General features: G+C 53.6%; 2 protein-coding genes across 5 annotated transcripts; one reads left to right on the plus strand and one right to left on the minus strand.

Moving 5' to 3' along the window:
* Positions 1-8,426: 8,426 nt before the first annotated feature.
* On the minus strand, positions 8,427-48,340 carry LOC311510502 (gametocyte-specific factor 1-like). Of its 4 annotated transcripts, XM_084610197.1 has the most exons (9): positions 48,112-48,340; positions 32,845-32,977; positions 30,439-30,511; positions 22,536-22,633; positions 20,289-20,412; positions 18,565-18,654; positions 13,040-13,115; positions 9,140-9,231; positions 8,427-8,537 (listed from the first exon to the last, which is right to left on the minus strand). In XM_084610197.1, exons 4-9 carry the CDS (start codon positions 22,626-22,628, stop codon positions 8,527-8,529), a joined length of 486 nt encoding a protein of 161 aa, XP_084466323.1. In that variant the 5' UTR covers positions 22,629-22,633; positions 30,439-30,511; positions 32,845-32,977; positions 48,112-48,340; the 3' UTR covers positions 8,427-8,526. The 4 variants fall into 4 exon arrangements, with proteins under 4 accessions (XP_084466323.1, XP_084466322.1, XP_084466324.1 ...); XM_084610196.1 differs by lacking the exons at positions 30,439-30,511; positions 32,845-32,977; positions 48,112-48,340 and adding an exon at positions 30,264-30,357; XM_084610198.1 differs by lacking the exons at positions 30,439-30,511; positions 32,845-32,977; positions 48,112-48,340 and adding an exon at positions 27,007-27,099.
* On the plus strand, positions 30,272-100,662 carry NCKAP1L (NCK associated protein 1 like; the record flags this gene model as incomplete). The annotated part of the gene is made up of 31 exons (XM_084610195.1): positions 30,272-30,373; positions 39,878-39,988; positions 40,788-40,880; positions 41,720-41,776; positions 42,734-42,876; positions 43,255-43,345; positions 49,263-49,400; positions 49,929-49,977; positions 51,992-52,148; positions 53,276-53,332; positions 53,998-54,094; positions 54,981-55,090; positions 56,679-56,811; positions 57,988-58,069; positions 60,026-60,084; positions 61,385-61,530; positions 62,551-62,683; positions 63,014-63,133; positions 64,025-64,164; positions 64,786-64,917; positions 65,349-65,567; positions 66,546-66,676; positions 67,511-67,608; positions 68,323-68,416; positions 68,827-68,909; positions 70,471-70,551; positions 85,048-85,141; positions 86,287-86,403; positions 87,664-87,773; positions 96,765-96,854; positions 99,742-100,662. The coding sequence occupies 31 exons, from the start codon at positions 30,272-30,274 to the stop codon at positions 99,865-99,867; spliced, it is 3,393 nt and encodes a 1,130-aa protein (XP_084466321.1). The 3' UTR covers positions 99,868-100,662.
* Between the last annotated feature and the right edge of the window lie 21,234 nt (positions 100,663-121,896).

The following is a 121,896-nucleotide window of genomic DNA, read 5'->3' on the forward strand; positions in this document are numbered from 1 at the left end:
GTTTTCTGGAAGATCACCAATGCATTGTAGTTTTCTCAGGAAATCAGTGATGTCACGGAGATAGCTGGGAGTGCTGGTGGCATAGGGTCTGAGGAGAGAGTCCACATATCCAGACAATGCTTCAGTGAGAATGCCAATGCCTGAGATGATGGAGCATCCAGGATTTCCGGGTTTGTGGATCTTGAGTAGTAGAAACCCTTAGAGCCCCGACCGGGGTTATTCTATGTTGATTTGTTCCTGTGTTAGTGTAGGGAGTGTCCTGAGTATATGGTGCAGTTTCTTAGTGTATTCCTCAGTGGGATTGTAGGAAAGTGGCCTGTAGAATTTGGTATTGGAGAGTTGTCTGGCAGCCTCCTTTTGGTAGTCAGACCTGTTCATCGGATGCATGCAGTGGAAGATACAGTGGGGAGATTTTATATACACAGAGAACATAAAACAATGGGTGTTACCATACACACTGTAATAAGAGTGATCAGGTAAGGTGAGCTATTACCAGCAGGGATGGGCGGGGGAGGGGGGACCCTTTTGTAGTGATAATCAAGGTGGGCCATTTCCAGCAGTTGACAAGAACGTGTGAGGAACAGTAGGGGGGAAAATAAACATGGGGAAATAGCTTTACTTTGTGTAATGACCCATCCACTCCCAGTCTTTATTCAGGCCTAATTTAATTGTGTCCAGTTTGCAAATTAATTCCAATTCAGCAGTCTCTCGTTCGAGCCTGTTTGAAGCTTTTTTTGTTGTAATGTTGCGACGTTTAGGTCTATAATTGAGTGACCAGAGAGATTGAACTGTTCTGACTGGTTTTTGAATGTTATATTTCTTGATGTCTGATCTGTCCCCATTTATTCTTTTGCGTAGAGGCTGTCCGGTTTGGCCAATGTACATGGCTGGGGGGCATTGCTGGCACATAATGGCATATATCACAGTAGTAGATGTGCAGGTGAACGAGCCTCTGATAGTGTGGCTGATGTGATTAGGCCTATGATGGTGTCCCCTGAATAGATATGTGGACACGGTTGGCAACAGGCTTTGTTGCAAGGATAGGTTCCTGGGTAAGTGGTTTTGTCGTGTGGTTGCTGGTGAGTATTTGCTTCAGGTTGGGGGGCTGTCTGTAAGCAAGGACTAGCCTGTCTCCCAAGATCTGTGAGAGTGATGGGCCTTCAGGATAGGTTGTAGATCCTTGATGAAGCGTTGGAGAGGTTTTAGTTGGGGGCTGAAGGTGATGGCTAGTGGCGTTCTGTTATTTTCTTTGTTGGGACCGTCCTGTAGTAGGTAACTTCTGGGTACTCTTCTGGCTCTGTCAGTCTGTTTCTTCACTTCAGCAGGTGCGTATTGTAGTAGTAAGAACGCTTGATAGAGATCTTGTAGGTGTTTGTCTCTGTCTGAGGGGTTGGAGCAGCCACCGGGTTTGCCGTGACTTTATTGGGGATACTGTTCCTGATGGCTTGTAGTCCATCTTTGTGTGGAATGTTGGTGTAGAGGGCTTCTACATTCATAGTGGCTAGGATGGTGTTTTCAGGAAGATCGCCGATGATTGTAGTTTCTTCAGGAAGTCGTGGTGTCTCGAAGATAGGAGTGCTGGTAGTATAGGGCCTGATGAGGAAGGCTACATAGCCAGACAATCCTGCTGTCAGGGTGCCAAAGCTTGAGATGATGGGGTGTCCAGATTTCCAGGTTTATGGATCTTGGGAACAGATAGAATACTCCTGGTCAGGGTTCTAGTGGTGTATCTGTGCGGATTTACTCTTGTGCTTTTTCAGGGAGTTTCTTGAGCAGATGGTGCAGTTTCTTTTGGTAACCCTCAGTGGGATCAGAGGGTAATGGCTTGTAGAAAGTGGTGTTGGAGAGCTGCCGAGCAGCCTCTTGTTCATATTCTGACCTATTCATGATGATGACAGCACCTCCTTTGTCAGCCTTTTTGATTATGATGTCAGAGTTGTTCCTGAGGCTGTGGATGGCATTGTGTTCTGCACGGCTGAGGTTATGGGGCAAGTGATTCTTCTGTTCCACAATTTCAGCCCATGCACATCGGCAGAAGCACTCTATGTAGAAGTCCAATCTGTTGTTTCGACCTTCAGGAGGAATCCACCCAGAATCCTTCTTTTAGTAGTCTTGGTAGGAAGGATTCTGTGGGTTAGTATGTTATTCAGAGGTGTGTTGGAAACATTCCTTGAGTCGTGTAGCCAGACAGCCAGCCCCCCCCTCCCCCCCCGCCCTCAGACCAGCATTGCTGGAAACACAGGAGGAAGCCGGAACAGGGCACTTAACATATATTCCAGCACAGCCTTTGAAGCTGTGAAAGCACAGGTGTGCTGCTACAATGTGCCTCTGGGAGCAGATACAAGGATTAAGCTCACAGCAGGCAGAGGCCCTGTGACAGACATGGCTCTTAGCCCCTACTAAATAGCGTGATGCACACACATCAACATCCTAGGTGGGAAAATATTTACCCTGATAAAAGAAATGTCCAGTAGTCGACACTTATTGTTTCTCTCCCTTGCAAGTGTAAACTACTCTTGCGAAAGCTGGCGTCACCCAGACAGACCAGCCTCAATTTGGCATAAGAAAGGAGAAAGAGAATAAAGGAGTACAGAGGTATAAGCAGGGGACCTACAGCACCATGATTTTTGAGTGCTTTTCACTATCTATCTGCTGGTCAGATAAGTGACAGCCTCCCAAGGCTTCTGCAGCTAAGAGGGTCCCTAAGCCTTGTCCCTTATTCGTCTTTCCGCGGAATTGAGTGACCGATCCTGGCTTGGCACCGCTGGAATCAAGAGATGCAAGGAGGGCAAGAAGCACCCACACCTGATCTCCTATCTTTAGTGTACACATATTTTGAAATAGAGCTCTATACTTTGTTTTCTTTCTTGGGATTGTGGCTTCAGTTTTGTAACTTGTTTGTGTGTGTGTAACATCTCTACATTTAAATAAGTAGGCACTAGCAATTTTGTAACCACATGATTAGAATCTAGCTTAATAAATTTTGGTAACCATTTATGCATAAGCCTGACTTGTTTTCTCTGGTTTACTGTAAAGCAGCCAACACAATTAAAGAACCTCAGCCGTTTTGGCTCTAAAGCCTGGCCATTAGGTGAGAGTACTAAGAGCCTAGCGTTGAGTTGTGCCGCCTCCACGGGGCAAACTCTTGGGGCACCTGTCAGTCAATCCTGGCTGCCCGCTGCAAAGGAGCTCTGAGCTCTAGCAGTTAAAGTCACGGGTGGTTAGGACCTTGGGGCATCCGTCAGCCTAGCCCGGGCTGCCTGCCGCGAAGGGACAGTGCATCCTAACGGTTAAAGTCACGGATGGTATAAACGGGCATAGCTGGCACCTCACCAAACATCCTTGGCCGTCGGCTAACAGTCGGAGATGTTGAAAATAGGATTCTCGGTCACCACAGAACCATATCATGTTCGTGAGGGTGGAGGGGCAGAAGGAGAGGCCCTGAGATAGGACAGATTCTTCTGCTGGGCTAAGAGTATAGCTGGATAGATTAACAGTGTTGCTGGGTGGGTTAAGGGAACCACTGTTGTAGCATGTAGTAGTTTAGATAGTTTAGTGTCCTTTTTTGTTTGTAGAGAAGCAAAGTGTGTGTTGTAAATGGCGTGTCTAGTTTTTGTAAAGTCCAGCCATGAGAAAGTTTGTGTGGAAGGTTTTTTTTTGTTTGTTTGTTTGTTTTTTTAATGAGAGTATCCAGTTTTGGGAGCTCATTCTTAATCTTTCCCTGTTTTGCTGTATAGCATGTTGATCAGGTATTTCCACAGTTTCTTTGAGAGCGTGTTGCACAATCTGACAGCATAGTCTGTATGGTATGTAGATTATAGTGGATTTTTTACCTTCAGTCCTTTTGGTACGATGTCCATCTGTTTGCATTTGGAAAGGAAGATGTCTGTCTGTATCTGTACAAGTTTTTTCATGAGGTTGATGGATTTCCACTCCATACGGCTAAATTCAGGGTCTTGCATAATGACAGGTTTCAGAGTAGCAGCTGTGTTAGCCTGTATCCGCAAAAAGAAAAGGAGGACTTGTGGCACTTTAGACTAACACATTTATTTGAACATAAGCTTTCATGAGCTCACTTCATTGGTTGCATGCAGTGGAAAATACAGTAGGGAGATTTTTATATACACAGAGAACATGAAACAATGAGTGTTCCCATACACACTGTAACGAGAGTGATCAGGTAAGGTGAGCTATTACCAGTAGGAGAGAAAAAAAAAACCAACCTTTTGTAGTGATAATCAAGGTGGGCCATTTCCAGAAGTTGACAAGAGCATCTGAGAAGCAGTAGTGGGTGAAAGCTTTATACAGGGTAAAATGGATTTATTTGGGGTTTGGACCTCATTGGGAGTTGGGCATCTAAGTTTTAAAGATAGGAACACTTCTGTAAGCTGCTTTCAATTGAGACTATAGCTGTTAGCGGACGTGATTCAGACCTGGGTCTTGGTTTGGAGCACGCTAGTGGGTCTGGCTCAAAGCAGGCAGGGCAGCAAAGTCCTAAGCTGCCAGGGAAGGAAAGCAGGGGGAAGTAGTAGTCTTGGCACATCAGTTGGCAAGCCCAAGGGGGTTTCTGTGATCCAAGCCGTCACAGGGCCCTCTCGCTCTCACCAGTCTCAGCTATTGTTAGCCTTGGCAAGACGGGCTTGGGGGTAAAATAGTCCCTCGTGGCTGCACAGGGGCAGTCCGCTCCTTCTCTCAGCCAATCTTTTAGGCTTGTTTTTCTCTCCTAGGGGAGGGAATGCAGTCTCCCCTCCTGGAGAGGCCAGCTGTGTTGCTGTTCCTCGCCTACTAGCAGCTTGACTTCCCCACTCCCTCTCTCCCCAACAGTGGAGGGTTTAAAAAGGTCTCATGCAGCCCTTAGTTGGAATCAGCTGATCCTAATTGCCCTCAGGTAACTCCCTCTCATCTGATCCTAATTGATCTCTGGTAACCCCATCTCAGCTGAACCTGATGGACCTGTAGTCACCCCTCCTCAGTTGCTAGGGAGGAGGGCCTTTTACCCTTCTGGGACTGTTTTCTACCCTGCCCTTAGTTTATCACAAAGTAGTCCTAGCAGTATATACGTTTGTCAATTTAACAAAGAAATTGATATGTACCAGGCTTGTTCCCCCAAGGGGAGTTCCTGACACACTGCAAACCAAATACCCTGCTTCAGGTAGAACAAAACAAAACAGATTTATTAACTCTAAAGCTAGATTTAAGTGATTATAAGTCAAAGCATAACAAGTCAGATTTGATCAAATGAAATAAAAGTAAAACATTCTAAGCTGATCTTAACACTTTCAATGTCATTACAAACTTAGACGCTTCTCACCACAGGCTGGCTGGTTACTTTTCAGCTCTACAGTCGCTTGGTGGTGGTGGGGTCTGTAGATGTGGATGGAAGAGAGAAAGAGCATGGCAAAATGTCTCTCCCTTTTATTAGGTCCTTTCTTTCCTCTCGGCTTTGCCCCCCCCTCCCCCTTCAGAGTCAGGGGAGCATTATCTCATCGCAGTCCTAAAGGAAGGGGGTGTAAGGATGCTGGTTTTGGCAGGACCCAACTGAGAGTGCCAATTCAGGACAAGTTGCTTCAAGCAGGGCAGTTACAGCCCAAGGCTGGGGTTTCTATGCACACCAAGGCAAACCAAACCAGCCAAACAGAGTAGACTTTGGTCTCACCCCACTGGCTAACCACAAGTCACACAAGCAATTCCCTTAGACACTCGTTTCCCAATATCACCACCAGTGTCACTCGTTATGGGGACAAATGGTTATGAAAACCAATACCCCAGTAAAAGAAAAAAGGTTCTCTCGATCCCAAAGGACCAAGCCCCAGACCCAGGTCAATATACAAATCCGATCTTACCCACAAATCACGCTTGTTGCCAATCCTTTCAAATCAAAAATCTAAAGGTTTATTCATAAAAGGAAAAAGATATAGATGAGAGCAAGAGTTGGTTAAATGGAATCCATTACATCCAGTCATGGCAAAGTTCTTGGTTCAGGCTTGTAGCAGTGATGGAATAAACTGCAGGTTCAAATCAAGTCTCTGGAGAGCATCCACAGCTGGGATGGGTCATCAGTCCTTTGTTCAAAGCTTCCATGTAGCAAAGTTCCTCTAAGGTATGAAGCAGGATTGAAGACAAGATAGAGGCATTAGCCTTTGAGAGTCTTTTCCACATGTAAGAACACCGCTTTGTTCTTACTATGGAAAAACTACAGCAAAATGGAGTTTGGAGTCACATGGGCAAGTCCCTGCATACTTTGCTGAGTCACTAGGCATATCTGCCTTCTCTCAATTGGTCAATTGTATAGCTGATGGTCCTTAATGGGCCATCAAGCAGCTAGGCAGAGCAGGCACCAACTTGTTGGGGTGTCACCCAGAAGCGTAGCACAAGTTTGAAAGAGACAGTATAGAGCCAACATTCATAACTTTAACTACAAAAAGGACACCCACATATAAACAACACAATCATAACCAGCAAATCCTAACCTTGTCTTAGACACCTTATTTGACCCCCTTTATACAAGATTTGGTGCCACTACAGGGCCTTGGTTTCAACAATGATCTGTATGCTCCCAGATTATGTCAATAATGTCACAAGGGGTGACTCCCTCCAGGGAGTAACAGATTCTTTTGTTGCTGCTTGAGCCAGTGTCCACTGTTCCGGTGAGGCTGAGCACAGCTGGGCTTGTCCCATCCCTGTCCTGACAAGGTGTGAACTGCCTCTCTGTTCATGTTTTTACATGGGCTTGCTGAACAAGAAGTAGGACTGAGCGGACTTGTAGGGTCTAAAATTTTTCCATTGTTTTGTTTCTGAGTGCAGTTATGCAACAAAAAAAACACACTTCATTTGTGAGTTGCACTTTCATGATAAAGAGATTGCAGTACAGTACCTGTATGAGGTGAATTGAAAAAAAATATTTTTCCATCATTTTTACAGTGCAAATATTTGTAATAAAAACATTGAGGGCTGTATACTTTGTAGCGTGTTGTAACTGAAATTGATATATTTGAAAGTGTAGAAAAACATCCAAAATATTTAACAAGTTTCAGGGGGGTAGCCTATTGTTTAATAGTGCAATTATGACTAATTTTTTTGAGTTAATTATGAGAGTTCACTACAATTAATTGAGTGCCCTAATTTAAACAAGTGTTGAAAAACTAAGGAGGGTGCAGGAAAGAGCTACAGAAATGGTTCAAGGACTGGAGAAGATGCCTTGCAGTGAACCCAGGAAGCTCAGGCTGTTCATCGTATCAACGCAATTGAGAGGTATCGGAGTTACTCTCCCTCTTGTGAGCCAGGTCTTCAAATTCAGGCTGGAGGCCATTTGGAAGATGCTTTAGGCAAACAGTTAGTAGGTTTGATATGGGAGGTAAAACAGAGAAGTTCCTGCCCTGTGATAACTAGATCAGGCTATAACGGGCCACTAGATCTTAAGAGGCATAAGAAGGGCCAGACTGGGTCAGACCAAGGGTCCATCTAGCCCAGTATCCTGTCTTCTGACTGGCCAATGCCAGGTGCCCCAGAGGGAATGAACAGAACCAGCAATCATCAAGTGATCTATCCCCTGTTGCTCATTCCCAGCTTTTGGCAAAGAAAGGCTAGGGATGCCATCCCTGACCATCCTGGCTAATAGTTGTTGGAACTATTTTCCATGAACTTATCTAGTTCTTTTGAACCCCGTTATAGTCTTGGCCTTCACAACATTCTCTGGCAAGGAGTTCTACAGGTTGACTGTGCGTTGTGTGAAGAAATACTTCCTTTTATTTGTTTTAAACCTGCTGCCGCCTAGTAATTTCACTTGGTGACCCTTAGTGTTCTTGTGTCATGAGGAGTAAATAACAGTTCCTTATTCACAAAAAGGAGGACTTGTGGCACCTTAGAGGCTAACCAATTTATTTGAGCATAAGCTTTCGAGAGCTACAGTTCACTTCATCGGATGCATAAAGTACAGTGAGGAGATTTTATACATAAAATGTATATTTTTTTCCATGGTCTGTGTGTATGTATAAAGTCTCCTCACTGTACTTTCCACTTTATGCATCCGATGAAGTGAGCTGTAGCTCCTAAAAGCTTATGCTCAAATAAATTGGTTAGTCTCTAAGGTGCCACAAGTCCTCCTTTTCTTTTTGTGAATACAGACTAACACCGCTGCTACTCTGAAACAGTTCCTTATTCACTCTCTCCTCACCAATCATGATTTTATAGACCTCTATCGTATCCACCCTTCGTTGTCTTTTTTCCAAGCTGAAAAGTCCTAGACTTATTAATTGCTCCTCATAGGCGATGAAGGGTTCATGCCATCCAAACCACCTCTGTTGGGAAGGAAGAGTAGATGGGAAATCCACTTTCCAGAAGGGTTAATGTGGCACTTGTCAGACCATCAATATGGTCTCTTCTCAGAGTGCAGAACACAACACCACACTGTTTATACAAAGGGAAGTTTTATTTTTCAGTCTGGACACTAAGAACAAGTTTAAAAATATTTAAGTTTAAAAGCTTCTTCAACTCCTCTCCAGGCTGCACCTTCCCATAGCAAGAGCCTCACAGAGAGCCTGCAGAGAAAGAGCCAGGAATTGAGACAAAATACAGGTGGGGGAAAGGTACTATGTTTATAAGCAGGCCTTAGGGTCAAATGTTACTTATACAAGGAAGCACTTTTTAGCCCCCCCCAAAGAGCTTCTGACTCAAAAACATCAGCCCATTTCTAGCAGTGGAGGAAAGTCCTCTAGGACACCAAGCTTTCAGGAAGTGACACTGGTTCAGTAATATTCACTTTGGGCAGGAAGCAGCTTTGCTAGCCTCTACCCTCATTTGGTATCTTTGTTTCACTTCTCCCTCTTTCCATGGGATTGTTGGCTCCCAGCTACAGGACACGTTCTGCTCATGAAAGCATGTGCCTTGAGCAAGTACCTTAGTAACTAGTGGAAGTAGAAATAAAGAGGTTTCTTCCCTTCAGAGATCGGTCAGCAAATGTCCTAGATGAGTACAAGACATGCCCAAGACATAAGTACAGTAAGACCCAGGGCTGACCCAGTGCAGCTGGGACATGCAGGGTCTTATGACCAGCTTCTGAAACATCAAGTTATGACCCTTCCCCACCTCCCAGACAGTTAGAATAGTTTAGTCCCACTCCCATGGTGCCCCTGCCTTGTACCTTTTCTCCAGGAGTGACCTTTTGGAGTCCATGCTGCTGAGGTGCTCCCGGCCTGCATCTGCTGGTTTCCATCCCAGCCTGTCTCACCAAGACTGGACAATGAGATGGAAACGGAGAGGAGTTAGTATATACACCAGGATGAGGAGTTAGCATGGCCCATCTCAGACTGCCAGATAGTCCACAGGACATGCCTGCATCATGGGACTGCCTCCATAAGCCCCACTCCCAGTGCCACATGCAGCTAGCTGAAGAGACTTGTCAGCATGTCCCCACTTTAGTCCTGGTTACCCAGCTCTGAAGGCCAGTTCTAAATAGAACCCCATAGCATTCCCTGGGATCTGCTACCTGTGTGTGCTTGAGGGTCCCCCTTCTGCCAGCTGGGCTTTCCCGGTAGTGTGTGTCTATGACATTCCATGCCAGCGTGCACTGGATTGTTTCCCCATAATACCCCTGGTAACAGGCAAGTCTCGTCCCCAGGGCAGGGGCAATGCATTGGTTGTAAGCTGCCATGTGCCTTCCCAGTGCAGCCCACATGAAGGATGGCTCCCTCCCACCTTGGCAAACAGCAGCTGTTGAGGCACCTGCCTGGATTTTACTCCAGGCCAGAAGGGTTTGTGGAGAACGTGCCCATAGTGTCTGGATCATGAGATCTCTGGGGCATAAACAGTCTTGGCTTGTTTGCCTGGCACAGCGGGGTCCTGCTCCCCATCTGACGTCCCCAGGTGCTACCACCACTCTGATCCCGCTTAGAAAATGCATTTACATTAGCTGGCATAAGTCAGCATTTCCTGCTGCCATGGGGTACCAGCCATGTGTTAAACGGGAGAAGGAGCAGGACAGGTTCCACTCACAAAGCAAGGATTTCAGGGTGAAGTAGCCAACAGCTGACTGCTCCTGCATATCCAGTCTTGCCTTGGAACTCAACCTGCCTTCCCTTAGGTAACATTTCACTTACAGCAAGATCCCCCCACATCTCTGGTGTTCAGTCATTTGTCCCCCAAAGCTACAGCGTGGCTTCCATTCCACTGAACTCTGGATCCCCTGCCCCTCGTGCCCCTGTAACTGCCAGGGTTCAAGAGCTTGGTAACTCGCCACACTGCATTGTCCAAGGCCAGGTGTACGCCCCTCCCCCTGAGCCATGTAGCTATACCGCCCTAGCCCCTCAGGTAGGCCATGCTGGGTTGACAAGAGGGCTCCTCCCATCGACATAGCAACTGCCTCCTGGGGAGGTGGATTAGCTACGCCCTCCCATTGGCACAGGAGTGTCTTCACTAAAGCGCTACAGCTGTAGTGCTGTACATGAAGACAAGCCCTGAGCCACGAGAAGGGTTAAGGACCAAGGAGCCCCGGTGCTCTCAGTTACATGGGCACAAGCTAGGAGATGCTCCAGGATGTCTGTGAAATTGCTAATGGAATTTTACAGACTCTGGCCCAGACAGATCCAAAGGAACAGAAACTGGGCTGGGCTTCCCCTCTCGTGCACATGTAGCGAAGGGAACACAGCAGGTATTTCTAATAGGGTTGCTGCCTCCGGCATGGCCACCTTCAGTGTCCCTTTCCTCAGGGCTCCTCAGTGGTTTCACAGAGGCTCTCCTAGCCGGTTACGCCCTTACTGAGGCTGACTTAGCACAAACAGCTCCAAAAACAGAGTCCTCCAAGCCCCAGGCAAGAGTGCATATATTTTAAAGGTTTGGATCACACCACTCACAGGCCTTTCTGGCCTTGGCAGGCCGCTCCCAGTCCTACCCAGCTGGAGCCATCTTCTTCTCTGCAGCTTCCCCAGAACTTTTCCTTACCTATCACAGAGACTGCACTGGTGGGTCACATGACCCAGTCACATGACCTCCATTTTCCCACTTGGGGAAAAAATGTCACAGATGGGGCCAAGACTTATGGGGCTAGTGGCTCTCTGACTCAGGCAGGAGTCTCCAAGCAGTTCTCTTGGTGGCTCCATTTATGCTCAGCAGAGCCATGTAATGGGCCAGTCAGAGGTGAAAGTAAGCCGGTACGCCCTGGTACAGTGCACCGCCAAGAGCCGGTGGGCTGTACCAGGGTGGATCAGCTTCCCCAGGCTGGATTTAAAGGGCTTGCGGCTCCCAGCAGTGGGTGGAGCCCCCGGTCCTTTAAATTTCTGCCAGAGCTCTGCTGCCGGAGCCCTGGGGTAGTGGCAGTGGGGCTGGGGCAGCGATTTAAAGGGCCCGGGGTGGTAGCGGCAGCTGGAGCGCTGTCCCTGGAGACCTGGCGGCAGGGCTCTGGGGACAATTTAAAGGGCCCAGGCTGCCGCTACCGCCCCGGGCCCTTTAAACAGCTGCCAGAGGCCCCGGCTGCTGCTGTTACCCTGGGGAGGGGGAAGAAGGCACTTGCCGGTACAGGGTGGGCTGGCTGTGGCTCTGACCTCCCGCAGCCCCACCCCTTCCACCTGAGGCCCCACCCCTTCCGGGGGCCAGAGCCAGCCCCAGCCCAGCCCTGTACTGGTAAGTCCCTAGACTTGCTTTCACCCCTGGGCCCAGTTCTGACCTCAGTTACACTCCTGCAATCTACAGCCGTTAGTCACGCTGTTCAGGTGTAACATGAGCAGAAGCAGGCCAATTACAGCTGCCATAACCATACAGCTAAGGGTAGCCTAGAATTCCTCCTTACCTGTAAGGGGTTAAGAAGCTCAAATAACCTGGTTGGCACCTGACCAAAAGGACCAATCTGGGGAGGGGGAGGATTTGTTGGGTGTTCTGTCTCTCCTGGTACTGAGAGGGCCAGGCCAAAAAAAAAAAAAAAAAAAAAAAAAAAAAATCTATTTTCTCCAACCAATCCTGAACCAGTCTAATATTATAAAAATAGTAAGTAAACCCAGGCAAGGAATGTTAGATTATCTTTTGTTTTAGCTTGTGAATTTTCCCTTTGCTAGAGGGAGGTTTATTTCTGTTTTTTGTAACTTTGAACTAAGCCTAGACGGAGTTCCTCTGTGTTTGTGAATCTTTTGTTACCCTGTAAAGTTCTTCCATCCTGATTTTACAGAGGTGATTCTTTTACCTTTTCTCTAAATAAAGTTCTTCTTTTAAGAACCTGATTTATTTTCAGTGTCCTAAGACCTGGGGGGAGGGGTGGTTGATCTGTGCTCACTTTGTAACCAATTGGTTAGGATATTATTCTCAAACCTCCCCAGGAAAGGGGGTGTAAGGGCTCCAAGTGGCCCTCCCTGAATGTTTGCTTAAATCACTTGGTGGTGGCAGCATACTGTCCAAGGACGAAAGAGGTTAAAAATTCCTCAAGGCACAAATCCAAGCTCGTAGAAATAAGCTTGGGGGTCATTCACGCGGGTCCCTGCAACTGTACCCCAGAGTTCAGAGTGGGAAGGGAACCCTGACAACAGCCTTGGGTATTGCAGGGGTATTTCTAGTGAAGTTCTGTTAGATTTCTGGTCACCCAACTAGAACGGCAGAATCCAAGAGTGACTATTGCAGGAGTGCACGGAGTTATTAGAAGGGCAAGAACCCAGTTGGCCAGACAGTGTGGCCAGCCACAAGTGTTAAAACACAAACCAACCTAAAAGTCAGGCCCCAAAACCCCATGAAATCTTGGGAGTTGGTTTCTTTGTCTGCTGGTTATGTAGCATTTAGGCTTACACAGACTTTTTCAACCTTTTCTCTCAACCAGGAGGGCTAGACACCTGTTTGAAATCATTCTCGGCTTCCCAGCTGTGGGGCTTTACAAAAAAAGCCACCAAGGTTCATGAGCCTTCAATATAGTTACCCAAGTTAGCAGCACCGCCAGTGCCATAGCTGTTGATGCCAGTAGAGCTGGGACAGTCACGCCAGTGGGGGACCCGGCATGATCGGTGACCCTCTTTTCCCAAAGGGGTGCAAAGTGGCTGCTAGAACACATGAAAGGAGAGTTAGCTCTTACCTTTGACTTGCGCTTAAGGTGCAGTTTGCCTTGAAGCCAATAACAAAAGGAGAAGTGGCAGCAGACTCATCTGCCTCTGAGGAGGAAAAGCTTAGTGTGAGTGCACAATGAAAGGCTACTGGATAGGTTTAAACACACCAAGACTCTACACCCACAGATCACATGAACAGGAGGCCATTGGCCCTGCTCTCTCCCCAGCCCACTTACTTGGAACAGATCCTGTTCCAGAGTTCTCCTTAGTTGTGCTTCAGAAGGAAAATGTAACTCCATGCTCTGGGTGTCCTAAGCCTCTAACTGCTGGAAGTGGCCCACTTGGAAGTTGACCTGTTCTGTTCACCACCTCTGAAGCAGCTGGTGCTGGCCACTGTCAGAAGACCAGATACTGGGCTAGATGGAACATTGGTTTGACCCAGTATGGCCGTTATTATGAATGCCCACTGTGCTAGCCCTGATCCTGCTGCCCTCCTGAGTTATAAGGGGCTTGGACAAGCAGAGGAACCACAATGCCAAGGTGCTAGCCGGTCTGGTGAAAGGGGTTCTCTTGGGATTTGGGAGCATTGCCAACACCCTGAAGGGTTAACATGCTCAGGCCCTCAGTAACAGCCCAGAGAGGTTTTATACCTGCACAACAGTTAAGTTTGCAGTTGATAGGGCTGGGGCCTGCCAGAGGGTTGGAGCAGGATATAGGCTTGTTTGCAAGAGACTTTTCCTGACCACAAGGCTGACAACTCCAGAGATGTTTGCAGTGTTGGTGTAGCAGTGTCTGTCCCAGGATGAGAGAGATGGGGTAGGGGAGGCGATCTCTTATTGGATCAATATCAGTTGGTGAGAGAAACTTTGGAACCACAAAGAGCTCATCTTCAGGGCTGGGAACGGTACTCAGAACATCACAGCTAAACACAAATGGAACAGATGGCATATTCTAAACAAAGGGACCATTCAATGTGAAGTGAATTGTTAAAACCCCTCCAATCATTGGGGCGGGCGGGATTGTTAGTTGGTTACAGATTGTTGTAATAAGCCATAAATCGAGTGAGGAGTCTAGGGGCATCTTAAAGACCAAGCTTTCATGGGTTAAAAAACCAAAACAGTCCTATTTCAGATGCATGGAGTGAAAATTACAGATGCAGGCATAGATATACTGAGATATGAAGAGGAGGGAGTTGGTTCTCCACTTGTAAAATAACTCCCTTCTCCTCATATCTCAGTACATTTATGCCTGTCTCTAATTTTTACCTCCATGCATCCGAAGTGGGATTTTTTTTTTAATTATTAAAACCCATGAAAGCTTATGCCCAAATAAATCTGTTAGTCCTTAGGGTGCCACCAGACTCATTGTTTTTGTGGATACAGACTAACATGGCTACCCCTCTGATACATAAATCCAGTCTCTCTTCAGTTCATGATTTTTAATGTCTAGCAAAGTTAGGAATTTAAGCTCTCCAGCCTGTCTTTTGAAGGGTGTGTGCAGGTTTCCTTTGAGGATAAGGACTGAGAGGTCAGATAGAGTGAGTACTTAGAAAAATGTTAAGACAAAAACATCCTCTCACCTGTAGGTGAACAATTTTCAGAGAGAGTTCATTTGAGAGCACAGTGATGGTCTGACCAGTTTCACCCCCATAGTTATTGGGGCATTTAGTACACCGCATTATCTGACAGGCATGTGAAGGCCCACCCTGGATTTTGAAAGAGGTGTTGGGGGGGAGGGGGTTTGATTACTGTAGCAGTGGAAATGTATCTACAAGTTTTGCATCTGTTGTTCTAGATGGGACTGGTGCTGCTTTGGGTTGGTGTGTTCTGTCTGTGGGGACCTTGCTTCAGATTAGCTTGGAGCTGCAGAAGAAGGGGTTCAGGAGAGATCTTTCAGGAGGGGTCCCTACCTGGTAGGTGTTGTACTGGTTTGGATTGCAGTATGGGGTGGCAGGTGACAACTAGGGGTGTATGGTCAGACGGGGTGTTTTATTTCCCTATTGAAGCAGGTTCTCAGGCTATTTGGGTGCCAAAAAAACCAAAAACAAAAACCATTATCTACGGGTAGATGTTAAGATACCACAGAATATGTTCCAAGGAGCAAGTCCTGGATATATACACCTTAACATACTGAAAACTGCCTTTACCAAAGAAGGACACTCTAGAGAAGTAGCTCCCCCATCATGGAATGGGACACCCAAATACTCCAAGAGAACCTGCTTCAATACAGAAATATCCCCTCCCCCCAGCTCAACTGCACACCCCTGCTGCCTCACACTGGAATCCATATTGGGTATCAAACTGGCACACAGAGCACATGTATAAAGTTTGCTGATGATACCAAGCTAGGAGGGGTTGCAAGTGCTTTGGAGGATATGATTAAAATTCAAAATGATCTGGACAAACTGGAGAAATGGTTTGAAGTAAATGGTAGTTTGAGTAGCGAGTTCTAAAATGCTTAACCTGTCCTTGCTGGAGTAATTACCCCTATGGCAAATTATATTAAAAAAGAACAAACTAGGTTTGTTTCTACTGGTGGCGCACATCCACACATACCTCGGTGCATATAACAAAAATGTATTCTACACATGGATGGAAAAAAAATAAATAACCCTGCCTATGAGTAAAGCTGTGAGTTTGTCAGAGTCATGGATTCCATGACCTCCGTGACTTCTGCAGCAGCCAGTGTGTCTGGCTCTGGGGCTGACTGAGCAACTCAGTCCGGGACAGTTGCACTAGTTGCTGCTGGGTCAGTCTTGGGCCACACCCCACCCAACAGCAGGAGGAGCCATTTGGGTGAGAGGAGGTGAGGGCTCTGGGTGATGCTTACCTGTGGGGAGGGGGGCTCCCTGGAAGCAGCAACATGTCCCTCAGCTTCTACCTCTGTGCACTGCCTCCACCTGCAGGCACTGCCCTTGCAGCTCCCATTGGCCATGGTTCCCTGCCCCAGCACCCCTGGCACTCCCAAGATTTAGTCAGGGGTACAGGACAAGTCATGGACAGGTCAAGGGATGTGACTTTGTTCATGGCCCATGACCTGTCAATGACTTACTAAAAAATACCAGTGACTAAACCATAGCCTTACCTATAAGGGAAGATTGAAAAAGAAAAATTGGGTTTGTTTAGTCCAGAGAGAAAAGACTGAGGCGGGACATAAGTTTTCAAGTACATAAAAGGTTGTTACAAGGAAGGGAAAAAAGTTGTCCTCTAACTTCTGAAGATAGGCCAAGAAGCAATGGGCTTAAATAGCAGTAAGAGAGATTTAGGTTAGCCATAGGGGAAAAGACTGCCCTGACAGGAAGTTAAGCACTGGAATAGATTGTCTAGGGAGGTTGTGGAATCCCGGTCATTGTCTAACCTGCTCTTAAAGATGTCAAAACACCTGTCAGGGATGGTCTAGGTAATACTTAGTCTTGCCTTGAGTGCAGGGGACTGCACTCAAAGACCTCTTGAGGTCTCTTCCAGTCCTAAAATTCTAACTATAACCCATACTCAGTGGGGACCTCTCTGAAATAAATCTTTCCTGAACCCCATTTTCTGGTCTTCAGACAACTCCCCAGCCTCTCCAAGATCATCAGAAGCAAGCTCCCCACAGACCAGGACACCAACTCAGAGCAGGGTCTGCTGCTGCTTTAACAGTTGCAAAACCAACATACATGGCTCCACTTTCAAGATCCATGGTTGTATACATACCTATCAACGTGTGGTGTACCTCATCCAGGGCACTAAATGCCAACAACAACGTGGGTGAAGCCAGCCAGCCAATTGCTACGCTATCGAATGACCTCTGACAGGAAAATAAGACAAGAACACCCTTTTACCTGCGGGCAAACACTTTTCACAAAACAATCACTCTGGGCTGGTCTACACTGGCATTTTACAGCCCTGCCACGGTCTCACTCAGGGGTGAGAAAAAACACCCCCCCCTACAGCGCTGCAAGTGTCAGCACTGTAATGTGTCAGTACGGACAGCGCACCCGTGCCTGGAGCCGTGCCCCTTGTGGAGGTGGTTTAGAGCCCGGGGAGAGTGCTCCCTGAGTGCTGTGCTGAGCTGAGCTGCGACTACACAAGCCATGTTAGAGAACTGCTGCAGCACTGTAACGTTGCCAGTGTAGGCAAGCCCTCTATAGCTGGCCTCTCCGTCCCTGTCCTCAGGTGAAGCCTGCACAACCCCTGGAAAAGACAAGCCTGAAAGCTGAAATTCCTAACTTTGCTAGACATTCTTCAATCCATGATTTTTAGACACTGGATTTATGGTTTTGTACAGTAATCTATAATCCGCTCACAACTCTCCCCACCTCCCATGACTGGAGAGGTGTTAACAGGCCACTTCACCATGAATGGTCCCTTGAAATGGGTTAACTACTTATGCAAGAGCCAGCAGGAGGGCTCAGTCCTGCCCCGGAGGAGCCAATGGTTGCTCTCACTGATTTTAGCAGCAGGGATCTGGCCTTGTCCATGCTATGGGAATCTCCTCCCTGCAACTCCACTGCTTTGGATAAAACAGCAGGACCTGGGCACAGGAGAAACCTCAGCAGCTGGAAACAAAGTACCACCATATTAAACCTGCAGCCCCAGAGCCTTGATGCAAATTCCAACAATACTGAAGCTGTGGGAGCTCAGCAGGGGCAAGGCGGGGGGCCCTGCCAGTGCCCCCCAAATTCCCCAAGTGGAGACAGACACAGCCTTGTCAGCTACAGCATGCTTTGGCCATAGTAGGATTTTGACATGTTAACCACACACACCCTCACACCCCTGCCCATTGTACACCTTGTTTAGCATTTAAATGTGGTAAGTATTGCATTATACAGCTTAGTTTAACTAGTCAAGACAAAGCAGTTGTACTTTAGCATGTGTTAAACTGGTTGAGTGAAACACTATCTACCACAAGCACCAAACCTTTAATCCTATTTAAAGGAAGAGCCTACAGCGGTCTAAACTGGGTTATTTAGAGGGGAGTTGACCAGAGTAGCTATTCTGGGATAGTGCCCAAATGAGATGGGGGCTTAACAAGCATGATTTTAACAAGCAAGTTTCTTAACAAGCATGATTTTATTCCAGGATTACTTTGCTTATCAAGTACACTAATTATTCTGGAATTGAAGTCACTGATTCTTAAATACTCAGGGAAGTATCACTGATTCATTGCATCACACAATAGCTATGCCAGTCAGCTTCCATGTGTAGACAAGGTATAGTAGTGACTGGTAAAGCTAAAGGCAGCATGGTGTGTGGTTTCATGCTCTAAGGCCTGGTCTACACCTAAAACATACACCAACCTCGCTACGTCCCTTCGGAGTGTGAAACGTTCATCCCTCAAGAGATGTAGTTAAGCCAACCTAAGCCCTGGTATAGACACTGGTAGGTCAATGGAAGAACCTAGCCGCCTCCTTGAGGGGGTTGATTAGTTACAGTGACTGAAAAACCCCTTCCACTATTGCAGTAAGTACCTACACTATACCACTTGCAGTGTAATCATAGCCTCAGTCAAGTCCTGTAAGGCATAGGTACCGCATGTCTCCGATATCATTGGCAGCTTCTTCACTGACACTCACCTGCCTCCCAGTCCTCTAGGCAGGGGGGACACTGCCAGGATCTTGGCACCTCTTTCTGTTCCTTCTTGGGACAGAAATTCGTTGAGGTCTCTGCAAGCAGAGGAGACATGTTACAGGACTTGGAAGGAAGAGAAGAAGCCGGGTAGCTGATCTAAGAGTGAAACATGGTTGTCTACGTGGATCAGGGCTCAGTTCTGTTAGCCAGAGGCCCAGCATTACAAGGGGTCAGAGGCCATGTTTAACTGGAGATGCTCCTTAGTGAGGGAGATTTTCTGAACTCTCCTCAGAGCCAGGCTCAGGTCAGACTGAAGTGCGTCCAGGGTCTCTGCTCTCCTGTGGTGGCCCCAGCTCACTCCAGCCAGCTGGACAGCCTTTGTTCCCCAGGGCACAAGTTCATCCACCCCCAGGTTCCTGCCACACACAGAATGGGGAAGCCTTTAAAAGCCAAACAGCTTGACAAGCTGAGAAGTGTTGGCTCCAACAAGCCTAGCTGGAAAGGCCAGAGAACTCCCCACAAGCACCCTGACATTACACAATGGGGCCAATATGGTTCCACTGCAATAAACAGGGCTCACGCAGAGCTGATACCATTGACCCTATGGGGCTCAGTACATGCACTGATCTCCAGAGTTCTCATTATAGCTGTGGGGCCAGGTTCTCATCACAGCTGGGACAGGAAAGCCAATTCCTGCCCAAGGAAATGTGAGTTTCCTGTCCCAAAGCAGGACAAAAAGTAAAAACAACAACAAAAAATCCAACCCTCCCCCCCCAAAAGCTAGCCCCCCTCCCCCAATTGGGTTCAAGTGAAAATGTTTTGGTCTTGGACTATGTTAACTACAATTAGTTTCAAACTGTTATTTTGAACCGGAAACTGGATTTTCTTGTTTCAAGAGCCAACAGACTCAGATTTTCCAAGTTGCCGTGTCAAAGCCCAAAAAACCCTTTCCCACGAGGCGTTCATGGAGATCAGGGTTTTCTGACAAAAATGCTTCCTTGACATTCCCCACTGGCTCTCCTAAGCACCTAGTTAGCCATTCAGTAGGGCCCCCAACACCCTGAGCCTGGCATTGGGCACTTCAGAAATGCTGGCTCCTAGTGCTCTGCTCTCTGGATGCAGGTTTGCAGGCTATCCCCCACTCCCCGTGGTCAGCAGCTCCCACCCCAGTGAGCAGACGGTAGACACCACAACTCTTCAGTGATGCCAGGTGACCTGCCCCTGCTGTGCCAGGCAGTGAGCACTTCCCCCAGCTAGTCAGGAGGATACTTCCTTAGCCTGCTATGAACAGCTGGCTATGGGCATTGGGGAGGGGAAGGGATTTCTAGCCAACTCCTGTAGAATCTGCTAATGAAGACAGGCTGGGCTTGTGCTACTCTACACTGGGACTTCAGCCACTAGAGCAAACCCTGCATGTTCACAATTTATACCAGTGCAGCTAAGCCAGCACCTGCAGCCAATACCCAGCCCTGCGATGGTACAGAGGGATGTGCTGGGTAACAGCGCTCAGCCTTGCTCAGAGCAAGTGCACCTACAGTAGTTGTGAGCATACTCTGCACTCATCACATGAGCTACAGATTGCTCAGGGCTTGCGTTGGTGTCCAGAGCAAGACGCCCTTGTCCAGACTCCCTTGCAGTCTCCCTAGGCTGGGGCAGGTCACGTCGGTAGCACACCTGCTTTAATACATGTATGCTCCTGCTGACTACTGGCTCCCTCCCCCAAGCTTACCACTGAACAGCTCTGGCGCCCTGTCCGTGCAGGTGGAGATGTGTAGCTGGAGCTCTTGCTTTGGGACTCTGTGGCGAGCATTGTAGGGGCACGTGGCCAGCTCTTTGGCTCTTTTCTTGTTATTCTGGAAGAGAAGCCACAAGATGCCACTATGCAGAGACAGCAGGGAGGTACTGCCGTGGCCTCTGCTCAGTGCTTATAAGGGGAGGCAGCTGACAGTATCTCTAGGGATGCATCAGAGCCAGAAGACTGGCGAGCTGGAAACAAAGCGTTGACTTGCCGAGTGCTTAGTGAGAGAGCACCACTCAGTATGTCTACACACTGCAGCTGGGAGCAAGCCTCCCGCCTGGACAGATGGGCTTGAGCTAGCGGTGCTCAAAGTAGTGTGCTAAAAATAGCAGTGTGGATGCTATAGTGGGGACTGGAGCTTGGACTCAAACCTACAGAGAGAAGTGGGCTTAAGAGCCCAAGCCACAACATCCACATTGCTATTTTTAGCCACACTAGCTCAAGCCCCACTACTCTAAGCTCATCTACCTGGGCCAGGAGACTCTCCCCTAGCTGCTGCATAGACATACCTGTACATGCAGGGAATCTGGGGCATCTGCAGCAGTGCTGAATTTCTTGGACTTGATTCTTGGTTGCTCCAGCCCTGTCCAGGAAGAGGTGGGGAGTGGTGGGGAATGGTCTTCAGGCTACCTTAGCTCTCCCTAGACTTGGACTGAGCAGCTCCTGCCCTTGCTGCTGCAAATTAGAGCAACCTTTGGGCTGCTCTACTTCTCATGGCCCTGGGCAGCAGAGCCTAGCTATAGCACAGCTACTCTAGCTACACCCAATGCAGCCACAACCTGTCCCCTATGTCGGGCATGGAGCAGGGCTAGCTTGGAGCCAGCACCCAACCCAGGGAGGCCCCTTTACAGGACGTTTTCCCAGGAGACCATTTCCACATACTTCAGGCCCCTTTGTGCAGCCAGAGTAACCTAAAGGGACATTAGTGTAACCTCACTAAGGCACTGGAGCCCCTTAGTGACACAGGGCAGGCCTGGATCTAAGTTGCCTTGAAGTTCAGGAGCTTTTGGAGCCTGGGTGTCTCCAAGGGTTAACTCTGCAGTGAAGACATAACTCAAGTGATCAGCAGTTGAGCTGGCCTAGCCCAGGTAAACAGCCAGACCATAGAGCCCTGCCCAAGCTGCTGGGGCCACACTCACTCATGCAAGGCTCAGACTTTCGGGGGTGGGGGCAGCCCACAGAGGAGGGAGAGGAGGTGTAGCTGCAGGCTCTCAGCTGAGCTGCTCTGATGTTTTCCCCCAGTGAATTGTAGGAAGGCATGAAAGGACTATCAGGTTCAGTCTGGGTCTTCAGTGCAGAGTGGGCAGATTACCAAGAGAGGCAATCAGACTCCCTCCTACTCCAGCAGGGGTCAGCTAACCCAGGTGTGAAGCACCTCCACACATGGGCCAGAGGGTTTGTGGGGATGGACAGAAGCCAGGGTAGGGGCAATACCTGAGTTAACCGGGCAGTTAAGAGAAGCCCCAAATGCGAGTTTCACATAAACGTAGGTCTGGAAGGGACCTAGGTAGGTCATCTAGTCTGTCCCCTGCATTGAGTCAGGGCCAACTATTATCTAGCCCATCCCAGGTGTTTATCTAACCTGTTCTTAAAAGTCTCCCTAGATGATCCCTAAATCTCCCTTGCTGCAATATAAGCCCATTATTTCTTGTTCAGTCCTCAGTGGATAAGGAGAGTAGATCACTCTGCTCTTTATAACAAATTTTACCTACTTCAAGACCTATTAGCCACCCCGACTAAACAAACTCAATTTTTTCAATTGTTCCTTATAGGTCATGTTTAGACCTTTAGTCACTTTTGTTGTTCTCCTCTGGACTGTCTCCAATTTGTCTACATCTCCCTGGAGTGAGAGGCCTAGAACGGGACACAATACTCCAGCTCAGGCATTATTAATGTTGAATACAGGTGAAGAATTACTTCTTTTGTCTTACAACACTCCTGCCATTACATCCCAGAATAATGTTTGCTTTTTTGCAATAGTAGTACATTGTGACTCATTTAGTCTGTGATCCACTATAAACCCCAGATCCTTTTCTGCAGTGCTCCTTCCTAGGCAGTCATTTCCCATTTTGAGTTTGCACTGGAGGCAGAGGAAAATAGTTTGCAGGGAACAGAGACAGGTGGCCATCTCCCCTCTGGGCACCTCAGACTCTGTCCCACTGGGTAGCTTGCTCTTACCTCTTTACATTTGACCAAGTGGTAGGGGAACCTGGAGGCTCGGATCTGGTGGTTTTTGTCATAGGGGCATGGGATGAGCCGCTCAGGATCCATCACACCTGCATAACAGAAGACACAATACACAGTGAGGCTAGAAAGAGGGGTAGGCTGCCTGGGGTGATACCTTCATTGGCCTTGGGGAAGGGCCAGTGAGAAATCAAGATCCTGAGACTCACTGTCCCCTTTCCTTTGGGCACTGGGAGAGGGTCAACCCAGGAACCCCAGTGAGGAGCCAGCCACCCCCTTACATTGAGGCTAGACCTTAGGTAACTGAAGGCCAGCAGCATCCTCCTAGCGTCACATTTGCAGGAGCTGGGGTGTTAGACACCAGGCTCCATAGATTCAAGGCAAGGGCCACAAGCCTTGGTAGTATTGCCCACCTGCCATGGGGATGGCACAGGAGCTGGCAAAGTGATCCCAGACACGCTGGCAGGCAGGCAAGGTTGGGAGAATGATTTTCACCAAGAGATATTGACACTTCAGCTGGCACCCAGCTGGGGATGCAGACAGCTGTTGAAGCGCAAGGGCTTGTCTACACTACAGGGTCTATAGCAGTGGCTTTGAACCTGCAGGGCCCAATAAGCCCAGAGCTGCAGCCTATATGACATCCTCAGGGCCATACAGGTAGTACTGGATGCGGCCCACATAAACACATTGTGAGCCACACATGTGGCCCATGATGGTAAATAGGTTGAGAACCACTGGTCTACAGCAGTGTAGCCACAATGCTGTAATTATGCTGGCATAACGTCATAGCTCAGACACAGCCTACACTGAGAGATGGGCTCCTCCTGTCACTGCAGGAAAGCCACCTCCTCCAGCACCTTAGCTGCAGCCACCTCAGTTAAGTGTAGGCCAGACCTCAGTCTTCAGTGTGTCGCCAAGTGACGAATGTTTACAGAGCGTTAAGTGCTGCTTTCTTCATGGGAAGGATGCCCGAGTGTTCTTCAGAGACACCCGGTGGGGCTCAGCCCTAATGTGTGTGCAAAGCATCAAGAGAATTCTGCTCCATTTGAGCAATGTTGCTTGGCTACACTGGGAAGCTGACTGGCAGGACTAGTCTAATGGTATACCATTATAGCTATGCCAGTCAATGACCCTCTCTCCCCAACATAATAAATACCTCATTCTTTCAGAGTGCTCTGCAGCATTTTACAGATAGGGAATGGAGGCACACAAAAGGGAAGTGACTTGCTCAAGGTCACCCAACAGGCCAGTGACAGAACTGGGAAAGGAGTCCAGGTCTGTGGAGTCCCAGTTCAGTGCTCTATCCCCCCCTCCCACAATTATCTCTGAGGATAAAGCAAAGGCTCTGGCAAAAACTTAGTTTTTTTTTTTCGGGGGGGGGGGGATTTCCTTCCACAGACAAGCTCGAGCAGTAGATTTGCCTCTGGACACAGCCATGAAAGTAGCACCAACAAGACCCATGCTGCTTACAGAGGGCCAGACCTGTCTTGTGAATCATGCTGTCATCTCATAGCAGTGTAAAGCCAGCACACATTGCCATCCTGGGCTAGTCACATCAATGCCTGGGGCCAGGCAAGGCAGATCAGGTCCCCAGTGCCTTACAGCAGTGGTTCTCAACCAGGGGTCTGGGGCCCCCTGGGGGGAGGGGGGGGCGACAAGCAGGGCTGGTATTAGACTTGCTGGCACTCAGAAAGCCAAAGCTCCTCTGCAGGGGGATGAAGTCAGGGGCTCCAAGCCCTGCCAACTAGGGCTAAAGCTGAAGCCTGAGCAACTTGGCTTCACAGGACACCGGGCCCTGGGCAGCTGCCCTGCTCGCTACCCCCTAATGCTGGTCTTGGCTTTTATATGCTGAAAAACAGTTGTGGTACAAGAGGGCTGTGGAGTTTAATAGGATGTTGTCAGGGCCTCGGAAAGAAAACATTCAGAACTGGTGAGGTCACAGCTGGAGTACTGCATCCAGTTTTGGGCCCCCCCACGGCAGAAGGGATATGGACAAATTGGTGAGAGTCCAGCGGAGGGCAACGAAAATTATTAGAGGGCTGGGGCACATGACTTATGAGGAGATGCTGAGGGAACTGGGCTTATTTAGTCTGAAGAGAAGAGTGAGGGGGAATTTGATAGGAGCCTTCAACTACCTGAAGTGGGGTTCCAAAGAGGCTGGAGCTAGGCCAGGGGTGGACAAACTTTCTGGCCTCAGGGCCAGATCGGGGAAGAGAAGTTGTATGGTGTGCCATGAATGTTCACAAAATTGGGGGTGCAGGAGGGGGTGAGGGCTCTGGTTGAGGTGCAGGTTCTGGGGTGGGATCGAAGGGTTTGGAGAGCAGGAGGAGGATCAGGGCTGGGGCATGGGGAGAGGCTCAGGGGTACAGGCTCCAGGCAGCATTTACCTCAAGCAGCTCCCAGAAGCAGTAGCATGTCCCCTCTCCAGCTCCTACAGAGAGGTGCGGCCGGGCAGCTCTGCTGCCCAGAGGGCCAGCTCTAGGCACCAGCCTAGCAAGCAGGTGCCTGGGTGGCAAACAGGAAAGGGCGGCACTGCAGCAGCTTTCGGAGGCACGCCAGCGACAGCTCCTCCGCTTCCCTCTTCGGCGGCATTTTCCTTTGCTGCTTGAGGCGGCAAAAAATGTACAGCCGGCCCTGGCTGCACGCTGCCCCATTGGCAGGCACTGCCCCTGCAGCTCACATTGGAGTGCTGGAGGGGGCCACAGGAATGTGTAGGAGCTGGAGCGGGGTCATGCCATGGCTTCCAGGAGCCCCGTGGCACAGCCCTTGGTCTAGCACCCTAGCCGGAGCAGGGCAAGCCCCAGACCCCGCTCCCCAGCAGGAGCTCGCGCGCCCGCTTAAAACAGATCATGGGCCAGCCTGTGGGCCATAGTTTGCCCACCCCTGAGCTAGGCTGTTCAGTGGTGGCAGATGACAGAACAAGAAGCAATGGTCTCAAGTTGCAGTGGGGGAGGTCTCGGTTGGATATTAGGAAAAACTATTTCACTAGGAAGGTGGAGAAGCACTGGAATGGGTTACTTAGGGAGGTGGTAAAAAGAAAAGAGACTAACCAATTTATTTGAGCATGAGCTTTCCTGAGCTACAGCTCAATTCATCGGAAAATACAGTGAGGCGATTTATATACACAGAGAACATGAAACAATGTGTGTTTATCATGCACACTATAAGGAGAACTTGTGGCACCTTAGAGACTAACCAATTTATTTGAGCATGAGCTTTCGTGAGCTACAGCACGGTATGCATCCGATGAAGTGAGCTGTAGCTCACGAAAGCTTATGCTCAAATAAATTGGTTAGTCTCTAAGGTGCCACAAGTCCTCCTTTTCTTTTTGCGAATACAGACTAACACGGCTGTTACTCTGAAACCTGTAAGGAGAGTAATCACTTAAGATGAGCTATTACCAGCAGGAGAGTGGGGGGCGGGGGTGGAGAAAACCCTGTGTAGTGATAATCAAGGTGGGCCATTTCCAGCAGTTAACACAAACCTCTGAGGAACAGGGTGGGTGGGGGAGGGGAGAAGAGAGAATAAACATGGGGAAATAGTTTTACTTTGTGTAATGACTCAACCACTCCCAGTCTCTATTCAAGCCTAAATTCTGTAAGTATATATAAATCTCCTCACTGTATTTTCCACTGAATGCATCCGATGAAGGGAGCTGTAGCTCACAAAAAGCTTATACTCAAATAAATTGGTTAGTCTCTAAGGTGCCACAAGTACTCCTTTTCTTTTTGCAAATACAGACTAACACAGCTGCTACTCTGAAACCTAGGGAGGTGGTGAAATCGCCATCCTTAGAGGTTTTTAAGGCCTGGCTTAACAAAGCCCTGGCTGGGATTATTTAGTTGGTGTTGGTCCTGCTTGTAGTAGGGGGTTAGACTAGATGACCTGCTGAGGTCCCTTCCAATCCTAACCTTCTATGAACCCCTGCCTTAGAGTCAGCACAAGGACCTGGCTCATAGAGCTAAGCAGCCCAGCACACACACTGCAGCATTACAGCCACAAAATGGAGACAACATTGCATTGCTCCATTGCCCAGCTCCAAGCACTTTGAGATACATAGTGTTTTGGCTCAGTAGAAACCCTAGGTATTGCGGTTATCACAGCTTCAACAGGCTAAGGTAGCTAGAAAGCCTCCCACTGAGTATTTTGTAAGTGCCTTTGCTAGCTCTCTACCCCCTTCCCAGGATACAAACTCAAGCTGCAACACCACTCAGCTCAGAAGCTAGGTTGCTTTTAGTTTTTTCAATTCCCATCTCCCATTTTCCTCAGGTTTCCACAGCAGCTACTTTCCCTCCCAGCCCCTAACCCTCTGAGTAAAGAGAGGCCAACATTGGAGCTAGAAGCCAGACACCAACTAAAAAATCCCAGACAGACAGTCTCTTTAAGTGTCTTTCAGGCTAATTTTAGGCACCAAACCCTGATCTTACTCTACCATAACTCTTCCCACAGTCTTGTCTGTACTCACCCCTGCACAGAAAGTCCTTCTCTGGCAGTTATGTCCTGACCAGCCAGCCCTGTTCTTCTCAGTAAGCAGTGTTCAGCCCCTTTTATAGGCCACTTATTTAGCACAGGTGAGGGCAAATTCCTACCTTATCTCTCAGATAAAAGCCTCCCTTCAATCTATTCCCAAGTATGAAAACAAGCTCCCCCTGGTGGTGGCTATGGCTGGCTTATATGGCTCCTTACTTGGCTCAGCCTGGGGGTCCCCGTGCAGAGATGGGGCCCTGCTGTTCCCATGGAATCAAGGCTAAACAGTTGCATGGTTTAATTTCTGGAACTGGGTGCAGGGGCCACTGAGGGCCTGGCCAATGGCAAAGGAGCTTTCAGAATGCTCAGTGACATCATCCTATACAAGCTGCGTGGTGTACGCGGACAACACGGGGGAGCCTTAATGCCAGCTTGGGCTGGGGCCTGGGTGCTCCCCTTGTTCAGTAGGGCTGTGCTGGGTCAGTGCCTGGATGGGAGACCCCTGAGGATGCTGAGGACTCCGGAGCTGGTGGTTTCCCTAGAGAGCCCTGGTGGGTGCCATGCTGGGAACCTGACACTTGCAATTGTGATAGATTCCAAGGGAATGCAAGTCGATCCTGGGATCCTAAGCTATTGAAAATCTGTCTCCCTAGTTTCAGAGTAACAGCCGTGTTAGTCTGTCTTTGCAAAAAGAAAAGGAGTACTTGTGGCACCTTAGAGACTAACCAATTTATTTGAGCATGAGCTTTCGTGAGCTACAGCTCACTTCATCGGATGCATACCGTGGAAACTGCAGCAGACTTTATATACACACAGAGATCATAAAACAATACCCCCTCCCACCCCACCGTCCTGCTGGTAAGTGCCTCTGGGGCTCAGCAAGCGAGTCAGGCAGGCTGCAATGCCCAGTGGGGAGAGCACTGGCCTGGGATTTGGGAGTTCTCAGACCTGGCTTCTATTCCCTGGCCTGCTGTGTGACTTAGGTAAGTTGCTTGCCCTCTGTTTCCCCACCCACTCTGTGCCTGTCCTGTCCACTATGAACCTCCTGTGGCAAGGATGTCTCTTGCTCTGTGTTTGTGTAGCGCCTGGCATGACAGGGCCGTAATTTTGGTTGGGCCCCTAGGTGTTCTTGTGACGTATGCCATGATCAACTGGCCAGTGAGCCACTGTGTGTGGTGATATTGATGGTGGGAGGTGCCAGAGAGTCCTTGCTAGAGGCTCATTCATCTCCTTATCCCCCAAAATGCAAATGGCAATGGAAGATTCTCGCACTGCCCCGCAAACAGCTCAGCTCAGTCTTCATCTCTTTCCTGGCACTGCCAGCCAGGAGGCCAGTTAGGGCCCATGGCGAAGTGGGGACAGTCTGTAATATTTTTATGACTCCTACCTATACTGCGGTTTCCCTCTGTACTTTGCGTTGCTATTCAGTGGGTGCAAAAGAGTTAAGTCACTGTCTGGAATGGAAGGATGGGTCCTTAAGGAACTGGTGGGAACCCACCCATATAACAGAGAATCTGAAAAGACAATGGAAGCCCCAAGGGCTGAACAATTGAGACCACAGTTTTCAGAGTAACAGCCGTGTTAGTCTGTATTCGCAAAAAGAAAAGGAGGACTTGTGGCACCTTAGAGACTAACCAATTTATTTGAGCATAAGCTTTCGTGAGCTACAGATGCACCGGATGTATCCGATGTAGTGAGCTGTAGCTCACGAAAGCTTATGCTCAAATAAATTGGTTAGTCTCTAAGGTGCCACAAGTCCTCCTTTTCTTTTTGCGAATACAGACTAACACGGCTGTTACTCTGAAACCTTTCCTTCTTTAGACTGCCCCCCGGGCAGCTCTCCCATCCATCCCACAGACTGGAAACATCTTGTCCCCAGGTTCCCTGGCTCCATTGTGACTGTAGTGTGGTGGATGGACCCTTGTCTAGCACCCTTCATTTGGAAGGTTTCCAGGTTTCTCAAAGTGCGGGAGTGTCCCTTGCTAGGGGGCAAAGCAGGAGTTGGAGAGCGCCAGGAGTTGTCACAATTGTTCCCTAGAATTTCCATCAAAATGTCATGGACACCAAGTCAGATGTCTTACAGAAGTGTAAATCTGTTACATTAACACTATTACCTTAATCAACCAACCTTGTAATCTCATCAAAAAACTATCAAGTAGTTTGACAGGATCTGTTTTCCATAAACCCTTGCTGATTTGCATTAACTACATAATGGTCCTTTAATTTGTTATTAATCGAGTCCTGTATCAGCTGCTCATGGCCCTGGTTGTCTGTGGCCTTGTACTTCAAGCCATCATTCAGGGCCAGGCCCATGCCACATGGGTGACATGCATTGCCAGATCAGGGCAGGGCACCAGAACGGAGGTGGGCGGGGGGGGGGGGTGAGGCAAGAGGCCTGGCCTGTCCACTTTTCACCAGGGGCCTGCCCTCTGCCCCTCCTCTTCCCTGCAAGGCCCCACCTCCCAGCCAGGCTGGAAGTGGAGCCCAGCCCAGGGAGCCTGGGCAATGTGGGGAGGCACGGATTTTTTACTTGCCCTGGGTAGGGGGCCCACGGGGTGGGGACACAGGATGGGGGCTCCCTGGCCCAGCCTGGCTGTGACTTGGCTGGGGGGGGAAGGGCTTTGGGGAAGAGAATGGTGTGGCCACAAAGGGGGCAGGGCCTCATGCCCCCCCCTCCCCGCCACTTCTAGGCAGAATCTGTCGCCCCTGGATCAGGGTGTTGGTGTTTTCACTTGTTTTGCACTGGTGTGAATGGCAGGGGGCACTGAGCAGTGAGCCCTGCACCCCTGGGTCCAGCTCAGGCCCCGCTCGGCCGCGGGCTGATGGCGAATGTTCAGGGGCTGTCAAACAGCCAGGGTTTGGCAAGAACAGAGCAGACGGCTGCTCTGGGTGATGGGGGTTGCCACAGAGCATTGAGGCCCTGCTGAGTCCCCGCCCTTGAGCCCAGCCCAGGAAGCCACGGCCCAAAAGGGGAAGCTGCTGTCGGCGCTTGGGGAAGTGTCGCTGCGGGGTGAAGCTCGGCTCTGCGATGGCTTCGAGTGCCTGGACCAATCAGTGGGATCCCTGCTGTCTCCCCGCCCCCCCCCAGCCGAAAAGGAAGCGCCAATCGGAGGAGCAGCAGCAATGCCGCCCCCTCCCCCGCAGCGCAGACCTGCCATTTTGGTGGCTTGGTGCCTGTCGGGTGTGTAGCCGTTGGGAGGCCTGGCCGCCTCCTTCCAGTGGGTTATTGGGTGTGGAGCAGGGGTGAGAGCTCACCTGGGGAGATGTCTCTGCCCTCCATCTACCAGCACAAGTTCGCGGAGAAGCTGACGATCCTCAATGACAGGGGGAAGGGCGTCCTCATCCGCATATACAACATCAAGAAGGTGGGTGTGGCCGACCTGCGGGGTTGCATGGTGGGGGAGGGGGGCTGAGTTTGCACCAGCCTTACCTTTGGCTTGATTGGGAAAGGATGGTTCTTCCGTGATCAGAGCAGGGGGCTGGGTGCCGGCATGCCTTCATTCCTGGTCCAGGGAGGAGAGTGGGGTTTAGTGGTTAGAGCAGGGTACGTGGGAGCCAGGATGCCAGGACTCTACTTCTGGCCCAGCGACCAGAGTGGGGTCTAGCGGTTAGAGCAGGAAGAGGTGGTCAGGAGTCCCAGTGCTGCTGGACTTGTTCTAGGACTTACGGGAAGTTGGTTTCTTTCACTGTCCCATGGGCTAACAGCTCCTTCGTGGCAGCTGTGAGGGCTCATTCCTGAGGGAAGGGATGGGGGTTCGGATTGGAATCCAGCCTAAGGTTCAGCTGAGGACAATGCAGGGCGAAGGTTCAGGCTCAAACCCACTGAGCTGCTCCCTGAGATTTTGGACCCAGCTGGTGGAAACCTCAGGAGACCGGCTGCTCCCAGGAGGGCCCACCCCAAGGCCTCAAATCTCCTGCGAGCCAAACCCAGTGCACAGCCCGGAGGCAGGCTCCTCTGGCTATAGATCCTGCTGCAGGGGCAGGGGCAGAGGCAGGGGCTGTGACTCCCAATCCCCAGGGGTCCCAGCTCAGTGTGTGACCTGCCCAGAGCACGGATAGGTAATCAGTGAACTCACCCTGAACCCCAGCTTGGCTGTACCCTGGCCCCTTTCATTGTGGGCTGCCCCATCCTATGCTGGGCTGGTGGCTCCAGCAGCTCTTGCATTTATTGGGTTCCTCAAGACAGTAACATGCTTATCAGACACCCCATTTCCCCTTTCCAACCAGCAATGGCTGGAGGCAAAATCCTAGCTTGTGTGTGCTGCTAGGGCTGGGAGCATGGGTCTAGCAGACTGCAGCGGTAGGAGACAGGACTCCTGGTTCCCTCCCAGGCTCTGCCCTTGACTGATTGTGTCCCTACCCCCACGGTGCCTCAGTTTCCCCATCTACGACATGGGGAGGAGGAGATGGACCCAGCTATCTGAAGTGACTGAGGATCCTTGTTGGATGATGAATGTTAGGCATTACTGGGACAGTGATCAGGGTGGGGGTTAGCATGGGGGAGGGGGCCTTTTCTCTACGCTTGAGGGTCACCTGATCTGGCTGTTGCCAGGTTGCTGCAGTTAGGCTGGCTAATGTACCAGTGCCCTGGGGGTCAGCACCCAGCTGGGGCAAGAGGCTGCTGGGTAGGGCCTGGAGGTGTTCCAGCCATAACCGGAAACAGCTGCCACCTGCCCCCTTCCTGATGGGACCGGCTGGCAGCTTCCTCTTTCCCATCTGGGCCTGGTGATAGCGGCCTGCCCTGCTCCCATTCGGGACTGTTCTTCCCCAGGGCTCCCTGCTGGGCCTCCCAGAGCTGGGGGAGGAGTTCCTGGCCTTTGTTTACACAGATTGATTTAACCCACTGATCCTGAACTCTGGGTGTGCCACAGCGGCAGGAGAGCCCTACCATGCCTGAAATCTCTTCGTTTGCCACAGGGGGCTCTTCCATCGCTGCTTGCCGTACAGCAGGGGTAGCCAATCGGCAGACCGCAAGCCACATCTGGATCACCAGATGCTTTTGAACGGAGCCCAAAATCTTTTTATTTACTTATTGTTATCACTGTTATTAGTTTTTATTAGTTTCTCTGGAATCTGGACCTTGACCAAGAATTTTGGATCTTGACAAAAAATAGACCAGTACATGGTCTATTCCACAGTTGAGCAGCTCTGTTTCAACCCAGTAAAGGGCAGTGATGAACAGACACCCCAGCCAGCTCCTTCCATTAGCCATCCTATGGAAGGTTAAATGGCATCATGAGTTCACTGCACCCAGTTCCTGCATCCACCCACTGCTCCACAGGGCTGGGAGGGCCTGCAGGCCAGGGGTGCCATTTAATTTTCGGGGGGGGGGGGGGGGGCAAACTTTAACTGTGATGCCAGGGGCTATTTAGGCACCTGAAAACTCTAGTTTTTTTGCAGAATAATTTAAAATTCGCTGACAGTAACACTGTATCTAATTCCCATATAAAGAAAGAAAACTAAATAACTATTAGATCCACTCAGCTCTAATACGAACATGTTTCAACATCTTGTGTCAAGTCACTCAAGGGATACTGGTTAGCTTTACAATTTTAATGTATATTCTTACTCTTGAATACAACAATTTAACCAAATGTAGAAAAATCTAGATGATTTTCTATCATATCAAGCTTGGTTAACCTTTTAACCTTTGGAAACATTCTACTAGAGCAAGGCTCCGTGAGTTTATACTGCATCTACCCAGGGGTCTCGGAGTAACACTTTCAAGTCACTTTCACAATATTGCCAACCCCAAGATGTTCAAAACCCATGAACCAGGCTCACCAAAATCATGAGATTATGTAAACATTATAGCATTGGTGTTCTTTTTATTTACCTTCTGCTTTTTGAGCCTTTAGGGCGCACTAGGGTCACATTTTGAAGCTGTCTCCGCAGCCAAGGGAACTTCATTTTTCTTTAACAATGAAGGCTGAAATCATCACATATCCACTTGACTCGAAGAACTGGAGCTTTAAGGAAAACAGTAATTATCATGTTTCAGAGTAGCAGCCGTGTTAGTCTGTATTCGCAAAAAGAAAAGGAGGACTTGTGGCACCTTAGAGACTAACCAATTTATTAGAGCATAAGCAAAATCATGAGAGTTGGCAACACGGCTTTCACTTCTGTTTAAAGGCGAGTGACTTTCCAGAAGGCTCTGAAACACAACACTCCAGTGATTGAGTTGCAGTTCTCACAGGAGAATATAGAAAACTAGGGCTGTCAAGCAATTAAAAAAAATTAATCACAATTAATCGCACTGTTAATAATGGAATACCATTTATTTAAATATTTTTGAATGTTTTCTACATTTTCAAATATATTGATTTCAGTTACAACACAGAATGCAAAGCATACAGTGCTTACTTTATATTTACTTTTTATTACAAATATTTGCACTGTAAAAAAGAAGCAAAAGAAATAGTATTTCAAGTCACCTAATACAAGTACTGGAGTGCCATCTCTTTATTGTGAAAGTTGAACTTACAAATAAGTTCTAATGTAGAATTATGTAAAAAACAAAACAACAACCCAGCACTCAAAAACAAAACAATCTAAAACTTTAGAGTCTACAAGCCCACTCAGTCCTACTCCTTGGTCATCCAATCGCTCAGACAAACAAGTTTGTTTACATTTACGGGAGATAATGCTGCCTGCTTCTTATTTATAAAGTCACCTGAAAGTGAGAACAGGCATTCGCATGGCACAGTTGTAGCTGGTGTCACAAGATATTTACCTGCCAGATGTGCTGTAGATTCATATGTCCCTTCATTCTTCATCCACCATTCCAGAGGACGTGTCCACACTGATGACGGGTTCTGCTCAATAATGATCCTGATGCATGTTCATTTTCATCATCTGAGTCAGATGCCACCAGCAGAACGTTGATTTTCTTTTTTGGTGGTTTGGGTTCTGTAGTTTCCACATCTGAGTGTTGCTCTTTTAAGACTCCTGAAAGCATGCTCCACACCCCGTCCCTCTCATATTTTGGAAGGCACTTTAGATTCTTAAACTTTGGGTCGAGTGCTGTAGCTATCTTTAAAAATCACACTTTTTTTTGGTCAAATCTGCAGCGAAAGTGTTTTTAAAACGAACAATATGTGCTGGGTCATCATCCGAGACTGCTATAATACAAAATATATGGCAGAATACGGGTAAACAGAGTAGGAGACATTCAATTCTCCCCCAGAGAATTGAGTCACAAATTGAATTAATGCATTCTTTTTTTAGTGAGCATCATCAGCATGAAAGCATGTCCTCTGGAATGGTGGCTGAAGCATGAAGGGGCATATGAATGTTTAGCATATCTGCAGGCCCGACCCCGCACTCATGGAGCGGCGGGAAGTGAAGTGACCAGGCCCCAGCCTGCTCCGCTCTGCTCTCCTGGCTCCCAGGCTTGGGGGACAGGGGAGAACCAGCCCCCAGCACTCACCGGCGGCACGGCTGGGAGCTGGGGAGTGGAGTGGGCTGGGGCTGGGTTGCTCTACTTACCGCCGCTGGTAAGGGCAGGGCGGAGCAGGGTGGGGCTTTGGGGAAGGGCTGGATTGGGGGCAGGGCGGAGCAGGGGTGGGAAGAGGCGGAGCTGGGGCGGAGGCCATGGGGAAGAGGCAAAGCTGGGGCTGGAGCAGCACGCAGCTGCGTAGGGTACCAGAAATTTGGGCAAATTTCCTGGTGCCCTATGCAGCTGCGTACTTTGCATATGGGTAGGGATGGCCCTGCATATCTGGCACATAAATACCTTGCAAGACCAGCTACAAAAGTGCCATGTGAATGCCTATTCTTATTTTCAGGTGACATTGTAAATAAGAAGCGGGCAGCAGTATCTCCCGTAAATGTAAACAAATTTGTTTGTCTTAGCGATTAGCTGAACAAGAAGAACTGAGCAGACTTATAGGCTCTAAAGTTTTACATTGTTTTGCTTTTGAGTGCAGTTATGTAACAAAAAAAAAAAAATCTACATTTGTAAGTTGCACTTTCATGGTAAAGAGACCAAAACAATCTAGTGTGTGACACCCACTGAGGACCCTACCAAAACAATCCATGGTGTGACACCCACTCAGCACTCTACCCTAACAATCCAGGGTGTGACATCCCCTGAGGGGCTTACCAGAAAAATCCAGTGTGTGACACCCACTCAGCACCCTACCCTAACAATCCAGAGTGTGACTCTGACTGAGCACCCTGGATTGTCTTGGTAGGGTGCTCACGGGGTGTCACACACTAGATTGTTTTGGTAAACTCCTCAGGGGGTGCCACACACTGGATTGTTAGGGGAGGGTGCTGAGTGGGTGTCACACACAGTACTACAGTACTTGTATGAGGTGAATTGAAAAATACTATTTCTTTCTGTTTGTCATTTTTACAGTGCAAATATTTGTAATAAAAATAATAATATAAAGTGAGCACTGTGCATTTTGTATTCTGTGTTGTAATTAAATCAATATATTTGAAAATATAGAAAAACATCCAAAAATATTTAATACATTTCAATTGGTATTCTGTTATTGTTTAACAGTGTGATTAAAACTGTGATTCATTGCAACTAATTTTTTTGAGTTAATCGCATGAGTTAAGTGTGATTAATTGACAGCCCTATTTAAAATCAAACACCAAGAAAATTCCACATTTTAAAGTTGAGAAAAAAATTGAGACTTCTGAGGCATATCAGGGCCACCACAGGCAGGAAAGGAAAATAAACAGGCACAGGAGCTGTGGGCAGCTCTTCCTCTTGAAAGAAAGTTTGAGGGTCAAATCTTTTAGTCTTTAATGAACTAAAACTTCTATTGCCATCAGTGCCTCCACTCACAGATATTTATCATCACGTGTGTCCCTTTATTCTTTTATGTAGAGACTGTCCAGTTTGACCAATGTACATGGCAGAGGGGCATTGCTGGCCCATGATGGCATATTCCCCTCTGCCATGTACATTGGTCAAACTGGACAGTCTCTACGTAAAAGAATAAAGGGACACAAATCAGACATCAAGAATTAGAACATTCATAAACCAGTCGGAGAACACTTCAGTCTCTCTGGTCACGCTATTACAGACATGCAAGTTGCGATATTACAACAAAAAGACTTCAAAAACAGACTCCAGCGAGAGACTGCTGAATTGGAATTAATTTGCAAACTGGATACAATTAATTTAGGCTTGAATAGAGACTGGGAGTGGATGAGTCATTACACAAAGTAAAACTATTTCCCCATGTTTATTCCACCCCCCCCCCCACTGTTCCTCAAACGTTCCTGTTAACTGCTAGAAATGGCCCACCTTGATTTCACTACAAAAGATTTTCTCCCTCCCCTCCCCCCAGCTCTCCTGCTGGTAATAGCTCATCTTAAGTGATCACTGTCCTTACCGTGTGTATGATAACACCCATTTTTTCATGTTCTGTGTGTATATAAACCTCCTCACTGTATTTTCCACTGAATGCATCCGATAAAGTGAGCTGTAGCTCCTGAAAGCCTATGCTCAAATAAAGAAAAGAAGTACTTGTGGCACCTTAGAGACTAACCAATTTATGAAGTGAGCTGTAGCTTACGAAAGCTTATGCTCAAATAAACTGGTTAGTCTCCAAGGTGCCAGTAGTCCTCCTTTTCTTCTTACATTCCATGTGGCTATGGTGATGTTATCTCTTCCATGGATCCTCTTTGTTGGGGTTACACCAGCAGTATATTTGTCGTGTCTGCCCTGGTGGGAGACAGATGGCGCGGTCATTATTAACCCCAGCTGTGATCAATCCGGTATGGACATTGTTGACTTGCTCATCATATGGCGTGTCTTGGGCAAATTTCTAACCTGGTGGAGCCCATCCCTCTCCAGACAGCCCCTTTTTAGTTGCCTCTTACGACATGCAGGTGGAGCAGTGGGCCTATTTTGTCCCTGCACTCACAGGGGACTCAGATATTAACATGTGCTGAATAACTAGACATTTTGTTGTCACATGTTGGCTGCATGTGTGTTCTCTCTCCGTGCTGCACAGGCTCTGGCCAGATAGTCCGTACTGCAGACACCGATTGAACTGCCCAATAACCGCAGACCCATTAGTCGCGTAGGCACTTGGTCAGGTTTATTGTCAACGAAGCACAGTAATAACATCCGGCAGATTGAAAAGGAGGACTTGTGGCACCTTAGAGACTAACCAATTTATTTGAGCATAAGCATCCGACAAAGTGAGCTGTAGCTCAGGAAAGCTTATGCTCAAATAAATTGGTTAGTCTCTAAGGTGCCACAAGTACTCCTTTTCTTTTTGCGAATACAGACTAACACCGCTGCTACTCTGAAACCTGTCATCCGGCAGATTGTGCGGGGATACTAAAACACATATCCCCGTGACAATGGGCCCAACTCAGTCAGTGGTGGACTTTCCACTGCCCCCTAGGCTGACCACCGACACTCACTCTGAGAGACCTCTTTGTACTTGGTATCAGGGGTGTTCTGGCACCGGCTTTCTGGAATGTGTTTGTGTGAGAGTGTCCTGTGCCTAGCGCTTCTCAGGAATGTGTATGGTTTTTTGTAATCCCAGCCCTGTTCTTGCCAGATTCTGTGAGCCTGTATGGCAGGCAGAGCCTGACTTCTGCTCACAGCCTGGCCTTTGCTAACTTTGCTTTATATTAGCAGGGCCTGACTACCACTTTAGTTCAGGCCTCAGGCCAGGCCTCTGATCCAAGGTCTCATGTTTCAGGCTCTCTTTCTACTACATACGTCATACTTAAATATCTGGGACATCTTAGCCAGAGCTACACATTTTCTACACTTTGGCTCAGGGACTACATTTTTCTGGCATATTGTGAAAATTTCTGAGCACCCAGATGGTGCCCAATGAATAATACAAATCATGACAATAATTGTCAACTTTATGGACTCTGTGGATGCAATTTCTGTTCTTTGTTCTGGAATTGTCCTGGATTCAGCTGAAACCCCAAGAATTTGAGACATAATCTGTTACTCATACAACACTTTCTCGTTCCTTCCTTTCCTCAAACTCAGAACAAAAAATGACAAAACAAAATGGTTTTCAGTTAAAATGTAAAACTGCACAGCAGCCATTGCTCTACAACCCAGCCTGGGGCTGAACCTGCCACCCCTTGGGGCAGGGGTGGCCAACCTGAGCCTGAGAAGGAGCCACAATTTACCAATGCACATTGCCAAAGAACCACAGTAACACATCAGTCGCCCCCCCCCCCCCTCTGCTCCCAGCACTTCCTGCTCACCGGCAGCTCCACTGATCAGCGCCTTCCCCTCCCTCCCGATCAGCTGTTTCATGGTGTGCAGTAGGCATGCGGGGAGGGGGGGAGTAAGGGCATCGGGGAGGGGGTGGGAAGCAGTGGAGTTGGGGCAGGGCCTGTGGCAGAGCCAGGAGTTAAGCAGTGAGCACCCCCGCCCCGGTACATTGGAAAGTTGGCGGCTGTAGCTCCAGCCCCGGAGTCGGTGCCTAGACAAGGAGCCGCGTGTTAACTTCTGAAGAGCCCCATGTGGCTCCGGAGCCACAGGTTGGCCACCCCTGCCTTGGGGCTCTGTTCTTCCTGACCTCTGTACTGCTTTTCATGCTGTCAACCATGAATCCTTCCTAATCACCTGGGACTGTTTGCTGGAGTCTTGGAGGACTGGCCTTCTTGGTTTTGCTCCCATCTACCACATTCCTCTCTTGCATTATGGAGCAGAGAGCTAGGCTCGTCCAGTGGCTAGGGAGTTAGCCCTGGGAGACCTGGGTTCTACTCCCCCCGTGGACTTCCTGTATGACCTCAGGCCAGTGCCTTAGGGACAAAATTTCAAAGGTTTTTAGGCATCCAAAGATGCAGTTAGGCATCTAGTGGGGTTTATAAAGCACCTGACGCAGGTGATTTTGAGAATCCCACGAGGTGCCTAAATACCTTTGAAAATCTGCCCTTTAGTCTGTGTGTGCCTCAGTGCCCCATCTGTACAATGGGGATAACAGCATTGCTCAACCTCACTGAGGGGCTGAGAGGAGACATAGATTGGTCATTATGAGGAGCTCAGATACTATGGTGATGGGGCCACATAAGTACCACATATCATGGGGTAGCCATGTTAGGTTGTATCCACAAAAACAACAAGGAGTCCGGTGGCACCTTAAAGACTAACAGATACCACAGGTAGAGTGGGAACTTCTCTATACACTGCTAGCCCTTCCCTGGCTATTGACCACTTATTTTCACCTACGCCCTCAAATCTACCTCTTTTCTGAATGTAACCTTGGCTTAGAGGGCTTGGCTGTATGTCTTCTGCGTCCCCTGTTCTCTCTTCAAACCCTCCTCCCCCAGAGGCTCATCTAAGGACTTCCAGATCCTTAATTTAATTACCAGCCCTTTCTTATCTTAGGTTTCAGAATAACAGCCATGTTAGTCTGTGTTCGCAAAAAGAAAAGGAGTACTTGTGGCACTTTAGAGACTAATATTTGGTTAGTCTCTAAGGTGCCACAAGTACTCCTTTTCTTTTCTTATCTTAATCACTCTGCCTCTCTTTGTGAACAGAATCCTGACTCCCTGCCCAGGGGCACAAGCTGGGAGGTCTCCTCTGCCAATGCACATTCCACACTCAGGCTGTGCAGTTAAGAGCCCACCTCCTGTACGAAACTGTCCCTCCTAACTGGCACCCCTGCTGCAGCCCAGGGTGGAGGGGCATTGACAGAGCTGGGGTGGGGAGAAGCCCAGGGCTGGGATAGCAGGGACTGTGGGCGCTTATTGAGGAGCCTCACTATTGGGCAGGGGATAGATTTCTCTGGCAGTAAGGTGGCACCTGTTTGGGTGAGTGCAGGGACAGTTCTGTGGACAGCAGGAACCCCTGGAGCTGTCCCTGCCCTGCCTGGAGGCTCATTCCTGCTGATGCCCTGGGGCTTTCTCTGTTACAGACATGCTCAGACCCCAGGTCCAAACCCCGCTTCTTCACCGAGAAGACCATGGAGCCCTCCATCAAATACATCAACAAGAAGTTCCCAAATGTGGACGCGCGGAGCAGCACGGTGAGCAGCCTCCCTCAGCCAGAGGCTCAGCCCCTGCCCCATGGTACAGATCCCACTTAGATCTGTACAGTCCTCCTGCTGAGATCTGGAGAGGTCCTGCTGCCGATGCGGCACTTGAATATATACAGCCTCCCTGCCGCCAGCGTGGCGCTCGGTTCTCTACAGGCACCCCCTTATGCTGGCACAGCGCTCGGATCTGTACAGGTTCCCCCCTGCCGGCGCAGTGCTCAGATCTGTACAGCATCCCCTTCCCTCCTGCCAACACAGCGATCAGATCCATACAGCCCCACCCCTGCCAGCATGATGCTCAGATCTGTACAGGTGCCCCCTTCCCCCCTGCTGGCGTGGTGCTCAGATCTGTACAGCCCCCATCCCCAGCGGCATGGCGCACGGATCTGTACAGCCCCCACCCCCACTGGCATGGTGCTTGGATCTGTACAGGTCCCCCCTCTCCCTTGCCAGCATGGCGCTCAGATCTGTACAGGTCCCCCCTCTCCCCTGCCGACACGGTGCTCAGATCCATACAGCCTCACCCCCCGCCAGTGCAGTGTTTGGATCCGCACAGCACCACCCCGGCATGGGGGCTCTCAACCCAGCTCCAGCTTGAAGGCTGCAGATGGCCAGGGGTGAATGCGCCAGGGCAGCTGCATCCAGCCCTGTGTGTGTCCGTGATCTCTGTCCCCAGCGGTGAGGGTTTGGGTAGCTGGTTCCATGGCAGGACCGTGTGTTATCACATGGCTGGCTCCCCCCATGGCCAGTCAGGGTGAAAGCTGCTCCCCTTGTCTCCCCTTTGCTTTAGCAACACCTGGGTCCGGTGCACAAGGAGAAGGCAGAGATCATCAAAGTGCTCAATAGCTACTACCAGTCCTTCGTGGACGTGATGGAGTTCCGGGTGAGTTCCTGCAGGGAGCGCCACGGCCCTGGGGAGACGGTGGGTGCGGGCCAGTGGCTGGGGGCATGGAGGCAGGCTGTGGGAGTGGCAGCGGGCTGGGGAAAGGGTGGCCCAGTGGGTAAGGTAGTGGCCTGGGATTCACAAGACCCGGTTCTGCCACAGACTCCCTGGGTTCCCCTGGACCAGCCACCCTGTGGGAGTCAAATGCCTGAATACCTTTCAGGTCTGGGCCTTAATCCCTCTGCGCCATGGAGCTGATAGCTCAGCACCGCACCACAGGGGATGTGGGGAGGAGGGTAACTCCATTGAAGATTGTTGGGTGCCCAGATGCTGTGGTCATGGGACAAGTGCGGGATGCTGGACCCAGCTCTCACCTGATTTGCACCGATCTGAGTCAGTTCATGATGGATGGAGCAGGTGCTGCTTCAACCTGCTGCCCGTGTCACAGAGGCTGCATGGGGCTGTGGCCATCCCCATGGCCCTGCCTTCCACGTGAGCGCTTCCCCATGGCTCATTCCAGCCCTGGCGTCTGCATCCCTGCACCATGGGCACCAGTTACACCAGGGCCCGTTGCTCCTGGAGCAGAAGGGGTGTGGTGGGGAGACTCTTTACCCTACTGTAGGTGCCAAATCTTGGGTGAGGAAGCCGCCTGCCCTCCTTAGCGTACCCAGGACTTGTACGTGTGTAACGGAGCCCTCCGCCCCTATTGACACAGCCAGCTGTCCTGTAATGCCGGGACATGGGGCTGCCGGGGCTGAGGACTGGGGGAGGGGCGAATCACAGCTGGGCACTGTGGGGTCCTGACTCTTAGGTGCGACTGACACAGCTTCCCTTGGCAGGACCATGTGTACGAGCTGCTGAACACCATCGATGCCAGCCAGTGCTACTTCGACATTGTGAGTCCCGGGCAGGTCCCCTGGCTGCAGCACGTGGGCAGAGGCACAGCGGGCTGCAGGGGTGGTGCATGGACAGGGGGCCGCAAGGGGCAGTGTGTGGGCCGGGGCACAGCAGCCTGCGGGGGCGGGGGGGCCATGGACAGGGGGCCGCAAGGGGTGGTGCGTGGGCAGGGGCAGAGCAGGCTGCGGGCATGGTGCATGGACAGGGGGCTGCAAGGGGTGGTGTGTGGGCAGGGGCACAGCAGAGGACAGACGGCTGGTGTCTCTGCTTCCCTGGGGAGGCAGGAAGATTGTGGGGATGATGCATTGGGCTGGGAGTCAGGGGATCTGGTGTTGAGTCCCAACTCAGCCACAGATCCCTAGTGTGACCTCAGGCTGGATCCTCAAGTGCTTGGCTGGGCACTGTCCCCAACAGTGCCCCCAGCACCTGCCATCTTCTCTCTGCCTCTCTGGGCCCCAGCTGCCCATGGGCAGATTAGGGATAATCCTGAGGGTATTACCAGAGGCAGGACCGGCCTCTTGCTCTGTCTCCATGCAGCACCTGGGGCCCCGATCTCCAGTGGGCCCATAATGCATCGGGCAACGTCCCTCCCTGTGGGGCTGCTGTTCCCCCAGGAATGTCTCCCAACACTGACAGCCAGCAGGGCTGTGTGCAAGGAGCAGCCTGGGGGGTGCTGTGCCGGGGCGAGAGTCCGTACCGCACCCCTGGCTTTGCTGCTCTCCTCTCTGCAGGACCCTCCATCTCCATGCACTGCAGACAACAGTGCAATTGCACTGCAGGGCTCATCCTCTCCAGTGGGGGGTAGCATACACATGCCGCCCCCATGCACAAGAAGACACACACAGAGCAGGGCTCATCCCCTCCAGCAGGGGGCAGCGCTTGCACGTACGTGCGCGCACGCACACACACTGTTGCTCCCGGTCACCGACACCCCCCACTACACTGCCCCCCCACAGCATGTGAACTATGACCTCACCAAGAACTACCTGGACCTGGTGGTGACTTACACATCTGTCATCCTGTTGCTGTCACGCATCGAGGACCGCAAAGCCCTGATTGGGATGTACAACTGCGCCCATGAGATGATCCAGGGCAGCGGGTGAGAGGGAACTGGGGGGGAAGGGGACTAAGGGGGGTTGTGCAGGAGAGGGTGGCTCACACAGTGCTGGGCTGGGCCACAGGATGAGTTAACCAGTGGGACTTCCTGATGCAGGGTATGTGTGGATCAGAGGTCTCCAGGGGGCAGTGTATAAATCCCAGAAGTAGCACCCATGTGGAGGAGTGAGGGGCATTGGCAGAGCCTGCAAGGTCATTTGCTGTGGGGTTCATGACCTGGGCATTGCATTGCAGTTTAGTGAGGGGTGCACAACCCAGGCAGCGGAGGGCAGTTTGCTGGGGGGGTGCGTGACCCAGGCACTGGGGGTCAATTTGCCATGGGGGCCTGAGCCAAACCTCTGCCCTTGCCGTCCCCCTGCAGCGACCCCAGCTACGCCCGGCTGGCCCAGATGGTGCTGGAGTACGACACCCCACTCAAGAAACTCACAGAGGAGTTTGGGCCTCACACCAAGGTGAGCGATGCTGGAGCGGGGCTGTGCTCGTGTGGGGAGGGGGGTCTGGCACTAGTGATCACCACTGGACACAGTGAGGGGCTGTGGACCGGGGGGAGGGGGGTGGCTGGCACTAGTGATAACTGCTGGCCCTCCAGACCTTTTCATTGGGCTCCTGCCCCACGAGCCCCCTGGCCCACTCCTTTCCGCAACCCCATTCGGCTGCAAGCCCTGTAGCTGGTTCGTTCTGAACCGCGCCTAGGGAACACCTCTACACGCTCGTGCTGCACGTGTTTCACTTCCTCACCCTTGTGTCCTGCCCCAATACCAAGTGGCGGGACCTTTCATCACCTGCGGAGGGTGAGGAACCCTGGTGGACCAGCCTGTCCTCCACCTTGGTCCCACGGCCCACTGGGGACATCGGTTGGCCACACCTTCATGGAGCCGTGAGCACGGGCGTGCCCCTGCCGCAGTTCACCCCCATCCTGACGCCTGCCCATTTTGCAGCGTGAGGGAGATCCTGACGCCCATCTGGAATGCATGAGGTCGCAGCCCCTTTTCTGGCTCCTCCAGAACCCCCTGCTGTGGTTCTGGCTGCACTTTTTGCCACACCTCTTCATATACACACACCCTGTCCACAGACCCACCAGGTCACGAGACCTCCTCAGTAACCTCCTCCTGGTGCTGGCCAAAGTGCCCGTCTAGAGCACCAGGAGGAGGATGCGAGACGAGGGGGTGCTCTGCAACTGCGGGGCCTATTTCCGTTCCTCCCTTGTCTCACGCATCCGGGCAGAGTTCCTATGGGTCACATCCGCTGGCTCCCTAAACACCTTTGAGGAGCAGTGGGCGCTGTCCGGGGTACTCTGCTCTGTGTCTCCCTCTTTATCCCTGCTTTTATACCTATGACCCTGTGACAGGCTCCCTGGGGTGCAGCCTTGGACTGTGGGACCGCTGTGCCCCCTTTACTCTCTGCAGCCTGGGAGGTATAGAATGTCACACCTCCCCCCTTAGGTTACTGCAGGAGGGTTAGTCAGTGACTAACCCAAAGGCAGTTTGTGTTATAGTTCTCTTGACATCCGGCCATCAAGGCTATGAGATGGTGTGCCTCAGTTTCCCCATTCACACACAGCAAACCAGGTTTGTTATGGTTTCTCTGCTGTGATAAGCTTTAAATTTGTTTACAGGTATTAACCGAGAACTAGCATTACCATAAGGTTTAACGTCAATAACAAAATTCTTATCCCAAATCTTAACATTTTTTTAAAATCACAGATGGGTGTTTACAAGTATCTTTATGATACCACGCCCTCTGTTCAGATAGTGTAGTTTGAGGTTAGTTTGTTCATTACCCAGGGTGTCCTTTGACTCTCTCCCATGTAATCAGTCACTGGCTTTTCTTTCCCTCCAGTGTTACCTTCTTTGTGGGCTCTTAATTTAACCACGTTTCTGGGGTTTTAATATGTCAGGGTCTGGCCAGATAAGGGCCCAGGTGGATCCTGCACACTGGCTGGCCCTTTGGGGGGCTACCTCCCAACCCCAGGATTATACATATGCAAAAAAATCCAGTTCCCTTTTTGAGGTTACCCTATGTTTCCCCCTCCCAGCACTGAGCTCTTCCCTGCCCCGGAGAGGGCTGTTATCTGTGCTCTTTGGGCTAGGTTTGTTTACCCTTTGCTCAGATGCACCTTTTTCAAGCAGCTTTCCCATAACTGCTCTCTGTGTCTCACCAGCCTGGGGGAAAACACCCCCTTCTCTGTCCGTTGGGTCATTCGAACTCTCACAAACCACCCCCTGGCAATTTTCTGGTCTCAACTCCTCTGGTGTTACAGGCATTGGAGCTGCATCTTGGTTTAAAGAGACAGTTACATTCCAAACACTGATCAAAAATAGCACCCTGAAAAACTGGGACCTGGATTGGGGTACCCTCCACCACCCCTTTCTCTGTCCCTGAGAAGTCAGCTGTGTGACTGCTCCCCTTCAGGAGGTCCTTCTCAAAACCTGGATCACAGGCTGAGTGCCTGGGTGCACTGATGCTGACTCAGCCATCCTCCTAGTGCCCTGGGCATCCTGCCCCAAGTGACCAGTGAGGAGACATTCCTGTACTCGCACTATTCCTTCACCAGTCTCCTCCTCTGGGCCCCCTCCTAAGACACATTTGTCTGTGCTCCGTAGGAAGGGGTCTCCTCCCTTGTTCATCTGCAAAACTCTGCCAGCTAACAACTGGGACAGTTTCCTTAATCACTGACAACACTTCTCCTGCCCCTGAGGGCATGTTGCCTTCTGCTGGAAAGGAGCTAGTCTCAGCCCCTCCCATACTTGGAAGCACCCTGCTTCCCTGTGTTACAGAGTCACAGGAATCCTCACCCACCTCAGTGGTTTCTGAGAGTCCCTGTCTCTTCTCTGGGCTCTCCTCTGGGACACACTGCTTTATGCTCCCTAGAGCCGGGTTTGTCTCTGGTTCAAGCTGCAACTTGCTGGCAGCTAACAACCTGGACAATTCTCTCCCTGGCAGGTGTTACACCCCCATCCCTTCCTGATGTGGTGTTGCCTCCAGCTGCAGTGCAGGAGTTGGTCTCAACCACCCTCCCACCTGGAAACATGTGGCTTCCTCCTGCTGCAGAGGAATCAAGGAGACTCTCTCTCATTCTCTCAACCGTTCCTGAGACCTTACCCTTTCCCTCGGGATCCCAGCATAAAACTCCTTCTTGCTGTGAGCAAATACCTTAACCTGAGCTACATGGAAAAAATCATTACCAAGGAGCAGGTCAACTAGGAGGTGTTCCATACCCCCCGCAGTGAAAACACTTTCCAAACCACATGGATTTTAGCTAGTGGTATGAGGAATCTGCTTTCATCTCCCCCCACCCCCATCTCTGCCATTTGGCCAGGCAACATACTGGCCTTTGGGACCACACTCTGCTTAACTAGAGAGATGTGGGCCCCTGTATCCTTCTGCCCCAAGTATTCCCTGCCATCAATTTCGACAACCATATCTGGTGCTGCAGAGGCTAACCTCACAGAGCCAATATGATCGGTTCCAGTTGCTGTGTTGAGGACAGCAGAACTAACATGAGCTATTGGGTGCCTGCTACCTCCTAGCACAGGACATTTATTCCTCAGATACTCATTGGAATTACACTGATAGCATCTTTTGGGCTCTTCTGCTTTTACAGGATGGTTGGGACAAGGGTTAGAGGAATGGTTCTGGTGTGGTGAGGACTCGGCCTCCAGCCACCCTCCCTATTGCTAGGGATAAAATGGGATTTTCCCTTCCCACCAGCTTTAAACCCCTCTTTCTGTGGCCTGTCCTCAATAGGTGCCTGAGTCTGTTCAAAGGGATCAGCGAGAGACGCCATCTCATCCACAGACTTGACATCTTTGTCCCACAGACACTGCTTCACATCAGCCTTGCACGTGCCTAGGAAACGCTCTTGAGCAACAAGATCCAACATTCCCTCAAAGCTTATAACACCTTTGCCCCTCACCCACTTTCCCATCAAATCTTTATTTTGTTCACATCGTCCCCATTACTCATACCCATATCCCTCTTAAGAGTCCTAAATTTAACTCTATATGTTTCAGGGGTAATCTGAAACCTTTGCAAAACAGTGTTTTTAAAGTTACACTAGTCTAAAGCATCCTCAATAGGCATTTCATTTAACACATTTAGACCTTTACCAGTTAATTTTGCAATCAGGGTAGGAACTCTCTTGGCATCAGGGATCTCATGCACTGCACACAGCCTTTCAACGGTGCTCAGATATTCAGCAATATTGTCTGCAGGACATAAATGGTCCCAATTGTGGATTTTTGGGTAATGGGAATTGCTGGGACTGGTGGTTTCCGGTTCTGCTTCTCTAGCAGGTCCAGTTGGTGTGTTTGCTCTCTCTTTCTTCCTGCTCCCTCTCTTTTTTCCCCCACTTCTCCTTTATCTCCAGTTCTTTCAGTTCCGATAGTCTCTGGTGCTCCCTCTCCTTTCCTGCAACCTGCAGCTTAAAAAGCTCCAACTTCATGATCGCTTCACTGATTTCACTCATTTTCCTGATTTTCTGTCTCTACTTCCCTTTCCCAAAATAAGCAAGCAGAAAATAACAAACCGGTAGCCGCCTCCTGACTGTCCTTAGCCACCACACTTAAAATCCTTACACCAGTGTATGAAGTGCAAATTTTGCTCAGTACAAGGTGTGCATTTTACCCTGTCACATATCCTGCTCGCTGCGCCACTGTGATGGGATCCCTGGGGTGCAGCCTGGGACTGTTGTGCCCCCTTAACTCTCTCCAGCCTGGGGTCTCTCACAATGCCTTGTTAGTGACCAGCAGCAAACCCCTCCAGGTGCTGTTATCACTCAGCAAAACAGCATGTGGTGCTCCACACCCAGCTAGATTGCATGGATGCTCCCAGAGCCACTCGTGAATCACACAGAGAAAGAGGCACCAGAGCCAGATCCCCCCAGCTCCCAGCACTGTACCCCAGGAATATACTGTCTTGCACTGCTCAAGATGGGCAGTGCAGATTTCTTAATTGGTTCATCACTTTAACAATGGAAAGAGGATATACACCAGCCTTTGCAAACCTGAGCAGATTTGCCCCACGCTTCATACAAACTCACTGGTAAAGATAAACAATTAAACATATTTATTGACTGTAAAAGGTAGCTTTTAAGTGATATTAAGTGATAGGCAAAAAGTCAGAGTTAATTACCAAAAGAAAAGAAAATATAAGCATGCAGTCTAAACTCTCGACCCTATTAGACTAGGCAACATCTAGCTTAAGCAGTTTTTCTCACCCCACTGGATATTGCAGTCCATAGTACACAGATTTCCTTCTTGAAATCTGGGCCAGTCCCCTCAGTTGGAGTCTTCAGAGTGTCCTTAATGCTTGCAGCATAGGTGGGTGAAGGAGAAAGGCTCAGTGTGTCTGTTTTATTCCCTCTGTCTGTTCATTCTGTCTGTTTTATACCCTCAGTCCATGTGCTTAGAAAACACAAGTCCAGGCATGTCTGGGGGTATTGCTGAGTCTCCAGGCAAGGTTGAGCAATTTCCCTGGTGCGGCCTCCTGCAGGTCAATCATTGCATGGTAGCTCCCTTGCTAGACAATGGCTGTTGATGGGTTGTTTGAAACCCCACCCGGGTGTTGATTACTTTCCTTGCTGTTGCTTCTGGGGAGCTAATATCTGGCTGATTCCCCAACTTACAGCATGTTTTAGTGACAACCATACAACACAATTCTCATAACTTCATATGCATTAATGATAGACATATATGGATAGAGAAATGACTTTCAGCAGATTATAACCTTTTCCCTGATACCTTACAAGGCCTGCTTTATATGTAAGATCACGATTATATGAAAATGAGAAATATGGGGGTTACAGGACACTCCCCCATAGTATAGAATGTCACAGATGCCCACTCCCGACCCTGTTCTTCCTTAGTTGTCCTCAGTTGAACCCTGGGTTCAGTGGCTCCTCCTGTAAGGTTTGGGGCGGGGCCTTTCGATCCGGACGGGCTTGTGCCTCCCTGCCACCTGGAATTCAGTAAGGCACAGCTGACGTGCAATTGTTCCAGCCTGGCCTGGTTTGCATGTGTGCTTATGCTGACGGTGCATGTGAGGGGGCTGGACGCTGCTTGTGGGGCAATGTGTGCGAGGCCGGAGGTGTGGGATGGACAGCACCTGGCTTACTCCAGTTTCGCAACCAGGAGCAGCTGAGATCTGAATCTGCCCCAGCAGGCCTGGCCCCGCATCCAACCCCAAACCTAGCTCCACATCCTGCCTTATGCCTGGCCCCATGACCTGCCCCATGGCCCCTGGGGTGCAATCCTCTCCTGAGGGCAGCACATGGTTACAGGCCCATTTCTGGCTCCCGGTCTTCCTGCTAGGAGGCTGTGTAGCTGTAGTTGCTGCTGCCCCTGCTAACTGCCTCCTGCCCCCCTCCAGGTCATGACCAGCGCCCTCCTGTCTCTCAGTTTCCTCTTTGCCCGGAGGAACCAGTCTGTCGAGCAGTGGCGCAGCGACCAGCTCCTGAGCCTGATCAACAACTCTGCCACCATGCTGAGCCCGGCCAGCTCGGACGTCGTGAGTCTGGCCTTCCAGGGCCTGGGGGCCGTTGTGGGGGGCCCTGAGCGGGGTGTTGCACACAGGACACTGTACGATGGCTCTGCCCGCAGTCGGCTCGCCCAGCTGAGGGGATCCCAGGGGGCGGGGGCAAACCAGCAGTGTAGGGGCCAGTGTAGGGACTCCCAGCATGCATGGCAGTGGGGCTGCTCCGATCCCTGACCGTGGGGAGCCGAGGGCAGGCTGCCATGCCAGGGTGCCTCTTGGTGCCCGTGACGACAGGGCTGGGAGCCACCAGGTTGTGCTTGTCACAGCCAGGCCCATGCCAAGATCCGGCCCAGGTAGCTGTTCAGGTAGGACCTGGTGATCCCAAGTGCTTGGCCATGGGGGCGGGGGCTGGGAGGGCAGAAGCTGGGCCAGCTCACAGGGCCGAGGAGAGTGAGGGTCGAGAGCCAGGACAGTGGCTCTGCCCCAGTGCCTGTTCCTGGTGGCGGGTGGCTGGGAAGGGCTGCAGAGAGCAACGCTGAGGAACGGCCCCTCTCTCCCCAGATGGCCTGCGAGTACCTGTCACTGGAGGTGGTGGAGCGCTGGATCCTGAGTGAGTCATGCCGCACCTGGCGGGAAGGGTCCATCCCCATCTGCACCTACCCCTCCACCCACCCATCCGCATACGCACCCACCCCTCCCCATCCCATCCGCACCCATCTGCATACGCACCCATTCCCATACACACCCATCCCTCCCCAGGCTCACCCACCCCTCCACCCACCTGTCTCCATACGCACCCATCCCCACATACAACCACCCCTCCCAATCCACACATGCACCCATCCGCATATGCACCCATCTCCATATGCACCCATCCCCATACACAGCCACTCCTCCCCATTCCCATATGCACCCATCTGCATACGGACCCATCCCTCCCCATCCGCAACCATCCGCATACGCACCCATTCCCATACACACCCATCCCTCCCCAGGCTCACCCACCCCTCCACCCACCTGTCTCCATACGCACCCATCCCCACATACAACCACCCCTCCCAATCCACACATGCACCCATCCCCATATGCACCCATCCCCATACACAGCCACTCCTCCCCATTCCCATATGCACCCATCTGCATACGGACCCATCCCTCCCCATCCCCATCCGCAACCATCCGCATACGCACCCATCGCTCCCCAGACGTACCCGTCTTTCCCATTCCCCATGAGAACCTACCCCTCCACTCACCCATCACCCATCCGCATACACACCTATCCCCATACACACTCATCATTCCACTCCACCCCTGCCCTGCCCATACACACCCATCCCCCTTCCTGGGGCACACCCATCCATTTCTATCTATCCACCCACCTACCCACCCACCCACCAATCAGTAGAATCCAAGGGAAAGTCTCCACTGATATTAATGGCCCCCCCACATCTGTCTAGGGGTCTCTCTCTCTCCCGGTGCTCATGCCCTGCCCAGTGGCTCACAGGCTGGTGCTTTCTGCCCCCTTCACAGTACAAGGCCTCCAGTGTGGTGGGCAGGCAGTTGGCAGGGAAGGGTTAACGCTCACCACATCACCAACCTGGTCCTGAGGGATCAGGCAGGTCCCACCTCTCTGAAAGTCACAAGCACCAGAGACCAGAGAGAGCACAGCACAGCCAGGAGCCCAGTCTGGGATCTCAGCCCAGCCAGGTGCCCGGTCCCAGAGCCCTGCCCAGCCCTGCCCATTACCTCACACTAGGAGCCCCAACCTGGGGCCTCAGTGCTGGGGATCACTACCCCGTTTGGCCCAGCAGCTCCTGCGTCTGCTGACCTCTGGATGCCTGGCAGTGCCTGCTCGCCCCCTGGTGATGGGAGGGGGCAGGATGGAGAGTTGGGGTTGGTGGCTCCTCTGTGCCTCTTGCGCCCCTGACATCCCTCCCCGCTGCGTCCCTTCCCCTTCTTCTGTACCCTTGTGCCCTTCACTCTTGCCAACTCCTCCCCATGCCCTGTCACCTACTGTATCCCTGCCATGCCCCACCCCAGGGCCCCTCGCCCCCTGCCACTCCAGCCCCGTGCCCCTCCTCCCTGCCCCCTCCTCCCCATGCCCTTCCACCTACTGTATCCCTGCCATGCCCCACCCCAGGGCCCCTCAACCCCTGCCACCCCAGCCCCTGTGCCCCCTGCCCCCTCCTCCCCATGCCCTTCCACCTACTGTAACCCTGCCAAGCCCCACCCCGGGGCCCCTCGCCCCCTGCCACCCCAGCCCCTGTGCCCCTCGCCCCTGCCACCTCCTCCCCATGCCCTTCCACCTGCTGTATCCCTGCCATGCCCCACCCTAGGGCCCCTCGCCCTCTGCCACCCCAGCACTTGTGCCCCCTGCCGCCCCACCCCCTGTGTTCCTCACCTCCCTGCTGTGCCCCTGCCCCCTCTTCCCCATGCCCTGCCACCTACTATATCCCTGCCATGCTGCTGCCCCAGCCCCAGTGCCCCTTTCTCCTGCCACCTTCTCCCCTGACCTGCCACATTCTGCATCCCTGCCATGCCCCTGTACCCCCTGCCGCCCCACCCCCTGTGTTCCTCACCTCCCTGCTGTGCCCCTGACCCCTCTCCTCTGCCCCTCCCTGCAGTCGGCTTCCTCCTGTGCCATGGCTGCCTGAGCTCAAACCCGCAGTGCCTGGAGCTGTGGAAGCTGGGCCTGCAGGGCTCGCTCTACATCAGCCTCATTCGCGACGATGCCCTGCAGATCCACAAGGTCACCGAGGAGTTCTTCAGCAGTCTGAAAGGGTAACGGGGTGCTGGGGGGGGGATGCTGATGGGTGGGGGGCTGGCATGGGCATGGAGGGGGGCTGCTGGGGGAAAAGCAGGCGGGGGGTGGAAGGCAGGTGGCAGGGGCAGGGAAGCGGCTGGCAGGGAGGCGGAGTGCAGGGGCAGCTGGTGGGGGCGGGTGGCGGGTGGAGGTTGGAGGGGGATCCCCACCAGACTCAAGGGAAGAGCAGGGAGGGCCCAAAGTGACTAGTACAGAGTCCCAGATCCCAGGATCGGTGCCACACCCCAGCTTTGGGACAGGCCCTTGGAGGGACCCCTTTGATGTGCCAGACCCCCAGGAGGTCTCACTTCCTCCAGGGCAGCCATGGGGCCCCTCAGCCTCCTGACCCAACCCGTGAGCTCTGCTCAGCCACTCCACCTGAGCCAGGCTCCTGGTGCAGCTGGGTCCCCTCCTCAGGGCTGGACACTCCTCCCTGAGCCCAGCTGCGTCCCCTGAAGCCCAGCGGTAGAGTCCTCAGCAGAGCACCCCAAAGAGGAAAGCACAGGCTGACCTGGCCAGCACAGGGCCCCAGGGAGCTCCTTTTTCAGGCCTCGTGTCTCCCTCTCTGACTTCCTCCGCTCCCGGGGTTGGGGGTTCCTTCCAGCAGCCAACACTCAGGCACCCACCTCCCCGCTCCCAGGCCTGCTCCCCAGGTGGGGCATGCTCCTCCCACTGGGTGTTGGGCACAAGGTGTGACCGTCCTGGTGACTGGGTTTCCCACTGAGATGGGTCAGCCTCAGCCAGACTTTTAGTGACCCATTCAGGGTCAGTTAGCCAGCCGAGCCTTCCCCACCCCTTGCCCCATCTCTTAACCAGCCCTGAGTGCAAACTTAACCCTTGTCCCCCTCACTGGGTAGCAATGCGCACTCTGGAGGAAACTGAGGCATGCGCAGGTGTCATAAAAATATTACAGAAAATTCCTACTTTGTCACATGCAGCAAAGCCTGTGTGGGAGTCCAGTGGGTCAGGGAGGGGAGGGGGCTGAGCTGTGCTGGGGGCTGTGCCAGGGCTCTGCTTCAGGGGGCTGCACTGGGGGCTGTGCCAGGGCTCAGGGCTGGCTGGGGGCTGCCCTGGCGATCAGCACTCACTCTCGCCCCCTCCACAGGTATGGGAAGCGGGTGGCTGATGTCAAGGAGTGCAAGGAGCACGCTGTGGCGCACAGGTACAGGCTGCCTCAGCCTCGAGCCCTCCCATCCCCATACACACATGGGTCCTGGCTCATCCACGGGGACGGGGTTTAGTACCCGTGGCGGGGAGGTCCCCTTGCCACTGGCCAGTGCCCATTGCAGTGTGGGCAGGACAGGCATCCAACACGCCTCTGCTAACACGCAGCACCTCGTGCTGCTCCAGTCCTGCCCCACTGCCCTATCAGTGCCCCCAGTCCTGCCCCGTGGCCCCTACTATCCCAGCCCTGGGCCCCCACCACCACCTTACCAGTGCCCCCAGTCCTGCCCCATGGCCCCTGCTATCCCAGCTCTGGGCTCCCCCCAGCTCTGACAGTGCCCCCAGTCCCACCCCACAGCCCCTGCTATCCCAGCCCTGGGCTCCCCTGCACAGTCCCTGCTGTTTGGGGTCCTTGCTGTGGCACACTGGTTTCAGGGATGAGAGATATTTGCCCCCTGTAACTCCCCTGATGCGGCTGCCCCACACGACCTCCCTGCATGGCTCTGGCTTGACACTGGACTTGCCCTGTTGTAGCTGCATCCATAGTGGAGTGAGCAGCCTTGGACTCCCTGGTCCTGGGCCGAGCTGTGGGGCGGGCATGGGACCGGGGTCGGAGCGGGCAGCGCAGTGTCCGGCTCAGTCACCTGCCCCCCTCTTGCACAGTGGCCAGTTGCACCGGAACCGGCGGGCTTTCCTACGCAACGCGGTGCGGGAGCTGGAGGCGCTGCTGAGCGACCAGCCTGGGCTGCTGGGCCCCAAGGTGAGGGGGCGGGGCAGGGCTGGAACTGGGAAGGGGAGTGAGTGTGGGTGTGTGCATGTGCGTGAACATGTATGGTCACTGTGGTGCCATGTGTTTTTATTCCAGTGTCCGTCCACCCCACATCCTGCCTGTCCCACTGACAGGGAGTGCTCCCATGTCTGCCCTGCAGTCCCAGGTCCGGGGGGACTAGGGGTCTCGCCCAATGATCAGACCTTGCAGCCACCTGCAGTTCCAGACCGCTGGCGAGTCTCCCCCTGTGACGGGACGGAGCACACCGTGTGCTCCCTCTCATCTCTTGTTCACTGCCAGTCAGTGTCTGAGCCCCGGGCCCTTGACCGAGACCTCCCCTGGGGTTCCTTTGTCTTGGGTAGGCTCAAGGGTGCATCCTCCCTGGACAGAAAGGCTGTCCCTTGTCCCTGGCCCTGGGACAGGTTTCCCCTCCTCGGGTTTGGAGCCTAACAGCTCACATGTCCCATAGCTCGGACATTGTTTCCCGTACCAAGGTCTGGCAATCCCAGGACAATCAACTAGTTCTTAGCTCTCGGCAGAGCCCCCCTCGCCCCTCTTCAGTGTCATAGGGAGGAAATGATCAGACACAGACGTAATCTAACCGCCAGGGCACGTGTGGGCCTGCCTGCATCCCGGGGCCATGCCGTGCGGTTTGTTTCCTTTCCGTTGCCCCTGTGAAGTGATTCCCCGCATCCCAGGTAGCCCTGAACGACCCCTCTCCCCCTGGCTGCCCGTGGGGGGGTGGGGGTATTTGGCTCTGACGGCCCCTCCCCTATTTGCTGTCTGGTTTGCGGTGGTGCCTGTGAGGTGCCCGGCATGCAGCCAGGCCAGAGCTGTCCCTGCCTGGAGCTGACCCCACCGATCTCTGCCCTGCCAGGCTCTCTGCGTCTTCATGGCACTCTCCTTGTGCCGCGACGAGATGAACTGGCTGGTGCGTCATGCTGAGCATGTCACCAAGACCAAGACCCCTGAGGACTATGCTGACAGGTCAGGGCAAGGCCAGTCTTGTGGGGGCGTGGGGTGGGCACTGCAGGGATGGGGCCTAGAGTGTCCTGGGCAAGGGTGGATGTCCCAAGGTGAGGTCGGGTTGTTGGGGGCGGGGGTACAGGCTTTGGGGTGGTCTGGATCTTGGGCGTGGGTCTGGTTCTGGGGGTGACAGGCCCTAGGGAGTCTGACTGTCAGGGGCAGGCCAGTCCCTGGGTGGGTCTGGCTATCGGGGCTGGGGGACTCTGAGGGAGTCTGGCTCTGTTGCAGGGGGACAGGCATTGAGGGGTCTGGCTCTGTGTCGGGGGGAATTGGTGAGGGCTGGCTCTGTGTGGGGGGGTAGACCCATTGCGGGTCTGGCGTGGAGAAGGGGAGGCACTGGACAGGTCTGGCTCTGGGGAGGGGAGGCAGTGTGTGGGGGGTTTGGCTCTTGAGGGGACAGGCCCATGGTGGGTCTGGCTCTGTGAGGGGTAGGCATGGGCGGGGGAGCTGGCTCTTGGAGGGGACAGGCACTGGAAGGGGTCTGGCTCTCGGGGGTGGGGGACAGACACTGTTTGCTGTGAGACATGGGAGGCTGTATGGGCCCCATGCTGAGTGGGGTGCACTGGACCCATGGGCCCCCTGGGCAGAGGAGAAGGTCGGGGTCTCCGTTCAGGGCCCCACAGCGTGGGGGCGTTGCTTTGGGGGTAGGAAATGGAACCAAGAGACATGGCAGGAATTTGTTGCTCCGGTGACCATCCTGGGCCCAATTCAGCCAGCAGCGCGTATGTGTCATCCCGCAGCGCAGGTGTGCAAAGGGGGCGTGGATGCTGCAAGGCTCAAGTGGCACTCGCTGAACGGGCTGAGAGCGAGTGAGGGGAGATGGGAAATGACCCCTGCAGGGAAGGGGAGATGCCGTGGATCCTGCCCTGGGGGCTGGGGAGTCGGCAGCCCCAGCACCGCAGGCCAGACTCCTGCCAGGAGAGCTAAAGCAGCGCCCCATAGCATTGGAAAATACTCTAGCGAAACACTGCAGGAGCTCCGTGGATCATCTTCAGAAAGAGCAGGCCACAGTCCATAGTACCTGTGGCCGGGGAAACTGAAAACAATGCATGGAGACTCTTCAGTTTAGCAGACAAATGTTTGACGTGCTCCAGCGGCTGGTAGCTGAAGCTAGATACATTCAGGCTGGAAATAATGAAATCATTGGAACAGATTACCCAGGGGTGCGGGGGGTTCTCCACCACTGGCAGTTTCAAAAAGATCTGCTCGAGTTCGAACAGGAATGAGTTCGGGGAAGTCCTGTGGCCTGCACTACGCAGGAGCTCGGACTCAGTGGTCAGAGGGGTCCCTTCGGGGAATGGCACTTGTCTGGACACCTGTGTGGGGGCGTGGCAGGAGTCCCATGGCACCGTAATGGGCACAGGGCTGCCCTGGGGTACCCTGTTTCCAGGATACCCTGAAGCTGTCAGATTCGGATCCAGCCCTGCCCGTCCCCAGGTGAGGCGATATGTGGGGAGGGTTTTGCTCCCCAGTGACTCTTGCCTGCAGGAGCCCAGGCCGCTCTGTCTCCCTCAGAGGAGCCTGACCCAGCCCTGTGTCACCCCTGCAGTCACATCGCCGAGCTGCTCTTCCTCATGGAGCAGCTGCGTACCCTGGTGCACAAGCACAGCACAGTGATCCAGCGCTACCATGTCCAGTACCTGGCTCGCTTCGACGCCCTACTGCTCAGCGATATCATCCAGGTACACCGAGGGGAAGGGCTCTGAGATCCGTGCAGCCAGGACTCCGACAGCGAGACACACAACCCTGGGAGGGGAAAATTCCCTGGGGCGTGGGAGCCGGTTTTGTTCAATATCTTCATAAATGATCTGGAGGATGGTGTGGATTGCACTCTCAGCAAATTTGCGGATGATACTAAACTGGGAGGAGTGGTAGATACGCTGGAGGGGAGGGATAGGATATAGAAGGACCTAGACAAATTGGAGGATTGGGCCAAAAGAAATCTGATGAGGTTCAATAAGGATAAGTGCAGGGTCCTGCACTAAGGACGGAAGAACCCAATGCACAGCTACAGACTAGGGACCGAATGGCTAGGCAGCAGTTCTGCGGAAAAGGACCTAGGGGTGACAGTGGACGAGAAGCTGGATATGAGTCAGCAGTGTGCCCTTGTTGCCAAGAAGGTCAATGGCATTTTGGGATGTATAAGTAGGGGCATAGCGAGCAGATCGAGGGACGTGATCGTTCCCCTCTATTCGACATTGGTGAGGCCTCATCTGGAGTACTGTGTCCAGTTTTGGGCCCCACACTACAAGAAGGATGTGGATAAATTGGAGAGAGTCCAGCAAAGGGCAACAAAAATGATTAGGGGTCTGGAACACATGACTTATGAGGAGAGGCTGAGGGAGCTGGGATTGTTTAGCCTGCAGAAGAGAAGAATGAGGGGGGATTTGATAGCTGCTTTCAACTACCTGAAAGGGGGTTCCAAAGAGGATGGCTCTAGACTGTTCTCAATGGTAGCAGATGACAGAACGAGGAGTAATGGTCTCAAGTTGCAGTGGGGGAGGTTTAGATTGGATATTAGGAAAAACTTTTTCACTGTGAGGGTGGTGAAACACTGGAATGCGTTACCTAGGGAGGTGGTAGAATCTCTTTCCTTAGAGGTTTTTAAGGTCAGGCTTGACAAAGCCCTGGCTGGGATGATTTAACTGGGAATTGGTCCTGCTTCGAGCAGGGGGTTGGACTAGATGACCTTCTGGGGTCCCTTCCAACCCTGATATTCTATGATTCTATGAGCCCTGCAGTAGCCAACCCCATCTCTGGGCAGGAACTCTGCCATCGCCATGGGCTCTCCACACCCCAGAATGCAACTGCCCAGCTGCCTGCAAGAAGCCCCCCTAAGCTGTGCCCGTCTCTTTCAGAATCTGACCGTCTGCCCCGAGGAGGAGTCCATCATCATGTCATCCTTCGTCAGCACCCTGTCGTCTCTCACTCTGAAGCAAGGTATGCAGGTGCCCCCACGGCTCCCTGCTGTGCCCGGAGCAGCAGGTCCCCCTGTGGGGTGTGCAGGCCCCAGGCCACGCTCCAGCCCAGAACATAAGAACAGCCATCCTGGGTCAGACCAAAGGTCCATGTAGCCCAGTATCCTGTCTTCCGACAATGTCTAATGCCAGGTGCCCCAGAGGGAATGTACAGAACAGGTAATCACCAAGCGATCCATCCCCTGTCGCCCATTCCCAGCTTCTGACATACAGAGGCTAGGGACACCATCTCTGCCCATCCTGGCTAATAGCCATTGGTGGACCTGTCTTCCATGAACTTATCTAGTTCTTTTTTGAATCCTGTTATAGTCTTGGCCTTCACAACTTCCTCTGACAAAGAGTTCCACAGGTTGACTGTGCGTTGTCTGAAGAAATACTTCCTTTTGTTTGTTTTAAACCTGCTGCCTATTAATTTCATTTGGTGACCCCTAGTTCTTGTGTCATGAGAAGGAGTAAATAACATTTCCTTATTTATTTTCTCCACACCAGTCATGATTTTATAGACCTCTATCATATCCCCCCTTAGTCATCTCTTTTCCAAGCTGAAAAGTCCAAGTCTTATTAATCGCTCCTCATATGGAAGCTGTTCCATACCCCTAATAATTTTTGTTGCCCTTTTCTGTACTCTTTCCAATTCCAATATATCTTTTTTGAGATGGGACGACCACATCTGCAGGTGGTATTCAGGGTGTGGGCGTACCATGGATTTATATAGAGGCAACATGCTATTTTCAGTTTTATTATCTGTCCCTTTCCTAACGATTCCCAACATTCCGTTGGCTCTTTTGGCTGCCGCTGGCGTGGTGCACTGAGTGGATGTGACAGGGCAGTACACTGCAGCCAGCCAGGACCAGCGGCCAGGACCAGCCTGTCACGGCGTCCCCGGGCCATGCTCTGGACCTGCTCCCTACGCAGCCAGGCAGGACTCTGGGGAGCCTCCTCTCTGGGAGCAGCCTGTCTGCAGGGCAAACAGCTCACCCGGCTTCCACCGTCCTGGGTCTGACCTCGGAGTATTCAGCATCCTCTGCCCCTCCGTGCGCTTCCCACAGCAAATCCGCCCAGGCAGGCTCCTGGGGAAGCCAGAGAGTCCTGCACCCCAATTCCGCAGTCAGATGTGACTCTCAGCCAGCCAGTAAAACAGAGGTTTATTAGATGACAGGAACACAGCCTAAAACAGAGCTTGTAGGTACAGAGAACAGGACCCCTCAGCCGGGTGCATTTTGGGGGGCAGTGAGCCAGACAATCCCGTTTGCACTTCACTCCATGTCCCCAGCCAGCCCCAAACTGACACATTCTCCAATCCCTCCTCCTCTGGGCTTTGTCCCTTTCCCAGGCCAGAAGGTCACCTGATTCCTTTGTTCTCCAACCCTTTAGCTATCGCCTTGCAGGGGGGAAGAGCCCAGGCCATCAGTTGCCAGGAGACAGAGTGTCAGCCATTTAGGTACACTGGCCCTTTGCTCTGCAACAATTACACCCCCTTATCCCACCACCTAGAGACTTAAGAAATGCATAGGGGAAACTGAGGCACCCCTTCAGTATGCAGAGAGAACATTAAGAATAGTTTCACTTCATCACACAGCCACCCTAGAGAAGGGAGCAGCCCTGCCAGCTGGGCTCTCCTGCACCATGCAAGCAGCCCCATGCACAGGTGTACTGAGCCAGGTAGCTTTGCAGCCCCAAGGCCCTGTCTCTGCCCCTGCTGCTGCGGGGCAGGAACACAGAAAGTAGGGTTGCCAATTTTGGTTGGATGCATTCCTGGGGATGTCATCACATGACATAATCTTTAATTAAAGGTTAATCTTTAATTCCTGGAGACTACAGACCAATCCTGGAGGGTTGGCAACCCTAGCACAGAGGGGAGAGCCCCCAGCCCATGCGGCCGCTGCCAGCTCTCTAAAGCTGCTTCTCTTTCCTGCAGTTGACAAAAAGGAGAAGTTTGACTTTTCAGGGCTTCGCCTGGACTGGTTCCGGCTGCAGGTAACTCCCTCCCCATAAATTTGCATCCCCTTAGGGGCTGGGCATCTCCCAGGGCGCACACACCTCACCCAGCCCCCTGCCAGGCGCGCACCAGCAACACCTCCCCTCCCCTGCTCAGCCCCCTGACAGGCAGCAACTGGCAACCCCTGACCTCCTGCACCCAGCCCAGCCCCCCACTAGGGTTGCCAACCCTCCTGGTTTGGCTGGGAGTCCCCCGGAATTGGGCTCGATCTCCTGGAGGCAACTGAACCAATCCAGGAGATTTTAGGCTGCTAAAAGTCTGGTCAGCGATGCAGTGGGGCTAAGGCAGGCTCCCTACCTACCCTGACTCCATGCCACTCCTGGAAGCGGCCGGCATGTCCCTGCGTCCCCTAGGAGGAGGCTAGGTCAGGGGGTCTCTTCACATTGCCCCTGCCCTGAGCAGCAACTCTACAGCTCCCATTGACTGGGAACGGGGAATCGTGGCCAATGGGAGCTATGGGAGCGGTGCCTGCAGGCAGGTGCATCACGCAGAGTCACCTGGCTGCCCCTGAGTCTAGGAGCTGCTGCTGGACGTGCCGCTGCTTCTGGGAGCCACCCGAGGTAAGTGCTGCCTGGCTGGAGCCTGCACCCCGAACCCCCTCCTGCTCCCCAACCCCCTACCCCAGCCCCCTCCCACACCCAAACTCCCTCCGAGAGCCTGCACCCGCCCCTGCACCACAAACCCCTGCTCCAGGCTCAGCCCGGAGCCCCCTCCCACACTCTGAACCCCTCAATCCCACCCTCCAGCCCAGAGCCCACACCCAGTCCCACACCCCAACCACCTTCTCCAGCCTGGTGAAAGTGAGTGAGGATGAGGGAGAGTGAGCAATGGTGGGAAGGGGGGCTGGAGTGAGTGAGGGCGGGGCCTTAGAGAAGGGGCGCGGCAGGGAGCGGGGCAAGGGCATTTGGGTTTGTGCGAGTCGACAGTTGGCAGCCCTACCCCCTGCCACACCCACATCGGCTCTGCTCCATTTCTGTTCACTAACTAGGGCCAGGGCCTGACTCTGGGCTCCCCTGCCCTGGGAGCTCCCCTGCCCAGCCACAGGCCCATGGGAAAGGCAGCTGGGAGCGGGAGCAGGTGGAATGGCTCCTGGCGGGGCTTGACCTCGGAGCTGGCAGCACTAAGCACACAGCGCCCTGCCCTGGCAGCTAGCAGAGACGCTCTGCTTGACTTGGGGATCCGCAGGTCTGATGGTGGGGGAGAGGTGATGTGGCTGCCCTGAACCCTGGGGCTGGGCTCTTTCTCACCCACTTCTCTGCCCCCCCCATCGTCCCCCAGGCTTACACCAGTGTGGCCAAGGCCCCCATGCAGCTGCGTGAGAGCCCGGACGTGGGCCGTGTGATGAACCTCATCATGTTCCACTCCAAGATGCTGGACTCACTGGAGGAGCTGGTAATGGAGACGTCGGATCTGTCGGCCTTCTGGTGTGTATGCCCAGCACCTGGCGCGGGCAGGCCAGCACCGCCCAGAGCCCTGGGGCCGGTGCTGGGCCTGCCTCAACCCCATCGGTGCCTCAGTTTCCCCATCACACCATGTGATGCGGGAGAGGATCTGCTGCCCTCGGAGCCGTGGTGTGAGGCCTGTTCGCTGACGTTTCTGAGCAGGGGTCGCTCTGGGAACCCTGGACAGTCAGATGGTGGGTGGGGAGAGTTGGTGCAGCTAGCCCAACAGCATTGCTAAGGCCTGGCTTCAGGCCCTGGGCTCGGCCCATTCAGACCCACACCCCTCCCATAGGGAACCCCACACACACGTGTGCACAGCCACTGATCCAGGGTCTGAGGGACAGAGATGGCAGCTGCAGAGGGCACAGCAGCCAGTGGGATCCAGGCCTCTGAGCGGGATGTGAAGGGGCTGGGGTGGTGCTGCTCACGCAGAATCAGACGCGCACACACAAACACGGAACCACATGCACCTGGAATCACACACATGTACACAAACACGGAATCATACACACACACACACAAACACACCTACATAGAAAGGCAGATGCGTGCGCACACAAACACAGAATCGCACACACATCGAATCACATGCATACACACAAATACAGAATCACACACACACAGAATCACATGCACACACCTACGTGAAAAGGCATATGCACACAAACACGGAATCACACACACATGGACTCACGCATAAATACAAACACAGAATCACATGTACAAGGAATCACACAAACATGGAATCACACACATACACACACAAACACGGAATCATATGCACATGGAATCACATGCATACACACAAACATGGAATCGCATTCACATGGAATCACACACAAACAAACACAAGGATCACACGCACATGGAATCACACACATACACACAAACACAGAATCACACGCACAAGCCTACATGGAAAGACACGTGTGTGTGCACACACAGATTTTCAGGCAGACTCTCCCTGCCCCACCTGCGCTGATGTGTCCTTCTACCCGACAGTTTCTACATCCGCCCCTTTGAGAAGCTGTTTGCTCTGACCATGGAGGAGCCGGCCATGCTGCGCTTCACCATCGCCTTCCCGCTCGTCTGCAGCCACTTTGCCCACTGCACCCACCCCATGTGCCCAGAGGAGGTGCGTGCCACTGTCGCTGGGGGCATGCGCGGTATGCATGGGGGAGGTGGGGCACACGGGGGGCAATATAGAGGGGAAGAGAACCCCCTGTGGGAGGGCGGATGGGCATGCATGACGATGCATGTGGGGAGAACTTGAGGGGAGGAGGGGAGATGCATGGGTGAGGAGCAGGTGGGGGACACACAAGACAATGCATGGGAGGAGGGGCAGGGGTGCCGACTGCCTCCCCCATGGGGTAAGAAGCTCAGTGGCTGGCATTTGAGATCTATGGCTGGAAGGTGCCAGGTGTGGGGGGCAGAGCCGTGAGCTGTCCCTGGCCTCTCTCCGCAGTATCCCCACCTGAAGAGCTGCAGCCTGGGTCTGTGCAACAACTTCCTAGAGGAGATCGCCAAGCAGGCTGCCAACTGCATCATGGACGCGTGTGCTGAGCAGCGCAAGCTCAGTGAGCAGGTGAGGGGTGCAGCACAGTGCTGGGGGGTGCCCAGGGGATCTGCCAGACTGGGGGCCCCTCTGTGAGCAGGTGAGTGGCATGGTATGGTGCTGGGGGGTGCCCGGGGGAGCTTCCACCCTGGGGGCGGTGCCAGGAGCAGCTGCCAGCCTGGGGGCTCCTCTGCGAGCAGGTGGGGGGCATGGCACAGTGCTGGGGGCCCCGGGGAAGCCACCAGCATGGAGGCCCCTCTGCGAGCTGGTGAGGGGTGTGGCATGGTGCTGGGGGAGCTGCCAGACTGGGGGCACATCAGTGAGCAATGCGGGGTTCTGGGGCATGGCATGTCACTGGGTGGGCTGCCTGGGTGAGCTTCCAGCCTGGGGTTCAGCAGGCAGGTGAGGGGCACAGGGTGTGGCATGGTCCTGGGTGGGGTACCTGGTTGAGGCGCCAGCCTGGGGCACCTGAACACACAGCAGCAGTCGCGTGTACCAGGTTTGCTCACCATCCGGGCACGCTGGCTGAGGGCTGTGGCCGGCCCTCCACAGGCTGCTCTCCAGGCTAGCAAACCCCTGCAGGGCTGCTTGGTGCTGGGGGCTCTGGAGATGGCCGTGGTTGGAGTCATGTAGCCTTGTCAGCGAACCAGATGGCCAGTGACGCAGCTTGCTGATCCCTGGTGGCGGTGGGGGGTGGGCAACAGCGTGGCCAGCGGCTCTGTGGCAAGGAGAGCCAGATGCCAGGCAGGTGGGATTCACCCTGGGCACAGCCGTGCTGTCCCAGTCACAGGTGTGTCCTGCACCAGGACTGGGGCATGCGGGGAGGGGACACTATGTGCATCCGGGGGGCTGCCAAATCCTGGCCCGCCAAGCTCCCAGCCCCTCCCTCACTCAGTGCCCCTGTCTCAATCTCCTGGGAAGCTGCTGCCCAAACACTGCGCCTCCACCATCAGCAAGGCGCGGAACAAGAAGGCCCACAAGCAGCCCGCCAAGAAGGGGGAGGCGGAGCGGGACAAGCCGGGGGCTGAGAGCCAGAGGAAGGACCGGATTGTGGTGACCAAGTAAGCCGAAACCATGGGGGGCTCCCAAGGGGCATTAGAGCTGCTCTGCCATCCCTGGGGGGGCCATTCCCATTCAGAGGACTCCTCCCCCTGTGCCTCGGATGGTACAGGGGCAGTGGGGGAACAGGTGCTGATGGCTCAGATCTGGGAAGCGACACTGGTACCTGGCCCTTCAAAAGCACTCCCAGCCTGCCCACTGCCCGAGATACACTTGGTTCATTGGACTGCCCATCGCCCCTCAGAGCGCAGGTGGCAGCGAACCCAGGTGTCTGGGCTGCCCATTGCCCCTCAGAGCAGAGGGGGTAGAGAACCCAGGCGTCCGGGCTGCCCATCGCTGCTCGGAGCAGAGGTGGGGTGAACCCAGGCATCCAGGCTGCCTGTTGCTCCTCAGAGCGAAGATGGGGTGAACCCAAGTGTCCAGAATGCCCATCGTCCCTCACAGATCATAGGGGATGGTGAACCCAGGCGTCCGGGCTGTCCACTTTCCAATTCATTTGAATGATCCCACCACATTTGGGGTCTGAGCACTAGGGTGCGTTGGGCTGACAGGTGTGGGAGAGGGGCCTGGGCCCCAGAGCCATTTGCTGTGAGCGGTGACCGCACCGGTGTCTTTGCCCCCAGCATGGACAAGCTGCACCAGATGCTGAGCGAGCTCTCCCTGAGCGTCAACCATGTCCCCAGCTTCACCGTGTTTGAGCACGTGGTCACGCCTGCCGAGTACCTCAGCAGCCACCTGGAGACGCGGCTCAACAGGTAAGTGGGCCCCGTGGCTGGCTGGCTGGGTGCGGCGTGTCCCTGCCCATGGTCCTCAGGCGGGTGGGGATGGGAGTGCGGTGTGTCCCTGCCCATGGCCCTCGAGTGGGTGGAGATGGTGACATGGCGTGATCCTGCCCATGGTTCTCAGGCAGGCAGGTGGGGAGGGGGACGTGGCGTGATCCTGCCCATGGCCCTCAGGCAGACAGGTCGGGAGGGGATGCGGCGTGTCCCTGCCCATGGCCCTCCGGCAGGGGAGACTGACTCGGCCATGGGTGCTGTTACATCCACAAGCCCCAGCCAGCTTCTGAGCTGAATTATGCTGGGAGATGCCCATTTGGAGGGAACACGGTAGGAGGGCTGGGTGCTTTCAGGGGGGAGGTTGTGGGGGTCTGTGCTGGGCCCCCTCTGAGCCCCACATCCCCTTACAGATCCTTCGTGTGGATGGCCAACTACAACCAGGCTACGCAGGAGATTGCGCGGCCCTCGGAGGTGCTGGTCGGCCTGCGCTCCTACATCGCCTTCATCCAGTCGCTGGGGCAGTTCACGTGTGTGGACGCCAGCCGCATCATCCGCAGCGTCCTGCTTCAGCAGACACAGCCCCTGGACTCCAGCGGGGAGCAGACCCTCACCACCATCTACACCAACTGGTGGGTGTCTGGGCTGGGGGCAGCCTGGCCTGGGCCACAGGGCAGGAGAGAGCCCTGAGTACCCCTGGGCCATGGGGCAGGAGAGCCTGCGAGATGCCTGGAGGGATGGGGGAAGTGGGAAAAGCTGACCTATGAGGAGAGGTTGAAAATCTTGGGCATGTCAAGTGTAGAGCAGAGAAGGCCAAGGGGGGACTTGACAACAGTCTTCAGCTACGGTCAGGGCTGTTCTGAATAAGGCCGATGCCCAGTTGTTCTCCATGTGCATTGATGGGACATGAAGGAAGCCAGGGAGATCTTGGTTAGATAGTGGGAAAAGCTTCCTGACTTTTGGGGTCGCTGGGCTCTGGAGCAGGCTCTGAGGGGGTTGTGGAATCCCCATCACTGGAGGTTTGTAGGAACTGGTTGGACAAACCCCTGTCAGGGACGGTCCCGGTGCCCTACCTCTGTTCAGGGGCCTGGCCTATGTGGCCTCTTGTGGTCCCTTCCAGCCCCACATTTCTGTGGTTCTGTGCACCTGGGGATTCCATGGGGCCGGTGCTTGGAGAGCGACGGGTGGCCCTTCCCTGTATGGGACAGCAATGGGAGACACAAGCCCCTCGACCTTGCACTTTCTGGGCAAATAGGGCAGGGGAGGAGAAGGAACAAAAACCTACTTCTAGAGCCAACGAGGGGGCAGGCTGCCCATGTGAGAGATTCCCTTAGTCAGTGCCCCTCAATCCTGACCTGCAGCCCCCTGCTATCCCACCTCTGGGCTCCCCGCCAGCTCTGCCAGTGCCCCTCAGTCCTGACCCGCAGTCCCCTGATATCCCAGCTCTGGGCTCCCCACACAGCTCTTCCAGTGCCCCTCAATCCCATCCCATGCTCACACACCGGTACAAGGGAGTTTGGGCTCTGGCAGGGCAGACTAGGAGCAGGCTGGGAGAACAGTGCTGGGGCCTGGCTGTCCGGTGTAAGTGGATGCTCTTTGGCTCCATGTAGGTACCTGGAGGCGCTGTTGCGCCAGGCCAGCACTGGGGCTATTGTGCTTTCTCCTGCCATGCAGGCCTTCATCAGTGTCCCCAAGGAGGGGGAGCAGAGCTTCAGTGCAGAGGAGTTCTCAGATATCTCAGGTGAGCTGTGGCAGCTCCATGTCCTGACGATGGGGCCGCATGACGGTGGGATGCAGAGGGAGCTGCACGGCAGTGAGACAGCTGGCTCTGGCCCGTTCTGGGGACGGTAGTGAGGATGTGCGGCAGCAGGACAGCCAGCTCTGGGGACAGGGGGTGAAGACACGCGGTGACAGGACAGCCGGCTCTGGGGACAGGGGGTGAAGACACGCGGTGACAGGACAGCCGGCTCTGGGGACAGGGGGTGAAGACACGCGGTGACAGGACAGCCGGCTCTGGGGACGGGGGGTGGAGACACGCGGTGACAGGACAGCCGGCTCTGGGGACGGGGGGTGGAGACACGCGGTGACAGGACAGCCGGCTCTGGGGACGGGGGGTGGAGACACGCGGTGACAGGACAGCCGGCTCTGGGGACGGGGGGTGGAGACACGCGGTGACAGGACAGCCGGCTCTGGGGACGGGGGGTGAAGACACGCGGTGACAGGACAGCCGGCTCTGGGGACGGGGGGTGAAGACACGCGGTGACAGGACAGCCGGCTCTGGGGACGGGGGGTGGAGACACGCGGTGACAGGACGGCTGGCTCTGGGGACGGGGATGGGGATACACGGTGCCCGGCTCTGGGAACAGGGTTGGGGCTGCACGGCGGAGGCTGGCTCTGGGGCTGAGGGTGGGGACGCACAGCAACGGGACGGCTCCGGAGATGGGGCTGGGGACGCACAGCGGCGGGACGGCTCTGGGGACGACAAGTCTTTCTGGGGTGTGCGAGGGCCTGGGCGTGACCCAAGCAGGCCAGAAGGAGCAAACGCCCCGTGAATGATCTGCTCCCCTCCCTCCAGAGATGCGGGCGCTGGCCGAGCTGCTGGGTCCCTATGGCATGAAGTTCCTGAGCGACAACCTCATGTGGCACGTCACCTCGCAGGTGGTGGAGCTGAAGGTAGGAGGCTGGGGCAGGAGGGGCCACTGCTGGCTGCACTCAACTCCCCAGGGGGGCTGGGCAGGCAGTGGGAGTCAGTGCTTAGAGCAGAGGGGCCAGGACTCCTGGGTTCTCTGGGAGTGGTGTGGGGTTAGTGGGTTAGAGCTGGGGGGCTGGGAGCCAGAACTCCTGGGTTCTCTGGGAGTAGTATGGGGTTAGCGCGGTAGAGGAGGGCTGGGAACCAGGACTCCTGGGTTCTTTAGGAGCGGTGTGGAGTTAGCGGGGTAGAGCAAGGGGGTCTGGGAGCCAGGACTCCTGGAAGCGGTGCAGGGTTAGCAAGATAGAGCAGGGTGGGGGCTGGGAGCCAGGACTCCTGGGCTTTATTGCCAGACCTGTCACTGACTTGCTGTGTCCCCAGTGGAGATATCCCCTCAGCTCCCAGCTAACTGCGGGGAGCACAGGGCCACCGCTCCTAGGTTCATGTGATTGTTATACGGGACTCAGTACATCCGTGTCGGGAGTTCCCTTCAGAGCTGGAGGTGCTGGCACTGGGCAAAATACTGATACCAGGGAAGAGTCCCGTGGCAGCAGCCCCTGGCTCTGGCTGAATTGGGCGTGGCTGGTTCTTGCACTGGGTGAGTTGGGCCTGGCTGGTTCTGGTTCTGGGTCAGTCGGGCCTGGCTGGCTCTGGCTCTGGCTGGCCCCCATTTACCATGGTGATTGTTTCTGTTGCAGAAACTGGTGACCGAGAACATGGACGTGCTGGTGCAGATCCGCTCCAACTTCTACAAACCTGAGCAGATGTTATCACTGCTGCCCAGGCTGACGTGTAAGTGTCGTTCCCCTGCCCCCATAGCCCCCTCCCTGGCATCTGCATGGAACCCCCTGCCCGATCCACAGCCGGCCGAGGATGGAGTTCAGGGCTGAGCTGCAATGAGCGCTGAATGGAGAGGAGATTCAGGTGGGGAATAGCGGGGGGAGGGGAACAGGACTGATGGTTGGGGTGAGAGGCACTGGCAGAGCTGGGGGTTCAGGAGGGGGCTGGGGGTTGGGGTGAGGGGTACTGGCAGAACTTGGGGGGAGGGCTCAGGAGGGGGGCTGAGGGTTGGGGTGTGGGGTGCTAGTGAGATGTAAGCAGTTCCCAGGCATAGGCCAAGGGGTATGTTGTACTCCATGTGATTTGCAGCCCCATCTCCTGTGTGTCCTTGCAATTCACTCCCGCTCCCTGCTCTCCCGCAGCTGCAGACAATGTGCTGAAAAGAATGACCATCATTGGGGAGATCCTGAGCTTCCGCTCCATGGCACAGACCGGGCTGTGTGAGGTGGGTGCTGGCCCATCTAGGGCAGGTGCCGTGCAAGGCCAGGGCCAGCTCATCTCAGGGGGGTGCAAGGCCGAGGCTGGCCCGTCTCGGGGGGACTGAGCGAGGGAGATGCTGATCCATCTGCAGGGAGCACCCACACAAGGCTGGGCCTGTCCCGTCTGTGGCTGGCAACATGAGGCCAGGAAGAGAGGAAGACAGGTCCAGTGGTCAGGGCACTAGCATGGTACTTGGGAGATCCAGGTTTAATTCCTTGCTTTATCACCCAGCCCCTGGGTGACCCTGCAAGTGTGGGTCTCTGGGCCTCTGTTTCCATCTGTCCCATGGGGATCCTAGCCCTTCCCCACCCCACAGAGATGCGTGGGGAGACTGTGAGGCACGCAGATATGGCCCATCGAGAGATGGAACCACTGTGGCCTGCTCATCTGTTAATCGTCTCATGTCTCTGGAGTGAGAGTCTCTGTGGGGCGAGTGGGGGGTGAGCTGTGTTGAGCCCTGGTGGCTCTAGGATGCTCCAGAGGGTGAATTACCCAGCGAAGTGAGAGGGTCCCAAATGTCTACACCGCAGTTACACAGTCCCGCAAGCCCGGGCCAGCCGCTGGTGTCTCATGGCAGTGTACGCAGACCCTTAGAGCAGCAGCCCTGGGGGTTGCTCTAATTTGTAGCCGGCCAAGCTGAGCTGCAGCACAGCCCAAAATATGTGTGGGCGTGACACTCTAGCCCCGCCCCCTCCTGCCCCTGGCTCCACCCCTAGTACACAACCATGGGAGTGTCGGAGGGCAAGTGTTAGTGTGTGATCAGAGAGCACCCGAAATGGGGGAGGGACTGCTTTGTGTCACCCCTGCCTCTGACAACTATGAGAGCCACATGGTCCAGCCACTCCCCCCAGGCCAGGGGCGGAGGAGTTGGCTGCTCCCACTGTGCACCAGCCTGGAAGGCAGCATCGGAGCTGCATGGGGCAGGGCTGGGGAGCTGGCCTTTCACACTCTTCATGGAGCATTATGGGGCTGCGGTGGAGGGGAGTCACTGACCCCCCCAGCCCCATTGTTGCTGGGGATGTAGCAGGGCAGGAGTGGTGAGTGTCCTGCATCCCTCCCTAGGACAGGCCTCTGGGGCCAGACGCTCCTGCAGCTGATCCCAGCTCTGCCCAGGTGGCTTCTCGAAAGCAGGGACAGTAACTGGCCCCAGACCCTCTCCGGGGGCTGCGGGGAGGGTTCATTGGCTAACACCTGTGTGGTGCTTGGAGAGCCTCAAGCATTGCATTGCTCATTTCCTGCACTTGGCTGCTGGGCAGTTGTTAAACAGCTGCCACGTCCCACCCCAGCGGTGGCTGCATATCAGTGGTGGGTGAAGTGCTCCTGGCACAGTTTGTGCAATACCATTGGAGCCTGTGGGGTGGAAGGGCAGAGGGAAGGGAGCTTGGCACCTGTATGGGCATCTTCATACGTCCTGTGATGCAGAGAGGGAGGGCAGAGCAATGGGGCAGGTGCCAGGGGCTGCTACATGAGAAGGGGGCGACCTGTGTCCATTGCCATCTCAAGAGCTGGCTCTCTCCTCGCTGTAGGTCTTCTCCAACCGCTGCCCGTTTCTGATGGGCCCCATCGAGTGCCTGAAGGACTTTGTCACCCCAGACACAGACATAAAGGTGGGGGCGACCCTCGTGCTTCTCTCTGCTGTGGGTGGGCTCTGCGGCTAGGCAGGCAGGTCAGAGAACAGGGTGGGCTGCTGGGCGGGCAGCCTCCCGCCGGTCTCCACACCAGGGCCCTGGGGCAACTGGCCAGGGCGGCCCTCCTCCTGCCCTGAGGGAACCCAGGCCTCGTATGGTGCAGAAACCCAGGATAAGAAATGATAATCTTGTGTCCGGGGCCCTGGCGGGATCGTTGACCTCCAGCCCTGGGTGGGAGTGGAGTCTCCTCTGGAGAGCAGGTGCCCAGGCAGGTGCCCAGGTCAGCTGGGGGCCTCTCTCGGGCTAGGCAGACCTGCACCGAGCGTTGCCGAGGTGTGAGGCGTATTGTGCTCAGCCCTGCGCCGTGCCCCCAGCCCGGCCAGCACCGTTGCTCTGGACAGGGACGCTGCACTGCCAGGGTGGCAGGGTCTGGGGATGCTCTGTCATGTGGAGAGGTCGAAACACACGCTGTGTCCTTGGGGTTGGAGCACATTGTGGGACTTGATGAACTTAACCCTGTAAGCCAGAGTTTGCCCTGGGCTCAGCACGGGCAGCTCCTAGTTGGGCAGAGCTGGGAGGTGCAGATACAGTTGGCCCTGACAGGTCCATACCGCTCTTGCGCTGGTCCCTGGGGGCGTGACATGATGTACGAGCATGTGGGCTCCTGCTGGCTTTGGGGGACGGGAACGTTCTGGCATGGCGGATCCCTCCCAAGGCGGTGGCTCACAGGGTTGTGTTTAGTGGCTGCCAGTTCAAATTGTGCTTTCCTGGCTGGGCCCCCTTTTCAGCCTAAAGGAGCTGCTGTTGTGGGGTCCTCAGGGACACCAAGGGGACATGCCTATTAGATGGGACCCATCCTTTGAACTGATATTTGAAAGGTCGGCCTGAGGGTAGTGGCAGAGCAGAGCAGGTGTGTGTTAATGACGCAGGGTGGGAATGCAAAGCAGAGCAGCACGTGTGTTACTGACACAAAGTGTGAATGCAGAGCAGAGTGTTCGTTAATGATGCAGAGTGTTAATGCAGAGCAGAGCAGGTGTGTGTTGATGCAGGGTGTGAATGCAGAGCAGAGCAGGTGTGTAATGATGCAGGGTGTGAATGCAGAGCAGAGCAGGTGTGTGTTGATGCAGGGTGTGAATGCAGGCAGGGTTTGTGTTAATGACACAGGGTGTGAATGCAGAGCAGAGCAGGTGTGTGTTGATGCAGCGTGTGAATGCAGGCAGGGTTTGTGTTAATGATGCAGGGTGGGAATGCAGAGCAGGTGTGTATTAATGATGCAGGGTGTGAATGCAGAGCAGAGCAGGGTGTTTGTTAATGATGCAGGGTGTAAATGCAGAGCTGGGCAGGATGTGTGTGTTAATGACACAGTGTGAAATCCGAGCTGGGCAGGGTGTGTGTGTTGATGCAGGGTGTGAATGCAGAACTCGGCAGGGTGTGAACGACGCAGGGTGTGAATGCAGAGCTGGGCAGGGTTGGTGTGTTAATGATGCAGGGTGTGAATGCAGAGGTGCAGTGGGGTATTTACTGTACAGTAGTCCATAGACAGTCAAGTAGTGGTGTGTGGTGGCCAGGCATTGGGCTGGCTGGGTATGAACATGCCCACGCTGCCAGAGAAGTACACTCCAGTACTTGCCCATATTTCAGAACCATGGACAGAGGGCTGGGAACCCCACTCCAGCTCCATTTAGCAAGATGGGTTTCACAGCACCGAGAGGAGGACATTGGATCTGGCCATGTGGCACACTGGCCCGTGCCACACCCCCTGCGGGGGTGACTGTCACCCTGGCTGGATTCAGGCAGATCACACAGGGGCTTCAGCCACCGGATCTTGTGATGGCAGCACACATCTGCCATCTGCAGGCTGAGCTAATCTGTCATGCTGAGGCCTGTCAGATGTGGAGGTGCTCAGCAGGGCTGGGAATGAGTCATTCTAGGCCTGGATGCCATTTGCACCTGGCAGATGGACCATGGGGCTAGACTCATGCAGCTGGAGCCAGTGATGATCAGTGAGAGATGGAGGGGAGCCAAGAACCATAGAGAGCATAGGGAAGAGCTGCCTGGAGCTGCTGGTTGGGTCCTGTCCTCCATGCCCCCATTGACCCCAGTGTCCTTGTCAGGCAGGACTGGGCTGGCCCAATGCTTCGAGAGCTGGGGTTGTGGCACTGTCATGGGGGATGAGCATGCAGGAGCAGTGGGGAAGGTGCAGGTGGGATTGGCAGCTCTGTCCCCAGCATGCCCGGGGCTGCTGTATCCATCCCTCGTCCCCTCAGCCAGAGCCAGGCCCTCTGCTGTTCCCTAGGGGGATGGGCTGCACCCTCAATGCATGGAGAATCTGCGAGGAAGGAACTGGCAGCTGCAGTAGAACTAGTGTGGTGTTAGCAGCCACCTGGCTAGAAAGAGCAGGGAGGCCCAGATGGTGCCTCTAGCAGCCAGAGGGCCCAGCCCAGACTGAGGGGCCTGGAGAGGGAAATGCACACTACATGCAAACGCCCGCTCGGCTGGGGTCCAAGCAGTGGTGAGGAGCATACAGGGAGCATTGCTGGGAGCAAGACACAGGTGTGCAGGGCTGGGAGACACAGCCATGTGTCCTGATCCATGTGCAAGAGGATGGACGCCACCGGCGCAGATCCCCAGGAGTTTGGCCAACACAGGCAGGAGGGATGGGTGCATCTAGGTGCTGTCCCGTTTTACTGCTTCTGCTTCCCAGGGCCATTGATGGGGACTAGCCAGGGGACAAGCCTGAGAAACACCCAGGGAGGGCTGGGTCTCTGGGCAGTGTGGTGTTATCTGCAGAGAAGAGCCCCAAGCAGAGCTGGGAGAATATCAGTACCTGGGTAATTGGGTCAGGGTGGTCATACCCTGCATGAGCCCCAGGGGGCAGTAGCAGACAGCACATTAGACCTCTGGCTAGGTGCTGCCTTGTTCTATGGCAGGTTTAAAGACAGGGACATCTGGGGCTGCATTTGCTGGGGGGGAGCCCCTCTCTGTACAGCTGGGATGGGCACCGTGTTACAGGCGGGAGCGTGTTCAGAGACGGTGGGATGGGTCCGGCAAGTTGCCATGCTGGCCCCTTTGGGCTCACCTGGGGTATTCGGGCAGGTCGGAACTGTGCAGTGGCGCTGTGGGGCCAGATCTTCAAACAATGTCAAGCTGGAAACGGGAGGGAACTGGGTTATTCTGTTCCATGATCTCCAGGGAGATGCTGGGCCAGGGATGTTCTGATTCTCCATTTCGGAGCCATGGATGTGTAACTAGGTCGATATTTAGTCTGGGTTTTGGCCCTGGGATGGGTGTTGATTTCAGCAACATCACCAATATTCCCTTGTGCACCCATGGGTCCTCTCCTGTTGTGTTGCTTCTGTGTTCAACCCCAGAGGTGGCTGCTTTAGAGTGGTGGAGAAAGCGATCTTGTATTTGCCCACCCAGTGAAGCCAGTGAGTGGGGAAGGGTGAGAGGGATGTAAGCAGGGTGATTTTTCATTGCCGAGTTAATGGCTTTATTATCAGCAGTGCAGCATGGATAAGGAGTGAGCGCAACTCGTTTTGCACCGGTAGTGAGGGAGCGAATGCCTCCAGAGCCACAAAGCAATTACAGGGAAGCAGGACCGGAGGTTGGTTCCTGGCAGAATGGAGGGGTGAGGAGAATGGTAATGGGGTTACTCACCTTCAGCAGGCGTGGAAGGACAGTAATCAAACACCCAGCGCTGCCCAATGGGCCTTATCAGATTGTGGGGCGATAACACGGCTGGGGCTGAGGCTGAGAGCCAGATGCTGAGGTCAGGAAAACCCACCCCTCCCAGGCATGACTTGGGGCTTGACACAGGGGCAAAGGAAGCCCAGCTGCTGAGGGGTCTGTGTCATACTGGAATTTGCAGCTGGCTCAGCTGTCAGGCAGGGGCTGTGTTGGAGCACACAGGGGGGATCAGCTCTCTGGTGTACGCGCTGGGACCTGCGGAGCTGCCAGCTGAGGATGACCTGCTCTCAGTGGCAGAGTACAGAGAAGCCTGGGCTTCGGGACCCAGGTGCTTGGGGACACGAATGAGCCCACAGGGAGGGACTCCCCTGTTATCCCCATGTCACAGTGGGGGAAGTTGCAGTGCAGAGGGAGGGGAAGTGACTTGCCCAAGGTCACCAGTCGGTCCGTGGCAGAGCCAGGAATGGAACCCAGGAGTCCTGCCTCCCTCCTCCTGGCACAAGCGCTAGGCCCCAGATTCCTGTAGGTGCAGCTGAAAGGGAGGAGCAATGGGTGCAAGCTCATTATCTTGCTCCATACAATGAGCTTGGCTCCTGAGACATGAAGGGAGCTGTCCGTCCATCTGTGTGTGTGTGTGTGTCATGGCTGTCCATCTGTCTCTCTCAGTGTCAGGTTGGTCTGTCTCTCTCTGGGCTGCCTGCATCTCTCCCCTTACCTATCTAAAGAAGCCCATCTGAGCGATGTGAGTTCAGGGCCCTGTCCTGGGCAGCCTGGAGCCCTCCCCCTGCTTCTACCCAGGGAGCTGCACAGTGAGTGCAGCCCATCCAGTCCCCCTGAGGATTAGGGCTTGCTCATAGCCAGCCGGGAGCCTGAGATCCCAGCCAGGAGGCAAGGTAGTGGGCACAGGCCACCACCATGGACACTAGAAGCTGGACTGAGACCTCAGGGCCCAGTCCCCCTGGCAGTAACAGCTGTGGGGTCACTGGGAGTCACTCGTGTCCCACCAGCTCTGGATCCTACCATGGCTGCACCGCTCCATCCCATCCCACTGCCAGCCCTGCTCCCCACACTGCCCTGGATTTACCTGCCACACTCTGGTACCAGACTCCTGGCAGGTCTCTCGGATCCATGTGCAGATGGAGAAACAGCCAGCTCCCAGGAGCAGCCTGTGTGGCTACCTCTGACAGAGAGGGAGGTGGGGCTGGACCTAGGGCCAGATCATGCTAGGCTCTCCCCTTATTACTGGGAAGGGGCTCTTCGGGTCACACTGGTCCATGGACAAATCTGGGGCAGCCTAGTGCCCAGTTGCATTGCTGCACGGAGGGACGGAATGCAGCTCTCCCGGCCAGTGTCAGCAAAATGCCATTTCCCTAGTGTAGCCGGGCCCCTCTGTCTGGGACAGCCGCTGGTTTGTGGGCTGCACTGATTGGGGTGAGCCTTCACTCTCTCGGTGCCATTCACAGCCCTCTCCAGTGTCTCTGGCGTGTCCTACCCAGTGACAGCCTGTCAGCAACTGCCATGAGGGTGACACAGCAGGTTGCTGGATGCCTTAGAGCCGAGCCGTTTACCGGAGGGGGGCCTGCAAGGAAGAGTGGGGCAGCCAGCACCGGCACTGCCTTGGCTGTCACTTCTGGGGGGCATTTCCTCTCTGCCCCCTCTTTTTGGATCCCGGCCCAGACTCCTCGCGAGGCAGGTGGGTTCCCACTTCCACTTATTGCCCTGCCATTCGCGCTGCTTCCCCAGACAGCTGGGATTCAGAGGCTCGAGGACCTGGTGGACTGGAGACAACTGACGGCTCCCGCTCTGGCACACTCCCATACGTCACGGGAGCTTGGAGAGGTTCCGTCAGCCGGCAACTGTGGTAGCTGTGATGGGTCCTGAATGGCCTAGTGATGGGAGCCAGAGCTGAGTGGTGTCACGCCTTGCAGAGCAGACCCGAGTCCCCCTGTGCATCTCAGTCTGAGGACAGCTGCCCCTCTGACTGAGCTGTCATAGTGGATCAGGGGCCGCACCCTTGTGGGGTTAGCCTGGCTGGGCTAAGTACCTTGGCGGGGCGGGGCAGGGGGGTCACCCCTCCTAAATCAGGGCTGGATCAGCATCCCCTCCCCCTGGGGGGCATGTCAATTGCTCCTCTCCACCGTTTATCACGCTCATTGCAAATAGAGGGCAGCCATCCTCCAGCTATTGATTTCCAGAGTCCTCAGCGGGCGAGACTCACCAGCCCTCCGTGGCCCTAGATCCCTGAGTTCTTGGTGAGGCCTCTGGGATGGGCTGGACCCTGGTTCCTTCCCACAGCGAGGACAGAGTACATGGGGTATCAGTGGGATCCTTTAAGGACTAGAATCCTCTCCCTCCCAGCCACATGTGGCCAGAGGGCTGCACTCTGCCTGCGCTGGGGTCACCTTTAATGCCCAACATTAGTTCTAATTAGGGAGGCCACCTGTCCTGTTTTTTGAGGGATGTCTCTTATTTGGTGTGTAATGTCCCATTACCCTGGTCTAATTAACGCTGCTAAGAAGTGTTTGTCCAGATGCAGAGTGTTCCAAAAGATTGGTCCTACAATGGGGCACAGAGCTGGGATCTGGGGTAATGAACACAGAGCCCTAACATTAGTTCTGCCCATTTAGTTCCCATCCACGTGACCTTTGTGACCTTGAGATGTAGATGGTCACTAGTTCTATTCATTGTTAATGTCGGCATGGGTGCTCGCTCCCCACGTGCTGCTTTTCCTTTAAGGTGTAATAGACAATGATCCACCATGTAGGATTTGAGAGAACAGGGTCCCTACTCTAAAATGGAGCTGAAATCCTCAAGACAGACCCTCGTTATCTAGGAAATCCTACAGGCTCTGAAGAGTCCTTTCAGTGAGCACACAATGAAATCCCAATAGACCTGACCATGTTCTCTGGGGCTTTTCGTTAGGAGCTCATAGACCATATTACCCTCTCCAGGACTCCTCCATGGGCGCTCACAGCTCATAGAACCCGAACACGTTCTCCGGGGCTCTTCCATAGGATCTCACAGCTCATAGAACCCGATCAGGTTCTCTGGAGCCGTTCCATAGGCACTCACAGCTCATAGAAACCAACCACGTTCTCCAGGGCTCTTCCATAGGATCTCACAGCCCATAGAACCCGACCACGTTCTCTGGGTCTCTTCGGTAGGAGCTCACAGCCAGCAATTAGCTGTTCAGATTCCAGGCATGCTCTCTTTCCTGGATGCTTAACTGCGCTTTCCTCTTTGTTAGTTTCTGTTTTTAACCTGTCAAGGGATTTGTCTGGGGATTGTGTTGCAGTGAAATGACCATTTCCTAGGGGATGGAGGAGGGTGGCTGTGTGGTTAAGGGTTTGGACTAAGATTTGGGAGAGCTGGGTCCAATTCCCAGTTTAGCCACATAGTCGGTAGATGACTTTATGCAAGGCACTTAATTCAGCCTGTGCCTCTGTATAGAACAGGGCTAGGAGTTCCCTCGTCATGGGGGAGAGGGGAGGTGAGGAGAGGTTGTGAAGCAGGTGCTCGGTATGAGGATGATGAGCTGGATAATTGCCTAGGTAGAGCTGACGTTGGGATGTTCTGGTGCTGCAGGTAACTCGCGTGTTGCATAGACAGAAGTAGCTTCAGGCATCTCCCTGCCAGCTGTCGCCTCACACAAGGTGAGAAGGCTCATGCTGTCAGACAGAGCTGCCAGAGGCGAGGTTCGGATTATGCCATTCACCCTCTCCCCATGTATGACCAGTGTTTCCTGTCTCATCTCACGTCTTGCTGCAGCATTGCCAAGCTGTGACCTTCCTTCTCTGCCCACCTGGCCCGAACTCTCGCCTAATGCCGCAGCTACCACATGACCCTTCTGGCCTGGATGCCTGCAGTTCCCCTGCGCTCCCCTGTCCATTTGGAATGCTGCTGCTAAGGTCATCTGCTTGGGTCATCACCCCGGCCCCAGCACCCCTCCCTTGGCCACCCCTCTTCCAACACAGATGTCTCTCCTCTCCTGGGCAAACCCTTCCCCCCTCCACCTTGCACAGCTTAGCCCCCGACGTCTCACCACCTACTATCATGTCACAAGGTCAGAGAGACCCCACCCTCCTTAGCCTGATTCCCCACAGTCCCCTCCATCCTCCCTCCTCACGCTGGAGAAGCTCCCTGAGTGGATCCATAAAGCCAGCAGCTCATCCTGCTTCAAATCCCTCCCCAGCGCCCCACTCTGGGATGATGCAGATAGGGAACTGAAAGCTGGTGCTCGTTAGACTGCTGGAGAGCTGCCCTCATGTCGCTGCCTGGCCCCAGATGGAGTGCAGAGCTGGTCTGTGCTGTTGCCACGGCTAGGTCCCTCCTTAACCCACAAAGTCCTCGGGGCCGTGACTCGCATTTGTTCTGTCTGTGCAGCACCTGGCGCCCTGGTCTTGACTGACCATCTAGGTATTGTTGTAACATAAGTGATAAATAACCATTCTCTCAGTGTGTCCACAACACTCCCCTTCCTGGAGAAGATACCAACCTGCCCCCCACCCCTGTGACTCAAGGACCACTTGATGCCAGCTGGCAGTGGGGGTCATAGAGGGACAGGGTTGCCCTGAGTTCACCAAAACAAAGCCCTGTAAGGCGTCTGCTTACAGCCTGTGTCACACACATCAATCATTGTGAGACATACGTGCAGAAAATATGTGAGGAGTTCTGGATATATGCTGAAAATGATGTTCTCTAAGCATTATCGTTAAAAGCCGCTCAGTCATGCTTGGAGACAAACTCCTCCAGACGGGAGGTGGGAGACCCTATCGCCTTGGTGCATTGCGTGTGTCACACCAGAAGTCTCTTGGTGAAGTGAGTCAAATGCTAATGAAGAGCTCGCAGAGATTTCAGAAGCAAAGGAACAGAAAGAGGTAGACAGTGGGGGATGGGGGCCTGTTTTCAGGAGAAGATCAGAGTTCTGCTCTGGTATTTCTGGGCACGCAAAGAAACACTCTGGTGACAAGAAGCTGCCAGCAGGGTCGATCTGATGAAGGGGGATCCCAGCCATGCTGGTTGAAAAGGCCTGGGGGTAAACTAGGCTGCAAGAGACAGCCTGTCTTGTGGGTTAAGTTGAGGCTCTAGAAAGCGAGTTATGATTTTGTTTCATGTGTAACCCTGTGTTTCCAGTCCTCGTACCTACTATCATTGGCGTTTCTGATAATAAACTCATTCTCGTTTTCACTGTGGCTGTAGCTAAGTGCGGTGTGTTAAGCGGAGTGGTGATCCTGAGTTCAAACCACTGAGCTGGTGTGCACTGTTCCTTGGGGAGCAGAGACTTGGAGGGTTCTGTGATTGTTCTGGATCAGGGCTGAGCCCTCCAGAGGGACGCTCAGAGCACTCAGGGCTGGTGTGTGCCTATCGCTGACCTGTACAGACAGAGCGAGGCAGGGCTGGGAGGCCAGGCTTGTGCTGTCAGAGGCTGGTGGAGTCACGGAGCTGATCCACAGCAGGCACAGACAAGGCTCTCACGCTAAGAGCAAGTGGTAGCGAAGGGCCTGGGTACTGCTGGGGAGCGTCACAGTGACATAGTTGGCTGGATCTATACTCAGTTTCCTGGTTAGCGAAGGGTCACGCTCCGGGCACTTATATACAGTTAACGTAGATACCCGGAGATTCACAGGTAAAGAAAAGGTTGTGGTTTGTTGTTCTCAGTAAGGGACTGGAGCAGCAGGAAAGGCAAGGTCATGCTGGATATACCAGGAAGCAGCGAGAAGTCGCTCACTCCCAGACACAGCACAGACACACCTGTACAGGGCACAGGCTCCCAGAGCTACTCTTCCCGGAGCCCTGACCAGCTCCCACGGGCTGCTCTCTGCAACCCCGCACTCCCCAGGCCCTCCAGCTAGGACTAAGGCAAGTCTCTCTGTACAGCACAACCTGCCTGCTCCTTTGAGTCTCTCCCTGAGCCGAACCCTTTATATGGACCAGGTCTCTGCTAGGAGGCAGCTAATCAGTCTAGGTGGTGGCTGGGCCCTGTCTGCTCTTAAAGAGCCTGTCAGCCTATAACAGGGCCTAGGGCTTTGACCCTCGCCGCCTGTCTCTAGGGGATGTTGTGAGGGTGCACCTTGCTCTTAGGGCTTTTCAAGGTTCCTTTCCCACTCTGAACTCTAGGGTACAGATGTGGGGACCCACATGAAAGACCCCCTAAGCTTATTTCTACCAGCTTAGGTTAAAACTTCCCTAAGGCACAAAGTCTTTGCCCTTGGATTAGGTAAAACGCTGCCACCACCAAGTGTTTTAGACAAAGAACAGGGAAAGGACCACTTGGAGTTCCTATTTCCTCAAAATATCCCCCCAAGCCCTTACACCCCCTTTCCTGGGGAGGCTTGAGAATAAACAAGATGAGCACAAACCCCTTGGATTTTTAAGACCCAAAAAACCCAATCAGATTCTTAAAAATCAGAACTTTATTAGAGGAACAAAAAAAAAAAAAAGATAAGAGAACAACTCTGTAAAATCAGAATGGAAGATAATCTTACAGGCAGTCAGATTCAAAACATAGAGAATTCCTCTAGGAAAAACCTTAAGTTACAAAAAGACACAAAACCAGGAATACACATTTCCTCCAGCACAGCTAATTTACAAGCCAAAATAAAGAAAACTTAAAGCATTTTCTAGCCAGATTACTTACTAACTTTACAGGAGTTGAGGGGCTTGCATCCTTGATCTGTCCCCGGCAAAGGCATCACACAGACAGACAAAAACCTTTTTCCCCACCTTCAGATTTGAAAGTATCTTGTCCCCTCATTGGTCATTTTGGGTCAGGTGCCAGCGAGGTTACCTTAGCTTCTTAACCCTTTACAGGTGAAAGGATTTTGCGTCTGGCCAGGAGGGATTTTATAGCACTGTATACAGAAAGGTGGTTACTCTTCCCTTTATATTTATGACAGGGCTCCTTGTCCCTCACTAATCCCTGACCGTTGTACGGATATTGATCTCAAAGGCCTGAAGAGCGAAAGGGGTTTTAAACCCCATCACTGTCCAGTGTTAAACAGCACGAGATAGCTTCAGCGGGCGTTGGGCATACCCAGGAGCATGCGTTCACATTGGAAGCTTATTGATTAAACACACGAAAGAACAAGAAATCAAAGCCAGCGTTTCCACAGTCTCTCTCCTTCTGGAGTCAAAATACCAGTCTCTTATTTTCAGAACAATCTTTCCTCAATGAAAAGGAAAAGGTTAATTTTACTCTCAGGCCTGATGTGAGGGGAATTCTTGTGGCCTGTTCTAACAGACAGAGCCAAGGTGGAGGAGAGACGGGATAGAAAAGATGAATGAAATACAGCTTTTGCTGATGTTTTTGGAACACTGGACTGCTGGTTAGTTACGAGTAGGTAGCTTGGCTGGCAAGTCAACCATGACACCTACTGCTTGGAGCCTGGTTAGTTACAGTCTGGTCAGGGCTGTCATTGGGTTGGATCCTTGCTTAGGCAAGGCAAGTTTGGATGAAAAGCAGAAAATAACCCGGGAAGGGAATACAATATAGGATCTTACGTGCCTTTGGGGTACTAGTAATTAGCTATCCCCACTGGTGGGCTGAGGGCTGGATGCCAGGATAAAGGGATGACTTTCAGCACTCACAGGTAGAGACAAAGTTCCCCAAACAGGAGCAAGGCCAGCCGGCCTTCCCCCCAGGAAGAGTCTTAGCTGAGTTGCAGAGCTGCAGGCAGGGGAGGCGCTGGGGGAAAATTATTCTTTTTTTTTCAAAGTTGTCTTTTAAGAGCCCCAAAAAGGAGTACAAGTGGGTGACATGTTTTAGCCTCATTATTTTGTCCACTAGTGAAATCCATTTCTGTAAGGCCATGCTTGGCATGGCTAACTTTGTTCCCACATTTGCTTGTTCACCAAGTCTGATCTCCCCACCGTCCTTGATTTACACCGAGCGGTGGTTTGTTTGTGTTCTGCACCTATTGCAACATTCATCGTTATAAACACCTGGACCTATTTGCCGTGGTTACTGTAACATCTTATGAACTAATTGAGCTTCGGGTAACTTTGCAGATCCAGTCATCGCAGCGCCCCGCAGAGAGTCAAGCAGTCAAACAGCCCCAGCAGAGCTGGTCCATTACAAAGCCATCAGCTGGAGCTGCCCAGCAGCCAACCCACAGCTGACCCTCCAGACGGGAGGGAAGGAATGGGAACACTGCTAGTGGCAGGATCTGGCAAAGTGCCAAGGCAGTGCTCCAAGACCGTGCTGGGGGGAGTGTGGCAGCCACAGGGCAAGACAGTAGTGCCTAGTGCTGAGAGAGAGCCAGTGCTGAGCAGATCCCTGGGTTGTGCCCCGCTGCCTTGGTCAGCCCTGCCTACCCACAGAGAGCTTGGAGTGCTGATCAGCCAGGAGCTGCCCAGAGCACAGCTGCAGCCAGGGCAGAGTCCTGCGTGCCAATGGCCTGGGCAGGAGACCCCCTCAGTGCAAAGGATGCTGTAGAAGACATTAGAAGAGAGGGGAACTGCTTGGAAAGAGGAATACAAGAGGCATGGTTCTGGAGTAGAAAATCATGCATGCGCTGGGGAAGGGAGACCAGATGCTTCTATTCACCCTTCTCATCAACACCAGAATGAGGTGGCACTGGACAAAACTGACACACGTTTAAACTGAGCCAGACAATAGTCTTATATGTATTGCACATTTAGCCTGTGGAACTCCCTGCCACAGGATGTCAATGAGCCCAAGAACTCAGCAGGGTTCCAGCAAGGAGCACATATTTGTACTGATAGTGAGAACAGGCCATGTAGGTGTGCAAGGGCTATAAGCCTCCCTGCATAAAACAACCACTAACAGGGTCTTGAAGGCATTGCCCCGTGACAGAGGTGGGCAAACTACGGCCCTCGAGCTCCCACCCGGGAGTGGGGTCTGGGGCTTGCCCTGGTCCGGCACTCCAGCCAGGGAGCAGGGTCGGGGGCTAATCCTGAGCTCCTAATGTCACCGTCTTTCCAGCCCCAAATCCCCTCTCTAGAGTTACAGAGCTTGGTGGCTGTTGGAGCAGCCAGTGCCCAGCCTGGATCCCCGCTTGGGGCTGTGGATTCGATCACTCTGCTCCCCAGCCACAATCCCAAGAGCTTAGAGCTGCCCGTAGAGGGTGTTCAGGGCCCTGTTGGGTCAGAGTGCCGGGGGTGGGGGACAGCGCCATCCAGCAGCACACACAACTTGGGCTTAAGATGCTCTGTGCTAAGGCTCTTATCTCCCAGCCGCAGCCCTTACCCTTCTGAGGAGTAAAGGGTTCTCTCTGGGGCTTGAGGGCCAGCTAATTGTGACACTTGGGGGTTACCTGACGTGTCCAAGGGGCATCACTAACTTGCTCTCAGCCTGTCTGCTACCACAAGCAGAAATGAGTGCCCTGTCCCTTGTCCTCCAGACACCCGTAGCATACACTGATCTACTACCTCTGTGGAAACAGGGCCCAGGGCACGGGTCTCACCTCAGTTCAATACTCTCTGTAGCACAAGGCACTTAGACAGGGGTCTAGTAAAAGCAAATAGAAGTTTATTTAACAGAGCTTGAGACAGATTCAGCTAAAAGCACGTTTAAGGATTTGGACACAAGATTACAGCTAAAAGAAAACATGGAATGCAATCCACAGCCAGTGTGTGTTAACGAGCGATGTCCTAATACGGTCTCTCTCCCCCTTGTGGCGCTCATCGAGTCCAGAGAACTGGGCTCCACCTTGCACGCCCGCTGGCAGAGTTTCCTCTCTGCAGTGGATAACACCTCGTGCCATTTTGTCTGCTCTCGTACAGTTACGGGCTCTTCCAATTGTCTCTGCCCAGAGCATTCTCCTGGGTTGGTTGGGTTTGATTGGGGCACGGGCTCCCAGCTGGGCACAGGGCACGGCGCGGTCAGACTGGGCACGGGCTCCCGGCTGGGCAAAGGGCATGGGGCGGTCAGACCAGGCACAGGTTCCCAGCTGGGCACAGGGCATGGGGCGGTCAGGCTGGGCACAGGCTCGTGGCTGGACACAGGGCATGGCAAAGTCAGACCTGGGGCAGGCTCTTGTCTCAAGTGCCTTAGCTTTCACCCACACCTCGGGGTCTGTGCACGGCCGCTGCGAAGCGTAATTCCCAGCTCCGTACATCTACATGCGCTAGCTTTCTATGAGCTCGGGCACTAAAAATAGCAGTGTAGTGATACAGGCAGTGGGATGGGGGAGCTACGCTCCTGTTTGAAACCCTAGGTCCATAATTGGGGGGCTAGCCCTTTATGGCTTGGCCTCCAGCCAGCTGCACTGGCGTAAATCATGTCTACACCAGGGGCTTGTAGTAGGAGCTAATATCAAGCACTTCTGCCACAGTTTGGGTCCAGTAATTGCCCGCTGTGCTACTGGACACCCCAGAGAGAAGAGCTCTCAGCAGCTGGTCCCAGCGTGTTGCTTCTTTCCACTGTGCTCTGCGTGTTTCGAGGGAGACAGTCCCGACTGCTGTCCCACAGGGTTTCTGATCCCTGCCAGGCTCCATTTTCTTCAGCCTCTGGTGCTTCACACATTCCAGTGTCCACATCCCAGTGGGCTCTGTGCACCCAGCTCCTCTGCATGGAAGGGAGATGCTCCCAGGGGAATGACAGGTCTGTCTGTGGTCCCTGCTGGAGGCTGTGCCAATATGTGGCACAAGTGGCTTGTTTCTCCCCAGCTCACGCAGCCTATGGCCTGCTGACCAGGCACTCACAGTAGCTGCCCTGTTTTCCCCATAAACATGCAGCTGTTTCATTACATGGAACAGAAGCAAGGGAGCCTGGGAGCTCTCCAGCCTTGCTGACACCCTCCCTTCTCCTGGTCTTTCCCCCAGGTCACCTTGAGCATCTTCGAGCTGGCCACGGCTGCCGGGATCCCATGCGACATTGATCCAGCCCTGGTGACTGCACTTTCCAACCTGAAGACAGGTAAGAGCCAGGCTGGGAGCTGCCCTCTAGCCCAGTCTCCCAGCGCTGACACCGCCCTGGGTTCTGGCTGCACTCGCTCATTCAACATGTGATTGTGAATTGTGACACATGCTTCTGTCCCAGTTTCCAGACACGTATGCTAGAGATGTTTGTGTCTGTAACAATACTCAGCTCCCACAAAGGAGGGGCTCTGGATGGGTTAGGCCCTGTCTACACTAGAAAGTGGTAGCATTTTAACTATCCCAGTCTAGTCCAAGCAGTACATCCCCACCCAGCATGAATGCAGTTATTCCAGTTTAAAGGGGCTTTATGCCAGTCCAGCTATTCCTGAATGGGATGCCATCCCCCCTAGGGCTGGTGCCAGGGTGACTATATCAGTACAATATCACCCCCCACACCTGACATGCCCAAAACAGGACACTTTTCCAGTGAGGACCAGGTCTTAGTTCACCAAGTGCTTTGAAGATACAAGAGCTAAGGTGACCTTGAGCAAGTCACTGCCTTGCTCTGTACCTCAGTTTCCCCTCTGTAAAATGGGAATGATGATAGTGACCTTTGGGTTCTCTTCATTAAGAGCTTGTTATTAGCGGAAGCCCATTAGAAGGGGGAATTGCCTTACCCTCAAGCATCTGTCGCTGGAGGCAGAAGCCATCAGTAGCTGCCTCCGTGCAATGAGTGAAGCCAATAAAGATTTGGGCAGGGATGACAAATACACCTTCAGAACACACGCAGCATTGTCACAGGTGCCGCAGCTGATCCAGGGACGTTCCGGGAACACAGCCGGGATCCCCGCGGCTCTGCTCCCCCAGCTGTCTGCATGCCGCCTACCAGCCTGGGACTTGCATGGGAGCTCTCCCTTACCCCACCACTTCGGCAGTTTTTTCCATGGTGCACATGCAGCTTCAAGCGAATCTGAGCAGTGTCAGTTATGTTCAGTAAAACTCAAAGCTCCGGAGCAGCAGGGACCTGACTCCATCTATTAGATAATTTACTGGCCTGTCACAGCTGCTGGGTGATTTTATATATATATATGTATATATATATTTGTAAGTCAAGTCGCCAAGCCGGGGAGAAGAACGGACAGTGTAAACCGAGCATATTACTGAAATCTCTGGTTGGACATCTTCTCCCTCTCTGCCTGATAGACAGCTTGTCCCCTGAGGAGGAGTACAAGTCAGCCTGTCTGCTGCTGGTCTTCGTGGCTGTATCTCTACCGCTCCTCGCCTCCGACCCCTTCTCCATTTACAGCATCGAGATGGACGGTAAGAGGCCGGGACGGGCTGCTTTCTAAACGCCGAAATCTATTCACCCGCCTCACATGCCGATAAATGGCCCAGTGGCGCCATCTGTGTCTTTGCCGTCAGTGCTCCATGACTAGATTCCCATCCTGCCCTGCAGGGGGCGTCCCAGGACACCACCCTACTTTCCTGGGTGAATGGCCCCGGGGTGGGGGCAAATGCTCAGGCTGCAGGGCAGTTTGTGGAAGTTCTTGTTACAAAACACACACTCCCAGAAAACGGGACCTTGTTTCGAGCGCTGTTCCGCACTCCAACCCCAACTTACATTAGTGGAAAGGCTGAGTGAGGTCCCGGAGCTGTTTAACATAGGCCTGACTCACATTTCAAGGGAACCTGCCCCAACTGACGTGTTTAATTATTTCCATAATTCATTTGTCAAGAAAAATACAGAAACGAAAAAAGAAAAATGCCCACGTCTCCCTGCTGGGATAGGGCTGCTCGTGCACGTCACATCAGTGACAAGCAGAGGACTTCTCAGCATTAGGCCCTGATCCTGCCCCAGGAATACAGGACTGGAAGGACGCTCACATCCCAACCCCTGCTATTGCCGGCAGCCCCGTCAGATCATCCCCTTCCTAAACATCTCAAGCTCCATCTTCCAACTCAAGAGGCTTCTTGCCTATGGGGGGGCTGTTCCCAAACCTCCCTCCTCTGATGGTTAGAAACCTGCTTCTCATTTCCAGCCTCCGTTTATCCCTGGCCCCTGTGTCAGCCTTGTCCTTTAGCTTCAATAGCTCTGCTCCATCCCTGGCATTTCCCCCCGAAGGGTTTGCAGAGAGCAGCCCCCTCCCTCTCAGTCTCACTTGCTAGGCTGACCCAGTCTCCTCTGTAAGATCAGTTTGCCATCCCCTGGCCATCTTAGCAGCCCTTCTCTGCGCCTCTGCCAGTCGGTATTCATTCATCAACAAGGCTGGCCACAGCTGCACCCGGTATTCCGGAGGTGGTCTCCCCAGTGCCGTGCCAATGGCATTAATACTTCCCTAGCTCTGCTGCCAATACCTCCTCAGGCCATAAGCGCTGGACTCACCCCAGTGACTTCAGTGGGGTTGAGATGCACATGTGTAAGTGCTCCCAGGATCGGGCCCTTAGATGCAGGGGTGGTGTCTTTGTAACGGTGCTGGGGGTGCACTGGGGGTGCTGTTGGGAGACAAGCCGAGCCTCCCTGTCCAGTCGCAGTTCAGTGAGCTGTGAGTGCCAAGCCCCCCTGTCTCCTTCTCCCTGCAGGGTACAACAACAATATCCACTGCCTGGCCAAAGCCATCATCCAGGTGTCTGCCGCACTCTTCACCGTCCACAGCAAGAACATTGAGACGCACCTCAAGGAGTTTCTGCTGGTGAGCGGCTGCGGGCGGGTCTCATTCCACGCAGCGGGCTTATGCGCCAGGTGTACTGCCCCTGAGGGCATGCTGGGAGTACTGCACCCTAGAGCGTACTGGGAGTACGGCTCCCAAGGGCATGCTGGAATACTGCCCCCAAGAGCATATTGGGAGTATTGCACTCCAGAGCGCACGGGCAGTACTGCCTGGATGGCATGCTGGGAGTACTGCCTCCAAGGGCGTGCTGTGACTACTGCTCCCAAGGCTGTACTGGGAGTACTGCGCCCTAAGGTGAACTGAACGTTTCTCCCCAGCTGAACTGGTGCTTGCAGGATGTGGGTTATGAGGTGCTCAGTGAATTCATAGCTACCTCTTGCTTCTAGGTGGGCCGTGCCCGAGACAGTCTGTTTATCCTCCAAATGGTCCAACCCAGGCACATGGGAATGGCCAGGGATTCAGCTACTTCAGTGTCCTGCCTGACAGCTGGTAGCTCCCCAGCTGTTAAGGCGGAAGGGTGATCACCCAGTCTGAGCTCCTGCCTAGCACCGGCTAGAGAGCCTCATCCACAGTGACCACAGCAAATACTGCCTGGGTCCCACAAGGTGGGTCATCCTAGGCACCGCCTAGGCACCGCCTCCTAGGCACCGCCAGGTGTTTAGCAAGCGTGAAGGCAGCCAGGGGTCTGTGGGGGATGGCATCACCCCACAACAATCACAGCACAGGGATGTGGGAGGGGAAGGCCGGCTGGACCTGCCTGATTCATCTCCCACTGAGTTTGGATTTGGGGTTCCGAGGGGCCTCCCGCTCCCAGGTGTCTGGCATTGGAGGCGGCTGGCATTGGGGGAAAGGCGACAGCCCCAGTAAGTGGCTGTCCCTGCTGCCCTGCCAGACAGTAAGCTGGCAGGGAGTGTCCAATGCAATAGGGATGGACACAACCACCTGCGTTCCAGCCAAGCCACCTCCCTGCCAGGGACTCCCACTGGCAGCAACCGAGCAAGTAGCTGACATGCTAGCTGGTTCCCTTCTCCCGCCTGGCACCCAGCAGCTCCCCATGCAAGTGATGGGGAACCCATCCCCACCGTACCTGCACATTAGGAGAGTCACTGAGCACACTAGAGCCCCCTCCCCCGCATCTCCATCTCAGGCAGCCAGTGGGAGCTGTGGGGCTGAGCTGCTCTGAAAATCTGGCCATTGCTGGCAAGAATGTGAATCTTATCAGTGAGTTCTTCTAGCTGAGATTTTAACTGAGAACAGTTCCAACCCGTCCACATGGGGTGTGCGTGTGTCTGAGGGCTCCATGGGGTCTCGTCATTAGCCAAAGGTGACTTGGGGTCAGGACTCCTGGGATCTACTCTGAGCGTTGAAGGGAGTGTGGGCCCAGGGTAGAGTAGCAGTCTGGGAGACAGGACTCTGGGCTTCTATTTTGAGGACTATTGGTTAGAGCTGGGGGCCTGGCAGTCAGGACTCCTGGGTTCTATTCTGATCCTACTGTGGGAGCTTGGGCAAGTCCCTTCTTTTGGCCTCAGTTGTTCCCTTCTGTAAAAGGGGGGTGATACTGACCCACCTGTGGGTGTACATTGACCCACAATCAAGTGCTTTGGGATGCTAGAGGCAGCCAGGGGCTGAAGATCAGCGAGAACTGAGGACATCAAATCGAGCTCTTATGGCCAGTCAAGGGTGAGTCCCTTCTCAGTGGCCTGCAGCCGGAGGGGTAGAGCTGCCGGGCTGCTCGGTTGGCCCCCGGTTATAGCAGGAGGTGACAGCCACATCTATAAGAATGACTTGGGGGGGCCACTGTTTGTGGGTTCCATCTCAAGGCACCTGGGGCTGATTTTCAGAAGGTGCTGAGCATCCACTGCTCATATTGGTTTTAGCTGGTGTTTTATCTTCTCAGCACCCCTCAAAATCAGAGCTGTGGGGGGATATCCGCTGCGGGGGTAACTTCAGCACAGAGGAGGTTTGTACCCTCGCTCTCACACCTGCAAAATGCCCTGCAGGCACACGGCTGGGTTCTGGCATCCCTAACCCTTGATTGGCTTCAGAGGAGCCTGGTGGGGGCTGAGCAGAGAAGGGTACAGCTGAGTGGGATGGCCGGGTTCTGGCAGGTATGTAATGGTGTTTGATGCCAGCCCAGAGCTTGGTGCTGTTCTCTTTCTCTTCAGGTTTTCTCTTATTCACAGCCCTTCAGTGGGGGCAAAAAACCACAGCTGACTGAGCTTGATACATTTCTGGCGGGGATGGGATGACGGGACTGCCCACAATGGCATGTAGCCAGTCTGTGACAGCTAGCAGCAAATATCTCCACTGGCCAGTGATGGGACACTAGATAGGGAGAGCTCTGGGTCTTGCCCACATGCTCAGGGTCTAAGATCACCCTATCTGGGGTTGGGAAGGAATTTTCCCTCAGGTCAGATTGGCAGAGTCCGTGGGGGGTTTCGTCTTCCTCTGCAGCATGGGGCACAGGTCACTTGCAGGTAAATGGCGGATTCTCTGTAACTTGAAGGCTTTACATCCTGATTTTGATTCTATGTAGTCTGAGCTCCTGCCTAGCCCAGGCCATGGCACTGCCCGGGGCTAATTCCTGTTTGAGCCGGAGCATAACAAGGACGAGGTTTATGGCCTAGTGCATGGAGCAGTCCAGTCACTCTGGCGGGGGAAGGGACTCTTCTAGGCGGTCCAAAGTGGGTGGTGGCTTCATTTAAAATTCAGGTGGATGGTTCTCAAATGAGTCCAGCTGGGCTGGCTCAGGGGGGAAACAAACAGGCTGCAGACTGAACATGGGGTAAAAGCTGGCTGGAGGCTCTGGCATAGGCTGGTGGGTAAGGCCCGGGCTAGGATTTGGGAAGAGCTGTGTTCTAATCCTGGCTCTGCTACTGACCTGACGTGTGACCTTGGACAAGTCACTTCACCTGCCTCTGTGCCCCCTCCCCTTTATCTGTTTTCTCCACTGTAAGGTCTTTAGGGCAGGGGCTGTCTCCCAGTGTTTATGTGACCAGCCCTGTCCTTTGGGTGTCTAGGCCTGCTGTACTATAACAGAAGCTAATTAACCATGCCCCAGGGGAGGATAGCAGGGAGCAGCTGCTGCTGTCAATAAACAGTGATTCCTTCCCCGGGGAGTTCTTGTTTGGGCTCTTCAGAGGCATTTAAATTCCTTCCTAGGAAAGAGAAACAAGCAAGAGCCTTTGGAGAGCAATAAGATGACATATTGGATAAGATTGCAATTTACTCCTATCTGCACAGCTCAGTCTTGGCAGGGCTTTGCGGGCCCATCTGTTAAACTGGGGGAATTTAGCGAGGGACAAGCCACTGCCTGGTTCCCAGTGCCTCCTGGTTCTTTTCTCTCTGAGTGTTTCAGACTTTCCATGCTTTTGAGCCCTTGCTCCATGCATTTCTGGAGTCCCAAGGCCAGACACCAGAGAAAATCAATCCTGTGCCATTCTCCCTGGCTCGCAGTGAGTGATGGACGGAGGAGTTGGGGGATTGGAAAAGACTTGTGCATCAGACTATTATTTTTGGCCTGTAGGAAAACAGCCAGCTAGGGAGTGAACCTGATTCATTGTTGATTAGAAACATCAGAGATTGCAAAACGAGCCAGTGCCATCCTTTCTGTGGACGAGTTTCAACTGCAGGCACAAACCCTGCCGAGAGCTCAGGGATCAGCTGCTGGTTTGGGTCTGGCCTGGGATGATAGTAACAAAAAGCTGGCATCTCCTGATGGCCCACAATGTATAACAATTGTTAGTTCTCAGTTCACTTCCTACTGAAGAAGCATCACAGTGTAACAGACTTGTAAATTGTGCATCGGTCTAGCTTAGTCATTGCTGTAACATATGTGCATCTCCCAATCTTTAATGTATCTATCCCCACACGCACCATGGGGGCAGGGCAGGGCTAGCATCCCCATCATATGGCTGGGGAATTGAGGCACAGAGAGACTCAGGATATGTCGACACTGTTATTAAATGCGTGCGTGCCTGGCCTGTGTCAGCTGACTCGGGTTTGGGCTCCGGGGCTGTTGAATTGTGGTGTAGATATTAAGGTTCATGCTTGAGCACAGGCTCTGGGACCCACCCTGCTTGACACCACAGTTAAACAGCCTCATAGCCCACGTCAGCTGACACAGGCCAGCTGCGGGTGTTTAACTGCAAGTGTGGACATGCCTCAAGTAACAGTCATGCAGGAAGTCTGTATCAGGACAGGGAACTGAAACTGCATTTCCCCTAGTGTTTCCCTGGTCCACCTAGAGGATAACAGACTACTACCGTTGCCAGCTAATAATACCTCAGTCTCAATCATTCTAGCTCTTGACGTGCCTTACAAAGGAGGGCAGTATCACGGTCCCTGTTTTACCAGTGGGAATCCAAGGCAGAGAGTTTTGCCCAAGGTCACCCAGTAGGGTGGCCATATTTCCCTATGCTGAACACGGGGCGCCTGGTAAAATTGCTCGTATTCAAGCGAGTTCAATGGTAATCAATCAGAACTATGCCGTACAAACCTTCACATTAACATCGAATTGACTGAGCCCCTGTTAAAAAGCAATGCTGCGAACTTGGATTCTTTTTATTTAGCTTCTTATCTGTCAGGCTTTAGGGTTCACGCGGGGAGAGGTGACACCCCCTCCCATACACCTCTCTCACGTAGGGGAAGTATCTTCCCAAGGCAACACGTGGGACGGGGAGATGCAGGGTCACATGCGCCACCCCCCCCCCAGATTTCTGCCAGGGTTCACAGCAGAATGTCGCCAGCAGCAGCCTTTTGGGCGGGAGGGAAGGGATGGGAGCTGCTTCCAGGTGCGGGGTGCATGGTGTGGGCGTGTGGGTGTGTTTGTCTGCGTGATATGGCCTGTGTCTTCGCAGAGCTCATCTCCAAACCACCCCGCCCAGTGGATGGAAGCAGCTTGTCCCTTCCTGTCCACACAGTGTTGAAAGGCAGCTAACACCTCCAGGCTGCTGCTGGCCACCAACATAATCCAGATGCCTCCTGTCCCCTGGCTACAGCTTGGGCAGGAAGGGGTTAAGCCCTAAGGATGCTTTGTGCCCCAGGGCCCACAGAACCTGACTGCAGGGGCTTTAGCAAACCAGGCCAGAGAGGTGGCTCAGCAGAGAAGGCTGCTTAGGGGACAGAGCAGCCCCATGCTCCCTGGGGGGCGGGTGAAGAGGGTTCTAAGCCCCTGTGCTGTGCAGAGCTTTGGCACATGCAGGGCTTGGCTTCTCCTGGTCAGCGCCCTGGGCAGGAGGGTCTTGGGCTTCCCTGGGGCGCCAGCCCAGCCAGAGGCAGTGGGGGAAGGAAGGAGCCTGCCGGCCAGGCTGCTGATGAGCTGAGCACTCCGACCAGGGGCTGGTTCTTTGCACAGTGCTGGAAGTGGGACGGGCCCCGCCCGGGAGCAGGGGGGCAAAGGGGCAAAGCAGGGAGAGGACAGCGAGAGGGGGAACATGTAAAGGGCCGATGGGTGGGCAGTAGAGGTGGCACGTAACCAGCTGGTGCCTGCCCGCACTCACCAGCCATCGCAGCTCGCAGTGCGCAGCCAATCCCAGCCGGAAAAGGGACGGGGAGCAGGTCACTGCTGGCTGAGAGCCAGCACACAGCGGGGGCTGCACTGACAGACCAGCAGGGAGAGCGGCCAGCCCTGCATGCTGCAGCTTTGTCCGGCCACCAGCCTTCCACACCCACCCGCATCGTTGGCCACTGGACCCGCCACTCACCGCTGGCGGAAAGGTGGCTGGCAAGCAGGGATCCGGCCAACAGCAGGACCCGCCAGTACTGGTGACGCGGGAGACAGAAAATACAGGATAATTTGCCCATTTTTAAGAAAAAGTCAGGAGGATTTAAATATGGGACTGTCCCTTTAAAAACAGGGTGTCTGGTAGCCTTATCACCCAGCAGGAAGCCAGGACTACAGGCCTAGTCTCCTGGGTGCTAGTGCAGTGCTGGATCCACGAGGCCGGGGGTTCCCAAACTTCATTGCACCGTGACACCCTTCTGACAACAAAAACCACTGCACGACCCCAGGAGGGGAGACTGAAGCCTGAGCCCACCCGAGCCCTGCTTGGTTCCAAAGCCTGGTGGGGCCAAAACTGAAGCCCAAGGACTTCTGCCCCAGGTGGGGGGCCTGTAACCTGAGCCCCGCCACACAGGGATGATGCCCTTGGGCTTGGGCTTTGGCCCCAGCAAGTCCAGCAAGGCAGCCCTGGTGACCCTATTAGAACAGGGCCCTGATCTACTTTGAGGTCCTGACCCGCTGCACTAGGCTAAGGGTCTGGCAGGCCCAAGCCACCGAGTGACTGGCATGGCTCAGCTGCTGAGGGGGGCTGGTTACTCAGGCCTGCTCCTGATCTCGCTTGCACTGGTGTATCTCCATTTACTGCAATGAAGCTGCTCCTAACTGACCTCGGTGTGTGTGAGATCAGATACATTGACGTATTCTCATGCGGCGGAGGGCAGACCCCAGCATCAATGTGCACATTCTACAGGGAGGAAATCCAGGCACTTTGCAAAGCCCAGACACTGATGGAGGAGTTGAGGCTGCTCCTTGGAGAGCCTCACAGCTGGCTGGTAGTGAGAGCATGCCAAGGGCAGGCAGCGCTGAGCTCTCAGCTGCGGGGGGCAGCCGAAAACAAACCATCTGGGCTCTGCATGCCGTTCGCTGCCCGCTGCTGCACACTCATCGGCCAGCACAGAGATCTGGAGACAGATGCAGGGCATGGGGAGGTGTCCAGGCATCTGCAGAGATAAATAATGCTGAGGACAGGTGCCAAGCCCGGGTTGCCCTTCACGAATCACAGAGCCTGTTAGATCATCAGTGCCGTCCCCCTGGGCAGCTCACAGCCCACAACAGCTGGGAATGTTTCAGGGGTGGGGATTCCATCACACCCCATGGCTTGGGGCCAGTGGTGCCGGCGACTCACTAGGGGGCGCCATTCTCGCCTACCCCAGCGTCCCGGCATGGAGCGAAGGGGTGCTTGCTCGCGGAGATGGGTCTGTCAGTCTGTCTGTTCAGGCCTGTTCTACACTTAAAAGTTTTGGTCGATGTATCTGTAGCGCCCAGGGGTGTGTGACCAACCCCCCCGTGGAGATGCAGCCAGGTCGAGGGAAGAATGTTTCCATCAAGCCAGCTACCATCCCTAGAGGGGCTGTGAGGGGCTCCTAGCACAATGGAAAAACCCCTTCTCTGGCTGTAGGAAGTGTTGTCAATATGCCACCACAACAGCTTGGCTACAGCACTGTTGCAGTCCCGGTCCTGTAGACATGGGCTCAGACTGTAATCTCCTCCTGCTTCAGGGCAAACCCCATGCACTGGCTGAGTGGGGTCAGGAAGGTTATTCCACCATTGCTCACGAGGGGGGCCCTGCTCTGATCAGTGCCTACCACATGGCAGCACTAACCACGCAGCTCCCAGGCTGTTGGAAGGGGTTGAGCTGGGAGTGGGCCCATGCCTCTGGAAGAAGCAATTCTGACTGTGTGAGTGGCAGAGGGGGGCCAAGGAGGCCGGGCCGTGGCTTGCCCCCCAAACCACAGCTGGCTGGGATCGGGGGGATGTTGTAACCTGCACATGGACTGGCGAGGCGGGTGGAAGTGGAGATGTGAGTCTGGGCCCAGCTAGGATGACCAGATGTCCCGATTTTATAGGGACAGTCCCGATATTTGGGGCTTTTTCTTATATAGGCTCCTATTAACCCCTCACCCCATCCCGATTTTTCACACTTGCTGTCTGGTCACCTTAGGCCCAGCACTAGGGAGAGCAAAGCCAGCCTTTCACCTGGGTGTGTGTCAACATCCCCCGAGTTTGGGAGCCTCTGGCTGCCCCTCTCTTTGGGCCCTGCATGGGGAGCTGACCCGGTTCTGAGATTCAGCTAATGGGATTGGACAGGTGGGGAGGGACTGTCAAAAGTGCTGAACACCCAGCAGCTCCCCCTGACAGCAATGGAGAATTCCCCTCCCCCTGCTGGCAAACAGTGGAGAATCCCCCTCCCCCGCACTGAGAACAATGGAAAATCCACTTCCCTGCATAGAGAACAATGGAAAATCTCCTCCCTCATTGAGAACAATGGAGAATTCCCCTCCCCCTGCTGCGAATAATGAAGAATTGCCCTTCCCCCTCACTGAGAACAATGGAAAATCCCTCTCCCCCTGCTGTGAACAATGGAGAGCCCCCTCCCCTCACTGCAAACAATGATGAGTCCTCCCCCCCGCCCGCCGCAAACAATGGAGAATCCCCCTCCTCTGCTGAGAACGAATCCCCCCAGTAGGAACAATGGAGAACCCCCTCTCATCCCGAACAATGGGAGCTAAGCCCTTTTGCAGCTCTGGCCAATGCACCGTTGGCAGCTGCCCAGGTGCCCCATGAACATTTTCACCTTGCTCCTCCGGCCCAGCTAAGGCTGGTGTCAGAGACGGTCTCCCAGCCCAGACGTCTCTTTGGTCCCGTTGATCCTGGTGAAGGCAGGTCACTGATTTGCTCTGTCACAAGCTCCCTGATGTTCCAGTTCCAAGCTCCAAACGGTCCTGGCGCTAGCTCCCTGCCAGCTCGGAGCTTCCCCAGCTGGTCCCCAACCCAGGGGCCAGGAAAGGGGGCAGGCGAAGAGCTGTCTCCCTGTGCCCGGTGAGTCTCTACTTCAGGAACCTTCCCCCTCTCCAGGCTCGGTGCCACGCTGGGGCTGGAATAGGAGCCGTCAGGGCCCCTGCTCAGGGCGGGCCTCTGCCCTGCCCCATCCCCAGGCACTGGAGAAGCCAGAGGTCTTAATCTTTGGAGCCAGTTTTCATTACTGAGATGTGTTTAGCAAAGTTCAGCCCCTCAGGTGCCCTCAGCGCCCTTCCCCACGCACCGCGGACACTCCATCCCTTCCCCGCCACGCCCCAGAGGCATTGCCCTAGGCCCTAGCCCAGCCACGCTCTGCAAAGCAACAGACCCGGCCAGGGGGCTCTGTGGGTTCGCTTTCCTCATTAACTGGAGACTCTGCTGAGGCGCTGCGGGCAGAGCCCGAGAGCTCATCTCTCTCTCCCTCCTCACAGCTGGCGTCCGTGAGCCTCCTGCAGCTGGGACAAGAGACCGACAAGCTCCGATCCAAGAACCGTGAATCCATCTCCCTGCTGATGCACCTGGTGAGGCTTCTGCGCTCTGGGGACAATGGACAGATCCCCCTGGCAGACACTCGCCTAAGAGACACCCCCACGCACTCTGGGCCTGGGTAGGATTTGGGTGGCCCGGTGCTGAGCTGCTCCCAGACTGGAGGTGATGCTGGGCTCCCACAGAGCTTCCAGCCACGAGCTCCCGCACCTGCCTCCTCCCCTGCTCTTATTCCCAGGGCAGGGGATAAAAGCAGTCAGCAGAGCAGAGACAGGCTCCCTTCCCAGGCCTTGGGTTAGGTTTCAGGCTGTCCCCCTACAGCCTGGGCTTTCCAGCTGCCCTGGTGCTGCTGGGGGCAGAGCAGGGCGAGCTGCTTCCAGTGGTTCTCACATCCAGCCCCAGCGATGGGCCATTGCCTCCCGGGTGACTGCTCTCTCATGGCAGCCTGATCTGTCCCCTCCTGGGGACTGAGCCGCTGTCTCTGGGGCGAGATCATGGCCCCACAGATTGACAGAGCCCCTGTCTCCTTGCTCAGCCAGCCCCCTGTATAGGCAAGTGCTCTGGCACTCAGCGGGGGTCGAACCCCCAGCACCACACGCAAGCCCCTGCCACTGCACAAGGAAAGCAGCTGTAGTGCCTGGGGCCGGCGCTAGAGGGCACTGTGCCTACGCCCCTCTGTCAGTGCATTCCACAGTCACCCTGCCGGGCCCAGGTTTCCCCGAGGAGTCGGAGAGCAGGCGGTAGGCAGGCTGCGTCCAGGGCAGAGCTCATGCCTCTTGCCCCTGCACTGCCAGGGCCCGGTGTGTGCCCTCCTCACTGGTCCCTGGTGGATGGTTTTGGAACTGTGGGTACCGTTGGCCCTTACTTGGATTTACCGTCAGTGGGGCTGCTGAGCTGCTGTCAGAGGGGTCCGGGCTTCAGTCCCTGGAAGTTTAGATCAGAAGGTCCAGCCTCTTCTTCAGTGGGCCGAGATCACAGCATGCACCCAGCCTCCCCTGTCCCGCACTTCCTAGCTGCTCTCCACTGGGGAGAGACCCCTCCTTGGCTGTTTAATGCATCTGTCATTCCCCTCTAATGTGTGGGGCAGGGGGTGCAGGTGAGAGGGGGGGTCTCTAAGAAGGCAGCTGCTACCCCTGGCGCTGCCCTATTGGCACCAGACTCTGTACCCCCTTGCGCCAGGCAGTCCCAGCCCCCGTGCAGGCTGGGCAGCCAGCTATCTGTCTCCATTAGCACTGGAAGGATATTGATTTCTGCCCTGACGGGAGGAGACGGCTGTGTCTGGGGAAGGCGAGGGCTCCCCCGTCCGCTGCCCGTGATTGGTATTCGGGGAGCAGGGTGTTGGCAGCAAAGCAATTTAAATGCAAATGTTTCAATCTAGAGTTTATGAATGAGGCTGCCTGGGCTCATTGTCCCCATCTGGGGAGAGCGCTGCTGAGCCCAGCACATGGGATCTGTGCCTAGCTCGGCTGCTGAGCCAGACCCATGGTCCTGTGACACCTAGGCGGGCAAGCACAGAGCCTGGCAGCAGGGCTGCATCCGGGTGAGGGGGAAATTCCACCGCTGGGTTCGGGGATGCTGGATTCCGTGGCTGTTGCAGTCCCTGTCCACTCTGAGCCCCCACCCCCACCCCCTCGGGTGCCTGGGGGGGATGGGCCGCCCCATGCAGCATTGCCTGGGGAGCAGGGACAGCAGAGTGGGCACCGGCCCTGGGCTCATCCCTGGCCAGGGCCCAGGGGTGCTGGAACGAGAGGTGCTGGGGAACCAGTACAAATTGTTCTTACACCCCTGTCCCTGGCTCCTTGGTCTTGTGAATGGAGGGTGCTGGGTCCATCTGCCCTGACCCACATGCACTAGAGACAGAAGGAAACCTACTGGACCCCCCCTCCATTCATCCAGCGCTGGCGTCGGAGGCTCCCCTCTCACCCAGCCTCTCCCTGCTGGGAAGTTTCAGGGGAGATGTTCTGCCCCCGGCTTGATGCCCCGTCCCCATCCCCCAGCCACGGGCGATGGCTAGGTGTGCTGTGGGGGAAGGGGGGGCTGCCAGTTATGATCCCACAACCATCTCCCAGTCTGCCCACCCTGCTCCGCCAGGGCTTTCAGGGAAGGAAGGCCCCATCCAAGGAGCGGGCTAAGCCCTTTTGAAAGTGAACGCTGTGCTTGACTCTCCTGGAGACATGGCCCAGCTTTCCTCTGATGTCCAGCCGTCACAGCCCCCTCCCGGCCCCTCATTTCCCAGGGGTAGCACTGTTCTTTCTTTCTGAAGCACTTTTACTCAAGGGTCAGTGTGAATTTCTGCCACAGCTGTAGCCTTAACATCTGCAGAGCAAAGGGGAGGGCAAGACACTCAGTTATGGACACTGGCCTCCCCTGCCTAGTTGTTCCATGCAAAGGGTGCCAGGACTCCTGGGTTCTATCCCCTGCACTGCCATTGCCTTGCTCCCTGACTTCAGGAAAGTCACCGATCCGCTCTCTCGCCTGTTGCCCTGCAGGATCACAGATTAATGAATTATCCCTTATTCACTGCTGTAGGTCACCCCCTAGTACAGATGGGTAAACTGAGGCACAGAGCAGAGACGAGTTCCCCAGGGAGACAGGGGAGAACCCAGGTCTGCTGAGTCCCCAGGCAGTCCCTTAGCCACCAGCCCTGCCTTTCCCCCTGACATTCCCTGCAGCTGGTCCTTTACTCCTGACTCGCTAGGGTGCCCAGTCCCTGAGGTCTACGTGCCCAGCCACCTGGCTCTCTCTAGGGCAATTGCCGTTATTGCTGCCAACCCCGCTACTGACCACCCCATGAAATACCCAGAGGTCTCCAGAAGGCCCATGTGGCAGCCGTGCCCGGGGTTCCCCTTCTCCGTGGGGCCATACGCTGGGACACGTGGTGGAGACAGGCCTTGATGCTGCTCTTCTGTGTGTCTCTTTCAGATCGTGGAGGAGTCGTCCTTCCTGACGGTCGACATGCTGGAGACCTGCTTCCCCTATGTGCTGCTCCGCAATGCCTACCGCGAGGTGCACAGGGCTTTCGTGCTGAGCAAACTCCCTGCCCACTGACAGCTGCAGCCTGGGCTCCCCACCTCCCTTTGCCCACCCCTTCCCTGACGCATTGCAAATGAGCGCACCTTCCAGGTCGCAGAGCGGGCTCCCATATTGCCATAGGGCTTAAGGGCTGTACATATTTACATGCCCATTTGTTATGCTGGCAGAGCAGGTGCCAGCTCATGCCAGAGCCCCAGGCCAATTCCCTTGTGTATCAGTGTAGATCAAAGTGATTGTTAAATGTATAAGAGTGTAGCTGGTGTTGAAACTTCATGAAAACTAGTGGGATGTTTCTTGTATTGTTTTCACTTCTCTCTATCCCATTATAATGGAGTAGCAAACATTTATATTGTGTATTCCTCTGTAACTAAATAACCCAGCAAATGAACCATCAAAGGAGAAAGAAGCCTTGTGCAATGCTAATAAAAAACTTTCACAGAAAAGTGCTAATTTCAAAGCAAGTGGTCATTGTGTGTGATGACCAGAGGTCAAAGCCTGCAAATGCTTTCCGCACTCACTGTCATCAAAGGAAAAGCCCTCGTGGGTAGTGACCCTGACAGCTTGTTTTCTGTGAGAAGCTGGAAGTCTGGATTCAAGGAAAGATCTCTCATCTCTAGACTGTTTGGACTCTGACAGGGAAGTGTAGCAGATGCAAAGCAGAGATCCCTAGAGACAACCTGGGTACCCTGAAAAGACTTTTGGGAAACTGTCAGTTTATTACATCACTCCCACCATTTGGCATTACTAACTGTGAATCACCTGTGTGTGTAGTTCACCTGCTTTAACATCTCTAGAACTCTCATTTCCATTTCTTAGCTAATAAATCTTTAGTTTACTATGGAATTGGCTGCCAGTGTTGTCTTTCTTGTAAGATCTAAAGTACCAATTGATCTGGGGTAAGTGACAGCCAGTCTCTTGGGAGCAATCTAAATGTGATGTGATTTTTAGTGTAAGTAACCGTCTTATCACAAAGTCCAGTTTGTCTGGGCAGCAAGATAGGCTGGAGAGTCTGAGTGGAGGGTCTGTGATTCCATGGTAAGGCTGGTACAGCAATTCAGGAGTTCACATTTGTTACTGGCTTGGTGAAATCTAATTACAGAACATACCACCAACTTGGGGTATCTGCCCTGCTTCTGAGAGTCTGCCTGACTCGGCACTCACGGTTGTGAGCTGCTCCAGGCAGCGTGACAACATGCATCCCCTTTCCAAAAGGAGGTAGCATAGTGGAGTGGTTAGAGCCAGAGGCTGGGAGTCAGGACTACTGGGCTCTATCCCCAGCTCTGGCAGGGGAGTGTGGTCTAGGGGGCTTGAACAGAGGAGCTGGAAGCAGGACTCCTGTGTTCTATTTGTGGCCCTGCTGTGGACTTGAGTGAGTCCCAGCCCCTCTCTGAGCCTGTTTGCCCATCTCTGTAATGGAGATGATGATACTGACCCACCCACCTGCCCCTTCCCAGCTGTTCTATCTCCCTTGCTGGAGAGATGGAAATTGCTCCTCAGCCGAACTTGCCAGCAATGAAAGTGAAGCCCCAAGGCCTGTGCAGGGAGATGGGATGGTTAGACCTCCTCTGGGATGGGCTGTGGCTTGGACCCATGGGAACTGGCTCCGGCTGGCCAGTTCTTGGCCCCATGCAGCCCCAGCCCAGGCGCAGACTCCTTCACTTCATGGCTTTGCTCCTTGCCAGGAGCTGGCCCCAGAGTCAGGGCTGCCAGGCCACAGCCATTTTAAGCGTTATTTAAAAGGAAGGATTTTGATTTATTAAAAAGTCTCCACCCTGGAATTCTCCGCCAGACTGAGGGTCAGTGGGGAGCCCAGCACTCGGGGAGGGGGGAACGGGATTTCCCCCAGGGCAGTCCCACACCACACCTTTCCTCCCGGACTTACCCATCCTCCCTTGGGGGAGACAGGGTGAACTCCTCCCCATCCCCAGTGAGAGCAGAGGGGGGCACGAGGGGTCATTCATTCATAGATCTCAAGGCCAGAAGGGACCACTGTGACTGTCTGGTCTCAGCTGCTGTACAGCACAGACCAGAGACCTGCCCCACTAGAATTCCTGTTTGAGCTGGAGATCCCTTTGTTTGCCCTCGGGCCGTGCTCAGCCCTGCGGGGCTGAGGCCGCCAGGGGGGTGCTGAAACCAGCCACAGTCGGTTCCTGGCACATTGAATCTCCACCCGGGATGGCGTTGCCCGAGCTCAGCTCCTAACGTGCTCCCTGGGAGCCCTGCTGACGTGGGACCCAATCCTTAGACCCACACGCACATGATCCATCAGCACCAGTGCCCCTGGCCCAGCCCCGCAATGACAGCCTCCGAAGCAAACCTCTCTGCCTTGCCGAAGAAGCACGGGGCCTGCTGATCCAGATCAGACCAAGCATCCAGCTAGCCCAGTCTCCTGTCTCAGACCCAGGGGTGAGAGCCCCCTGGGGGCAGTTATTGAATAACCTGCCCAGCTGCCCCAGACCCTAAACGGAGCCCCTCTCCTTGGGAGATCTCGTGGCATCACTGAGGAGGAACTACCAGGGCTGGAGCATGTTAGAGAAGCCACTTGTTTCCTTTAGGTGTCTCAATGGAGCTGAACTTGTTTGTGAGTCTGGCCCTGATGCCTGACGTCAGCTAGGTGTCCTTTATGCCCTCCACTATGACCGGACGTTCACATGATCCAACCCTACTAAGCACAAATCCTTGTGGCGGTGAGTTCCACAGGTTAATTATGGCCTATGCATCAAAGAGTTTAATGCATAGCTTTCACCTTCATTGAGCATCATCTGGCTCTTTTGCAGAAGCAGCGGAAGCGCCCTAAAGATGGGGGGGAGGGCAAAGGCACCCGAACTATGGCCCTGCCCCCCCGTGCCGCACCCCTGGGGCCCTGCTCCTTCTCTCTGAGCCACTGCCCTTGCGCTGACGCTTCCCAGGCCCTGCCCTCACCCCACCCCTTTTCCCATGGCCCCGCCCTCGCTCCGCCTCTTTCCCAAGGCCCCACCCTCGCTCCGCCTCTTTCCCCAAGACCCCGTGCTCACTCTGCCCCTTCTCCACCAGCCCCTGCCATCATGCTGCCTCTTCCTCCCAAGACCCCCCCCCCCGCCTCGTTCGCTCCTCTCCAGTCCTCTCCTCAGTCATGATGGATCGGAAGGCAAAGCCCCCAAGGCCCCTGGGGGTGGAACTAGTGGCCACGGATGAGCTACATCTGGGACCCCTGAGGTTGGGAGTGTGGCCAGGGCAGAGGGAGTCTGAAGGTCCCTGAACAGGAGCTGGAAGTAAGGAGCTGGCTTCCTGGCCCCAGGACAGGCTTGCACATGACGCTGGGGTGGGATGACAGCTCCGTCCCACCACAACTTTGGAGGTTTTGATCTGATTGTGCCCCACGTTGGATGGACCCAGTGTTTTCCCCAGGAAATGAAATTAGGGGATGGTGTTGGAAAATTCGGGGGTGGGGGGTGAGGGTTGAGACTGTGAGGGCGAAGGTGGGCTGTATGGCATCATAGTAAAAACTGAAAAATGTTTCATGACCATTTTATTAGATTTAAATCATGTTTTAAAATCGTCACAAAAATTAAAGTTGGCTACTCAAGCCTCCTATGAAGCACTCCATCTACATCCATCTTGGTTTCTTGTTGTAGTTCTGCACAACTCTTTGGTGTCTTCTTGTGTGTCTGTTATTTCCAGTCCTTCATGATATGCTCAGGATCAGGCAGAAGGCGACTTCTTTCAGAACACAAAATTCTATTCAATGGGGAAGAAGAACGCTCAGCTGTGGCTGTTGTGACTGGGAGTAGCAAGAGATGAATTCCTACTTCTTTCATCCCAGGAAACAGCACAAAGATCGGGTCTAGCCACTAGTGATGATAAAGAAGTTTAAGTTAAATCTTCATTCATTCATTGTATGATATTCCACTCAGTGTTCAAAATTCTCTATTCTGTCCTGAGCGCACGGCAGCCCCATTGCTGGTAGTGCCTCTCTCCACTCAGCGATCGGTGTTTTATAAGACAGGGATCTGTAAAAGCTCCGTAGAGGTTGAGCAGAATCCAGAAATCACTATTGTAGATTTGTAAGAATCAAGTCTGTGTACTTTTTCAGCTGGCTTAACAAACTCTTCTTGTCCTCTTCAGTTAAGGAGTTAATATAAGTATCTTCATTAGTCAACTTCTGGACTGAAGTCTTTGCTTCTTCCAGTAAATTTTCAATGGATATCTCTGATTGATCCAAGGGTAGCGTCTATTGCTGGACAAAGAGCTGCTACTGTTGTAACAGATGCCTGGATGACATTGTTTAATGACCCAAGTGGTTTCAACAGTAGACTTACAAAAGAGAGAATGGTGATAGTCTTCTCTCAACTTAATAACAAAAGTAGTCCGCAAACCTCACTACTTAGATCTGTCCTATCTTGGTGGATACTTTCCAAAGCCAGTAATAACGGCTGCAGTAATTTTAAGACAAGAGTCAAGTATTGCTCATGAGAAAGCCAGCAGATTTTCCCAGGTTGGACTAATTTGAACTTGAGTTCCTGTGTATCTTCGATTTGTTCCCAAGAGATTCAGTCCTTTTGACTCTTGCTGAAAAAAAGAGTATAAAAAGCCATTAAATTTATGGCTTTTTAATGTCTTTTGAAGATTCTGCAGCTCGTACTAGCATGAGCTGGAGTAGATGGCCTCTGCAGTGTGTATAGGAGAGATTAGGGTGGAGGAGGCATCGGTGGTGGCAGACCCGCCGGTACCTGCCCCCTCTTCATCCTCACCTGATGAAGCTGTTACGAGGCCCTTTCACCTGGTCCCCCAGAATGATGCCAAGGCTCATCAAGAGCTTTTGAAGAGGGTCGCCTCGAACCTGGGGCTAGAAGCTAAGGAGTTGGCCGAGCCCTCACACTCCCTCTTCGACGTGCTAAGTTCGGCAGCCCCTGCCAGGTGCACAAGGGGATGGCAAAAATTACTAAGTCCCTGTGGCAGATGCCTTCATCGCTGCCCCCCCATTTCCAAGCAGGCAGAATGTAAATACTCTGTGCTTGCTACGGGTTATGAATACCTGTACACTCACCCTCCCCCAAGCTCACTGGTGGTGTCTGCAGTCAATGAGCGAGACAGGCAGAGTCAACCAGGCACGACACCTAAAAATAAAACGGCAAAGAGGCTCGATCTCTTTGGAAGAAAAATGTATTCATCTTCCAGCCTCCAGCTGCGAGTGGCTAACCACCAGGCCTTTCTGGGCGGCTATGATTTTAACATCTGGCCGTTCATAGCCAAGTCCTCGGACTTGCTGCCAGAGGACCCCAGGAAGGAATTCCTGGCAATCCTCGAAGAGGGCAAGGCGGTGGCAAGGGCAGCCCTCCAATCGGCCTCAGATATGGCAGACTGTGGCATGAACCATGGCTGCAGCCATCTCCATGAGACCAGTGGTTACAATCCTCGGGCGTTTCCACAGAGGTTCAGCAGTCAATCCAGGACCTCGCGTTCGACGTTCTAGCATTGTTCTCCGAACAAACAGATATCAAGTTGCATGGTCTAAAAGACTTGAGGGCAACCCTGTGGACCCTGGGCCTGTACACCCTGGGGCTGGCAAGGAAGAGGTTTAAGCTGCAAAGTCAGCCTCGGTTGGAGCCCTTCCGCAAGAAGGGCAAGACCTATAAGTGCTGGTAAGGCCACCGGCCAATGTCTCCGCTCATTTGAGCTTCACCTACAACCAGCAAGGTGGTGAGCAGGCATTTTGAGGGTGCGCTCGAGGGCGACCTTTCAGCCTGTGTCCTGGATCCTGTTTCCCGGATTTTCTTCAACCGCCTGTCCCCTTTCCTCCAGGCCTGAGCCTCTATAACATCGGACCAATGGGTCCTCAGTACTGTGGCTCAGGGTTATGTCCTTCAATTTATTTCTGTTCCCCCGACCTCCCCATCCCTCTTCAGGGTCCCCTCTCACAAGATCCTGCTCGTTCAGGAGATGCAGGGCCTTCTGCAGGTGGGAGCTGTGGACGAAGTCCCCCTAAGACCCAACCTGGACCTGTGAAACTTCAACAAATATCTCAAGAAGTTGAAGTTTTGCATGGTCTCCCTGGCTCCATCATCCCTTCCCACTCCAATGGTTCTGGAATTGACAAACACACTTCTGCAGGCAGCCGGGCCCAGGCTCCCCACTGAGCCAGAGCCACCCACAGCCTCCTCCTCGGTGCAGGCTCAGGGAAACGCTCAGCTCCGCTACTGGCTGGGGTTTACTGTTAGCGCTGGCTCATTTCATCCTTGCCCCAAAGCCCCTGCTGCCGGCTGCACCGAGCCACTTGGTCCCCACAGCACCCTGGGCTCAGGCAGCCTCCCCTGCAGCAGTGGCTGGGTGAGGTAGGTGTGTCTGATTTTAGGGTTCGACAGAGATGGGGCCAGCGCCAGAGTAAATCAGGGCAGCCACGCTCAGATCAGGGCCCAAAGGCAAAGGATCTGGCTCATCATTCATGCACTAATATCACTGCGCTGGCATTTCTCCAGCACTGTTTGACCAAACACTGCCCGGTGCCATTCACAGGAAAGTCCTTCCCACCACTGACAAGCAGCAGCTGTTTAAATGAGCACAGCAACACTGCTAGCCAGTTAGGCAGGAAGTGAAGAAGAGCCCCGCATCCAGGGGAAACTGCAGGGGGCTTGAGGGAAGGAATCTGGCCAGGACGCTGGTGGGAGGGGGAGCCAGAACTCCTGCCAGTTGTGTGGAGGGGTCGTGCGCTCACCATGAGGGTTTATACAGGTCTTGGTGTCACTGTTTCAGCCAGGAAGGGATTTGGCATCATTACCCCATTTTACATGTGGGCAGAGAGGTGAAGTAACTTGCCCCAAGCTAGGAACAGAACCCAGTCCTGGTGCCCCAGCCCCCTCTGCTCTAATCCATTAAACTCCACTCCCCTACCCAGAGCTGGGAAGAGAACCCAGGAGTCCTGGCTCCCAGCCCCCCACTCGACTCATGGCCTCTCCAGTCAATAGTTTGCATTTCAGAGCATCCCACTCGCTGGACAGAAGGCCCAGACTCTGAGGTCAGGTGCAGTGCTGGGGCACCTGTGATTCGGTATTTTGCCCAAAGGCTGTGACTCGGGAAGGGGGGACAGCCTCGCCCACTTCCACTGGACTCTTGCAGCCCGAGCCCTCAGCGACATAGACACCCCAGCCCCTCAAGCCGGGCCAGACCGCTCAGTCCGCTGCTCACACCAGCGTCCTTTCCCGGCTGATAGACCAGCCTGGGTATGACCATCCCCACAGGATGGGTGCAGCTTATGAGCACAGCTCCTCCTGGGCCACTGAGCACAGGGAACCGGCACAGGTGCGAGAAGGGGCCCTTAAACAGGGGCATTTCCTCCCCCCACCCCACTACCATCCCCTGGTGCTGAGTCATGGAGCCAGAGCTGACACAAAGGAACCCCAGTCTCTATGACACACACCACCCAGTGCCAAGCAATGACACCATCAGACTTAACCCTGGGGTCACGGTGCTGCTATCCACAGAGCCACTCTCCCCGCTTTCCCCACCCGCCCGGTCTGGGTTCCCCCCACACACAGCTGTGCCCGGCTGATGTCCCATGTGGAGTGGAGTGCTGCTTTGCTCGTTAAAGCTGAGTTTGTTGTCTGGCAGGTGGTGCCAAGCGTGGTGATGGGGAGGCAGGCGAGTGCTTCCAAGATTTATTGGCTTTAATTAATTAACATGTTTGTTTCTCCCACAGTTGCTGGGCCCCGCTGAGCACTCGGCTCTGGCGCATTCGCCGCTTTACAAACCCACTCAGTAAAAGGTTTCAGAGTAACAGCCGTGTTAGTCTGTATTCGCAAAAAGAAAAGGAGGACTTGTGGCACCTTAGAGACTAACCAATTTATTTGAGCGGTAGCTCACGAAAGCTCATGCTCAAATAAATTGGTTAGTCTCTAAGGTGCCACAAGTCCTCCTTTTCTCTTTCCACTCAGTAAAAACAATTCCTGATCTGCAGCCCCGGCCAGATTAACTCCAGCCGCGCCACCAAGTACCTGAGCCTTTCACACAGCAATAGCGTCTTCTACATAGGCACCCCCTGGGACAGGATAATGCTCGGCCCCATTTACAGATGGGCAAACTGAGGCCCAGAGCATAGCGGCCAGATTTCCCAAAGTGCTCAGCGTGACGCTGGCAGACCAGGCGCCAGCTCGTGCCAAGGTCCCCGTGTCTGAGTTGAACACTGACCAACCCCAAGCAGGAACTCATCTGGCTCAGCTGTGTGCTCGTGTTGTTACAATAGATATTAGGGTGACAAGAATGTGTTTAGTGTTTAGACTTTATTGAATGCTTGTGAGCTGCTGCAGCATTAATCTCACTTAGAGCCTCTGGATCCCATCTCGTAAGGTCATATTTGTGCATTTGCATTGTGAGTCTCTGTGTAAATCACCAGCCAGGAGAGAGACATTCACTAGTGTGAAGGGCTGAGCTTCAACAGAAGGTGTTACGCCCAGGGCTGAAAGTAAGTCTCAGGGCTTTCCGGTACGGGGCTGGGCTGGGGGAGGTCAGAGCCAGCGCCTGCCCACCCTCTACCGGCAAGTGCCTCCTTCCCCCTCCCCAGGCTAACAGCAGCAGCCGGGGACTCTGGCAGCAATTTAGAGGGCCCGGGGCGGTAGCGGCGGCCGGAGCCCTGGGACCTTTAAATCATCCCCAGAGCCCCGCCACCGCTTCCCCAGGGCTCCAGCAGCAGGGCTCCGGGGACAGGGCTCCGTCCGCCTCTACTGCCCCGAGCCCTTTAAATCGTCCCCGGAGCCTGCCGGAGCCCTGGGGAATCAGCAGCAGCGAGGCTCTGGGGATGATTTAAAGGGCCCAGGGCTCGACCGCCACTATTGCCTCGGGCCCTTTAAATCACCACCCCAGCTCCGCCATCGCTACCCCAGGGCTCCGGCAGCAGGGTCTGGCAGCAATTTAAAGGGCCGGGGGCTCCAGCTGCTGCTGGGAGCCGCAGGCCCTTTAAATCGCGCCTGGGGAAGCCGATCCACCCCAGTACAGTGCACCGGCTCTTGTCAGTATGCCATACCGGGGCATACCAGTTTACTTTCACCTCTGGTTACGCCCTTTCCAAAAGACAAGGCCATCGATATCAGATGGACTATTGTGGGACTGGAATTTCCCTACGGAGCCTCAACAAGAGGACAAAAGATGTGTCCTGTCTCCTCCCTGGGAAGATGAATTCTGCAAGTGGCGTCCTCCCAGCAGTTCAGAGCACATGGCAGAAGGGAGATGAAAACCCCAAACAAAAGGAATTTGGCATCTCTATGGTGCGTGGCCTCGGGGGGCCAGGTGTTTCTAAGCGTCAGTGAGTGCTCCCTTGCTGCTTAGCCTGGCTCAGCCAGACGGGCACATGGAGCTTGCTGATTAGAGACGCTTCTAATCCCTTCTGAAACTTAACATTGGAAGGTGCGTGTGTGTCCGTGTGTGTGTGTTTACCTGCTTCACCCTTGTAAAGAACTCTCTGGTTTCCTTTCCCTAGTTACTAAATCTGTGTGTAGTTTATTATAGGACTGGCTACAAGCGTTGTCGTGGGTGTGAGATCTGAGGTACAACTGACCTGGGGTAAGTGACCGGTCCTTTGGGATTGGAAGTAACCTGACTATTGCTGTGATCCCTGGTGAAAGGGACCATCTGTCACAAGGGGATGCTCACCTGGGTGGCGAGATAGATGGGAGTACCTGGGGGGACTGGGTGTGACTCCAGGTTAAGGCTGGCATAGTGCCTGAGGAGTTTACACGCAATGGCTGGTTGGAGAAATCTCAGTACAGCTCTCACAGCCAGTTTGGGGTTGTGCCCTGCTTCCTAACAGCCTGCGCCGAGGTTTGTACCACGCTCTTGAGCTATCTCAGGCCGCGTTAAACTCACCCCTCCTGCTTGGAGCAATGGAGACACCCCTGCCCCCCACTGAAAGCCGGGGTGCTGAACACTTTGGAAAATGTCAGTTACAGATTCTGTGGTAGCAGCCACAGGAACTGAACCCTGTTCACTTCAATGCAGAGCCTGAAACCACCCTTCTTCCAGGCACCAGTCCTGGGGAGGTGCCCCCCCATGTCTGGGCCTTGTGGAGGGACCAACACACCATGCTCTCTCTCAAGGGGGCTTGGTATTTGCCCTTGGTTTGGGCTATATTTACCCCCCACTTTATCGCGGTGGGATGTATCGGACCCCCGTTACTGTAGTACTTCAGCACGTCACAATCCCTCCCAATACCTGTGTGAGGCAAAGCTACTATCCCCCTTTCACAGCTGGGAAAACTGTATTCACACCAGACCAGAGAGATTGAAGTGTTCTCCGACTGGTTTATGAATGTTATAATTCTTGACATCTGATTTGTGTCCATTTATTCTTTTACGTAGAGACTGTCCAGTTTGACCAATGTAAATGGCAGAGGGGCATTGCTGGCACATGATGGCATATATCACATTGGTGGATGTGCAGGTGAACGAGCCTCTGATAGTGTGGCTTCAATCTCTCTGGTCACGCAATCACAGACATGAAGGTCGCTATCTTAAAACAAAAAAACTTCAAATCCAGACTCCAGCGAGAAACTGCTGAATTGGAATTCATTTGCAAATTGGATACTATTAATTTAGGCTTAAATAGAGACTGGGAGTGGCTAAGTCATTATGCAAGGTAGCCTATTTCCCCTTGTTTTTTCCTACCCCCCCCCCCCAGATGTTCTGGTTTAACTTGGATTTAAACTTGGAGAGTGGTCAGTTTGGATGAGCTATTACCAGCAGGAGAGTGAGTTTGTGTGTGTGGTTTTTGGGAGGGGGATGAGGGGGTGAGAAAACCTGGATTTGTGCTGGAAATGGCCCACCTTGATTATCATGCACATTATAGGGAGAGTGGTCACTTTGGATGAGCTGTTACCAGCAGGAGAGTGAGTTTGTGTGTGTGGTTTTTGGGAGGGGGATGAGGGGGTGAGAGAACCTGGATTTGTGCAGGAAATGGCCCAACTTGATTATCATGCACATTGTGTAGAGAGTTGTCACTTTGGATGGGCTATCACCAGCAGGAGAGTGAATTTGTGTGGGAGGGGTTGAGGGTGAGAAAACCTGGATTGCTGGAAAAAAAAAGCTGGAAATGGCCCAACTTGATGATCACTTTAGATAAGCTATTACCAGCAGGACAGTGGGGTGGGAGGAGGTATTGTTTCATATTCTCTGTGTGTATATAAAGTCTGCTGCAGTTTCCACGGTATGCATCCGATGAAGTGAGCTGTAGCTCACGAAAGCTCATGCTCAAATAAATTGGTTAGTCTCTAAGGTTCCACAAGTCCTCCTTTTCTTAATACAGCCTTGTATTCACACCTTGCACACTACTGTAATATACCTCTCTATTTACACCCTACATATTATTGTAATACTACACCCCTGTATTCACACCCTGCATGTCACTGTAATAATAGAGCCTGTGTTCACACCCTACTGTATTACACCCCATGTATTCACACCCCACACACTACTGTAAAATACACCCCTGTATTCACATCTTACACTCTACTGTAATAATACACCCTTGTAGTCACACCCTACACTTTACTATAATAATATACCTCTGTAGTCACACCTTACATACTGCTGCAATAATCTTTGTACAAGGTGTGACCTGGTGTGCCTAGGGAAGCCCTCACTGGAAACATCAACCTCAGGGCAGCGTGCAAAAGGGAGAGCAAATACTCCCAAGACTGGTGGGTAACACTGAAGTTAAACTCCCCAACCAGCCACAAACTGTGCTTCTGATCCCCCACACTGGTGATCAAGAAGCAAAAGAGAAATCATGCAGCCCCTTATTGCATTCCAGTCTCTGGCTCCCAATCAGCACCCAGGTCCAATATAGTGAGAAGTTAGTTTAAACTCTGCTCACATATACAAAGTGGTCAGCCACGTTACCAGGTCACTATAGGTTTGGATCTTACCCAAAATATCACACTGCCAGTTAATCCTTTAGTGTCTAAAACTAAAGATTTATTATAAAGAAAATAGAAAGAACAAGATGGAAGATGTTAAATGGTAAAGCAGACACATACATACAAAGATTTCAAAGTCCATATATCAGGTTCCTAGCAATATTAGTGAGTTTGCTGGTTTGAAAGTCCCTCTGGAACACATCCACAGCTTGGATGGGTCAGTCAGTCCTTTGTTCAGAGCTTTGTTTGTAGAAAGGTTAGTCCAGAGGTAAGAAGCAGGAATGAAGACAAGAAGCAGGATTGAAGACAAAATGGAGAAGATGCAGCTGCCTTTTATAGTCTTTTGCCAGGCGGCTTGGTTTCCTTTGTTCCAAACACAAGCTGCTCAGCACATGGCCTGGCAGCCTTAGAGTTCTGTCCATAGGCAGGCCCCTGCATGCCTTGTTAAGTCATACGGCATATCCCTGACCCCAATGGGTTCATTGTACAGTCAATGTCCCTTGATGGCCCATCAAGCAAGCTAGGCAGTGCTGATGCCAAGCTGTCTGGGGGTGTCACCCAGATGCACAGCACAAGTTGGAAATACAGCTATACCCTACATATCTATAACTCATAATAGGAAGATGATACAAACATATAAACAAGATTATCCTACTTGGCAAATCACACATCTTTGCAGATACCCCACCCGGCACACCTGGCACAACTCATTGCCATTTTACCATATTGGTATTCATAATATCGTAAAGTGTCCCCCAGATTCCATGCAGCGTCACACATGCTATGCCTTGTAAAGTATCATTTGAAAACTCATAATTTTCTGGTCAGTGTTGTCCTGGTAAAATATGTGTGGCAACATTCTACTTGAAATTATAAGAGTCCCCTGTCTGGTGTTAGTAACGCATGCTCCAAACCCCACAATGCTGTCCAAACAGAAGTTGGCAAACAGGTCTGTCCTACACAAAGGAATGTGTGCTTACCTTAATTTGCATTTAGCAGTAATCAGAGTCATCAAGCAGGAAGGGAAACAAAGGAAGCTCAAACAGGTGAGAAAAAGCAGCAGGGAACATCCTTCCACATAGACTCTCTATCTCCTAGTGCCCAGCTGGAAATGTTTTTCAAGAAGGGGACTGAAACTATAAAAATGAGGGACAAAGACTCCAAGGCACCACCCCGCCCCCATCACATTCACTGCACCTGACGAGACAAAGGAAGCAGGCGCTGGACTCTGGAGGAGGGGTCCTGGACGTAGAGTTTGGTCAGTAATCAGCTGGAGCATGTGGTGAGAAGCTTTGCTTGAATCTAATATAGTTCATTAAGTTAGGCGTTAGTAAATGTTTTATCCTGCTTTTCTTGAAATCATTTCTGACTTTTATGGCTCATTACTTGTACTCACTTAAAATCTCTCTCTTTGTCATTAATCAGCTTTTTTTTACTGTTTTATCTAATCCAGAGTGTTTAAATTGAAGTGTCTGAATAACTATTTGAACTAATAAACTGGCTTATTATTCCCTTAAGGGAATAAAAGATTTAAATACGTGTATTGTCCAGAAGAGGGCTGGGCAGTACCGCACATACATTGCTGGGGCAAAATCTGAGCCTGGGGATGTGTTGGGGTCACCCTGCAGTCTAACCAAGGCTGGTGAGAGCCAGGTCACCCAAGTGTGGCTGGCAGGCTGCGGTTCACTGTGACAGGGTCGCGTCAGATGGCTACAGGAGGGTGATAGAAAAGAGATATATTAGCCCCAAGTTAAGCAGGTCCCTTTTCCCTGAGTAAGGTAACAGGGGCAGTTCCAGAACAATCAGGAACTTGCTGGAACCAATTAAGGCACACAGGCTAATTAGGACACCTGGAGCCAATTAAGAAGCTGCTTGAATCAGTTTAGACAGGCAGGCTAATCAGGGCACCTGGTTTAAAAAAGACTTCACTTCAGTCAGTGAGGGGCGCGGAAGGAGCTGAGAGTGAGAGGGCGTGCTGCTGGAGGACTGAGGTGTACAAATGCTATCTGGTATCAGGAGAAAGGTCCTGTGGTGAGGATACAGAAGGTGTTGGGAGGAGGCCATGGGGAAGTAGCCTAGGCAGTTGTAGCTGTCACACAGGTATTACACGAAACACTGTAGACAGCTGTGATCCACAGGGCCCTGGGCCGGAACCCAGAGTAGAGGGTGGGCCCGGGTTCACCTCATCCCCCCAACTCCCTATTGGATACAGGAGGTGTTGACCTGGACTGTGGGTCCCACCAGTGGGGAAGGTCCCTGGCCTGTCCCCTGACCCACTAGGTGGACCAGCAGAGACTGCGGGGATTGTTCTCCTTCCTTTTCCCCACATGCTGGCCAGTCATGAGGTTAGCTGAGTGGATGGCAGGATTGAGACACTCGCAAAAGTGGGCAAACTGAGGGCAGGCGTGAGTTTCTGAGGCGAGCAAATCTGCCAATAAGTGCAGGACCCACCAAGGCAGAGGTGGAACTTTGTCACATCACACAGACACTCTGGGTGTGACCTGCATCCTGGAAGGCTGTCTGTGAGTAGCCCAGGCGTTGTAAGGCACACATGGCTGCAGGGTAGGGGTGACACAACCACGGGTCTGGACTACACCTGGGTATGTCACAGAAACTGAGGCCTGGTCTACACTTGAAAGTTATATTGGCAGGGTTACATCGGTCGGCGTGTGAAAGAACCACCCTTGTGACTGACATCGCTCTGCCAACAAACGCCCCAGTGGAGACGCAGCCATGCTGGAGATGGGTCCTGTCGACATAGCAACTATCACTCGGGTCGCGTGACCAGGTGTCTGGTTTTTGACTGGAACACCTGGTCAAAAAGGGACCCTGGCGGGTCCGCCCAGCACTGCCAACTGGGGCATTAAAAGTCCGGTCGGCGGTGCTGCAGGGCTAAGACAGGCTAGTCCCTACCTGTCCTGGCTCCGCGCTGCGCCCCGGAAGTGGCCAGCAGGTCCGGCTCCTCGGCAGGGAGGCCATGGGGCTCTGCGGGCTGCCCCTGCCCCAAGCACTGGCTCCGCACTCCCATTGGACGGAAACTGGCCAATGGGAGCTGGGGGAGCGATGCCTGTGGGCAAGAGCAGCGTGCAGAGCCTCCTGGACCCCCACCTAGGTGCCGGATCTGCTGGCTGCGGTGCCAAGACAGGTAGGCAGCCTGCCTTAGCCCTGCTGTACCACCAATCAGGAACCGCAGGAGGTAAGCCCGTGCCCCTAACCCGAGCCCCAATCCCCAGCCCCACCCCAGAGCTCACACCCCCAGCCCAGAGGCCTCACCCTCTCCTGTACCCCAGCCCCCTGCCTCAACCCGCAGCCCTCTCCCACATTCTGAATCCCTCAGCCCTGCCTCCCAGCCTGAAGGTATAGGGGAGGGTGCTTCTGTGTCCCCTGCAGTGTGTGGAGTAAGGCAGCCCCGCAGCGTGCCTACTGGATCAGGGCCTGCATGCCAACTAGGCAGAGGGGTGCACACCCTGGCCATCCTGCTGGCCAGCAGGGCAGAAAAAGTTTTCAGTGCACCGCTCTCTGCCCCACACCAACCAATCAGCAGAGCCAGGAAAAAACAAACAACCCCAGCCAATCACCAGCAGAGTAAAAATGACTGGATAATAAGAGCAGAGAAAAAAATAGCCAGCCAATCATCAGTAGAGCAAAAATGGCCAGCCAATCAGAGGGTCCGTGTGCCTAGTAAGGCAGCAGTGTGCATGTTGGGAGTCAGACCATTGGCACCCAGGATCTGGTAGTGTAAGTATAGAGCCACTGAGTGAGTTAAGGTGCCTACAAGGCTAGGGGAAGATCACAGTGACACCTATGTACCTTTGTGTATTGGGGCCAGAGAGACCAAGGCCCAGAGCGTGTGATGATCTGGGCCTCGGTGACTTGCCCAAGGTCATACAGAAAGTCAGTAGCAGAGCAGAGAACTGAACCCAGCCCTCCTAAATCCCAGGCTAGTGCCAGAAGCACTGCACCATCTTTCCCTTTTAGTTCAGATTCAGAAAAAAAACAACAAATAAAGAACAAATACAAAGTCTCTGGGACGGAGACAAAGCAGCAGGTGTTACTCTCCCAGCTGGCAGCATCCTCTCTGCCAACCCACCCCACACAGTCACACCCTATGCCATGCTGCAGCTTTGCATGGCCATCCACTGGGAATTGCAATCTCATTGGGATTTACCCTGGCCGGCTGCACATGCTGGAACTGCTGTTCGTGTTTAGCCAGAAGCTCTTGAAGAAACTGCCCGAGGCCACACAGCACGGCTGGTGACCAGCTGCAGGGACAGGCTCCCCCATTGTCCTGGCCCATGTGCCATACAAATTGCACTCAGGGGAGGATGGCAATCGCGTCCCTCGGGGGACATGCTGCTGCAGGTGTACCTTTTCTCTGCGTGTGAATGAAGGCGTGCAGCGAGCGGCAGCCGGAAACGTCACTGGATGTGAGGCCTGGAGCGACTCCAGCCTCCACGTGGGGATGCGGCGGCAGAACGCTCCTCCCACCCAGAGATCGGCTGAGATGCAGGTAGGCTACGCTCCGTGATGGGGAGAGGGGCTGGACTGGCCAATACCCTGTACCCAGTGCCCGGAAAGAGGCAGCCACTGAGCAAGCTTCCCTTAGAGGCACCTCCAGCCTGTCTGGGCCTGGGGGCTGAGAGATGACTCCAGTGCCCCCTCAAGTCTGTCATTAAAATGGGCGGAAGGAGCCAGCACAAGAATTGTTCAGCTCTTCTGTCGGTTTCCGAGCAGGATGTAAACCAGAGAGCGCCGCCGGGGAGGGAATTTGTCACCGGGACAGCTCTTCCCTGCTTGCTCCACTGCCACCGACGACCGCACGGAGGAGACATGCTGCTGGTGCTGACCGACAAGACCCTGCTTTCCCAGGTTCTCCTCCTGCAACGTCCACCTTGTGACCTCTCCCCAGCACTGCTCCGGGGATGAACGTGCAGGCAGGCTCTGTGGAGCAGGCGGTCTCCAGGCTCTCTTGAGAGGGTTCCAGGGCTCCCTGTGCCAGCCCAGCAAGATGCAGAGGCATCACAGCGACAGCGTTTCTAGGGGTGTTTTGGTGCTTCCAGTCCAGCCCCGAAGCAAGGGCAAAAGGTGGAGGATGGTCCTGTGATCCAGGCTGTGGCCTGGGACCCACGAGAGTTGGGTTCCATTCCTGGCTCTGCTACAGGCTCCCTGTGTGGCCTCAGTCAAGTCACCTAATTGCTCGGTGCCTCTGTTTCCCCAGGGGTAAAATGGGGTGATAATTCTTGCTTTCCCTGTTTAGAGTGTGAGCTCTTTGGGGGAGGGCTCTATATGAGAGAGGTTATGTATGGCAGGGGATCATGGTGCAGCGAAAGGCAGCACATAAAAAACTGATAAAAGGAAAAATCTTTTTCACATAACCCATATTAGCCTGTGGAACTCCCTGCCACGGGATTCCATTGGAGCCCAAAATCTATCAGGATTCCCAAAAGGCCTGGACATTTATATAGATAATGAGATTATCCAGACTATAATCACAGCGAGGATTAAGAAGTAGCAGGAGTTTGGGAAGGGCTAGATATCCTCCTGTGTCAGAACGTATATCAGTGGGGAGGGGTAGCAGGAGAGCATTTTCCTTGGAGGCAGTTTATCCCAGAGCTGGCAGATCAGGAGTTTTTGCACTTTCCTCTGAAGCAGCTGGGGCTGGCCCATCAGAGATGGGATACCGGGCTAGATGGGTCCCTGGTCTGAGTGGGTTTGGCAATTCATAACCTTGAGCACCATAGTCCAGAGCAGAGTAGATCCAGGGTCCAGGAGGCCCAGTGTCTCCACTCTGACAGTGGCCAGTTACTGGCTGCTTCACAGAAGTTGCAAGAAACCCCCTAGCAGAGAACTGAGGTGGAGGGCAGAGTTTCTTCCTGTGGCCCACTCCCCTCAACTCATGTCGGTCTCATGCCCGGGAATGGGAGGGTTTGTAGCCTCCTATCTTGTCATGTGGCTGTTCTCATTCTCCATATAAACATCCAGTCCTTTTTTACAGTCCAGATGAATGCCTGGCATCCAGGCTGTCTCGGGGCAGGGAGTTCTGCAGGTTAGTTATGCATCATGTGACCCTCTGATCAGCTGTAAATGTGTTGCCTTTTGGTTTTGTCCAGTGTTCATGAGAAAGAGGGATTGGGGGCACCTGACTTACCTTCTCTGCACCCCATATTCTCTTGCTCCCCATTCATCCTGGCCTCCTTTCTAAACTAAACACTCCCAACCTTGTCAAGCTCTCCTGACCTCTAATCATTTCCCATCCCCGTCCCTGGACCCCTTCTCTGTCTGCTCTATATTTTGGAGATGGGGTGGGCAGAACACCTTAGTCCAGTAACATCTGCAGTATTATATCCCAGCCCACTGTAAAACCTGTTTGTTTGACCACCTGCTGTGGCGCACCGAGCCCTAGAGTCAGAGATTCCAAAGCCAGAAGGGCCAACTGTGACCTCCTGCAAAATACAGCCCATGGACCTGCCCCCAAAGAATCCTCAGAGCAGAGCTTTAAGAAAAACAGCCAATTTTGATTGAAAAATGGTCAGTGATGGAGAACGCACCATGACCCTGATAAATCGTTCCAATGGCTAATTACTCTCATCATTACAAATTTACCTTATCTCCAGTCTGAATTTGCCTAGCTTCAACTTCCAGCCACTGGATCGTGTTCAGACTGTTCTCAGCTAGACTGCAGAGCCCAGTATTAAATATTGTTCCCCACGTAGGCACCTATAGGCACTGCTTTGTTAAGCTAAATAAATCGAGCTCCTGGAGTTTCTCACTATAAGGCAGGTTTTCTAACCCTTTAATCATTCTCGTGGCTCTTCTCTGAACCTTCCAAATGATCAACAGCCTCCATGAGTTGTGGGCACCAGAACTGGACACAGGATTCCAGCAGTGGTGGCACCAATGCCAAAGACAGAGGTAAAATAGCCTCTCTACTCCTATGTGAGATTCCCCTGTTTATTGCATCCCAGGATGATATTGGTTCTTTTGGCCACAGAGTGTCACACTGGGAGCTCATGTTCAGCTGATTATCCAGCACCACCCCCCTTCGCCTAGTATAAGTTCATCAACTCCGGGCTTGTCCCAGTGTAATGAGATCGGTTAAAAATCCTCTCCCAACAGTTTCCCCACCTGTGAAATAGGGCCGGTGATCCCACCTCCTGTGTAACGTGCGTGCGAGTTACGGATGACAAGCACTTGGCAGGAGCAGGGGCTGTTGTGAGCTGACACCGCTGTACCGCTACAAAGGCTGTGTGCCACACAGGCTGTTATTCACACTGGCAGCTGCCTTCTGATTCCTAACAAAATGCCTAAGGCTAACATTTCCGAGGTAATGAGTGATTTGGGGCTACCTGATAGGATTTCCAGCGCAGGTGCTCAGCACTGGCTGATGCTCAGCACCTTGAAGGTGTCTCAGGTTGGGCTCCCACAGACTGAGCCCCCCCCCCCCCGCCTCCCCCAAATCACTTTGACAGACCTGGCCTGAGGCACTGAAATACTGGAATTCGCTCCCCACCATAAGCCTTGCCCAGACACTGACCAGGCCTCTCTCTTCAGCTTCACATCGAACTCCAGATTCCTCACTCAGCGAGCTCTGACCATTATAAGACAGCAGCATTTATGGGGCAGGCCTGCCCTTGCCCTGGACCTTCTGCTCCCATTTACCCCAGGGCAAAGTGTTTTCTGATTTGGGAGTTTGGGTGAGTTCAGAAAGCTGTCTTCCTCCTTTTTTACCTTTGCTCCCCTCACTATGGGGTTGGCTCTTTGAGGCCTTCTTCTCCATTCCTGTATGTTTTGAAGCAATTCCTCGGAAACTCTGCAGCTGCATAATATCCATCCATCTAGAAGTTGGTCCAATAAAGCTATTACCTCAGCCACCGTGACTCTCTAACAACCACTTCTAAGTTTAATGGCCTGTTTCCAATATATTTTTCCACTTGTCTGTTCACATGCCCAATTTCAGATTTCAGAAAGCTGTGCCACAGAGATCTGGTTGCTATTAGGAAGGTTTGACATTGCTGGATCATGAAAAGCCTCTGACTCAACGTTTATCCACCAGACCTGCACCCCCCAACTCAGGGCCTGAGGAGAATGGGAAGTACTTAACTTTAATGATAATCAGTATGCTCAAGGGGTTTGCTTATGCAGGGAAAAGATACTTCCTCCTCTGTCTGAAAGGACTGGGGGCTGGGGGGGGGGGATGGAAAGTTACAAAAACAGGGCCAAGACACAGGTTTCCCCTTGTTTACACCCCCCCCCCCCGCCCAGATGTTCTTGTTAACTCCTGGAAATGTGCTGGAAATGGCCCACCTTGATTATCACTTCAAAAGGTTTTCTCTCCCCCCACCCCACTCTCCTGCTGGTAATAGCTCATCTTAGGTGATCACTCTCCTTACAATGTGTATGATAAACACCCATTTTTTAATGTTCTGTGTGTATATAAATCTCCTCACTGTATTTTCCACTTTACGCATCCAAAGAAGTGAGCTGTAGCTCACAAAAGCTTATGCTCAAATAAATTGGTTAGTCTCTAAGGTGCCACAAGTCCTCCTGTTCTTTTTGCGAATACAGACTAACACGGCTGCTACTCTGAAACCCCTGAGGGGTGTCTAAGTCTCTAACCAGGAGTCATAGGCACCGATTCCGTGGGTGCTCCAGGGCTGGAGCACCCATGGGGAAAAACTGGTGGGTGCTCTGCACCCACTGTCAGCCAAGCTTCCCCCCCTGCAGCTCATCTCCACCGCACCCCTGCTTCTCCTCCCAGGCTTGCTGCCACGAAACAGCTGTTTCACGGTGTAACAAGCTGTGGGAGGGAGGGGGGATGAGCGGGAACACTGCGTGCTCAGGGGAGGAGGTGGGGAAGAGGCAGGGCCGGGGCAGGGATTTGGGGAAGGAATCCAGTAGGGGCAGGGAGGGGGCGGAGTTGGGGCGGGGACTTTGGGGAAGGGGTTGGAATGGGGGCGGGGGCTGAGGGGGGGCATGAGCACTCACCAGCACCAAGAGAAGTTGGCACCTCTGCCAGGAGTCCATCTCAGTTCGACTCACGGGGTGAAGCAGGAGGGCTGAAGACCAGAGGCTCAGTCTTGGAGGTGCTGAGGGTGTGTGGCGTACCCTGAAGGAGGAGTGGGGCCCCTTGGGGGACTGGCACAGAGAATGGGGCTCCTCCAAGGGACTGTTTTGAAGCTGGGCCATAGCACAGACCCTGTGGAGCTGTGACAGGGGAGACACACAGGGAGGCTGGACAGGAGGAAGAAGGGCACAGACTGGCCACGGTCATCCTGCACAAGGGAAAAGGCTCCATGTTGCAGAACACAAGCCATGCACTGGAGCAGAACTCTGGATGGGCCCAAAGGACACTGGCCCCAGCCCAAAGAATGCCCTGTAGGGGAAGGAAACACAGGCAGGGAAATGTGTGCAGGGTTTATTATTTTTTCTAGAGCTGGGTATTTTTCATGCGATTAAGTAAAGTGCAATAATGTGTCAGGTGTCTGTGCAACATGCCTGCGTGTTCTGCACTACACCTGCCCTGCAGCCCCTTGAGGATCACACCGTTGGTGGGATTCTGGGAGAGGGGGTCTTTAAGCTACTAGGGTAAGTTGGGGGCCAGCGCTGGTCCTGGGGGCCTATAGCAGGTAGACTGAAGTCAGTGCCCAGGAAATGTGCCAGAGGGGCCAAGGGAGGAGTCAGGGCCGGAGTCTGCTTAGAGCACATGGGGATCTAGTGCCTGGATCGCCTCACAGCAATCTGGTGAGCCGCCAGCAGGGGGAGCCGTGACAGTAGCGTTTCACACCCACAATGCACTGATTGAAACGCCAAGTCCCGGGATATTTTTCTTAACGCCCCAGCTCCTGTTGTCCTATGATCTCAGGACATTTATGCCAATCTCATGATTGTTTGGGTGGCGGGGGGGGGGCAATCGTGATATTTGAATATTGGGGGCTGCCAGTTGACTGCCCAGGGCAATAGTGAATCAGGCCCTTATGCTGTGTGGGGAAAAGCCGGGGGATGGACTGAAGTTAGCGGAGTTAAAGTTTGGCCTTTAAAGGGAGCCAGAGGTTAAACAGAGTGAAGGTGTCAGAGCTGTGCAAAGGCAGGGCAGGGCACAGCCTCAGACATGGGGAGTGAGCTCAGGTGTGGAGCCTGCACCATTTGACAGCATCCCCCACACACAT

Source organism: Lepidochelys olivacea (assembly GCF_965140295.1).
Source record: "Lepidochelys olivacea isolate rLepOli2 genome assembly, chromosome: 20".
NCBI lineage: Eukaryota > Metazoa > Chordata > Testudines > Cheloniidae > Lepidochelys > Lepidochelys olivacea.

What these genes read in the sequence shown, in the direction of transcription:
- LOC311510502 (XM_084610196.1), bottom strand. Translation starts at nt 30,288, where the DNA reads ATGGAGGGCAGAGACATCTCCCCAG. An exon ending in GGGCAGAGACATCTCCCCAG is followed by an intron (nt 22,634 to 30,263) that starts GTGAGCTCTCAC and finishes TCTGTTATGCAG; the next exon opens with GTGTGATGGATCCTGAGCGG. An exon ending in CCTAGAGGACTGGGAGGCAG is followed by an intron (nt 13,116 to 18,564) that starts GTGAGTGTCAGT and finishes TTTCCTCCTCAG; the next exon opens with AGGCAGATGAGTCTGCTGCC.